The sequence below is a fragment of the Enhydra lutris genome, unplaced genomic scaffold (genome assembly GCF_002288905.1).
Source record: "Enhydra lutris kenyoni isolate GAN:26980312 unplaced genomic scaffold, ASM228890v2 scaffoldscaffold35, whole genome shotgun sequence".
Classification (NCBI taxonomy): domain Eukaryota; kingdom Metazoa; phylum Chordata; class Mammalia; order Carnivora; family Mustelidae; genus Enhydra; species Enhydra lutris.
The window spans coordinates 10,710,580-10,854,758 of NW_019154119.1; the positions used below are offsets into that span (position 1 = coordinate 10,710,580).

At 45.2% G+C, this 144,179-nt stretch overlaps 1 protein-coding gene across 3 annotated transcripts; it reads left to right on the forward strand.

The window, feature by feature from the left end:
• Window positions 1–18,340: 18,340 nt before the first annotated feature.
• On the forward strand, window positions 18,341–116,951 carry LOC111154164 (family with sequence similarity 49 member A). 3 transcript variants are annotated; one of them, XM_022513593.1, is made up of 14 exons: window positions 18,341–18,392; window positions 54,780–54,806; window positions 56,446–56,592; window positions 66,667–66,762; window positions 85,651–85,730; window positions 101,829–101,950; window positions 103,290–103,395; window positions 105,083–105,219; window positions 105,693–105,770; window positions 105,944–106,060; window positions 106,151–106,230; window positions 107,737–107,863; window positions 111,516–111,586; window positions 113,579–116,951. In XM_022513593.1, the coding sequence occupies exons 5-14, from the start codon at window positions 85,661–85,663 to the stop codon at window positions 113,640–113,642; spliced, it is 972 nt and encodes a 323-aa protein (XP_022369301.1). In that variant the 5' UTR covers window positions 18,341–18,392; window positions 54,780–54,806; window positions 56,446–56,592; window positions 66,667–66,762; window positions 85,651–85,660; the 3' UTR covers window positions 113,643–116,951. The 3 variants fall into 3 exon arrangements, with proteins under 3 accessions (XP_022369301.1, XP_022369298.1, XP_022369299.1); XM_022513590.1 differs by lacking the exons at window positions 18,341–18,392; window positions 54,780–54,806; window positions 66,667–66,762; window positions 111,516–111,586; window positions 113,579–116,951 and having other exon boundaries at window positions 56,466–56,592; window positions 107,737–108,098; XM_022513591.1 differs by lacking the exons at window positions 18,341–18,392; window positions 54,780–54,806; window positions 56,446–56,592; ... (1 more) ...; window positions 111,516–111,586; window positions 113,579–116,951 and adding an exon at window positions 85,484–85,515 and having other exon boundaries at window positions 107,737–108,098.
• Window positions 116,952–144,179: the final 27,228 nt, after the last annotated feature.

Consider the following 144,179-nt stretch of genomic DNA (forward strand, 5'->3'; position numbering starts at 1 on the left):
CAGATATTTTATAAAAGTGAAAACCTGAAATATCAATAAACATGAAAAAATGCTAAATGTCTTTACTAAACAAGAAGATATCAATGGAAACAATAAAATTACATTTTACATATAAAAAAGAAACTGACAAGAGAAATATTGGGAAATAAGTAGAGATGTAAGCACACTTACTCACTGATACTATGAGTATTAAAATACTAAGAGAAATAAGAGAACCATTTTGAAGAGGAATTTGCCAGCATCTGGTAAAATAGAACATGTACACAATCTACAGAATTGTATAGTTATCATGGTGGGTTATCCTAAAAATCCATACTGTTGGATAAGGAGAAGTGAGAACTGGAATACCATATGATGGCCTTTATGAAAATTTTAAAACTGTAATATCAGATATTAAGTCCACATCCTTAGTTAGAAAATTGTTCAGAATATGTGAATGCAAATATTCCCTATGACTTCACAATAGTGGTTATCTCTAGATGGGAAAGATTGGGATTAGGGCTAGACGTGTCAGTTGGTTAGATAAGACAATGCTATCAAAACAAACTCCAGATTCTCAGTCTCAGCAGTTTAAACAACAGGGTGTATCTATGTCTCACCCATATGTCCATCAGCCATGGGTGGTACAGGTGGGTGGGCTTCTCAATGTTACCCTTTCTCCAGGACCTATGATGATGAACATTGCATTTTGGAACAGAAAGGATAAAAGTTTTTGGAGTCTCACCTTGTCAGTTGAGTGTTCTAATCCAGAAGGGACTTGTATCAGCCCACCAAGCATTGGACAGAATGGGTGACAAGAAGTCAGGGAAGTATGGTCCCCCCAACATCCAGAAGGGGAGAAGAACCAGAATTTTCTTAGCATTAGAAGTTTCTACTACCCATGGGAACATTTAATCATTAATCTTTAATATCCTATTGTTAATCATTAATGTGCTAGTATAAATCATTAATATCCTATTATTTAATAGAAAAAATGAAGCACAAATAACAAGATGTTATTCTAGGTGATGGGATCATGGGTATTTGTTATACTATCCTTTGTACACATACTCTCCAGAAAGGGACAAGCACGTCTCAATCATCACTCGGTGGTGTGAATTTAAGTTTGCTTGGATCAGGACTAAAGATAGGAGAAAGGAGATGGGTACATGCTGAAATCAAACTTTCCCATACACTTTCAACAACTAGTATCAGCTTTTGAGAGTATCCAATGTGTCTCTGCAATGACCGCTACCTCCGTCTCTCATCCACGGTCATGTCTGTCCAACCAAAGCATTCATAATGTCCCAGGTACATAAGCATCGCAGTGCACTTGTGGTTATTTTTAATTCTCCTTTTTCTTTCCCTGAATCAGTCCTTCTCGGTCTTTCACAACTTTTCCTGGCAGCTCTTCTCACAGCCTGGCTTGAACACCTGTCCCTAAATTCCTTAAATGCTTTTCGTATATTTTTATGTCTGTTTCGCACCTGGGCGGTGAATTCACAAGAGCATCCTTCCTGGTATCCCTAGCACCTGTCGGAGTAGCTGGCATGTAGTAAATGCTAAGTAAATTCTTAAATATGTGAGAATATAAAATGTGTCCCGAACTTCAGTGATACTTGGTAGGAGACAGATATGGGTCAAGGAAAACCTGACCACCTGCGGGAAATTAGCATGAAATTACCGTACATGACACTTTGGCAATAAACAGAGGCAAAAGAGTCTGCTCTGTTTCTGCTGCTAGAAATAACGATTTTTGTTGTTGGTGTTTATCTTTTCACAGTCTTTTCACATCTGTCATTTTATTTGATTCCCTCCACATTTCTCTAGGGAAGGAAGGGCAAGCAATTATTATCTATGGTGAACAAATGAAAACACTGAAGCAAGGTGAGTTCACTGATCTGCCCCAAATCATAGAACAAATCCAGCAGATCTGTTCCTAGAACCCGGGATTAAGGACCACAAGCTCTTCCCACCAGGTCCCAAGGCCTGTTGAGTTGGCAGTTCTAGTTCTTGTCTCCAGCCCTCGCCTGGGTCTCTTCCTCCATAGGCTCGCCCATCTTCAGGACAACACCCAGTGCAGTCCAATAAAATAGTTTCAGGATTCACAAGAAACTATGGAGGTAACTGGATAATCCATGTGCAAAAGATGAGTGCCCTAAATATGTAACAAGCTGAAAATTTTAGGGCTCAGATCAGAAAGGGGGTGTGTGAAGATTTGTTCAGCATCAAGGAGAGAGAAGAAAAAAAAACAGTGGTCTATCTGGGTGCTCCTTTTGTGGTTTTAGGACCCCTGGGTGGCTCAGGTCATTAAACATCTGCCTTGGGCTCAGGTCATGATCCCAGGATCCTGGGATTGAGCTCAGCATCGAGCTCCCTGCTCATCGGGGAGTCAGCTTTTCCCACTGCCTGCTTGTACACCCCTGCTTGTACACTCTCTCTCTCTCTCTCTCTCTGACAAATAAATAAATAAAATCTTTAAAAAGTTAACATGGAACCAGCACATCGTGTTTTAAATCTAGCCCCCCCCCCAAAAAAAAAATCCCAGCTTCTGCCATTTACTTACCATTCGACCTTGGGATATCACCTTCCCTTTCTGGGCCTCAGTTTTTCTATCTGTCAAATGAACAAACCGAATTAGGTTATTTCCAGGACCACTTCTGCGCTGAGATTCTTTTAAGACCTTCAAGTGTCTAAATATGTGTAATAAAAGATAGTGTTCTTTTTATTTCTAAAAAAAACCATATTTAATAGATTAATGGAAGTCTTGGGTATAGAGGAAATGTAGAAATCAGAAAACCAATTGCATTTATGTACAAGAACATAAAAATCATCATATTTTCTAAAACCTCCCGTTTCCTCCCCATTAACAGATGGGAAGCAGTTTGAGGAAGTTTATTGGATGAAGCAGCCGCCATCTGAACAGTCACGCTCCATGAGTGACACTAATGAGACAGGTGAAATATTCAAGAGCCCAGGACTCTCCCCAAGAAATCACGGCATCTCTACCAGGCCCCTGTTGGGCACGCTCATGAATTAGTCTTCAGCTCCGAGAATAGACTCTATAAATACTATTTCTTATAATGATGACGATTATTATTTATAGCCTGCCCCAGCCTCCCAGGCAAGTGTCCCAAGAAGAACAAAAAGACGCTTAGTGTAATTAAAACAAAGAAAATGTAGAGGTGTTGGCATGTAAGGAAAGGGATCATTTCAACATCAGAAGTGGAGAACCATTGGTTGGATTTGCTTAATAATCACTAACATGGATTTTATTATAAGATCACACAGCTAGCAAAGCACATTGTAGAAGGTTTTTTGTTCTTTTTAATCAGAAAAAAAAAAAAAGCACTCTAAAAAAGGATTCTTCTGTGAAGAAGATCCTGTATTGGTTCTTTCAAGCTTGGTTATACTTTATTTTTCCAGAACTAACTTGAAAGCACAGTTTTTCTAGACTCTGGATTTGCAGGGATTCAGTTTAACTCAGAGAAACTCAGTGGATATTTATCAAGTGGATCTTAGATGTCAAGAACTGAAAGCACAGATGTTTTATATGTGTGTGTGTGTGTGTGTGTGTGTGTGTAAAATATGTATATACCTATCAGGTATATTTGTTCTTATATGTTTATATATATGTATGTATAAATGTATAAAATATGTATATGTATGCATACATATGAGATATACATATACACATACATACATACATGTGTACACACACACACACACACACACACACACATATGCACACAAGTTCTAAATTTCTGGGGCTCAAGAAGTGTGGCACAGAACTAAAACACTGAGATAAAGTGCGTGTGAGTCAGTGGGCCCAGGCAGGCTGCAGATCAGGATTCGGAAAAGATTTTGTTACAAGATGATGTTCTCCAACCTGGAAGGATAACTTGGAGTGTGTCCATTTCATAACAGAGAGTGGGCATTCCCGGGAGAGGAAACAGCAGGCAGAGAGAGAGGAGTGATAGAATATTTTGAGTCAAGGAGTAGAAAGAAGTGCAGGAGGAAGAACAAGCAAGGGCAGACTATAAACAGCCACGTGAGATCTACGGAGACGTGAGACTGTGTCCTGGGGCTGCTCCCATCACATAGTTCTCTTAGAGGGGGTGCTGGGGCTTCCAGTAGACAGCAGTGCAGTGGATTGAATGTGAAGGCCGAGAACCCATCAGAAAGCTGTCCAGGTGACTCAAGTGAGAGCTGATAAGGGGTTGATCTGGGTAGTGGCTAAAGGGAGAATGAAAAAAAATTTAAAAACAAAAACAAAGCAGTAGGAAGTTGAAATATATCAAGCATCACTATTATAAAGTATCTTTCAAGTGATTGAAGAGTCAAAAGCAAACACAACAGGCTGAAAACCATTAACATGGCCATCTTTTTGTATGTCATATACAGTATTTCTGTGCCTATAGACACGAGACCTTCGTGCATTACTAGCAGGTCTTGTAAAGAAGTTCAGTACAGTAATCATTGTGTTTGGTGAGAATTTTTACATCACCTTAGCACCGAGCTGTGTTTCCAGCTCCCCACACTGGACTCAAAGTCTGGTAGCAAGAGCAAGAATCCTAGATTGCATCCAAATTAACTTGTAAGCTTGCTCACTGATGGACTTCCTGAAAAGCAAAAAAAAAACATTTTAAAGAAAAGGAAGATCACGTTGTCCAAGGAATTCAATGCTTGGTTCTCATCTGTGATTCATGACACTTATGTTTTATTTTCTTGGCTGTGGCTAGAACTCAACTGATGACTTGTACGCATTACATCAAGCCTTCATTTCCCTGGCTATAAAATGGGTATAGTCAGAAGTGAGCCCCACTTACCTGTTTATGCTGCAGCATAAATGACTAGGCAGTGCCTGTAAAATGCTCCCAGCCTTTGCTCAAAGGTCCCCATATATGTGTCATTACTTTGTTGATGGTGATTTTGGAGTTGATGTGGTCTTTGTGGGTGGTGAGACAGAGTCCCCTAGAGGGACTGACTCATTTTGTCTAAGTTGCCAAAAATTGATGCAGTCAGCAATTTCTGGATTTACCTGGCCAGCTAAATATTGAGATCAACTGACCATGTAAAAGTATCAGAGGGTTTGGACTTGGAAGAGACTGGAAGAAGTATTACCTCGAAGCCTTGAAAATTAGAGACAGAAGGAGAGAGAAGAAGAATGAAAGCAGAAATAACTTAAGGGTGGGGGTGCCTGGGTGGCTCAGTGGGTTAAGCTGCTGCCTTCAGCTCAGGTCATGATCTCAGGGTCCTGGGATCGAGTCCCACATCAGGCTCTCTGCTCAGCAGGGAGCCTGTTTCCCTCTCTCTGCCTTCCTCTCTGCCTACTTGTGATCCCTCTCTCTGTCAAATAAAAAAAAGAAAGAAAGAAAGAAAGAAATAACTTAAGGGTGGAAATAGTGAAGATCATTTTTTTAACTTAGTAGCTAAGTTAACATTAAGAACTGTGCTATAGGGACGCCTGGGTGGCTCAGTGGGTTAAGCCGCTGCCTTCGGCTCAGGTCATGATCCCAGGGTCCTGGGATCCAGTCCCACATTGGGCTCCTTGCTCAGTGGGGAGTCTGCTTCTCCCTCTGCCTCTGCCTGCCTCTCTGCCTGCTTGTGCTCTCTCTTTCTCTGGCAAATACATAAATAAAATTTAAAAAAGAAGAACTGTGCTATATACTAATTAATTATCTGCCTATATGTTATCTCTTTCATGTTTCTATCTGGCACATAGTGGCATCAATAAATATCAGTCCCATAAATAACCTTGTATGGTACATCCTATTATCCCTGTTTTATGTATGTGATGACCAAGGAAGCAGGAAGTCAAGAAACCTGCCCAAAATCATACTGCTCTGTAAGTGAGAGAGAGGAGTCTAGATTTAAATCTTGACCTTACTGCAAAGTTTCTTCATGATTCCCGTGACTCTCCTGCCTCCCGTCATCCACTTTCCTTCCCTCTCACCACTGTGTACTTCATCACCAGCATCCCCCTTTCAGATCCTGGGCTATGTCATCTTTCTCCATTGTTGGTCATCATTTGGCACTATTTTTCCAGATCCTAGAAATGTGTCGCTCCCTCTTCTCTTTGGGAGGAGATGGGTAGATTCTGTCATGTATCATTTTTTACCCATCTTGGAAGCCTGTATCTGTATTATCCAGATTTGTCACATATGAGAATCTATTCCGTATATAATGCCCCTTACTTTCAAAGGCAGGGCTTTTCTCAAATAACTGCAAAGAATCAAATTAGACCCATGACATTCATATGGGAGAAGAACCAGAGACATTTGCCGCTTTATTAATATGTTTATAAATTGCTGGGGAAATCACCAAAGAAACACAAGACGGGATTGAATGTCTCGCTCATTCAACTGGCATTCACTGAGGGCTGGGTTTTCATGTACTGGGTCTTCTTCAAAGCACTGGAAAGATACAAAGAACAATAAACACACATGCTGGTTTCAAAGAGTTCATCGTCTAGGCAGGAGGCACCTATAATCGATGTTCATTATTTGCAGATTTCATGTTTGTGACTTGGCCCACTCACTGAAATGTATTTGTAACCTCAAAATCAATACTCTGGGTGATTTTCCAATGTGTCATTTTCCACTGTGCACCAAGCAGTGGGAAACTCCAGTCGCCAACACATACGTTCTTAGCGGAGGTCGACTGAGGCGAAATTGTCTTCTCATTTCAGCTGTCATACTGTGACCACGTGCCCTTTCCATGGTTTGCTCAGGGCCGGGCTTTTCCTATTTGTGTGCTTTCTGTTGGTGATTGCACGTTTAAAATTGCCCCCATGCACGGTGCCCCAAAGTGTGCAAAGGGGTGGTGTGTCTTACGGAGAAAATGCACGTTAGACAAGCTTCATTCAAACACGAGTTACAGTGTTGTTGGCTGTGAGTTCAATGTTAATGAATCAAGCCATACAAGGTGCACATTAAATAAGATGTTTTCAACAGAAACACACACAAGACACAGCCTGGTGAGTGCGATGGTAAAGGTATGAATGCAAATCTATGGAGGCACACCAGAAAGAAGAATGGGTTCCACCCAGGAGAGATGAAGGAGGAGTTATAGAGGGGTTGCTTATGAGTTGGGATTTAAAAAAATATATAAAATAAGTAGAAACTCAATGAATGAACCAGGATGCAAGGTTATTCAAGGCAGATTGGAGCCACGTGCAAAGCAAGGGAAATCTGAAAGAGCCTGACATGCTCCATGATTGAAAAAGTGATTAAAATCAGATATTTCAAGCCACGGGCTCCAAATCATCCACATGCAGAATTTGCAGGCATGACCAAGTTTCTCTACACAGTTTGGACTGTGATTTTTTGCAACGAGGAAGTGTACGGTCAGCTGTGAAAATTGGCTCAATATTCATAATCAAATCTATTATGCTCCCTCTGAAGCCGGGGCCATGTTTCCGTAGAAACCCCTCGTTACATAAAGGAACCCTGGCCTATAATTGGCAAGAACATCCACCACCTTTGGAAGCCATTATAGTAAAGCAGGAGGGAAAGCAAGCCCTGTGTCATTCCTGCTGGAGGAAAGTAAACCGGGAGGACAAAGATCAAGATTCCTGGGGCGCCTGGGTGGTACAGTCTTGATGGCAGCTCAGGTCATGATCTCAGGGTCGTGGGATAGAGCATGGGGCTCTACGCTCAGGGGGAAGTCTGCTTGGGATTCCCTCTCTCCCTCTACCCCTCCCCCTGTTCAGGCTCTCTAACCAAACAAACAAATAGCTAAATAAATTACTGAATAACTAAATAAATTAAAGCTATAAGATAAAGTAAAATACAGTAAAATAAAAAATAAAATAAAATAAAATAAAATAAAATAAAGATTCCTTCCTGTAGAACGGCAAGCAGAGAGCCCTGGAGGGTCTCCTGACACGGGATCATTCTACCATCACTTCACCCCCTCATCCATGACAGCCCACTAACCAGCTCAGCCGCAATTGACTCTGACTGTATGGCCAGCATTAATCAAGACACCAGGAGGCAACGGACACACACACACACACACACGCACACACGCACGCATGCACACACAATTACTCTTCCCACCACAGCTGCAAAGCAGTTATGTTTGCCTTCACATCAACCTCCTGAGGTAGGTTTTATGACCTCCGTTTTATAGAAGAGAAAACCCAGACTCCGAGGTAACTTAAGTGCACACAGCCCATGAGTGGCACAACCAGGATTTATGCTCGGCTTTGATTTCAAATCGAGTGGAAGTTTCAGCCTTGTCTCAGAGAAGGTCCTTGTCCTCAGGAAACTTGTATACATGGTGACTCAGAGGGGTAAGTGGCTCAGACAGTTAATTTCATGAGATTTCAGAGTAAAGAAGCAGAGTAAAGCAGATGCCACCACTGGCCGCAGACATCATGAGCCTCAGAACTAGTGGGCCTTGATAGCTGGAGATGGGAGAAGGAATCATCCTAGGTGTACAAGGAAGCAAAGCTTCAGAAGCAGAAATGATCCTTTGGAGGAAGGGGGTTGCTCTGAGAAAAGGAAAAAAAAAAAAAAAAAAACTAATTTGTCCAGAATTTAGAGGGAATATTCCCCCAGGCCTGGAATGGATCTCAGTGAGATCAGTCCTTGTGACTAGAAGATGCTCATCTTCCATGACCCTGCCGTTCCACTCGGTAAACATTAGTGGGCACCGAGTTTGTGCTAAGTATTGTTCTCTGCACTAGGGATGCTTTAGAGAATGTGTTTTCAAATGTGACAGAGTAGAACCTGGTCCCTGGGGGGCAGCCCACAGCCCCCACCCCCCGGTGATGGTATTTTTCACCTGACCATCCTCATTGCTGCCCTTTCTTTCTCCACCCAATCCCCAGGCACACTTGACCTGTCAGACTCTGTAGCTGACACTCTGATCGAGACTACCCAGTTGTCTGAAGCTGCCACGGTCAAGGGCAGCCTTCTTGGGCTGGTACCCTGGTTCTTCATTCTCAGCCACTTCGCGCTGTCCCCTGGGCCCTGTAGACATACCGACCCCCTTCCCACCGGGACCTCTCTTTTGTCCCTCTACCTGGAGTGTCCTTGACCCCATTTCTTGCCTATTAAAGACTAACTCATCCCTCAGGGTTCAGCTTAAAAGAATCTGCTTTCCATTTCCCCCAATCTTGATGAATTCCTTCTTGGCCTGGGCCCATACAGCAAATGCCCCTATTTTCTCCTGCTTTCTTTTCTGCTTTGTCATAAACCAGGATTGGCAATCTGTCTGAATCCTCCTCAGGACCAGGGACCTGTGTCTTTATGCCATCATTTAGCACAGTTCCTGGCCCTGCGTCAAAGCTCGAGAAATCTCTTTTAAAAAATAAATACACGAAGAAGATGCCCTTGAAACTAGAGCAGTTCAATTTAAAGTTAATTTAATTAAGACATTAAGGTTCATTTTAGCAAACTTATACTGTGAATGAAAATTTAATCTCAACCTCCCTGCCCCTTCAATGACAGTTTAATTTCACTATAATCTTTATTATAGTAACCTCTAGACCTGTTATTAGTATTACTAATGAAGTTGAAAGACCATTTCGTCTGATTATTGTGTCTTAGGAAACACTTAATTATTAAATTCCACACTGATAATTAGAAACCCTGTTATTTCATAATGGGCTAGGCAATGCTCTACAGGTATCCGTCAATTACAGAAACAGAAGCCATCTTTTAAGTGTGTGGAAGTGAAGTCTCATACATCAAATAGTCCCTTATCACCAACCTAAGCTATATTATTATTAGAGACAGACCACGTAAAGTAAGGAGTCTTCCTGTGGTCTGAAATGATAGTGTTTTATGGGGGGAATGGCATCTGTGGCTGGCTCATCCTTGTCCTTTCCAGAGCCTGGCCAGGTCCAAGGTGGAGAGAATAAGCCAGAAGTTTTGGTGTGTGTATGTATGGGCATGCGCTAAGAAGGGTCTCCTAATAGAGACACCCCAAGTTAAAATGGATTTTCTTTGCAGAGATTGACAACTGGGCCTGGGCCGGACATGAGGGGTCTTGACTCCCAAATGAGGAAGGGGAAAGCGTTCGTCCTAAGGACACTTCCAACCAGGAGACTATTTCATTCTAACTAGACTGTGCCCTCCTGGGCCTTCCCTGAATTCTTACCAAAACCCAGCACTGGAGCCATGCTAGGCAGCTCACAGAAGCTTTTCAGAGTCTGAAGGAGGCAGGGATGACATCACCTTAAGCATGGGGAACTCAGAAAGGAGATGGCATTGACCGAAGTCTCCTGAAGCTGTCTACACTCTGGGACCTGGGCACCTTATGCTCCCAGCCCACACACCCCCTCACAGGGCTAGGCCCATTGTATGGGCTTTCAGAAATGTTTCATGATGCTCTGGCTGACTGGGAAAGGAAGCAGGAGAAGGCGGCCCCCCAGCCCCCCAAGAAGAGCTCTGACTCACAACCTGTTTGGCACCCTGCACCTCTCGGGTTTCCTGAATCTCCCTCTCTTTAATGCAGAAAGCCTTCATGGCAGATGCTTTAAAACAATGATCACGACAGCGACACTCCCTAATCTCCTACACTCCCCTGGCATCACAGAATTTTTTAAAGTGTTTTTGCAGGCTTACTCTTTAGAGTAGTTACGTTATTTGGATTCGAGCATTTGAAAGACTTTTTTGGTGGACCCATCAGATCCCTGCAGCCCCCAAAGCTAGGAATCTGTTCAAAGTATCAACACGGAAGGACAGGGAGGAAGGCGGCTTCAGAACCCAAAGTAACGTGAGAGGGTGGGAAGAGGTTAGGGCGGCCTGGCTGGGGGCTGGGGGCACGGGCACTAAATTGAGGGTGGGCGTGCGCGTCTTCGGGTTGATTGCAAGGCCCTTCTCCGGTTTCCTTGGAGGGCACAATGGGTACGAAGGAATTCGGTGTGTAGAAGCAGCAAGGGCTGGTCCCGGCTTGCTCGCGGACGCCAATGCCAAGTGGCCAAGGCCGAAAGAAGGCCGGGGCTGCCGTGTGCGGAGGCGGCCAGCGCCACTCCCGGGCGCGCGGAAGGGGTCGCCGCGCGCGTGTGGGGCTAGGCGGGTGCCGGCGTGGGTGGGGAGCCCCGGAGGCCGGGGCGGGCCGGCGGGCCGGGGCGGGGCGGCCGCAGCGGGCCGGGCTTGGGGGCGGGCCGGGGCGGGGCGGGCCGGGGCGGGGCTCCGGGGCCGTCTCGCAGGCTGCGGCGGCCGCGGGAGAGGCGTCCACAGCGGCGGCAGCTGGGGCAGCGGCGGACGCGCGGCCGAGGAGGGCGGCGGCGACCCCGGGTGAGCGCAGCGCGGACGCGGCGGGGGCGCGGCGGGGAGCGCGGGTGGGGATCGGCAGGGACCCGGGCTCGGGAGGCGCCGGGGAGAACCCTACCATCCTTCCCCAGCTCCCGATGCCCCTGCAGCCTTCAGGGGAGGGAGGGAGGGACGGAGAGCGGAGGACCCAGTCCTACAGTCCTTCTCCTGTGATCGCCGTCCAGATGTCCGTCTGTGCGCCCGTTGCCCCGCTCCCCAGGACTGCTTCCCGATTGTTACAGGTCACCCCCGTCACCCCTCAGCCAGTCGGTCCCCCGGCCCCCCAGGTTTCCCCGCCCCCAGCCAGGTATCTTCAGCTCCAAAGCCATTCTTCCAGGACACCCCAACCTTCTGCTTCCCCATTCTCACCACCAGAGGCCCAGGCTCCCCGCCTCTCTCTACAGCGCCAGAGGCAAGGGTGACCCCCACCCCCTTACCCCCAGTGCCTGCACACCTGGACCCTTCTGCGGCCACCTGCCCTAGATGTTCTTAGCCAGTCAGCGCACTGCTGTGTCTAGGACCCGGGCCTCCTGGCCCTATCACCTTCCTCCTCCCGAGAATCCCAGTCTGGCAAGAGGGACTTTACAGATCTTGCGCTTTGGGAACAATTTGACCCACTTCCCAAAAGGCTGGTCCCAGGCCAGCCGTGCTATTTGGTGGAGACACCTGTCTTGCCTGCCGGCCAAAAGACTAAGAAGCCTCTGTCAGAATGGGCCAGTGGGTTCCCGGATCCTTCTTCAAGCTGTCCTGACTTGCTGGCCAGTGTTCCCAGGGACCAGAAGAAAACCTTTGTCATTTAAGACCTCTGGGGGTATTTGCTGAGTCCACCCCCAGATCCTAGGAATTCCCCCAGCCACTGTGTTGGGTGTGTAGAGTCGTGCAGTGACAGGCTACCCTTCAGGGCCTGGTCTCCTCACCCATGTCCTCGTTTCCCTGCTTGTGCCCCAGGGACTCCAGGGGCAGGTGTTTGGGACCTCGGTCGCCCCCACAGCTCTGTGGCCCTCCTGCCTTACTCTGTTGGAAACTTTTCCCGTCTTTCACTATCACCGTCCCTCTAGATAAGGCCTGGGCCATCTGCATTGCATTGAGTCCCCAGGGCATGCAAGCTGGGCTGGGACCGGGAAAGGCTGGGACCTGTGCTGCAATGAAGGGCCAACAGGAGGAGGGGGGGGCTGCTAGCCAGGTCAGGCTGAGCATCTGGGCCTGGGGACTAGGGCTTTGGGGTGGGTCTGCGATTTCACTGAGCCCCGAGTGGGGTCCCAGGCTCGCTTTGCTGTGATGAGAGGAGGCAGAGCAGGGGCTGTTTTTCCTGCGTGCTTCTGACTGTCTTGTGTTGCTATGGTGACAGTTTTGCCTCTCTTCCTCCTTCTGACTCTTCTGGGAGCTGGTTTTTATTGGTCTGTTGTCCTGTCTTTTATGACTCTAATTTCTCCTTTCTACTTGCTCTGAAATAAACAGTCATAAACATGGGCACTGGGCCCAGGCTGGGGGCTGGCAGAACTTCACCTCCTTCTGGCCCCGGGCTCCTGTGAGGGGAGAGAGGTTGGGACAGACCTGCCCACACTGCCTCCTGCCTCCAGCTCTGGGAAGCGGGCAGCGCCTCCGTCTCAGGCACACCATGCCTCCCATCCTGCCTCCGTGCTAATAATAGACTCCATGTGTAGTGAAGGAGCTCAGTGATGTTCATGACAGCCCTGTGGGCTCAGGGCTGTCCCCACTTTGCAGATGACAAAACCAAGCTCCGAGTGAGCCATTTCCCTCAGGTCACACTGGATTTAGCATGTAGTCAGAGTTCAGTTTTTGTTCAACGAATGGAACAGTGATGGAGCTGGCCCCAAAGGCCCATGTCCCTGACCTCCCACCCTGTAGGCTTCCTGGTCTTGCTCCTCCCGGGACAGCAGAGCCCCCCAAGCCCCATGTTCTGGGGTGCCCCGGACTCCCACAGTGGCAAGCTGCCAGGGCACTGCTTGGCAGGTCTTTGGTGCACCCGTGACCCCGACTGTTGGAGACCCAAGTTGAGAGGAGAGTGAAGCCACTTGTCACTTCCTGTTTTTTTACTCAGCACCAAGAAGCATTCAGTTTGCTTTTGCTCTCAGGGCCTAGATGCAACTGGGTAAGTCAGGGGCACTGAGAGCCAAGTTAACCCCCACCCCCACCCCATCCCAGCCAGCCCGGAGTGAGGAGTTCAGAGTTGGCCAGGGCTATAGGTCACCGACTATCAGCTCTCAGTGACACTCTCCAGAGAAGCTGCCCCCTCTCTCCCCTTTTCTTTTCGCTTTTTTGCATACTTTCTTCTTTCCCAACACCCTGCTCCCACCTCCACCCCAGCTTTGCCTATGTATGCTCCAGGCGTGGTAACATGAAAAGACTAGGGAATCAGTAGCCTCATTGTCAATGTTGGCCCCGGAGAAGTCGACTCACTCCTATGGGCCTCAGTTTACAGTCTTTAAAATGGGTTTGACAGCATCTGTTCCAATGGCCGTGTTCGCTTGTTCCTGAAGGATGGCAAGGAGTAGCCTGTAGGGGGTGTTTTGAAGGGTTGAAGCCTGAAGCACCTATAATGCTCTCATCCCATTGGGAAATCTCAATGTTGAAGAGACCCTGAACTATTGCCTGGAGATGGAAAGCTGGTCTAGGAATCATTAAGCCGTGATATCTCAGGGTTGGGAGGCATCGTCTGAAGTCATCTCGTCCAGCCTTGATGTTGATTTCACTTCTTTCATCCACTTGACCTTCAATGAGCATCTACTCCGAACCAAATACAGTTTCGGGAACTGCACATTTAAAACCCTGTCCATTATTCCTCTTCTCAAAGAATGAAGTCAGACATAGAAAGAGATCCTTATGATACGTCAGAGGGGTGGTGCGATGAAGGACAAGTCAGGGAGAGGTGGGGCCCCAGACAACTTGACTAGGTCACCCATTAATGTTGAATCAGGCATCTTGTGCTTGGTGGCTACAATTTAGTTGTCTTACCACTGCCCACTTGGGGAGCCCAAGTCCACGTCGCACGGCGATGGGGTGATTGTTCCAGAGCCCCTCCCTTGGCTGGTGAGCAGGAACAGCAGAGGCCCACGGCCAGGAGCCAGTCCTGCCTTCCTTGCTGAGTTTCGACTCATCGACCCGTGGTATCCCCTGGTTCCTACTTCATCCTGCTTATAATCCTTTCTCAGAGGCTGCATGATTTACCTGACAGTGCAGAACGGTGATGGGAAAGAAGTAGATTTTGGAGTCAGCTATGAATCCAGACTCTGTAGCTGCTGTATCCCAGCTGTGGGATCCTGCAGGACTGTCTAACCCCTCCGAGCCTCAGTTTTCGTACCTGTAAAATGGTAATACTGATACTTGCCTTCTAGGAAGGAAATAATCTCATGTCTTTATGGCATCTGGCACGGTGCCTACCTCACAGTAGACTTGCCCTTATTTACTTTCATTGATTAGAAAAGAGTTCTCAGTTACTGGGCCTCTGGGTCCTCTTAGAACGGAGGTGGGGAGCTCTTTGGACTAATTCTGGCCTTCGGAGATCTATTCATTATCTGGAAAGGTTAAAAATTGCCCATGTTCCAGTTCCTCAACTGCTGGTTAGTCTGCGAGATATCTCTCAACAGATAAACTATGCTCCAAACATGGTGAGTTTACGCAAATCACCAACTTTGTTTTCTCAAAGAGGAATGAATTTGAAATAGCCAAAAAAACACTCTGAGTTCAAGAATATGTTACTATCTGTGAGAATACCGTAATTTGCTTCTTTGCCTTTGATTTTATTGTCAAATCCAAAAATTCATTGTCCAGAACAGTGTCAGGGAACTTATCGCCTGTATGTTCTAGGCCATTTATGGTTTCAGATCTTACTTGCAAGGTTTTAATCTATTTCATGTTCATTTTCATGTACGGTGCAAGGTCATGGTCTGGTTTCATTCTTTTGCATGTGACTGTCCAGTTTTCCCAACACCATTTGTTGAAGAGACTGTCCTTTCCCCATTGTGTACTCTTGGCTCCTTTGTCAGAGAACACTTGAAAATGAATGTTTCGTATGTTTTATACTGGGCGTGTTTAGCTTCTCTCCCCCCCCCCCCCCCCCCCGGAAGTTATAATGTTACATTGTAACATGTACCATGTTACATTATAAGGTGAACCATGTTACATTTTTCTCAAATCATCACCAGAACTCTGTGACCTTAGTATTCTTGTCCCCTTTTCTATAGTTAAGGAAAGCGGGAAAGGCAAGGTAACCGGCAGAGTCTATCAGCTAGTAAGGGACAGGGCCAGAATTTAAAACTGGGGCCGGCTTGCCCTTTCCGCCATAGTATACAGTCTTGTCACTTCCTTGGCTGGTGTGTCAGTGACCTAAAATAATTGTGTTTGGAGAAGGAGAGCCGATTTCAATGGGAGTGGAACTGGTCAGTAACTTAGACTCGTAGTAAATATTTAGAGACCTTTAATAAGGATTTTGCTCTCAGCGTAGCATTAACGAAGCTTTGTGTGGTTGGCTGAGCCTCATTCCTAGAAGTGATGAATGGAGGAGGAGTCTGATATGTCTGAGTTAAGAGAAAATGTTCGATGATGCTAGAAGTAGCTTCTTGTGCTCGAGAATGGACGGCTGGTTTGTCACTGAAGTAGATTGAACTGATTTTATAACTGAACATACAAACGGAAAGCGTGACGGGCACGTCCCGGGAATATCTATGGACCAAAGCAACAAGGTCAGGAAATGTGGGCGGACGGCTTTTAAAAGGGAGGCCGGTTTGGAGGCAGGTTGGCATCATAACCCATGTCTAGGAAGATGGAGGTACTGAAAAGCGATTGGAAAATTGCTCGCTCCTGGCCTTTCTCAGGTAATTTAGAAGCCTGATTTCCCCAGTTAGGAAGCCGTTGTCCCAGTGAATCCAAGTGCTGAGAATGGGTGCCCTGTTCGCCCAGCAACGGGCTTCCTGGGTCCAGTTTAGTGCGGCAGACAGATGTGCTTCTCTTTGCAATTATCTCAGGGCCCGAGTCTGGTGTCTGCTTATTTAATGACTTCACTTTCTAATAAAAATTCTGTATGGTGTGGATAATTAGATCTTTAAAATGAAACTGGGGAAATGGTCTGCCCCCAAAGAATTGCAGCTTTATGGTGGATCAAGCATTAAAATGAGATCATTCATTCATTTAACAAATATGTATGGGGTAGGCTGTCATATCAGGCAAGGCAGAGGAGAAGCCGCGTACCTAGGTGGACCCTTGTCATTTGTCCTACAGAGTGCCGTGTGCCAGAAAAAGAGGGAAATGTAATCATTTCGACTCTTGCTGCAACACAGTGAGAGTTATTATTGTGTTATTTGTGGAGCCCCTGAATTACACCTGACACGTTGCAGGGAGAGGGCGAAAACACGTGGCTGGGGCAGCTGATGACCTGGGCGTGGCTCTCAGCCCTGCTCCTCGCTGCCCGGGTCAGTTTCTCTGTCGGTGAAATGGGAAGGTTGGATTTGAGGGCTTAAAAGCGTCCTTCTGCATCGAGCCTGATGCAGAAGGACGCTTTTAAGCCCGGGACCCCCTTTTCCTGAGTGACAGGGGAAGGGGCAAACCTGGCAGCCTTAGTCAGGGGGGCCGCCAAGGCCAAGCTGGGGATGGGGAGAGCCAAGGGCATTTTCAAATAATTTTCTCAAAGAGCAGATAAACCATGCTCTCCTTCCCAGAAAGGGAACCGCCATTCTGATTGAGCATCAGATAAATGAGTGGAAGTCAAGGCCAATGACAACAGGGAGAGACAAAAGGAATGCAGGAGCTCTAGCTCAGCAGAGGCAGGGAGGAGTCACCAGCTTACTCCCACTTCCCAGGGTCTCTGCTGACATGGAGATGGGGGGCTTGGCTTCACAGATGTCTTGGCTACCGCAATTGCTTTAAGTTAATGTCCTTTAAAAAAAATAATTTGGTTTGGTAATCCCTGGGCTTTAGAATAAATGAAAATGCACAATCATTTTAGGATTGTGAGGAACAATGACGAGCACACAACTCTCTCAGCACTGCATCAAGTCCCATCTTTCCCACTGACAACCAAACACAGGCCCTTCCAGAAGCAACCACGGGACTGGGTCCCAGTTGCCTAGACTAGGGTGGCAGCGTGCTGGGGCTAGGAGGTGAGCAACTTCTCATCTGTCTGAGGCTTGTGGTACTCTTGGTCCAACATGGGCCCTTGCACCTTCCGAGGCATAGAAATTATTGTCCGCAGCTATTATGAGCATTTCGGATCACTTTTAGCCGTCTTCTGAAGACCTTTTGAAACGGATATCCCCATTCTGGATGGGGAAACAGAAATGCAGGGTGTTAAGAAGGAGCTTTGCATAAAGTCACCTCGTTAAGGAAGGTTGTGGGCTGATGCCCGAAGCCACATCTATGTGCCTGCAAAGCCTGGTCTCTCTCTGTCACCCACACGAGAGATGAGAGCCATGCATGTGTGAGGAGGGTGTAATTAATAAGCGTGGGTCTTGGCTAAAATCCTCATCTCAAAGAGCTAGATGTGCTTCCTTACCTTGAAATTAAAAAGAAGAAGAAGAAGGAGGGGGGAAGGGGGAGGAGGAGGAGGAGAAGAAGAAAATAGAACTGTATTTTCAGGCTTCCCTGGGACCGTATCTCTGCATCAGACTGATGTCCTTGGATGGTGTCCTTTGCTCAGCCCACTTCATCAGAGAACGCCATCCAGCAGGAATGAGCTGAGCCTCTGGTGTGTGCAGCATATGGCCTTGCTGAGCTGTGGAACCCACCCAGTTGAGGCAGGCTGTGCAGAACTTATTTTTCAGACCTCTCCCTGCGACAGCTGGAGGTCATGGGAACACGAGAGAACTGTGGGCTCAGTTGCAGAATGACGGACTTGCCTGTCCTCAAAACTGGAACGACACCTTTGGTCTACTTCCTCTATTGTACAAAAACTGAAGTTAAGAGAAAGAGACAGATAGATTGGGGAGCCAGTATCAAAGGCTCTTCCAAGGCTAGCACAAGAATTCAGCTTCACGAAAACTGCAACGGGGCTACAGCTCTTTGAGAGGTCTGGAGGTGAGACGTGCATCTAGAAGTTCTGGGAGAATATCCCAGGGCTACAGAAACAGCAAGCAAACCTGGGTTGAAATCCTGGCTCTTCCCCTCGGCAAATTCCTCAGGCTTGCTAAGGTTTGTAATTTATGAGCTGAAGTTAATGATACTTGTATCTCAGAAATATTGTAAAGGACAAATTAATTAAGCCTATGTCAGTCTCCCTTTTGCGCCTGCTCGTCGAAGAAAGTTTTTGAGAATTTTTTGCTACTTCCTTTAGGCTCCTCTTTATTTGTTGTTTGGGGTAGAAAATGACCTGGGGCTTCTCTTTGCCTTTAGAAATACATTCCTGAGTTGCCCCCGACAAATCCCCCGAATCCACTCCTCTGGGTTGATGCTTCTAGCTGGGAGCCTTCATTTTATACTGAATTGAAGCTGGCTGTAGTGTTTGCTGGAGTGTAATATAAGGGTTGTACTTACTCTGTAAGTCACCCTAAGTCTTTTTCTTACTGTGCGTGCGTGTATGTGTGTGTGTGTGTGTTTCCTTTCTGGAGTGTTGAGGTTTCAAATCTGGGCCCTTGAGTGCCTTAGACAGAAAAATGAGTTTATAAGCTGTTTTCTGACATTCCCCTTTTCGCAAGTCCAAAATCCAAAATCATCTGAAAAGTTAAAGTTTTATCTCTCCTAGCTCATTTGGAAGCAAAAGCTGGCCTCATCATACCTGAGACTATGGATAGTTTTTATTTATACCGCTCTAGGTGGGCAAGCTTTCATCAGATGGATGAGTGCCCCCCACCCTACCCAGGGTATACATGATACATGCTCTATATTATTGTTTTAAAATCTGAAAGATTCTGAATTTGGAAGTACATATAGGGAAGAGATTTCAAAGAAGGGTTCATGGGCTTCTTCTTCAAAAGCCCAAAAGAACACAGAGAATCCCTGGGGTTGGGGGCTTGGGAAGATAAGAGTGGGCCCTTGAGCATCCTACTTTTGGTACCAGCTGGTATGGGGACTTGGTTCATTCATTCCTCATCAGAAGCCTTAATGCATATTGTGTACATGATAGGTATTACATGCTATATGCGTACAATAAAGGAAGCTAGAGAAAAGAAAATGTTGAGAAAATCATAAGGAAGAGGAAATATATTTGTAGTTCTGTACTGCAGTTGTTAAAAAAAAAAAAATCCAAGTATAAGGGACCCGCATGGTTCCAACCTGTGCTATTCAAGGATCCACTGTAATAGGGAAAAAATATTAAATGACCATCCTTGGCACAGACCCAAAACAACAACATCAACAACAACAACAAAACCTTTTAAAGCATCGGTTCCAAAGTTTCATGGAGACAGTGATTTTTTAGAAAATTCCATAGAACTAAAAATAAGCTGGGAATTTTTGGTCTGGTGTGGCTTATGGTCCAATGTCATCATTGGCCTGCAGAGGAAGGTAGAAGGGAATTTTAAAATCTTACTCATCGTTTTAGCCACGTGAGGAGGAACCAGGTCCTGAAGAGTGAGCGGGGGGGAAGTGAAAGTGGCCAGCTGAGCGTGAGAAGGTCTTGTTTCTTATCTCGGGTCTGCTCTTGACTTGGCCATTCAGCTTGGGCTGTTGCTTCCCTTCTCCGGGCCCTGGGAACTTGGTTTCTAAGTCAATTAAGTCTTTCTCCCTCTCTGAGAGGTTGGGAGTGGAGGTGGGGGCCCCCAAGAGAGTGAAAAGAGCTCAGCGGCCAGCTTGCTGGCCATGTTCTGGTAGCTTCCATCCAGCCTCCATGCGAACCAGAGAGGGAAGCCAAGAGGCTTCCCTGCACTCTGCATCGGTTTCCTCACGCTGTTCCTTCTCACAGCACCGACCTTCTGATTCCTCAGGACTGGTTTGTGTGGGATCCACTGGGGCTCTAGGCCCTGCACCATTGCCCAGCAAGGGCTCAGTGATGCTCCCGCAAACGTTGCAGGTGACCGGGTCTCTGCTGGAGGTGGCCTTCCCCGCGGCTGCTCTCTTGCCTGGGGTAGTTGTTGAGGCCAAGACTCAGCGTTGCTGAGAAGTCAGGAAGGAGCTTGAAAGATCCCTCTTGTAGACCTTGGGACCAGGAAGCTCTGCCCAGGGAAATGGTAGAGTGTACCTTCACGAGCTAAGCATGGGTTATAGAAGCTGTAGGGGAAGGGGTTTGGGGATGAATCTCATTCTCTCTCTCTCTCTCTCCTTCTTTATTTCTTTGCCTTTTAAGTTTACACTTCAGGTATCATAATTCTGGCTTTTGCCCAGGTGAACATTTCACCTGTCCTCCCGGATCTAACTGTGGAAGAAGGCAGTAGATCTGCCTCTTCCTGAGCACCCACCCTGATCATCTCACCTCCCAGTAACTCATGTTAGGAACCAGGGGCCTGACTGTGGACAGGGGTTTTCCACAATGGAGAAGTGACCTCCAATTTTAGGATCCTGTAGCCTTTCTCTTCGCAGAGACTGTGGGAGCCACTGGGGAGCAGGAAAGAGCTTAGACACCAGGGCACGCTGAGGTGGGGGTATTTCTGGGAATGGCTGGTGCTTATAAGTTAGAGAGGCCTGGACTCGTGTGTGTGTGTGTGTGTGCACGCATGCACTTCCAATGCATGTGTTAGGGAGTCATTTCAGATTCTGGCAAGACCTGAGCCCTGCTAGGTGTACTCTGAACAAGGCCCACCTTGACCTGAGCCCTGGTTTCTCTGTAGCTCACTGGGGGACTGACCACTGAAGTGCTTCCCCAGAGCTAAGGAACCTTTTGTGTTTCAAGGACCAGTGACCCCTGAGATCGGCAATTCTGGGCTTCCCTGGCAGGAAGCCACTACATTACGTTTCTTAGGGGGAAATAGCTCATCCTTTTGCTTGGGAAACACAGAACTCTGTCAATTCTTATTCTAGACATACTTGAAAATACTCAAATCCTTTGAGCTTATTACTTTAAAAATAAAATAAATGAAAGAAAATCCAAATATAATGTTTCAAAAGTAAAGGACGAGGAAACTACTCAGTTTTGTTTAACAGCCAGTTGGGGAACATAGGAAAAGATGATGAAGGAGAAAGGCAAGAGAAGGAAAAAGAGAAACCCAGAAGGAAAACTGTGGCAGCTGCCTCTATCCCAGGAACCTTGGGTACTCAGGTCCTCTCATGCAAGCTAAGTGGAGTCGGGAGTCTGGAGGGGAGAGGGCAGAAGGAACCAAAGTAGGGAGCTAGAGATCCTGGCTCAGTTTAGCTTCCTAAGCTTCCAAGGAGCCAGAAGACCTAGCAGGATATGGAGGAATCGGGGCCTGGGGAGTCCCCGGGGAACTGAGGTCTGCCACTGACTCACTGACTTCCTGCACTCATCTTCCCTCTCTAGATCCCGGTCACTGACTAATAAGTGAGTTTCACTAGATGAAGAGCAAAGCAATTCCTGGGGTCGAAGAGGGAATCCTGGCCCCCGACTCTGGGCCCAAGGCTCTCCGGGAAAGGGAGAAGGAAAGCCTGGCTCTGGTCTGCAGTGGTGGCCTCCCTCCCCAGAGGGTCCATCCACGTGCGGGCTTTCCTCCCTCGTGCCTGGGAGCAAGCCTGTAAGCGCGCGCTTGAGTGAATGAAGTGTTATGTGCACGTTTCCTATTTTGTCCTCCTCTTCAAGCACTGTGTCAAGATGCTATCTCCTCCCTTTTTGATATCATTCACTCGCTAACCTGCTAGCGAGGTTGTGGGTTGTACAAATTTATCTGCTCAACCTCAAGTTCGGGAAATACTCTGAGTAGCTCATAGAAACAGAAATAGCGATGGTGTTTTTGATTTTTTATGGTATATGCGCATGAATTATTTTTATGACCCAGGACCAGCAGGGCCCCTCGTTTTTCAAAGCCCACTCAAATGTTCAGTTATATTAGTACCAATGAGTTACGCTCTTCCGTGCACATGGAGCACCTATTAATTCTATTTTACTAGGCTGCCTATGTGCATTTCTCACCCTATAGACAACCTTGCAAGGCAGATCTGTTGATTTCTCTTTTGAAGATAAAGGCAAGGATGTCAAGAGAATTTTACAAACTTGCTTTGAGACATAGGACTGAAAATGGGGCCCAAGGATTTTGACTCCAAGCTACCCGGCTCTCCAAATCCCACACTTACCCATACCACATAGTTCACTGCTTCCAGGCCACAATCTTATTTTTTAGGAAAATACGATCTTTTTTTTCCCCAGCCATGACTCTCCTTAAGCCTCAGAAAATACAATCTGAGTTGGAGTGTGCTGCCTTTTTCCAGAATGGAGTCCCATGGCTCTCCCTGCTGTAATGTAAACTTCATGCAGTCACTGTATTTCCATATAACAAACTTTTACTATGCACTTCCAAAGTAGCAGACACTCCTCTAGAAGCTTTTCTGTGTCATTTAGTAGGAAAAGATGTGGACTTTATTGTAGAGAGGGTGAAATTCAGACTCAGATGCAATGAGGTACACAAAGGCAAATAGCATACGCAAAGGGGATGGTTCACTTTGTGAATGAACAGTTTAGAATGTAGTTCTAGAGCGTGCTTGAGATATTGCTTTTGGCCTGGGACCAGGGCATCCCTTGGGAAACTGCAAGATCAAGTTCAGCTGGCCCACCCTGCTCACCCTCGCATTGTGCCTGGTGTCTGGCTTCCTCAGTCTCCGTCGGCTGTGGTTGGAACCTAGTTTGGTGGTTGTGGAGAGAGGCAGGGTTCCTCTTGCCTTTCCCCATCTTGCCTTAGCCTGCACCGTCCCTAGCTCACTTCGGTTAGTCTGAACTCCTATTTCAGTTTCATTGCTCATCATAGACGTGCCAACACTAAGCATTAGGGTCATATTACAGAGGAGAAAGCGGTAACATGATTTACCAAGATCACATGTGGGCTCGGCATTCTTTTTCCCAATGATTTTTAAAATTTTTTATTTAAATTCAATTAGCTGACATACAGTACGTCATTAGTCTCAGATGTTTGATAATTTATCAATCACAGATGACACCCAGCGCCCATCACATCACAGGCCTTCCTTAAGGCCCATCACCCAGCTACCCCATCGCCCCGCCCACCCCCTCTCCAGCAACCTTCAGTTTGTTTCCCAGAGTCAAGAGTCTCTCATGGTTTGTCTCCCTCTGAGATTTCTTCCCATTCAGTTTTCTCTCCCTCACCCTGTGATCCTCTGCGCTGTTTCTTACACCTTGAGCGGCCTCGATCTCATCTGGGATGCATTTTATTTACCCAAAAGATCCTTTGAGGGCGCCTGGATGGCTCTGTCGGTTAAGCATCTGTCTTCAGCTCAGGTCGTGATCCCAGGGTTCTGGGATTGAATCCCATATAGGACTCCCTGCTCAGCAGGGAGCCTGCTCCTCCCTCTCCCTTTGCCCCTCCCCTGCTTGTGCTCTCTCGCACTCACTCTCTCTCTCTCAAATAAATAAATAAAATCTTAACAAACAAACAAAAAAGGATCCATTGAGTTTTGGTTCTGGTGTTACCCTCTCCTGGATATATCCCCCAACTCCTGCCAAATCCATCCATCCATCTATCCGCCCATCCATCCATCCATCCACTTACCCAACAAATATTTATCAGGCATTCACAGTGAGCTGGGCATTTCTCCTCGGTGTCAACTTCTGGAGATTCAGCAGTGAATCAGGCAAAAAGCTCCTTGCCCCCATGAAACTCTATTCCACTGGGGAAAGATGCGCCATAAACAAGCAAACAAGTAAAATGTGTGTTATGTTAGATGTCCTGTGTTCCATGCAGAAGACTGAAGCAGAGAAGGTGGGCAGAGTGAGGGTGAGTGGGGGGAGGGTTGCTACTAGACGTTGGGTGGTCACAGACGTCCCCGCAAAAGGTGAGGATGAAGGAAGTTCTGCGGGAAGTGAGAGAATGAGCTGTGTACCTGTCTAGGGAAGGCATGGTCCAGAAAGAGGGTAGGCAGGGTAGGTGTACCCAGCCCGTTGAAGGACCAACCGGGAGACCAGGACTTGTCGCTAAGTAGACAGGTGGGCAGGGGTAAACAGAGATGTTGGGATGACAGTCTAGGGCTGGCCTGTGATTTTCTTTCCTTTTTTTCCCCTAAGATTCTATTTATTTACTTGACAGAGAGAGACACAGTGAGAGAGGGAACACAAGCAGGGGGGAGTGGGGGAGGGAGAAGCAGGCTTCCCGCAGTGCAGGGAGCCCTGTGCGGGGCTTGATCCCAGGACCCTGGATCATGACCTGAGCAGAAGGCAGACGCTTAACAACTGAGCTACGCAGGCGCCGTGGCCTGTGATTTCAGTCACCCCCGCTGTTCCCTCCTACTGAAAGCCTTCACTGTATTTTTAGGGTCCCCTTTTCCACTGCTCTGCGCCCATACTGGTCTGTGCAGCCTGGAGGGAAGGCCTCTTACATCCTTGGTTTTCACATCCCCAGTCCCCGGCTCAGGCCTGGGGAGAGGAAGAGTGCAGCGTCTATAAGTCTACTCCTTCTCTTCGGCTTCTTTTTGGAAGGCCAAGTGTTCTCATTAAAGACTATTTGTGATTCTTTTGATAAAAAATGGTTATTTTGAAGGAATGCCACTTCTAAACTCCAATTAGCCACTTCCTTCTTGGACAGCCATCAAAGGGATGGACTCCCTGGAGAGAACAAGGTGCCAGGAAAAAGCTGGAAGCGAAAGTTGCAGAGAGGAGGGTGTTCCCTGGAGTCCAGAGGAAGAGGGCCTCACCCGAAATCCCCAGGGACGGAGCAGGACGGCCCGGTTCCCTGCTGGGGACTGGTGTTTACAGAAAGTCACCACAGGCTGGAATGAGGAGGCTCTCGAGAAACCCTCAAAGCCTGTCAGGAGACCAGCCAGGACTTTCCACTCACTGCTTCTCAGAGGATAGCTGGGGAGGGGGGACCCCTAGGGACCTGGAAAGCCTTGTCTCTGGAGACCTTTCTGGAAAGAAAAGAGCACTTTCCCTGCTTGGGACTTTCCCCTCACAGAGTGGAACTCTGGTCTCTGAGAAGCTTGGGCTGCTTCTGAGGTGGGGCAGGAACATGCGAAATGCAGATGGGCTAAGACAAGAGGGCCGGGCAGAAGCATGTGGCCTTCGGTGACTTGTCACATGGGAGACTGCCCGTGGCTATCAGCTCCCACCTTCTTTTCTGCTTCCAGTCAGAATCGTGCACCCTCAGGATAAAGGGGACATAGTGCAATGGCCCAACTCAGAGACCTTGATGCAAGTAGCTCAGTAGGGTCGAAGCCAGGGGGTCTGGGGGACTGGGGACTGAAGCCAGGTGTCCTGAAGTCTGTGGGAAGCTGTTAAGGCATCTCAACAAGGCAGTGGTGACACGGGACTTTCAACCAGAGGGACTTGTGTGTCAAAGCGTGTATGACATTCTTACAAAACTGTGGAGTGTTCACGGTGAGAGTTGGGGAGGAGAGTAATTCCTTCATAGCTGGCGTGTCAGGTGGTAGGTTTGTTTAAAAGGAATAAAGTAGGAAAATGAAAAGTTTGTCTTATTATTACTCAACAGGTTTTTGTTTGTTTGTTTGGTTGGTTTTTTTTAGAATGAACCATGTGCAGGCACCTCGCTAGGGGATTATCTGTCTAGACCCCCATGCCCTCACGGAGTCTCTGTTCTGCAGGGGTTTCTAGAAGCACTGTTCTCCAGGGCACTTGAGATAAGATTACTTGAATTGCTCTTGCTTCAAATGCATGTTGCAAATCTTTAAAAGTGGGGGATACACATTCACGGTACCTGACACGTGAAGAACAGAGAGCGAGTTGTCTACGCGCCAATGACCTTTTTAAAACAAGTCACGGCCTTGCCTGGCCCTCCTCTCCTCCCATCGGTGGACTTGGCCTTCTCTCCTTGCAGCCCTCCCTCTCGGGGATCTGATGAACATAACAAACTTTGAAAACAAGTCAAAAGCTCTCTACAGTTCCCCAGGTGTTATTCACCTGCCTGAGAGGGACCTCCGTTAACAATGTAGCACCTGTGAGAGGTTTGGACGAAACCTAACGTTTGTTTGCAGCCCAGTCGTCAGAAACCTTGCTTCTCTGCTGTCTCGGACCGCCTGTATGGGCTTTCCTCCAGCTTTCATAATGGCTTTTCCTGACTTCGTGTTAGTGCCGGTTTCTGCAGTTCGGTGCAAAATTTTAAAAACATTCACGTGTATATGTGTACCTGAGCGCTAGGGGGCTGATTGTATTTTTGGTGGCTATTACACTAAAGAAAGAAGAAGGCCAGGATGGTCGCTCAGGATCTGAAAAGCCTGGGCTGCCTTATGAAAATAGCATCTGTGGGTAGAGAGCGGGGAGGGGGGTGTCAGAAGTCAGCCTCGCTTGGGTCAGGGTAGGAAACCCATAGTGTGAATGAAAAGCAGCATCGCAGGGTGCCAACTCTCTCAGACCCCCAGATATAGCTTTTGAAAACTGAGCTTTCTGGTGAAAAGATCCGCTGTTGCCGAATGCCTTCCATATATGTCAGTGAGCTGGGACAGAGAGTGTGAAGCCTGCCTGAAATCTGTCTAAATCAGTAATGAAGGTCACTCACCCACTCCTGGAGGAAGGAGCTTCTTTTTTTTTTTTTTTTAAAAGTGAAAATACGAGAGAAAGAAGAGAATAAAAAAGAGATCGAGAACAATCGGTTTGGATGTAAAACAATAGGAATAAGAAAATTGGAATTAGTCACTCCAAACAGATCTGGTGAGCCTCTGTCCTGAATCACAACCTCCCTGACAAGGTTTTAAGGTCAGGGCTTCTTTATGGTCTTATTTCCTGGTAATGTGACACACTGTTTCCAGCGCTGGCTTCAGGCATGTCCTGGGTATCCTGGGGATACATGACACGGAGCTGTTTCGGAGCTGCTGCGGGGCGACTCTGCAAACTCGGGAAACCTTGCTGTGGCCAGAGAACAGCAGCCATTGTCCCTGAGATGTTTCAGTGAGACCACGTGGAGCCCCTCTAGCCGTGGGGCAGGAGAGCTGAGGCCAGTCCCCTGACCCCCTGCCCGCTCAGTGCAACGCAGATGGAGGTTCAACCCTCTGGTTCTGTGTTTGTCTTACTGTAGGTCTCTTGTTCTTTGACTGTGTCATCCCTGATCTCAGGAAATGGCCCAGAGACCAGGGAAACCTGTGTGGTTTGCTACCGTTTTGATCAGTCTGCAGTTTGCAAGGAAATTTTTACACTGAAGATGTGTCATTCCTGTTTTTAATCACACTGGGCTATGATCGTGATTTTGTTTCTAGTATCTTCATCTCTTTGCTGTTTGATTCTGGGCCATCACTTTTTTGTTTGTTTGTTTATTTGTTTGTTTTCTTTTCTTTTAATTTAATTTAATTTTTTTTCACTGTTCCAAAATTCATTGTTTATGCCCCACACCCAGTGTTCCACAGAATATGTGCCCTCCATAATATCCACCACCAGGCTCACCCAACCTCCCACCGCTCTCCCCTCCAAAACCCTCAGTTTGTTTCTCAGAGTACACAGTCTCTCATGCTTTGTCTCCCTCTCTGATTTCCCCCAACTCACTCCTCCTCTCCATCTCCCAATGTCCTCCGTATTATTCCTTATGCTCCACGAGTAAGTGAAACCATATAATAACTGACTCTCTCTCTGCTCGACTTATTTCACTCAGCATAATCTCTTTCAGTCCTGTCCATGTTGCTACAAAAGTTGGGTATTCATCCTTTCTGATGGAGGCATCATACTCCATTGTATATATGGACCATATCTTCCTTATCCATTCGTCTGTTGAAGGGCATCTTGGTTCTTTCCACAGTTTGGCGACTGTGGCCATGGCTACTATGAACATTGGGGTACAGATGGCCCTTCTTTTCACTACATCTGTATTTTTGGGGTAAAAACCAAGTCGTGCAATTGCAGGGTCATAGGGTAGCTTTATTTTTAATTTCTTAAGGAATCTCCACACTGTTTTCCAAAGTGGCTGCACCAACTTGCATTCCCACCAACAGGGTAAGAGGGTTCCCCTTTCTCCACATCCTCTCCAACACACGTTGTTTACTGTCTTGTTAATTTTGGCCATTCTAACTGGTGTAGGGTGGTATCTCAATGTGGTTTTGATTTGAATCTCCCTGATGGCTCATGATGATGAACACTTTTTTTTTTTAAAGATTTTATTTATTTATTTGACAGACAGAGATCACAAGTAGGCAGAGAGGCAGGCAGAGAGAGAGGGGGAAGCAGGCTCCCTGCTGAGCAGAGAGCCCGATATGGGGTTCGATCCCAAGACCCTGAGATCATGACCTGAGCTGAATGAAGGCAGAGGCTTTAACCCACTGAGCCACCCAGGCGCCCCTATGATGAACACTTTTTCATGAGTCTGTTAGCCATTTGTATGTCTTCTTTGGAGAAGTGTCTGTTCATGTCTTCTGTCCATTTTTGACATGATTAGCTGTTTTGTGTGTTGAGTTTGAAGAGTTCTTTATAGATCTTGGATATCAGCCCTTTCTCTGTAGTGTCATTTGCGAATATCTTCTCCCATTCCGTGGGTTGCCTCTTTGTTTATTTGACTGTTTCCTTTGCTGTGCAGAAGCTTTTGATCTTGATGAAGTCCCAAAAGTTCATTTGTACTTTTGTTTCCTTTAACTTTGGAGACATATCTTGAAAGAAGTTGCTGTGGCCGATGTCGAAGAGGTTACTGCCTATGTTCTCCTGAAGGATTTTGATAGATCCCTGCCTCATGTTGAGGTCTTTCATGCATTTCAAGTTTATCTTTGTGTGTAAAAGAATGGTCGAGTTTCATTCTTCTACATGTAGCTGTCCAATTTTCCCAGCACCATTTATTGAAGAGACTGTCTTTATTCCACTGTTTATTTTTTTTCCTGCTTTGTCGAAGATTATTTGGCCATAGAGTTGAAGGTCCATATCTGGGCTCTCTACTCTGTTGCACAGGTCTATGTGTCTGTTTTTGTGCCAGTACCATGCTGTCTTGGTGATCACAGCTGTGTAGTAAAGGTTGAAATCAGGCAACGTGATGCCCCCAGTTTTGTTTTTTTCTTTCAACATTTCCTTAGCAATTCAGGGTCTCTTCTGGTTCCATACAAATTTTAGGATTGTTTGTTCCAGCTCTTTGCAAAATGTCCGTGGAATTTTGATTGGGATTCCATTGAAAGTATAGATTGCTCTAGGCAGTATAGACATTTTAACAATGTTTATTCTTCCGATCTACGAGCATGGAATTGTCTTCCATCTTTTTGTGTCTTCTTCAGTTTCTTTCCTGAGTGTTCAGTGGTTCCTCGAGTACAGATCCTTTACCTCTTTGGTTAGGTTTATTCCCAGGTATCTTATGGTTCTTGGTGATATAGTAAATGGAATCAAATGGAATCAAATCTCTAACTTCCATTTCTATATTTTCATTATTAGTGTATAAGAAAGCAACTGATTTCTGTACATTGATTTTGTATCCTGCCACATTCCTGAATTGCTGTATGAGTTCTAGAAGTTTGGGGGTGGAGTATTTTGGGTTTTCCATATAAAGTATCATGTCATCTGCGAAGAGAGAGAGTTTGACTTCTTTGCCAATTTGGAAACCTTTTATTTCTTTTTGTTGTCTGATTGCTGTTGCTAGGACTTCAAGTACTATGTTGAACAACAGTGGTGAGAGTGGGCATCCTTGTTGTGTTCCTGATCTCAAAGGGAAGGCTGTCAGCTTTTCCCAATTGAGGATGATATTCACTGTGGGTTTTTCATAGATAGATTTTATGAAGTTGAGGAATGTTCCCTCTATCCCTATACTTTGAATCATTTTAATCAGGAATGGATGCTATATCTTGTCAAATGCTTTTTCTGCTTCAATTGAGAGGACCATGTGTTTCTTCTCTCTTCTCTTATTGATTTGTTCTATCACATTGATTGATTTGTGAATATTGAACCATAACTGTAACCCATGGATGAATCCCACCTGATAATGGTGGATAATCTTTTTAATGTACTGTTGGATCCTATTATCTAGGATCTTGTTGAGAATCTTGGCAACCATATTCATGAGGGATATTGGTCTGAAATTCTCCTTGTTGGTGGGGTCTTTGTCTGGTTTGGGAATCAAGGTAATGCTGGCTTCATAAAAAGAGTTTGGAAGTTTTCCTTCCATTTCTATTTTTTCAAACACCTTGAGGAGAATAGGTGTTATTTCTTCTTTGAATGTTTGGTAGACTTCTCCAAGGAATCCATCACGTCCTGGGCTCTTGTTTCTTGGGAGGTTTTTGATCACTGCTTCAATCACCTTACTAGTTATTGGTCTACTCAGGTTGTCAATTTCTTCCTGATTCAGTTTTTGGAAGTTTATAAGTTTCCAGGAATGCATCCATTTCATCTAGGTTACTTAACTTATTGGCATATAACTGTTGATAATAATTTCTGATTATTGTTTCTATTTCCTTGGTGTTAGTCATGATCTCTCCCTTTTCATTCATAATTTTATTAATTTGGGTCCTTTCTTTTTTCTTTTGGATTAGTTTGGCCAATGGTTTATTGATCTTATTGATTCTTTCAAAAAACCAGCTTCTAGTTTCGTTGATGTGTTCTACTATATCTCCAGTTTCTATCTAACTGCTCTAATCTTGCTTATTTCCCTTCTTGTGTGGGGTTGGCTTAATTTGTTGTTGATTCTCCAGTTCTTTAAGGTATAAAGAAAGCTGGTGAATTCTGGATTTTTCAGTTTTGTTTGAGGGAGGCTTGGATGGCTATTACTTCCCCCTTAGGAGACCACCTTTGCCATATCCCATAAGTTTTGGACTGAAATGTCCTCATTCTCATTGGTTTCCATGAATTGTTTAAGTTCTTCCTTGATTTCCTGGTTGATCCAAAAGTTCTTAAGCAGGGTGGTCTTTAGCTTCCAAGTGTTTTTAACCACTCTTGGGTCTTGAGGACTTCATCCATAAAATGGACATAAATTCATTTTTTTGCTGTCCTCAACCTACTACCTGTGAATATGAAATGATTTTATATGTGATAATGTGATGTATTCATCAGCTTTGCTGTGGTAAGAAATAGCCCCACATTTCAGTGGTCATAGCAACAAGCATCTCTCTTATGTCCCATGTTGGGGGCTGTAGATTGCCTTCTATGATATCACTCTACATTTCCTATTCTGGGATCTGGGCTGAAGGGACAGGTGACTTCTGGGAGTGTGCTGTGCTCATGACAGAAGGAAGAGAGTGAGCAAAGTGGCAGAAACTTGAAATGCTTCCTGAAGCTTCTGCTTTATTATACTTACATTCCACTTGCTTAACAGGACAAATGGCCAGGTCCTCTATCAATGGAGTTCCCCCTCCCATGGGCAGGGAGATTGGACATGCAAGCCACATGGCAGCCAGATGGGCAATATAATCTTTTTATGGTTGAGAAGACAATGTAGCCTAACCCATACTTCATAAACCGGTGGGACAAGATGGGCTTGTTAGGTTCTTAGTAAAATAATAATGACCTGCTAGTTTATGTTGACATTTTAGTTAACTGAAATATGCTGACTTAGCCAACATTTGATTGCACTAGAAGATCAGTGCATCTTCTAGTGCCATTTACCCCGAATATGCTGGGGGTAAAACTTAGCACCAAGCCTGGAAAACAGTAGATAACAGAATATACTAGGTGTTCTGAATAACTGTATGTATCACAGCTGCTCTAATTCTCTGGGAACTCAAAAGCCAAATATAATTAAGGTTTCCACAGTCTATTTAAGAGGAGAAAACTTGGCAAAGCATGGATTTCAACCGCATACTAGATAAATAGGGTTATCAGTGTATTTCTTAAATTCTGAAGCCTTTTTCTTCTTTAGAACTCATGTCATTACATCAGAGAACTCTGGTACAAACATAACTCAAGGTCCCCAGCCCTGTCAATGATCTCTGTCCTCATCAGGGGCAACAATGACAGTGTGATTGACCATTGTTGCATCTTTCTCTGGGGCTTTCCAGAGCTCATATTATTCTCCCTAACTTTTGTTGTTGTTCCTAACCTGCCTCCCTGGTAGTTTCTTACCTTTAGAGAAAAGAAAACCAAGCTGCCAGGATGCGAGGGCAGGGCCAAAGGCGGGCAGTGGGCATGGGCCCCCGCTCCGCTCCCCAGCTGTATGGTCTTGGGCTAGTTACTCAAACTCTCTGTGTCTCATTGTTCCTACCTGCAAAGTAGGGATCATAATAGCATCTTCCTCCTAGGCTGTCATAAGGAGATGACGGGGTGATACATGGGAAGGGTTTGGAGCCCTGTTTAGCATCAGTAGTGCTCAGGATACCCACAATCCATCCCGTCCAGCCTCGGCACTGAAGGGAGAGCCAGAGCAGAAGTAAGGTCTTGGATTGCGGCTGGGAGATGGGACCCTATGGACTGAGGGACTGAGATGAGTGGTAAGGAAAGGAGGGCCCTGTAGCCAACGTGGCCATGCTCCTGTCTGGAACAGTCTCATAACAAGGTGCGGAGACTGGAAAACTCCTCAGAAGCAGGGCCTTGGTCCCCACTGTCCCTTGAGCCTCTCAGGCAGGGGGCCTATGAGACTTCCTGTTTGGGCAGGACTTCTAGTCAGTCAGGCTGTGGGCCTCATATTTCTGTGATGGTGACTCAGGCAAGAGCTTTCCAAAGCAACGCTCAGCTGAGACACAAGGGACTTCACAGGGATGTTGTTCATCTTTGTCTCGGGCCTCACGTGATGGCCTGGGTCAAGCAGTCGCCACCTGTCTCTCAAAGGTGTGGGGCCTCTGCATGTGACGTGTGTGCGACTCTGGAAGCATGCTCAGAGCTGGTTTGAGGTGAGAGCGTTCCAGAAGAAGGGCAAGCCTGCGCCCCTCCACCCAGATGCCCCATACAGCGGGGGGCACCTCCCATGCATATAAGATCCTCTAGGGTGTCCTTGCAAGCCCTCATCAGCTCTTTCCTTCGAAGACCTTGAGTAGACAAGGATCTGAGAGGCAAGTGTGTACCATATTGTGAACTTGGAAACCACGACGTGTCATTCTGCTCGTTCGTCTGTCATTGAGAGTCACCTTCTAATGGCATTGAATTTAAATAACTCCATCTGGAGCACCCAGAAATTACAAAATCCATTTCAACCTCTAACTCTCTTGTCACCAGGATTAACAGGTATTATTAGCAAAAGGAAACAGCTCATTTGGAATGCTGTGTTTTTGTAATAATGGAAAATGTAGGCCTTATTTACATTTTAGTCATTTTCCCCTTCCACTGGCATTAGGTGGGCAGGACGTTCTGCTCTGAAATGTGTCATTTGGGGGTCCATGGACACTGCTTTCCAGGTTGATTCCCATCTCCGTTGTCTCCCTGACTGGGCACAAGCTCTAGAAATGGCACCTTATTATTTAAGCCTGTTTTATCGAAGAGGGAACTACAGCTCAGGGGTTCATGTGAGCACTTGGCTCAGGTTTTGAAAGCTGATCAGTGGAGGGGCCACAACTTGAACCCGAAAGCGGATGCAGCCCGGAGTATGTGTTCTTGGCCCCGCACAGGGTTGGAATAGAGGTCAGTTGCATGAGGTTCACATCGAACTTTTTGAGGGTTCTTTGGCCCTCGCTGCTTGGGCCAAAGTGAGTTAGGATTTGTGTTCATGAAAACCTTTCTACTTTGGCTTGAAGTGTGTATGTGAGGGTGGTTTTAGTGGTTGGGAGAAATAGCCGCCTGTACAGGGGTCCACTCTACGACCATGCAGGGGTATGGGAGAGCAGAGAGGTCAGCATCATCAGCCTGGGCTCCCTGGGGTGTGAGTTCTTCCCATCCACATCCTGTCATCAGCTTCTAACTTATGACTGACTGTTTTCTGTTCCACTCACGCGCACTGGCAACAGGACTGCAATGAACCTGCCAGTTCTTTCATTAATGTATTCCCTACGTTTGTTGACAAATATTTATCGATCCCTTGGGACTAAACAAAATGGAGCCCCAAGTTTTATCTTTCGTGCGTATGCACACGCACACTCATGCACTATGCTAGGCTATGGAGAGCACTATGGGAAGAAATGGAACTGGGTATTGCCTGGAAAGAGTGAAAGAGGTTCGTGTCTCTATGGGTGGTTCAGGGGAGGCGGTCTGATGAGCAGACTCCTGAAAGAAGTGGGAGATGAGTCTTGGCCCTGTCTGCAGAGAGAGGGGGACTGTACAAGGCAGAAGGAATAGAAAGTGAGAGTGCGGTTTGCTGGTTCAAAGACAGGAGAAAAGTGTCAGCAGGGTGTGTAGGGGGATAGATGAAGCCAGAGTGGTGAGGGGAGAGCTGGAAGTCGGGCAGGACCTGAAGGGCTGAGCGGAACTGGTCTCTAACAGGGCGACTGGAAACTGACATGGACCGAGCAGCCATTGCCCACTAATGCTCTAAACTGGGTGTCATCTGATTTACAAAAGATTACTTTAGTAATTCTGCCGAAGTATCTGGAACAGGTGAGGAAGCTGAGGGGCTTATCTATAATCAGTTAGCTCACAAATGACAAAACCAACATTTGGACAAGGTCTTTTGAATTTCGGAACATATCCCAGACCTACCTCAAATTTAGACATTTGTTCATTAACATTGACTTTTGAACAACATGGGGGTTAGAAGCTTCCACCTGTGAGTAGTCACAAATCCCTGTATGACTTTTGACTCCCCCAAAACTTAACTAGGAATAGCTTACTGTTGGCCGGGGGCCTTCCCAATGACATAAACAGTCGACACTATTTTTGTACCTGATGCTTTATATACTACATTCTTGCAATAAGCTAGAGAAAAGAAAATGTTATTGAGGAAATCATAAGGAAGATGAAACACACGTACAATACTGTCCTGTAAAAAGAAATCCACGTATAAGTAGATTTGCGCAGTTCAAACCCGTGTTATTCAAAGGTCAACCACATTTAGGATTTGAATATAGTTGTTCATTTCTCTGCTTCGTATCAACTATGATGATGTAGGAAAGCTCAATGTCTCCTCCCTGAATCACATTAACACAGAACATGGCCGTAACACATCTTTTCAGAAGGGAGATCATGTCAGATGTGGTTTCATAGCTTGAGCAAATTAACACATCCCCTGCTACCTGGTAAGGGTTAGTGTGTTTCCAGAGAAACAGAACCAATAGGAGATACACACGTGTATCCAAGAAGTCCAGAATCCATAGTCGGCAAGCCGGAGACTTAGCAAAGCTACTCGTGTTGTTCTATCCAAATCCAAAGGCCCGAGAACCAGGAGAGCCAATGGCTCTTCCAGAAGGAAGGCAGGAGATCTGTGTGCTAGCTCAAAGACAGAAAGAGAGCACAAGTTCTCCCATACTCTACCCTCTGTCCTCTTAATGCCTTTAAGGGATTGGATAAGGCCCGTCCACGTTTGGCAGGATATCTGTTGGACTCAACCTACTGATTCAAATACATCGTATGTTAATTAATTGAATTTAAATAAAATGAAATATTTTTTTAAATGTGAATTTCAGGCAGAGACATCCTCAGAGACATGCTCAGAATAATGTTTAACCAGTATTTGGGCACGTCATGTCCCAGCAAGTTGACCTGGTATATTCACCATCACAGGGACCATTTTTATAAATACAAATATACTTAAAGAAAATTGAAAGTTGCAATGAGGCAGGCCTGAGCTCCTTCCCGGGACCATGCCCCAACCGTCTCCCCTTGTGTGGACCGGCTTCTCTAGATTCTAAGACTGCTCTTATCCAATTCAAGGCCCTTCGTTTTCAGAGCAACGTTCCAATTCCACTTGAAGCGTTGACGGAACAGTCAGAATTCTCTGAGGTCACCTGGACTAAGGATTTTCTAACATGGTCTATCTCATCGTCACATGGAAAATGGTGCTATGTGTGCAGCCCACAGAGGACATGCTGAAGCTGCCTGTGGCCAAGGCGAGTAGCCAGGATGGGGATAGGAGGCTCTGGCCACCTTGAACCCACCAACTAACTCCCCCCAGGCCTGGGCATACAGCAGCAGATCTTTGCTGCATGGTTGAAAGAAAGTCTATTTAGTCTAAGCCATCTATTTTACAGATGGGAAGATTGAGGCCCAGAGAGGGAAGAACAGGAGCAGAGCACCCTGTTGATTGCCCTGCATGGCTCCAAATTTCTGAATTATTTATTAATCATTTGCCACAAATTGCCAGAGACAGATACTGTGTGTGTGTGTGTGTGTGTGTGTGTGTGTGTGTGTGTTTGCATTATACTCACATGACCTCTTCCCCCTTAGGTTATCAGTGGTCTAGGGACAGAGTCTTTGTCATGTTCTCTTTCTTTTCTTATTTCCTCCAAATCATCAAGCATAATGGCTTGGACTTTTCTATGTGTTAAAGTATAAATGAACAACCATCCATCCGTAACTTTGAAACTAAACTGTGGTGTCCTTCTGCATCAGGCGTCCCTTCTGCCAGAAAGCATCCCCTGATGTCCCCAGCCATAAATAATCTCTGCTTTGACCCTCCAGAGCATTCTTTTCGTGACATCTGAGTGCTTTTACGACTTTCTCCCTTATATTGGAGTCACAGGTGAATGCATTCCATTGTCCTTTCCAATGATACAGCCACTCTGAAGGGAGAGCTCCACGGGGTTCATGAAACAGAGTGGCATTGACTTAACAGACATTCGATTCGGATTCAGCATATTTCGAGAAGGGCCGATTGGGCCTCACACCCTGCCCGCAGTCTGCCGTCACAGGGGCTCATGTTGACCTCAGCAGCCCTCCAAGGTGGCTGGGCAGGTAAGCTTCATCTTACAGGCCAAGGAAACTGAGATTTGAAGAGCGAAGGACCTATCCAAGACAGTTTTAGGGTTTTAGTTGAGACCAAAACTTCTGGTCCCAAGTCCCCTGCCTTTTGCACCAGCCCAGGGTGCGTCCTTGTTGGTGGAATCAATATACAAGCTAAGAAGAAGGGAACGATTAACTCAGAGGCAAATACATGCCGTAAGCCACGTGTGATTTTTGTTACTGGTCACAGAAGTACCCTCGTGCTGGGGAAGCATGAAAAGAATGTTTGCACTTGTGGATGCGTTCTGCTTATCTCCCTCTGTCCCCTGGAACTTGTCTGCAGGTTCTACTGAAATGTGACTTTCAGTGGCAAGAATGTCTTGCGCCCCCCACCCCGTTTCTACCACAATGAAAATGGGAATTCATACCTTTTCATTTGGATGTTCATCATTGTCCTTGATAAGTCTTGCCTTTTTAGGAAGTAAATCCAATCAGCTTCTGGTCCCTGGGAGGCCTGGTGGCTACCACTCCCTGTGTGTGTGCGCGTGCGCCTGTGTGCGTGTGCGCGCGTGTGTGTGTGCGTGTGTGCGCACGCATGTGCCTGCTGGTGGCATGGCAGTGAACATCCTGCTTCAGTTTTCTGCTCCCTTTCTCACCTCCCATAGCAATAATCCACCCCTTCTATGGTAGAGACCCTCCAAAAGTAGAAGAAAGCATGCACAGCGAGGCTGGAGTCGTCTTTTATTATTTAGCCCAGTTAATTCCTGATTCTAATCAGAGCCCAAAGCCCCTAATCATGCTTCTGAGTTTGGTAATGGCAGATCTCTTCACAAACATCTGTGAAGGAAGCATGCGTAGAGGAGTCTTTGGATAGAGACCAGTAGTTAAGCCCCAGGACCCGCACAACAGATGCCTCTTGAAGAGCGCGATCCACTCCAGCTCCCTGGGGGAACGCGGCAGGGAGGGCCCAGAGAAGAAATGGTCCTCCGAGGCTGAAATCAATGCGATCAGCCTCCGAAGGGCCATGCAAATCCTCACCATACCCTATGAGGTTGTCCTTTTTCTGGATGCAAGCACTGAGGCCGGTGATTCAACCTGTCCACTAAAGAGGATGGTCCTAGAGCAGAGCCTTTCTGGTTCCCGTCATAACCTCCCTGTGGGGCAGGTAGACATGACAGCTAAGTGGAGTGTCCCACCGCCCCCCACCCCCCTGAGGCCTGTGCTCTGCTTTGGGTCAGATCCCAGCAACAGAGCAGAGAGGGCTGAGACGCTGACCTCCAGTCAACAAGTGGGATGTATGTGGGCATCCTTTATCACTTCGGTCCTGCAGGTAGATGAACTTGATTTTAGGCATCGACAGTGCTGGACACTGGCCATGGGGCTGGGCCCTGGAGGCAAGCGAGGTCTAATGCATTTTCTGCCTCAAAGAAAGGCTGGTGGAGAGTTGTTTCTCAGAATATGTTCTTATATCATGGAACCGGTCCTGGCAGGACACATCCAGAAGGCATTTACTCATGCCTTCCTTGATCAGATAAATGCTTTGAAAACACTGTGTCTGGGTGGGCACTGAGGGAACGACAGGGAGCAAGACTGCCATGGACCTGGTCCTGAAAACACACACAGGATATTGAATTGTAGGTGAATATAGACAGAACCGGATACTCCTTTTGTAATATCCTGGGAGGGGAAATGTGGAAAATGTGGAAGGTAAATAAAATTACAGAGGGGATGTTTAGATACAATTATTTACCGACTTCGGGTTGTTCTGTTTCATTTTGACTGTATCTATTTTTTTATAAAACAAAAGCATAATTATTCACTGAAGTCCCTCGGACCTTTCCTTGGTTGGTCTGGACAAGTAGCCAACGGTTCAGGTCTGCTCCTTCCGTGGTTTTATATAATTCCCGCAGGCTTTCGGGACAGTGCTGTGTCTTAAGACAGTGGAGAAGGGTGTATCTCTAGGTCCTTGCTTCTTACAGTTCCCCTGTCTACAGATCCCTTTCTCTGTGGCTGGATGCTGTGTGTTTTTTAAGCTACAGTTCAGAGATCGTCGACTAAAGTCATCCATTGAAGCATTGGACAACTGTTTACTGAAAGCCTGCTTTGTGGATGTGTACTTCTAGGCTCTGGGGAAAGGCTTACATCAGTGAGGGGGAAAAAGTAGATAATAAAGCAATAATAATAATAAATCGGGGGAAGGTAATAAAGTGATATTTATTGCCTTCTAGTATATTAGAAGGTCAAAAAAGCAGTGGAAAAAAATGGAGCGCAGTGTAAAGGGAATATGTTTTGATCTACGCTGGATATATTTTAAAGGTAAGGCCAGAAGGATTTTTGGAAGGATTGCATGTGGGGCGTAAAATAAGAGAGGAGGCTGGGATGACTCAACGTTTTGTCCTAGGACACTGGACGGATGGAATCGTCATTAGCTGAGATGAGAAAGACTGGGGGCTGGGGAGCTGCACAGAGAGAGGAGACGGGGAGTTCAGTCTGGGGCTGTGACACATTTGAGGTAGGCGTCCAAGTGTAGACTTTGAGGAGGCTGTGGTTATTGTAAATAAGGGAGAGGTCAAAGCTGGAATTATGGATTTGAGATTCATCGAAATAGAGATGATACTTAAAACCATGAACCCAGATAAGGTCACCAAAAGTGTGAGTCCTGATAGAGAAGAAAGAGCCTGAAGGCCTGAGTCCCAGGAGATGCCAAGGTGAAGTATGGGAAGAAAGCCAAGGAACCAGCCAAAGAGAATAAGAAGGAACAGACGTTAACTAGGGGGAGCAATAGGAGACTACGATCTAGGGGTCAGGTAACTAAGACTTTTTGGATCAAAGACTCAACTGTGTCACCACTGATGATGGTCTAGTGACGATGAAGGTTGAGAACTCATCATTGGATTTAGGCTCCTGGAAGTCATGCGTGTGGCCCACTGGGTCCCCGCCCACCCAGCGTGTGTCCTCCACGTGTTGTGTGCTCCTCTCGTGATGTTCTACACGGCAGCGACGTGATCTGTTCAAGTAGCCAGGCCCACACAAAATAGCTTATGTCAGCAAGCCTGGAGCCATCCCCACTAATTACTGAGGTAACGTTAGTGAGCTACGCTGGTGTACCAGGACCTATCTGGATGGCATGAGTGTGTTTAAGTCAAATGCACACTCCTCTGCCCTCAGTTATCTTACCATCTAAGAGAGAAAACCAAGGTGTCTGGGCTCTGTTACAGCACCAGGAAGCGATTGAGGTAGGAAAAAATTATGGAAGTTCAGAGACCGGCAAAGCTTCCCCTGGGGGTCAACTTTGAGTCAATGGCTGAAGTGGCCTTTGAATGTGGCCTTGAAGGATGGACAGGATTCGGAAATGAGAAGGCAGAGAAGAGAGAACTATTTCAGACAGAGGGAACGCTAGAGCAAGGGAGACAGCTGGAAAGGGGGCACTGAGCTGGAGGGAAGGGTGTGGGAAGGAGAGAGACAAGTGGGAGACAGGGCCTGGAATTTTGGCCAGGACCTGATGAAGAGAGTCTTAGAAATTGGAATTTTGGCCAGGACCTGATGAAGAGAGTCTTAGAAATTAGATTCTGGGCTTTATTTCTTGGTCAACGGGGAAATCATTAAAGGCTTTGGAGCCACAGAGTGATGTGGGAATAGTTGTGCTGCTTCGGGAAGAGTCATCTGGCTGTGTGTGCAGAACCGTCCAGAAGAAAGAGAAGAAGGACCTAAATTAGGGCAGTGGCAGTGGGAGGAGGGAGGAGAGGTGGGAGGAGGGGTGACGTGAGACTCAGCGGAGGCAGAACCCACAGGACGTTAACACTCAGGAGTGCGGAGCGCCTGGCCTGTAGCTGGGGCTCTGGGCCCTCCCTGAAAACCACAGGAGCCTTTTGAAGTGCAGTGACCTAGGCAGTCCCTGGTCACTGGTACTTGTCACCTCCACCCCCCCAGTCCTCCTCTGAACCAGGCGCTCTTGAGTTTCACCTCGTTAATGACATAAAGCATGCTTATTTCTGGAACTCTGTGATTAACACAGTTTCTGCATTGAAGAAACAAAGGAGCTCTGCATTCCTGGACTTTAGGGAGGTCATTTTGGAGATGGGAGAGATGAATGCCAGCAAGGGCCCATCCAGGCCACCTCCCGCCCTCGGGCTCTGATTTTTCTGTTGCGTCTGGGCTGATCAGCCGTGTGCGGCATCGGCATTTCCTGAATTGTTGGGTGAAGCAGCAGTCAGAGCCCTGGGGAGGGGGAAATGCATGGTGCCACCCTGCCTGGCAGTGCCATAGGAAATGCCAAGTGACCCAGATGGGGCCCAGGCAGCCTGCCTGCTCATTTGCCCAGGCAGATCCACCTCAGGAGCACGGCCTTTGTACCAGAGGACAGAAACCCTCCCGCTGTTCCGTCAGTCTCCCAGCCTCAGCTCGAGTGGGCTCACGCTCAAGCAGGTAATGGCACCCAGGGGGATCCTCACTATTTCCGTGAGATTGGAACCCCGGGCTGTGGGGGAAGGGGCTGGCCTGCCGCCAGCACCAGCATCCCAATTCATGTGGCAGCGTGGGGGGACGAGCCTTTGTGGCAAGGCTGGCTTCCTCCTGACTCTGCCCATAAAAGGAGAAAAGTGCTGCTATCTGGTCGACATTGGGTAGGATTGCTGATGATAAATTTTTTAAAAGTGTGGATTTTCCCCCCTTTTTTGCAAAGCGGGGGGGGGGGGGGGGGGAGAAGGGGGCGGGGAGAGAAAGAGAGGGAGAGAGAAAGAAAGAGAGAGAGATTGCTTTCACACAGTTTCTAGGCTGTATGTGCTAACAGATGGATCCAGACTCATCTTTTATCTAGTGTTACAGAAGATAAAACTGAAACTGGATGATATGCTGCCTCTTCAATTTACAAGAGGGGGGGAAAAAATAAAAAAGCTTTTTAAGGGAAGCCCTTATGGTAGAAAAGAACGGTCCAAAATATCGTCTGGCTTTACTCAAAAGACAAAGTACAGTGAGACCATTTAAAAGTGATTTTCTCCCTCTGCCTCCCTGACTTCCCCCAAGTATATGATCTCTGTGTCAGAAGTAGGCCAAGCTTTAAGGCTATCATGAATTACGTATCAAGAGACATTATTACCCAAGAGTCTTGAACAAATGCCCCATGGTTTAAATTTTACGTATATTTTTTTCCCCCTCTCGGTGGTAGCAATTTCAGTCTCTGCCTTCTTCCTTAGATGGAAAAGGAAAGTGTTTTAGAGAATGCAGGAGGAGACGAGACGTTATGCTAATAAAGGTAATTGTGCAATGATGGGAAACTGCTCTGTTCTCTTGGAAGGAAGCTTTTGTCCCGCACCCACTGGCCCTGCGCTCCAGGTACTGGGCCTGCTCCGGCTTTGTCTTGTCTGATTTTAGCAGGAGTCAGACACCCACAGAGTCAGGGCTGACTGAGAGGGACAACACATGAACTAGGCATCCGTACACCCACCCCTTAGGACAGATAGCCTCTGAATATCAGGTGTGCTTTCCCGACTTCTCTCAGAGTCAAGAAGGGCTTTCTGAAACTAATTCTTTGATCTGAAATTGGAGCCATCCACTGGGTCAGGAGGAAAGGCAGGTGCCTGCTGTTTGCTTTTTTGCCTCCTTAGAGCCCTCGAAGGGGTCAGAACATTAGCCCCGAACACAAGTGCTGAAGGGCACGTGCATCCCCGGCACAGTACTGGGTAGGACGTCCAGATAAGAACGCCTCTGGCTGTAGGAGGGGGTGTTCTCTGTCCAGGCCCCATAATCTCCCTCCCAATTCATCCTCCTGGAGTGGGTATTTCACAGTGCCTAGCTCTCCTTGAGATAGCCTGGGAGAAGCTGGTTATGATTCTTTATATAGGCTTCTCATCTTTTTTTAATCTTTAATAATCCTTTTATTAACTGTCTCCTTTTATTCTTCTTATGCTTTGGAATATGGTGGGCACACCACGTTTTTAGCATTTTAGAGATGAAATAATTGGAAGCTGGAGCGGAAATGCAATGGACTACGGTCCCTGTCCCTCGAGCAGTGAAACACACATACACATCCACACAGGCATACATGTGATCTAGAATATGAGCCTGATGGTATCGCCCCACCACAGGAGAACAATAAAAGGAGAACCCTACGATCCAGCTCCCATTCGGAGGGAAGGGTCCTTTCTGAGGCTTTGCCGGTACTCTGTCTTCTAGCTCAGTCCCCGTCTCGAGCTTCCATTCAGGCTTCCCTCCCACTGCACCCCATCATGTTCGCACACTCCAGCCTTACCCCACCACATGGAGTTCTTACTTCGTGAGCCATATCACTTCTGTCCATACATATTGTCTCCTTGTTACCTGAGCCCGAGCACCACCCCCTTCCCACTCTCCTTCACACGTTCCTCATTTCCGTGGCTATGTCCTGCGTGGATTCCGGACTCAGTGCAGGTCCTCCTAGGAAGCCTTCATCCCCCAGATTCCCACCATGAGGCTCCGGCATCCATTACTGGCACAGTCACATCAGCCCATTCATTCCCATTGCAACAGCTGCCACATTGTATCTTCATTGTCATTTCATGTATGTCTATCTTTTCTCATAGCTCAGGAGCTGCTAGCGAACATGAGGGAGTCACCAAGCTTTGCTCTCAGAATCTTCATCCTAGAGAAATTCAGGAAGATAGCAATCGGTTGCAGGGTGGGTCATGGTGGGATTCTTCCTCCCTGTCACTGTCCCTCTGGATATACCCCAAACAAGGAGTCAGCCCACCAGGCCAGGTTTGGTGACTGTCCTGTGTACCATCAGGTGTGTGGCTGCTTTTAGGCCCCAAGATGAGGTCACCACTGCTGCCCCATTTATCACCACCCCGACCCAGGCCTTTGGTACTGTGCCCAGCTGATACATTTGAGAAAGTTCATCTCCAGATCCGTGGTGTCTGATCTATCACTGAGTCAACAAAGTCACTGGGGGAGAAGCAGGTCGTTAGGACAGAAGGAACGCGGTATTCAGGCCGACAGACCTGAGTGAGAATCCCACTTCTGCCACGAATGGGTGATCTGTGTGATCTCAGGAAATTGACCTTAATGCTCGGAGCCTTTGTATCTGTCTCAGTAAAATGAGGGAGAGGCGTCGTATGAAGCTGTTTGTTAATGACAAGAGATTATGTTGTAAAGTACTTGGTACTTAAAGGAGATTCAAAACTGTTGAGTGTTAGTAGTATGAAAAACAATCCAGCTTCCAATCTAAGAAATCAGATTATTAAAAATATAGTAAAAGGATTTTACCGTCACTGATGAAGAAAGCCATCATGGCATTGCTTTAGACATTACAACTTTAAATTAAAAAAAGAAAAGAAAAGAATCTGTTCAAGGCAGGAGCATTGGAATAACAAAGAAAAATCTCCAACTGTTTGGCCTTCCACACATTTTCTTATTTCTCTTAGCCTGGGTTGCCTTATCTCCATGACGGGCATAAGGAGACCCGTGTTGCCAGGGTGTGGACGTGAGAAATGAGTGAGAGAGGAGCGGTTGAAAAGGCCACGTGCAGCCAAGGATGGGGCTGGTTCTCAGTAAGTGGTTTTGGAATTTCTTTCCCTGAAGCTGTTCTACTCCCATCTGTGAATTCTGCCTGGATTGTAACCAGTTTATTCCTGAGCTCCTAGTAGCCTTGGAGTTTGGTAGAAGGACCTGAACAAGAGCCTCTTCTGGGCACTCAAAAATACTGCGTCAGCCAGAGAGTCAGTAAGAAACTCAGCAGCGGGCCTGGGGCAGCCTGCCCCCCATCCCCGGGCCTCCAGCTCCTCGTCCACACGCTGCAGGAGGAGGGCAGACAGTCGCCCAGGTGGCTTCCAGCTCTGGCATCCTTGGAGTCTAATTTATAGATGAGTGAGTTGTCATTCACAGACCAGGAAGGGCCAAATTACCCTCATTACTCTGCTCGCAGCTCTGGTGCCTGAGAAGCCACTGGGTCCTGTCACATCTAGAATTAGCTCTGAACCCTTGGGCTTTTAATTAAAGGGCTTTGTAAGTCAGATGGTTTATGGTCAGATTCAGATCTTCAGGGAGACACGCAGGGAGGTCCTCTCTCCTGTCATCTCCTCCTTCTCCCAGCACAGAGGCAAGGAGCTGGGAGATGTGTGGGGGTGTTCCAGAAAGGGCTTGTGGCTCAGCCTGGCCCTGAGGCCGCACGGGTTCTAGGCCCCAGAGGCTCAGGGACCACTGATGTGTGGCCCGCCCCGGCTTTTTTTCCCTCGGAGTTTCTGGGCTGTGCCCGCCAGGGCTGCTTTGGCTGTGGCTCCCCACGGTGGCCGCAGGGACAGGAGTGGATCTTACCCAGCGCTGTTTCCGCTTCGGGTGGCTTGTGCTAAGTGCATTTGCAATCCCATGTGGTCGAAGGGATAAAAGGACTGTCTTAAAAAAAAAAAAAAAGTGGTTTCTGAATGTGTGGAAAGCAAGGCTGCCTGCTGTGTGTTTTTAACAATTGCCTCCCCAGGGGAGGGTTGAAAACCTCACCTTTCAAGATGTTTCAACTCAGATTAGAAAGTAACTTTAATAAAATTGCTCTTCTGACCACGGCTGCTGCGATTGCAGACTGGTGATTATTTGTCTAACCCGAGTCTCCAGGGCTGGAACTGGACACCATGTCCCTCCCAGAGGAGGTGAAATTGTGTTAGTTACATCCTTCCACCTGGTGTCACCTTGGGGGGAGGGGATGTGCATGCGCACTGGCGTGGGCTTTCAGGAAGGAGCACATCAGGATTTCAGACCAGTTCACTTTTCCCACAATCTATTACTGAGCATATACTGTGTGCCCGGCACCGTATCTTGTCCTGGTCCTTTCTTTCTGTCGTCTGCGTCCCAGTGTTCTGCACCCATCTGCTGTCTGGGTAGGATTCCTGTAAACTGATCCAAGTCCCCTCAATGTTTCTCCCACATGCCGATGTATTGAGGGACCTTGAATGGGCCACTGTGTGGTGCCACAGGGAAGCATTAGCCTGGCGAGGGCTTTGATCACCTCTTCAGGTAGGTACAGAACAGTTAGAGTGTGTGAAAATCTTCCATGGAGGTTTTGCAACTTTGGCGCTACTGACATTTGGGCCAAAATCAGTCTTTATTGTGGGAGACTCTCAGGGCTTTGCAGGATGTTCAGCAGCGTCCCTGGCTTCTACCTTGGGTGCCAGGAACACCACACACACGCTCCAGCTGGGACAGCCAAAAATGTCCACAGACATTGCCAAATACGTCCTCAGACTTTACATTTACCGAAACGCCCTTCTGTCTATTGTCCTAGTTTATGTAGTTAGGCGGAAGGATTTTCTTTTGCTCCCCTTTTATAGCTAAAGTAATTGAGGGCCAGGAAGGGAAGAATTGCCTATCAAACAGTGAGTCAGGGAAAGAGCTAAGGTTATAATTTAAGTTGCTGTCTTCCCAACCCAGTGTCCTTCTTGTGGATCCACTCAGTGGTGTAGTGGTGAATGTTTAGTCACTGATGCTCTGGGAAAAACAAAAGCAAAGCAAACCTGATTGGGAGTGGTTGCCAATGTCATGGTGCAAGTACCCCCACCATGGCCAGTTTCTTCTCAAAAAGACATCCCTGAACCAGAAGTTGGGAGGAGACATGCATAATTGGCTCTGGTTGGCCGGTGCCAGCTGGTTCCAGGATGCCACTGGGCTCACATGTGCTTCTGCTCAGATAGCTTTGCTCTCTCCTGGACTGCTTCTACCCCTTCCCACTTCCCCGTCCACAGATACACTGACACTGGAAGGTGCCATGGGGAAGCATTAGCCTGGTGAAGGCTTTGATCGCCCCTTTGGATAAGCACAGAACAGTTAGAGTGGAATTTTCTCCCTCTCCTGTTAACATTTGGTTTCATAATCTTCCCACCTGAGGATCTGCAGAAGCAGGAAAGCTCTGGTCTTAGGATCGCCTGGATTGAATCAACTCCTGAGCAGGAGCTACGTAAGGGCTGTTGGTCAGCATCCATCATATTGAGTGTGAGGTGCCTGGAGATATGGGGTAGTGATGGCCACAGGGCTATTGCACATACCCTTCTGGGAGATGGGAATAGGGAGTAGGCTAGAGTTTTAGTCTGGATATGAACTTCAACTTCCGTAAGACCCAGTCTCCACACCTGTAAAGGGAGAACTAGCTTATGTCGGGAGCCTCGGGTGTGTGCTCACCTACTCCATTGCTTGAAGGATTGCCTGGTTATCATTATAGTATCAGCTCATCAGGCCTAAGAACTCAGCTGGGCTTGGCTTTTTCCACTTGGTCATGGTTCAGTGCCATATGCTCCTTCTCTCTGGTCCAGCCTGAGATCTTGGGGAGCTGGGACTGTGGGAAGAACCTTCACCTGGGTTATTGAAAGACCTGGATTGTCATCCCAACTTTGGTACCACCTCATTCCACAACCTTGGGAAGCAGTTCAGTGTGACTAGAATGTGGGTGGCCCCGCGGGAAGGGTGGGAGCATGATGTGGCATTTGGAGTTTCTCCTGAAGGCGGTGAGAAGTGCTGAAAGAGAAGACACATCATCAGAAGTGTGTTTTATAAATTTCTTTCCACAGAGCACAGGGCCAGAGTCCAGGCAGGATGAAACTAGTTAGGGAGTGATACAACAGTCCAGTCAAAAAGTGAGGGAGCCCCCCACAGGCACTAATGCAGAGTGGCACAGACAGAAAATGCTGTGGGAGTTCAGAGAAGGGAGAGGTCAGCAGAGTATCAGAGAGGACTTCCTGGAGGAGGTGAGGCGGCTGCTGACTTGGAAGGATGGAGATGTATGGAGGTATAAGCCTAAGGCTGCAGAACAGGCAAGAAAACACAAAACTGCAGTAAAGCCCGTTGGGCTTAAACTGAGATTTTGTGTAAAGGATGGCAATGTAAAGGACCCGGTGATGGAAAGAATGCAAGGCTTTGGAAAGTGCATTCTTGTTAGAAGGCCGTGGGCCTCACAGGAAAGCACATTCTCTTGTCATCCTTCCACGGGGCTCAGATCAGAGGCGTTTTCCTGTCTGCAGCTCCCACTTGCTTTTTTGCCTTTGGCAAGGTATGGGGTGTCTGGGACCCTGACAAGGGGTGCCCATACTCACCCCCTGCAGCCCTGTGCTGTTGAGGAAGGCACTGTCTCTCTGAGGCTTGAAGGTGAAGGCTGTGCTGAATGCTGATGGATGACTCCTGATTCTCCTCGCAGTGGGGGGCCCAGGAAGGGACCAGCCGTGCTGGTGCGTGAGCGCAGTCCCCAGGGTTTGTCTGCCTAGGCCAGGGTGACCATGGTCCCCGGCGATAAGCCGTCTCCCAGCTGTCGCAGGTAGGTTCTCAATCACTCCTCCCTGGGTTGACTGTGACCCTTTGCCCTTACTAAGAAGGATGGAAAGGCCCCGTTGTCTCGCATGCCAGATTCATGACAGCGTGTCTGTCCCTGTCCACGAGGCGAAGGACAGCCAGCCTCACGGCGTCCGAGGTAACAGAGATGGGGGCTTCCCGTGGAGGGTCAGGAACCAAGAGTTTGCTGGGAAACAGCACGAGCTAGGTAGCACAATCTCTGAGGCTCACGTGAGTAAACAGGGAAGGGAAAATGACTCACCCCGGCTGGAACCATCTGGAATCAGTAGCAGGAGGACAGATTCCAGACACCCTCTGGACCTCAGAGTGTCCCTGTTGGATTTGGATTCAGATCCGGCCATTAGACAGGAGGGGAACCATTTGCCTGATTTAACAGAGACCTGCCTTGGAAGAAAATCACTTTCTCAAATGGCCGTATGTAACCTAGGTTAGGCTCTTACTCCATAGATGGGCTCCACCGATGGGCTGTTCTAGACAGCCCGAGTCCCGAGTTCCAAGGCCTTCTTCATTATGCAGGTGGCAGGGAATGACCTTTCCGCTGTCGTAGAGCTTTGGGATCAAAGCAGAGATGGGAGCCCGGTTCACGAACTTCTCAATCCACAGTGCTCTCTTTCCCTCCGGTCTCACGGCAGAGGCGCTCTCTCTATCAAACAACCAACAGAAGCCACCTAGAAAGTGCCCTCTGTTGCTACAGGCCAGGGGCTGGTGGGGAGTTCATAGGTGGTTTGCGGCGCTCGGATGGCGTCGACGTAGGACACACGTGTGGCGTTGGGAGCGTGAGTGCCGCCGATGTTGGCACAGTATGCGGGAACCCATCCCCGCCGCAGGGACTTGGATGGCAAATGACTCCAGCTGGACTGGCTTTCAGATTACGCTCAGTGCAATCTGGCCATGGCAACATTTCTTAGCTTCTAACTCCTGGGCAGCCCTGGCCTTGAACTTCAAAGCAATCCTTTACTCTCATCGTCCAGGCCCACTTTGCCCACGTAGTGAGGAGCAGTTGTATTTTCTAAAGTTCACATGAAATGGACAGACAGAGGCCAAGGTGCAAAGAAGTTACAGTTCACAGCTGATGGGCTCAAGACCCCAGGCACTTGCCACAGCTTCATCCCCCCACTAACACTTGAAAAAGTGTTTGATGTGCTAACTCACGGGCAGCATCCCAGGAAGCACCAGTGCAGGTAAAGCCCTTCATAGCCTGACACCCGTCTCTTTTCCTGCTGTCTCTGCTACCTCTTTCCCTCGTCCCCAGCCACGCTGAGCCTCCAAGGAAGCCAAATTTTACAATCGATCCTTGTCATTTTTGCGGGACCCTGGGCTAGTTACAAGAGCTATAACTCCCCCTTGAAGATAAGTAAGACATCCCTTTCCTCTTAACCAGCTCCCTGTCCAGTGACAAAGAGAAAAATACGGACATAAGTAGCTTTGATGCTTTAGAAGACAAAGCTCATTTGATCTTCAAAGTGGCCCAGAGAAGCTGCTGGTATATATTGCTGAAAGATCTGCATTTAATAGACTTTCCATCTGCAGATCAGAGGGAAACAGTGACTAAGTAAAGGTCGCACAGCCCAGCCAAGGCCACATTGGGAGTAGACTTAGGTTTCCCTTACTGCCTATAAAACATTCCTGCTACATCAGGGTGTCCTCTCGGCTTGTGTCACTGGGGATGGTTGGGCACAGCCTCTGCAGGCTGGACTGTCTGTCCCTGTCTTATTGCCGCCTGCCTGTGCGGACAAGGCGGCTGTCCCATGTCGATACCTCAAACCCATTAGGTTTGGCCCTTTCCCTACAGAAAGGCAGTAATCCTGTGGTTGCTGCCCAGGGAGGGAGGAGGGAAGATGGAAATTCCCCTGTTGTCTGCGATTTAATTATACTGACATTCAGGGTCATCAGGGAGAGGATGCTGGCCCCACTCCTTTTCAGAAATGTCTCCCCCTGCCCACCCCAGAGGAGAGCCTCCGGTTGACATGATCAATACTGTAAAACATGTTCTTCGCAAAGAGGAGGGAGCCACTGTGCCACTGGTGCGCAGAGAATGAGATGTGAACTTCTTAAATAACTGGGCCAAGTTTTCTGACAGGTTCAGTCAATGAAGCTGGTGTCCTCCTGTCCTCCTGCCCTCCACATGGGGGGCACTTACCTTAGGGCTGTTGAGGTGGGACAGAGAAGACAGACAGATGTTAAGCCACGACCCTGGGAAATGGAACAGATGTGAGCTCAGTGCTCCTGAGCTCTGCTCGAGACCCAGGCTCATGTTCTGGTTCTGCCATTGCCTGCCACTGGCGATGGCCCTCTCACCCTATGCCAGATACACCAGCTGTGAGCTATAGTATGCAGTATTAGGGAGTTAGGGATTGAACTTGGGCTCAGAGGTGTTACCCACCCCCCACCCCAGCTTACTGTCAACCTTGGCTACTCACACTGCCTCTCGGAGTTACTCTCTAAGTCCTTATCTGAATGAGCACAGCCATTTCCAGGAGGACCACAGGATGTGGAGCACACGGCCTGGTGCACAGTCAGTGCACAGTGCAAATGAGTGCCATGTTTTGATCCCCTCGCCATCATCCACTCATTGACCTCTGACAGTCTAGAATTGTCTGAGCCCAGACACTCTGGGCTATCACCATCTGGACTCTGGCCTGCTCCCAAGTTGTGTCCCCAGCACAAGAGGCTACATGCCAAGATGCAAGAAACTGGAACCAGTCCCAAGAGCTGTGTCCAGTCCTGGCTTCTCCGCCTACCTGCTGGATGGCAATAGACAAGTCTCTCCCCTTCTCTAGAACTCAGGGATCCTGTGAATGGCATTAACAGTCATATCAATAGTGGTAATGATAGTACCGATGTCAGTAGTGGTTTTATTGGTGTCGCCCCCCCCCCAAAAGTCCATGCCCTAACCCCCACAACCTGTGAATATGGCCTAATTTAGAAAGAAGGGTCTCACTTATTCCTCAAATATCATCACTTGCAGAAGCTGCTTCAGGAAGCAGAGAGCAGGCGTTGCTACCTGTTACTACAGGATGAGGCCTGCGGCCAGTGTCTCTGAGAGCAGCCCCTTCAGGCATGAGTAACCTTCCTCAGCCCCAAGAGTTTCTCTAGAGTCCTCAGAAATCACTAGACTACAAGTGCTGTGATGTTCCTTGATTAAATGAATGCAACCCGCTACGGCCTGATTCTTAAGTAGGGCTTCGTCTCCAGGCCAGATCCCTGGCCAAACACTCCAGCTCAGCACCTCCCAGGTCAGGGTCAGCACCTGCTGGTCTTGGAGGAAGGCTGGCTTGTCCTAGCAATGCTATCCCTGAGGAAGTGGGGTCCACCTGGCAGTGGGCCTCAGTTTCTCCAGTGAGGCTGGGTGGCTGCTCCCACACTGCCCTAGGCTGCCCCAGAAAGGAGAGCCACGGAGCCCTCCCATTTGGGGGACTGACTGGTTATCAGAACAGCTGCACATTCAGGTTCTGGGTGTGAGGGCCCAAGGAACCCAATGGTCCTTTTAAAATATATTGCCAAAACTTGTCACGCCTTGCTTCTAGAATCATAGCGTGACTCCTTTATAATCAAATTACATCAGCCTGTTTTATATGTAGGGCCTTTGAGCCCAGCAGATTTAGAAGGCATTCTGCTGAGCATAGGAGAGTGAGTGGCTGCAAAGGGGCATTTACATGGGTTGGAAAGCAGGGGGACACCCAGGAGAGTCCAGCACAACTAGGCATACAAACAAGCAGCCCCACAAACAAAGCCCTGTGGATTATGTGGGGGTTGACCAGATGTCTTGTGGGCCCAGGCCACTCCTGCTCTCTGTCTGTTGTCCCAGAGGCATCATTAATACCCCCTTTTCACTCTGAGAAGGATCTGGGTTTGGCTGATAAATCACGTGGTCACCCTAATTGCGTGTCATCTTATATGTGCATTCAACAGAGATGCAGTGTGGATGATATATTTGAAGAAAAGCCTATATCTGTGTGTTCCAATGGCTCCACGGCTGGCTGTGTGTGACACGGCTGCACCCTGTGACTGAGGCATGTCCCTGTCTCGTAACATACGTGCCTTCGAGGTGAAATCATGGGCCAAAATGTCAGATAGAGAGTGGTTTAGATCCTTTCTCATAACTTGCTGGCTTTTTGACATTGAGGAAATTACTTAGCTTATCTCAGCTACCCATTGGGGATAATCATAGAGACTCGACGGTTGGTGTCATTATGTGGTGACCCATGTCAAGCAAGTGCTTATTTCTTGATACATGATAAGCTACCAGCGTATGGCATTGCCACTATTGTTATTATTGTCATTATTATTATTTCATGACCGTTATTATTGTGGCTTTAGTCCCTCCATCTATGACATGGTGGTGGGTGATCCTTGTCCTGGCCTGCTCCCCGGGTCTTCATGAGACTAAAAGCAAGTAGCATCCCCAGAACCTAGTGTCCCTGGGACTGTGCGTGCTGTCCCAGGCGAGGACTTTGGACAGAGTCTCCCTCGTGCTCCTGCCCAGTGGGGCCATCCCTTTGTGACATGGAAGATGGGTTCCCAAGACATCATCGCCCCTTCCACCCACCCTGAGGACTCTCCCCTTGCTGGCCCTCCTCGGCCCAGCCTACTTCCTCTTCCCGTGAACAACGCTGTATAAACACCAAGGCCAGAACATCACTTACTGTGGGGGGAGAGGGGTGCCACCCAAGAAGGGCAGGGTCCAGATTCCCGGGTGGGCCTGTGGGGCACCTCTCAGTGTTCTCCACCTGGGGAGCTTCCTCCCTTCCTGTGCCTCTTGAATGAAGGTGTCCTCTGTTCCCAGGGTCCTTGCTTTATTCCCTGGCTCTTTCCATTAATTTGCTTTTCTGTATGCCTCGCCCTTTCTTTCTTTCTTTCTTCTTCTTTTTCTTTGAATGTGACTGCTCTGAAAGGGAGGATTCCCTAGTGGTTGAGAGCAGGAAGTCCACCCGGACTGCCTGAGTTGAAATCTTGGCTCTACCTACCATCCAAAAGCTGAGTCCCTTGGAGGAGCACCTCAGTGTCCTTATCTGTGAAAGGGGGCAAGAGGGATATGTCTCCTGTGTGGTTGCTGGGAGGTATCAGGGGTCACTAAGCCTAACAATGCCTGATGCCCAGGGGGTGCCTGCTGAATGGGGGCTATTTGTGTCCTAAAATCCTGCCCGTCCCTGTTTCTTCATGTCCCCGGGTATTCTTGGTGCCGTGGGACTGAGGCTGCAGGGAGATGTCCTGGCCCGAGTCTAGGCTCTGCTGCTGGTTCGTGGGGACTCTCGGGAGCAAGCCACCCATGCTGGGCCTTCTCACTGGGCTCTGCCTTCTCTTTGGTGTGCCCCTGCCCTGCCCTTTCACTTCTGGAGCCTTTCAAAAGTGGAAGACACACAGCGGTTCTGAGCTCTCAGAGCCTCCACTGAACAGGGCAGGACACATAACGTGGAGAAAAAGCCACACGTCGTAGACAGGAGGTCGGGAGATGCCTGTCATCGTCTAGGTTCTGTGGTGTGACCCTGGATTAGTCCTTTCATGTCTCTGGATTTCAGTGTCCCCGGTTTCAAAATGGGGGCAATGACCCCTCTAAAAAATGACCCAGAGTGAGGGTGTTACAGAAGCGAGGGCCCCTGACGGTCTCAGGTGGTGCAGGCAATGTGGCCGCAGCCCCGGCGACAGTCCATGTGGCTGGGGACAGAAGTCACTCAGCACTGGGGTTGTGTGAGGTTGTGCTGCTTGTGGGGACCCGAGACGCGAGTTGTAAGGGTCCTTCCCTGCTGACCTCTGCGCTCTCTGAGGGACATCTGGCCTAAGGGTGACTCAAACAGGAAGCCATCAGCCGTCACTTCAAAAGCTTGGACTCCTCTCAGAGATGGGCTTACTTCGCGTTGCTCTCTGTTTGGATGGTGGGGGAGTAATTCACCAAGTTGAGGGCAGATCCTCCGAGAAAGCCCCTCCCTGAGAAGGCCTCTGTGACCACATCAGTCGGATGGAAGGAGGTGGGCTGTGCTGGGGGCTGGATAAGATCATAAGTGACCCAAATGCTGGTCCGTGGACCAGAGCCAAGATGGTGACATCAAAACTCTCCAGAAGCTTTGACCACCACTTCAGGATGGAATTGTACTTTCTGTTAGCTTCTCCAGATGCACAATGAGTTTGGGAACTGCTAGCGTGGGTGGGACTAGGCTTGCCTGTCAGAGGGCTCCTCGTTACTGTCCCCTTCCTGGTCCCCATCAGGAGGCTGGAAGTGTTAACAGTATTAGCCCTGTGGAAGGATCAGGTTACGATTAGGGTTATCTATTCATGTGGTTGTTAGCCTAACCAGGTGTCCGTGTCCTTCATGATGTATAGTGGGTGTTGGGGGACTTTTGAGAGGACACCATGGGTAGGAGAACATTCTGGAAGTACCAGAGTGTCACAGTCTGGCAATGACCTAGCATTTTACCGGCCTGGCCCTCTTAGTTTTGTGGTGGAAGAAAGTGGGATTCTGGCTGGGCCTCGGGGGGAGAATCAAGTTCCTATCATATACACAGAAAATGGATTATAATTTTGAGAGTGTTCGAGAGAGAAAGCGGTGGGGACAGGACAGTGACCCTGATACCTGATGACTTCAACTTCTTCTCTCTTGTTTTCAGGTCCTTCTGTGGTACACCCAGCAAAAGGTGAGAGACACCATCTTACCCCTGGATCCTAGTTCAGAAATTCACCTTCTTCACTGCCTACACCCACGTGCACAGGAAACAGGTCCCGTGTCAGGGCTCCCTTTTCCTCAGGCTGTGCTCTGTGCTGGGACTTTACGAACACAACCCCAAATCCAGAGGAGACAAACTTCTCTCCCCCTTTACCTCTGTGACCTGGTTTCCCAAAGTGCAGGGCCGGCCTCACAAAGGCAGGCTCAGGATTCACTTTCTCATCAGGCCAAGGACTTTTCAGAGTCCCTGTGTTTTCCATATCATTTCCTTCCTTCCTCTCCCCCCCTTCACTTCCTGTTTTTTCTTCCTCTTTCTCCACCCCCTAGCCTGGCTCTCCAGCCCTGTCCCTTGTTGTCTGAGAACAGGAACAAAGCGCAGAGCGTAGATAATCATGATTTCCTGATGGGCCCTCTCTCACTGCTGGGAGCCAGGGACAGGCCCAGCTTCTCTGGGACACTGGAGCCTCTGCTGGGAGCACAGCAGGAAGCCTGGCCTTTAGAGCCCGCTGTCTGAGAGAGAACCTAACAAGAGTAATCCTTCACGTCCTTGCAACAAGTCATAGTTTCCAAAGAACTTTCTCCTGCATTCAAGCTAAAACACTGGAAAAATAAGACAACTGCTAGTGTTTTGGCCAAGTAACTGAAGTCTAGTTCAGATGGACAAAACAGTGATGGGGGAGTTAGATAGGAGTTCATTTCTGGGTCTGCACTCTCTTCTCTTTATGCTTCTATAGATCATTCTGGTTCTCTGAAACTGAGTTCCCTAGGCTTTTGGAAAAATGGAGTTACCGGTACCTCATGGGGACTTTTGAGGACAGATCAGGAAAATGTATCTGTCAGATTCATATGGTAGGCCTGGCAGATCTTATTTGCTTAATAAATGTGAGATCCCCTCCTGGGTTTTGGTTTTCCGCACAGAGGAGTGACTGTTCAATTATAGAGTAGCCAGAAAAATCACATAATAAATGATACCCCTGGGAGGAGGGTCCATATCTGTCTGTTACTGTGTTTTCCTGAAACAAGGAGAAAGAGAGAAAGACAGAGAGACAGAGACAGCGACTGGCTGGGCACAAATCATTGAAAAACAAAGCCCACCCACCACTGTGCTCCTGGGGCCCAATGTTCCACAATAATATTTTTCTGATGGGAAATAGAGCAATCCCAACCACAGGCCTGTTTCACTCATTTAGCTCCCAGGGGCAAAACTATAAAAAACAGCAATCTGGAAAAAGTCCCACCTCCCTTTTTGAAAATCTGCTTAAAAAAAAAAAAAAGACTTCCCAACCAGGGTCAGTGACCACTTATTTGAGAAGTCAGCCTGACCACGGAGCTACTTTTTAAAAAATTCCGAAGGCCAGAGACTCAGAGACCTATTCCAATTTGAATTCTCCAAGTGGCCGAGTCCTTGAATGAGGCTCTTTGCTTCTAAGCCTCAGTTTCCCAAACTACAAAACGAAAGCATTGCACAAGTGGCAATTGCATCAGTTTCTTGTAGGCCTAATCGTCTGTAATTCTGGTATTCTCTCTGCTCTCCTTAACACATGTATTCTTTCTAGAAGAGAACAGGAAATGGCCTCTCAAAGTAACATGACTTGCATTCCCTTTAACAGATTAACACTCACTTGACGACGGAGAAACGGAGAAACGACAGGACTCTAGGGGGCCACAGCCCTGGTTTGGGAGCCCAGACTTGCCAGCTAGCTGCTTTGTCCCATCAGCCTGGACAGGTGAACCTGAATCACAAGAGAGAGCTCTAGGTAAGAAACAAATGACTTGGGTTCCAGCAGACAGCACAGGGATAAGCAGCACAGCTGGTGGAGAGAATGTGGGATAGGTGTGCTTCCAGAACACTGGCAAGCGTGAGGGGAGGTCATTTCACCAGATTCGTCATCTTTGATTAGAAGTTGTGCCTCCTCTAATAATATGCTGTAAGTTGGCTGATTGAATTTAAATGAAAAAAAAAAAAGAAAAAGAAGAAGTCATGCCTCCTAACACCACATACACATAAAAGGAGGAAAAACAAAACAAGACAAACAAACAAAAAAACCCAAAGATACAGTTTTGAAGTGGTTAAAGGTGCCTGGGTTCTACACCTGCATTCTGAGTGGGAGCTGTTTTTATCCTGGTCTGGAGAATGTGAGGCATGAACTAGAATAGCTTAGAACCACAGGCAGCGGAGAGCAGACTAGAACTGTAGTTCTAGGATACTGTCCCATGCAGAATTCATTGGGGATGAAGAATGCTCCGGGATCCATTCTGTCTATCCCAGTCATGAAGATTTAGGTGAGCAGGAGATATCTTTCATTAGCAAACCCAGGACAGGATTTGGGTCTCGGGCAAGAGGTCTGGCTTGCATCGCACTCACTATAACATCTTTTGAGGCATTTTCCGTTTGTGCAGTTAGCATCCAAGACAACCGCACTGCTCCAGCAGCAGGTCGCCAGGCCTTACCTCCAACACATGGGTTCTTTGCTCTTCCTCCCTCCCTCCTCTGTCACCCCCTCCCCGTTCACTATGGATACTTCTTATCTGCAAGGGCTGGGACACACCTTCCTGAACTTCTTCATTGAACTTGGACAGGACATGAGCCGACACCCCTCCCAGATGACTAAAGATCTACCGAGGGGCTCAGCGCCCTGGGTGCTGGTGTTCTAGCACATTTCCTTAAGCTGGCCTATGGCACCCACCCTGGCAAGATCAGGAATCACAAAGGAGATGCCAATACCCTGAGGTGGCCTTGTACCTGTTCATCTCTCTCCAGTTGCTGGCCTTCCTTTCTGCTGTCCTCTGTCCTAATGCTCTTCCTCAAATCTAGATGTCTTGAGTTCCCTTGAAAACTAGAAGCAGAAGCATTTCATACAGCTGAGCTCAGCAGAGAAGGTAAGACTGGATTTCTCGGGTGGTTTCCAGTCCCAGTTCCCAGGATCATTTTATCCTAGACTTGTTCCTGATACCACATGCTCATTCTTTGAGGGGGATAGGATTATCTGTTGCTCCCTTCCTTTCTTCCTCTTGTGGATCCTTTTCTAACGGTGGCCACCAGGCTACAGTATAAGTCAGAGGAAAGAGAAGAGCTTTTGGAATCAGACCTGATTTCAAACCTCAGTTGTGCTATTTATTAGTTCCATGATTTTGCTGAAATCACGTTAAATTGGTGGGGTTCTGTCTCCCCACCAGTAAGATGGGGACCATATGCCCTATGTTGTACCCTTGTGATCAGAATCAAAGGAAATAATTTCTTCCTAAAAAAAAAAAAGTTGGCTCCTTATCCTCCCCAATCTTATTTAGAACTAGTTAAATATAGCTTTGGTCCCCCATCGGGTTCTGTTAGAACCTTGTGCCTTGTGTGTCTAGAAGTTTTAGGCACTCATTCACCCAGCCATCCATTCCACAGGTGTCGGGAGCATGAAGAACATGGCAGGTGACATTCTTGGTCTTAGGGCTACAGCACAGAACAAACCATAGTTCCTGTTCTCATGGGGCTTGCATTCTCGTGGGATTGTGGGATAGCCAACAAGTAAACATATGTACAATATATCAGGCAGTGTTAAGTGTTCTGGAATAAAATAAATCAGGAAAATATAAGTAAATAAAGCCAAGCCAGAGAGATGGAAAGTGGGGAAAGTGGGAACAGGATCCAAGGAAAAGCGTCCCTGCTTAGGCATTATTGGAGTAGGACCCAAACAGAGTGAGGGAGTGAGGCTCGAAGGAACAAAGGCCTGAGGTGGGAATGTGCTTGGGCTTTAAGGGACGCCAAGCAGCCAGTAGGACTGGAGCAAGAGGCGCGAGGGGAGGGGAAGGAGGTGAAGGTAGAGAGAAGTAATCAGATCACGTAGGGCCTCATACGCACCTGTAGGGTCTTGGGCTTTTATGCTCCGGCTAGCTGGGGGCCTCGAACACCCAGCAAGGGTGCCAAGTCCACATGAGGGCAGCTCAGACCTGTGAAGAGTCTTTTTTAAGAAAAGACGGATAGCCTGATGAGATTGGAGCATATGAGGCAAAGGGTCTAATTTTATTGACCCTAAATTTATTCTGATCTATCAAAAGCGGTTGGTTTTTAAAGGGCTTATTTTATACGCACTTCTTATAGAATCGTAAGATCAGAGTTTCCTCGGATGTTAAGTAGGTTCGTACGGATGGAGAGAATGAGGTAGTCGTCTGGGCGGATGCATACGGGGCCTTTTCTGTTGCCCTCGTGAATGGTAAGTGTTGGCCGGTGCGTGTGCAGCCTGAGTGTACACGTTGCTGGGACGTGGTTAGAGTGTGAGCCTTGTTTCTCACTGGAGAGTGGCTGGCAAAAGCCTGTGCTGTTCTAGCGGGAGTGATGGAATTTAGGTCTTGATACATTTTCCTCCAGTCGGAAAGCAAATAGGTAATAGCCCTCTCTTAACCCTCTCCTAGTTGAAGGGGACAAAAAGAATGTTCTCTTTGGAAAGGACACAGTCGCTGGCCAGGGAATGCTGGAGTCCCTACCGTGGGTCAGATGCTATGCTAGGTCTGGAAACTTCATCAAGACAAATGAAGCGTGCTCAGCCCTCCAAGGAGGTCATGTTCGTGACAATGACCAAGGATCCAGCAGTCACAGACACAGATCGTGGGCAGGAGCCCCATGCCCAAACAAAGTACAGAGAGGGAGGAGTGCCTGGGTAGCTCCGTTGGTTAAGCCTGTCTGACTTTGATTTCGACTCAGGTCATGATCTCAGGGTCATAGGACCAAGTCCTACGTCAGGCTTTGTGCTCAGCAGGGAGTCTGCTTAAGATTCTCTCTCTCCCTCTGCCCCCATCCCCAGATAAATAAATATATTTGTTTTTGTTTTTGTTTTTGCTTTCTTTTTGTTTTTGTTTTTGTTTTTGTTAAAGTGAAGAAAGGGAGCATGTTCTCTGCCCAGGGAAGTCAGGGAAGGCTTCCAGGAGGGGCCCAATGAGTTGGGCATTGAAGTGTGAGTAGGAGTTGGGAGCTGGGCAAGAGACACCCTCAGCACGGAATGGCACCGTATAAATACAGGCCAACGTTTGATCGTCTGTGGCGGGGATGGAGAGGAAATCGCCAGAGTGAACAACACGCAGTAATGCCTCCAGTCTGCTTTTGAGAACCCATTAGTAGCTGCCTCCTCAGCCTCCCACCTTGTTCCCAACAGTGACTAAAAATAATCAGATTCACTAATTTGAGTCGCTCTCTCCTCTGACCCTGTGGAGGTGTCAGTGAGCGGACTAGGCTGAGAGGGACCACGGAAAGAAGTGAAAAGAGGAGGAGGAGGAATCCATCCCCGCCTTCCAGGAACACTGATGTAATGGTGTAGCTCCCGCCGGCGCTCTCTGGTAGCAAAATTCAGCTTTTCAGGAAACTAGGTCTGTTGCTTCCCTGTGAAAACTGCCAGAGAGGTTTAGAACTGTTGTCAGTCTCTCTAGCTTCCTCTTAGGGGGGAAACTATATATATATATGTATGTGTGTGTGTGTGTGTATATATATATATACACACACACACACACATACATATATATATATAGTTTCCCCCCTAAGAGGAAGCTAGAGAGACTGACATATATATATACTGACTGACATATATATAGAGAGACTGACATACATATATATGTATGTGTGTATATATATATATGTAAATGTGTGTGTGTGTATGTACCCAGACACACATATATATGTGTACACTCTGTGTCTATACAGGTATGTGTGTACACACACACACTCAGGTATGTATTGCTTAGAATCTATGCTAGCCTAACAGCCCAGCATGGAAGCCCTCCCGCCACACGTGCCGGCTGGGAGAGGAATGGATGGGGTAGAAGTGGCCTTGTCGACCTGCACGCTCTCTGGGTGTGCTGCTATCTGCGCACTTCCCAGCATCAGGGGTTCACACACACCCCAGGATGTCCACTGACAGAAGAGGACACTGAGACTCAACCATGGAGCAGCTTGTCCAAGGCCCACAACTACTAGGCGGTCAGGAGTCAGGCTGTCTATCAGTTGTCCCCTCGCCTGCTCCACATGCTGTGCCGCCCCTCTGACGGCACAGAGAGGAGCAGCAGAGAATCACCCTGGGACATGGGTTCCACCTAGAGCTCTGAAAGGCAGCACTGGGCAGAGCAGTGGCATCTCACCACAGAGTCCACTCCAGATCCCTGTGGTGTCAGCAAACTCTCTATAGCTTGCCCTGCAGGCGTCTGTCTACTTGCTTCCAGGGACGGGGAGCTCACTACTTGATAAAACAATAGGTTCTCATTGTGGGCACTAGGGACCCTTCCCTCCTTACAGAGCCATCTCTGAAACTAACCTTGTCCCATTTCTAGTAGGCTTACTCCCAGGTTTGTTTTTTGTTGTTGTTTGTTGTTGTTGTTGTTTTTTGTAAGCAATGTCTGCACTCAATGTGGGGCTCAAACTCATGACCTAAGATCAGGAGTAGCATACTATACTGACTAAGCCAGCCAGGCACTCCTTCATTCCTAGTAGGCTTAAACATCTCAACAGCAATCAGCTTAGGGAGTGACTGTTTGCTCAGTTTGGAGTCTCCGGGAGACACGGGCAGCCCCATGACGCACACCCCATCTCTGTTTCTCCTCCTGGAGAGCCAGGAGAATCAGCTGGGGCTTCCTCATCTCTTGCTTTTGGGGGCATCTGTGTGTTCTTCCTGATGGGTTAGGCTGAGTGGAAGACAGAGCATATGGATTTCTTCTCTTCTCCCTCTAAGGAAATACCTCACCGTGAGCTTTCTCCCACCCTCTTCACTCCACAACCCTGGCTTTCTCAGGGCAAATAAGCATTTCCTTTGGACGTCCTTAACAGACAGAAGGTGAAGTTTGAAAAGAAGGGGAAGAAAGAGAAAAGGAAGGACAAAAAGGACGGCTGTGGCATCAGGGTTAACTCGGGTTCTAGACCAGGCTGTGGTCCTAACTGACCATTTGACCATGGACACCCCTTCCCTCCTCCATTGTCATACGAGGCAGTTGGGCTTGATGGTTCAGAGTTTTTCATTTCTGAACTTGACCCCAGAGACAGACCTTGAATGATGCTGGGTCTGCACTCAGCCCTGCAGGACCCCGGTGTGGGGTGTGGGGTTCGCATCTGCCTCACCCCACCAGGAAGCGCCTCTGGAAGGTCAGAAACTGGACCCCTCACCTGACAGGCCTCCATCCTCCGGGACCTCTGAACAGCCCAAGTGTTTCTCAGCCTGAGAGGGCTCGGCCTGCCGTCTCACTCCCACCCCGATGCCCTGAGCCTTGGTGCGGCCGCCACCCCTGTTCTGCTCCTTCTTCCAGTTTTCCAGCTCCCTGCAGCCCCGTGCTCCTCCCCTCTGTTGGAGGGTAGGAGAATCAGCTTGGGGTGCTTGGCTTAGCCCCAAGGGTGAGCCTGCCTTTCTCTGGCGCTTGGAAACGGCCGGCCCGGTGGTCCAGGGTGGGAACTTCATCTGATCTGCAATCTGGTGTTAGGCCCAGGCTGCGAGTGGGAAGTAGTGATCTGGGAGAGATTTGTTACCGCGGAAAGCAGGCTCAGGACGTGTCTCCTCCGCAGAGCTCGCTCCCCAGCATGCCACCTGGCTCTTTTCCGGACCGTGCGGCCCGTCCAGGGAGAAGGGGAACAGGGAAACCCAACATTCTGTCTTCCGTTGCCATCTCATGGGTTTCCTGGAGCCTGGAAATGTGATGCCATCTGCAAAGGCACATGTCCCGAATGACGTGGTACTGTGCATTCGGCGAGGACCACAGGCGAGGTTTGACTCAGGAACGTGGAGTCGCTTTATGGTTCGGAGCTCAGACTGGAGCCACGCCGTCTGGGTCGGAAGCCTCTTGGCCTTCCCGCTAGCTGCTGAGTTCGGTCAGTGACCACATCTCCCCTCCAGCAGTTTCCTTGTCTGTAGAGTGAGAAAGTCAACGGCACCTGCCATTCGGGGTTGCTGTGCTGGTTCGAGGAGCTAGTCTAGGTGTCTGTTCCGAGTGGTGCCGGGCACATGGTAAGCACATGTTAGCTGGTTTTATTTTGATCTGAAGGCTTCGTTGAATATTGTATTAAAAGTAAGTTTTGGGGAGGCACTGTGGTTTCTAGCACTGAAGAGCTACTTATTAAGCGTCTTCCGAGTGCAGATCTGGTCCTAAAGGAAGGCATTTCGGAGCCGAAGTCAGCAACAGTGTTGAGCAGTGTGGCCTTAGATGTGGGGCACCGTGTGGCCATCAGAACATATGAGGAGACTGGAGGCAGAGGAGAGAGCCCTGAGCCCCAAGGCTGCTCAGGCCACGCGGTGGTTCCAAGTGGGCGTGGTGGTCAGGAGGGATGGAGGCAGGATGTCGGAGGCAGATGTCGGGCGGTGAGGAGGAGAAGGAACTCCATCACGGGGGTGATGGAGGGATGAGGGAGTCGTTGGGAACGGGAGGTGGGGAACAGCTCCGGAGAGAGGAATTGCTTGGGAGCACTTGTGGGTGTTGGTATGGGCGGGCCTGAGAGCACCCGGTGGGCTTCCCTCCACTTCGTCCAGCTCCGTGTCGGGGTGGGGGGAAGCAGAGGGCTCCAGATGTGCCGTGGAGGCCCCACCGCGCAGGCAGGACTGGAGCGGGCCCGCTGGGCCGCAGTGAGAGAGCACAGGCCCCTCTGTGTGCGCCAGGAGCCCCAGGCCGGGCCTCCTCTCCTTGAAGGGCCGACAAAGACTCGCTTGTTCTCCCCTGACATCAGAGCTCACCCTCAGGACTTCTCTGTTCTTCTGGGGCAAGATCTCACACAGGGATAATAGCCTGAAAGGGAAGGGTGGGAGCCAGGGAAGATGGCTCAGGCGTCGCCATGCCAACGCGCTCCCCGACAGAGGGCAGGGAGGTGGCGCTGGCCACGTGCGCCTGTGCCCCTCGCGGGTCCTGCCAGGGCCAGTGCTGAGCTGTCGAGTGGCCGGTCTGAACCCCCCGGGGGGAAGTCACTGGGCGCGGTTCTGAGGTGCCAGCTGCGTGGGCAGTAATGGACCAAATATTGGGGGGCCAGATTAAGTATCGCTGCATACACCGAGTTGATTTCTGTTTTTTGTTTTCTTCTTAAATAAGCAAGTGTTTCATTTAAACACCCGAGTTTTCTATTTTAATGAACACTTATATAGAGTTTTGCCTTCGAAATTTCATAAAAACTTACTGTTTAGGGGCTCCTGGGTGGCTCAGTCAGTTAAGCATCCGACTCTTGATTCTGGCTCAGGTAGTGATCTCAGGATCGTGGGATCGAGCCCTGCATCAGGCTCTGCGCTCATAGGGGACCCTGCTTGAGATTCTCTCTCTCCCTCTGCCCTTACCCCTGCTTGTGTGCTCACACACTCTCTCTCTCAAATAAATAAATAAATACTTTTTTTAAAAATTAAAAAGAAAAGCTTACTCTTTAGAGGAATCTGTAAGATCAGCTGGTCTACCTTCTGCCTGATCTTCTTTTTAGGTGAAGAGACTGAGGCTGGGGGAAGTAGGAGGCAGTGTGAACACAGTGGGGAGAATAAAACCTTCCCACTATGCAGTCCCAGGCTCCAGGATTGGGATCCTGTGTATAGAGCACTTAGGCCAAGACCTGACCCACAGCGGGGCTCGGCAAGCGCTGTCCCCGATTATGCTGGGAACTTCCACATGTGCCAAGCGGGATCAATAAATGAAACGCTCATAAAACAAAATACATGTTAAACAAGTACAGGAGAAACTTCTGATTTCCTTCTCCTACAACAACAGCTTGTTTTTGAGCTACAGGGTGAAAAGGAGATTTGACTTTGGAACTTCCAGTCCTTAGTCTAGGGCAGGGCTTCTCCAGGGTATGGCCAAGGCCGGCCGGCTGGTCGGGGAAGGTAAGCTGGTGTCTCTCCAGTCTCTCCCAGGTGCTTTCCACACTCCGCTGGGCACCACAGAACTGGAGTCATTTCATTTAGCGGGCTTCTCAGCCGGTGCCAACCCCAGGGCAGCCTCAGACTTCATATTGGCATAAAAACTTGTCATCTTCAAGTGGGACTAAGATGCAACCGAAACCCTATCAAGCATCTGCGGGGCGGTGAGCCCCAGAGCAGATGGAGAGCAGAGCTCTCAAGCGCCGTCATTTGCAGCCACGGACACCAGCCCGGGAACCCCAGCTGCAGGGTCAAGTTGAAATCAGGATAGCGCGTGGTTGAGTCATCAAGAGTGGGGCTGGCCTTGAATGTAAATCTGGAGATAAACTCGGTGAGTTTGTTTGTTTGGTTTAACTGTGGTCTTGGTGGATCCATCCAAACAGGGAAGTCCCTCGGCGACTTTGCTGGGGTCTGTGTGTATTATGGATTTCCTGCAGAGCATCCTCTCTCTGAGAGCAACTTTGTCAGTCGGTGTAAAAACAGCCTCACACTGGGGTACGGGACCGTCACTAATGGAGGATCTCCCGCTGTCCTAATTTACATTTCCAGAGGGTTTTCCAGGTGTGCCAAAGTAAACTAGAGAAACTCATTTTGATGAGCTTGGGATAGAATTGCAGCCTTCCTCTCCACCCCCCTCCATTTTTTCTTTCTCTTGCATTCCAGCTGGAGTCAAGGTGATTCGGCCACAAGCCATGTTTCCCTTGAAGGAAAACGTGACTTGGGAAATTAGGGAGAGCAGATGGGGAGGCTGATTACTTACCCAAAAGGTGGAATCTATTGATTTTATTTCCCCCAATTGCCATGGCTCCCCTGTTGGCAGCCTGGTTAAGATCAGTGCTTTGGAAATGACCTGGAACAGGAATTAAGTGAGTTATAGTATTAAGTAAGCATTGGGTCGTACAGCTGCGAATCTGAACACATGTTACTACAAAGAGGATAGGAATAAAGTTTAGAAAATATCCAGGACTTTGAACTCAACCCTGCTGAGTTGTCCTTCCTACAACTTCTGACTTTGTACGAAGGCCTTACCCTGACCTGGTCAGGCAATTCTAACGTGGGCGGAGAATGCCTCTTAGTGGAGAGCCTGTTAACTGCAGGCTCTTGCTTTTAAGAAAAGCTCCAAGAAGGGGCGCCTGGGTGGCTCAGTGGGTTAAGGGGGTGCGTTCTCACTGGGCAAAAATTTTGAGTCAAGGACGCTTCCATGGGGGCGCCTGGGTGGCTCAGTCAGGGAGCGTCTGGCTGTCAGTCTTGGCTCACGTCATGATCTCAGGGTCCTGAGGTCCAGCCCCATGTCGGGCTCCACGCAGATCAGAGTCTGCTTAAGATTCTCTCTCCCTCTGCCCTTCCTCCAGCTCACTCTCTCTCTCTCCCTCTCTCTCTCTCAAAATAAATAAATAAATAAAATCTTTAAAAAACAAAGAGGCATCCACAAATGGGAATCACAGCCCTGAGACGTATTATTTTGTCATTTCTGTCCCTGATCTTGGGTTTCTCCCAGCTGGACCCCGGCAGCCTATTGGCAGGGCCCAAGACAGGGTCGGTCACAGGCTTCTCTTTGTGAGAAAGAGTCGCAGGCTATCTCAGAGCCTGCCACCTGTCTTCAGTTCACTCGTGCATCCCCGAGGCTGTAGTTTGCCTTTCAGATGACTCAAATTTTCTTTCTTTCAATTTTCAAGCATAGCATGAGATCCCTGTCTGCTTCTCCATATGCCAGAAACTAGTATCTTTATTAAACTAGGGGAAAAGGGGAAACACATTTCTTCTCTGCCTCCCTCCTTCCCTCCCTTCTTTCTTCCCTTCTTCCTTCCTTTCTCCTTTCCCTTCTTCTTCCATCCCTCCCTCTCACTCTTTCTCCCTCTCCTGCCTGCCTATCCTCTTTCCTTCCCTCTTTCTCTTTTTAAGTAAATGGCCGGGACTCAGGAGATCTTGGATACCGATTTTGGCATTCATGCAGTCACTTCTTCACTCATTTTTTTTTTTTTTTCCATTCATTAGCAAACACATATTCCCTGAGCGGCCTGCTGTGGATTCAAGCATAAGTCTTGGCTCCTGTCCTGGAGGTTTTCACCTTCTAGGAAGAGAGGCAGACAGGTAAGCAGGAATGACTAGAATGTGCAGGGGTGGCATGTGAGGGCTCCTGGGGTCTGATGAGAAGCAGAGGGCAGGGGACATGGCCCCCACCCAGGACAGGCCCCTGACCAGTGGAGGATGGAAGTCTACTTGGCAGAGAAGTACCTTGAGGACAGGAGTAAATGCTTGTGGCAAAACCAGTCCCACTACTTCATCATGAAGAGAAGACGGGGGTCTGCCCACGGATCGCAAAGCTGAGCATGTGACAATTGTCACTCCCAAGATCCCTCATGCCATTCCCTCCAAAAGTGTGTGATCTCAACAATGAGGGACCTGGGCTTGGCTTCCATCCAACTCCTTGGTCTCACCAGTAGCCAGATGTCCACTGAGAGCTTCTCCCTCCAAACTCCAACGCTTCCTTCTACATGAGAACTTTCCAGTTTATTCCGACCCAGATAAGTCACCTCTCCTCCTGCTCCCCTTTTCCAGAACACAAACCACAGTCCTCCCTAGAACATCCCATCCTTTATGGTGGGCTTTGAACATGGCTTCTTGCCCTCACTGAACTGTGCTTTGCAGCGACCAAGTCTTACCGAGCATGGGTCTCTAAAATAAGCAAATGTTCATGTACTTCTTCCTTAGACCATTCACCAACTTTCCATACTCTCTGAAGGACTCGGCTAGGTCTTGAGGATATTAGGGTCCTTGGAAGGAAGAGGTCATTTAAACTTGGGAGCAAGTGGCCTGGGTGAGCAGAGGTGCTGGCAATCTTTGGCGATGGGGCATCAGCTTAATTATATTGAATATAAATTGATAGGTAGCCCAACAGAACCAGTAGAGTATTGCCAACTAAACAAAATCTTTGGTTAAAATAGTACTTTCTAGAAATTTTGAAAAAGCTTATTACTCATTCCAACGAAATGCTGCCATTTCTTGGGCAATGTAACTAGACTTCCAAAGCCTTGGGATCTGTGTTAAGATCGCTGCTTTGTCATCATGTGTTTTTTTTTTGTTGTTGTTGTTGTTTTGTTGTTGTTGTTGTTGTTGTTGTTTTAATTTGAAAGCCAAAAGACAAAGCTTTGGTGTTTGCAAATTATCCCCAACGTAGGGCCCTGATGTCACAATTGTACTATTATTACAGTTGCAACAAGAGCTGATCTGGGCTTCTCGGGCTGGGACATGGCAGATCTTCAGTTGCTTCTCAAATTCCAAAGGAAAGGGGTCAGAATAAGAGAATGTTCTATTAGATCTTTGGAGACACGGGAGAGATGAAACCAGGCTGTCTGAGCATGGCTTCATAGAGCTACTTTGGGGCCACTTTGTTGTAGATAAGAAAATCATTTGTAGTTTGCACACCCACGCGTTTCATGACATTTGCTCCCTCCAACGTGCTCAAGGACTTCAGACCGTGGAGTCATATCAGTATTCCGCCAGATTCTGGAATCATTGCTGTTTTTCACAGGCTAACTCTCTAGCACTCCCTAACGGCAGCAGTGGCCAATTCACGTACAGCATGGGACATTCATAAGTGCTGGGGTTCTGTCGCCACTGTCCTTGCCAAAGAACGTGAAATCCAAATGGCTTCGAGAAGCAAGACCAGGGCGGCTTTTGCAGAAAGTGCTGTCAGTACGGAATGCTGTGAGTGACATGGAAAGTGCATCCCCCGTTCTAATTAACTTAGCTCATGATCTGACATTAGGTTGCCTGGACGCATATTTGAAAATTGTTGCACATTTTTACTGTATAAAATCCTAGGACGCTGGGACAGGGCGGACTTCCCAGTTCACTGGGCCAGTCCTTGCGGGCAACAGATGATAAGGATGAGGCCTAGAGCCGGCAAATGACCTTCCCCGAGGTTCTGCAGCAAATGAGTGGCTAAAATGAGATCAGGATGCAGAGCCCATGGCTCTGTGTGCACTTGGTGGCATTACAGAGGCATTACGGTCAATGGCATGTCCTGTGTCCTTCAGGCCTCGGGTGACACGATAACCATCGGACCTATCCAAGGTGTTAAGCTGCATGTCTGCCCAGGAATGTCCTTACTCCTGCTCTCTGGTTGCAAAGTTCCTGTATCATCAGTCCTCAGCTGAGTCTTCTGACCTTCTCTCCCTCCCTCCCCTCCCCTCCAAAATACTTTCTGTTTTACAGCAGCCTCATACTGTTCCTCATTAGGACTGTGCTCACTGGCCAGCCATTTCCCCATCCCCTGCAGTGACCACTTCTCCCTCATTCTTATGCAAATGACCTGACAGCCTCTCTTCCCTAGGGATATGGAGGAAAAAACATAGCTTTTGTTGACAGAGAAGCTCCATGGGCTCATGGGAGTTCTGTTCATGAATGAATGACCATGTGTGGCGTTCCTACTATGTGTCAGGCCCTAGTCTAGGAGTTGAAGGTACATATGTCAATGATAATAGAGATTTAAAGGAAAAATAAAGACAGTGACTAGGGTTGGAGGGAGGTTGGTGGTGAGGTGAGGTGAAATCCTATTTTGGACTGCATGGTTAGGTTGGGCTCCACTGAAAAATTAACCCTGAACAGAGGCCTAGAGAAAAACCATGTAGATGTATTAGAGGAAAGCATTCTGGGTAGAAGGACTAGCAAGTGCAAAGGTCCTGTGGCAGAAAGACATGTGGTAAGTTCAAAAACGAAAAGGTGAGGAGGCAGAGGTGGCTGAAGCAGAGTGAAAGAGGGGAGGTTGGAGGAGATGAACCAGGTTGAGATACCATCACAGAGGTACTTGTGGACTATGATAAGGATCTTTAACCTTACTCCAAGTAAAATAGGACACTGCTAAAAGGATTTAAGCAGAGTGACACGATGCAACTTTAAAACATCATTACAGCTGCCAGACAGGCAATTAACCAAGTGATTGTGAGCGGGCAAGAGCAGAGCTGGGAAATCTGTTTAAGGGGCGACTCTGATACTCTGGGGGAGAGGTGATGGCTTGTGGCTTGGTCTAGCGCAATGGAGATGACGGGTGTGAGACGCAACTGGATTCAAGGTACATCTTCAAAGTATAGCTGATGGGATTTGTTAGCTTGGTTATGGGGTATGAGAGAAGGAGAGACGTCTAGGATAACACCAGCCTTTTCGGACTGAGCGTCTGGACTGAGCCTCTGAATTGGCCCTGGCTGAGCTGGGGAAGACTGGAGCAGGGCTGGTGTAATATTGGTGTGTGCAGTTTCAGCTGTTTATTAGAGTCAAGTCGTCAATTAGATACAAGTCGGGAGTTCAAGCAAGAGGATCAAAGCGACAGATACGAATTTGGAAGCCGTCAGCCTCCATCTCTAAGATGGTATGGAAAACCCTCACGGATATCCGTAACTGTGCGGAAAGTGGAATTCTTCATCATGGCCCGGAGGACAGAACTAGGGAGGACAGAACTAAGAACAGTGGTTGGAACAATAAAAAGAACAAGAGTGATAGTGAGTTATGGCAGCTACGTTCATGCATCTGGCTGCTTAGCTATGGTTGTCTCATTATTTCCAACAGCCACCCTTGAAGAGGTTGGAATAATCTCTGTTTTACTCATATCGAAACTCTGATTCAGGGAGGTTATAAATGTTGTTAAGCAACATTGATTAAGACCACCCAGCTCATATGCTGGCCGAGCTGGGATTCAACCCAACTCCGTGTTGCCATTGCCGTGCAGAGCATCAGTCGGGAAGCAGATCACAGCTCAGCTGAAGGAGTTCAAGGACGGCTGCCTCTGCCGACAGGGCGCATGATGTAAAGTGGGGGGGGTGTAATTTGAAAAAAGCATCAGAGATGAGACACAAGACAGAGTCACGCTTCCACTCTAAATGCCGGCTACAGTTTAAAGCAACGACATTACCAGGAGGCGCTTGTTGATTTCCTTTCCTAGTCCCAGAGGTCAAAGGACAACACCCACCCTCCTGGAGGCAGGTGTGCGTTGCACACTGGCCATCGGCAGGCACCCAGCCCTGCTGTCCTCTAGGGTAGGCCAGGCCACAGGCAAATGAGTGCTGTGGATTCCATCTAGGAGAGTAGGATCTGACTTGTCCAAGGTCTGAAGCTAACACAGGGTACCGTAGAGATCTGAAGTAGGCTCTCCAGACCCCCAAGCTCCTGCCTGTTGCACTGCAAGACTTAGAAGGGAAAGGGGAGAAGAGGCTGGGATCTTGAGAGCACCATCAGCCAAGCATCCCTGGCATGCAGTTCCCGAGATGGCCAGCAGAGGGGGCCACGCGCCCGGGTTTCTCCAGCCCACGGGCTGAAGCCATGTTGAATGAGCGAATGTCTGCTGCAGACTATGAGATCTAAATGTCTCCTTGGCAGGAAATCCTCGAGGAGCACTGCGGGGTTGTGCAAACAGCCTTACAATGTCCGCTTGTGTGTGTGCACTCGGCTTCGCCTGCGTCGCCCACAATGCTCTGTTTTTTTTGGATAATGGGGCTCTGTGGACCCATACGCCTTGTCATGCAAAGGGAGGGACCTGTATTTGTCATAAATGGGCTCTTGTGTGATTAATAGCCGGGCAGTGAGCGCGCAGCAGCCGTGCAGCACCCGGCTTCACGTCCTCATGGAGGCGGTGATCTGAGTGGGCTTTCTTCTTGCCCAGAAACAGCAGCGCAGTATTTATTGCTAAAAGGGAAATGACTTATTTGCGTTGTGGCTGCAGTTTCTGCTCTGCACGACAGGAGGTGCAGGAAACGAGAATCTCTTGTCGGGGCCGGCTGCGGGCCGGTACCCCTCCAGCTACCTAATCCACCTAATCGGCATTACCTTCATTTCCTCAATAGCAACCTGGCAAAGGAAGTGTTATGATTTGCATTTTACAGATGAGGAAAACTCCGATTCAGAAGAGTAGAAGGACTTGCCCAAGGTGTCCAGAACACATGGCATTCCCACCAAATGACTCTCTCCTTTTCAGTGTGGTCCACGATCCACACATGTGAAGATGCCTGCTTTGTCCTATACACTTGTGCCTATACACTGAAATCGGTGATTTTAAAGTAGATGAGGAATTTCCATTCCCAGGCTTTGGTGTGTTTATAGTACCTCCTGGAATTACATGCGAAAAAAAAAAAAAAAGTGGGTCTGTGGATGTGTGCATTTCCCCGAGAAGGCTGACTCCCATCAGATTCTTGAAGTCATCTGCGATCGTAAAACAAAAGAGGCAGGCACCCAGAGATATTTCTATTTTGGGAAATGCTTCTTTTTCTCTGACCTCTTCCTTGTACCCATGACTATTTTCTCTGTTGAGTGGATTCCCAGCTGACATCTCAGTGCTGTTCCTATGCCGTGACTGCTCGTCTCATTCTTCCGATCCGTGTCAGTCGACCTAAGGGAAGGGGGCTGTGTGCTGTGTGGGACCTGCGTTTGGTGCCCCGTGGGGAGGAGGAGGGAGGATGGATTGAAATGGGTGACATTCTGAGAATGAAGAAGACCTAGCCCTTGAAAGAACTCACAGCAAGGAGGGTGGCTTATTCAGCCTGGGAGTCAGGTAGGAGGTTTCTGGGAGGACACGCTATTTGATTTGGATCTTGAAAGACAGACAGAACATCTGCAGGCAGAAGAGAGGGGAAGGGCATTCCAGGCAAAGGGAATAACATAAGCAAAGGGGGGGGAAAAAAAACAACAAGAAGGAGTCCAGAGCTGTTGGCACTGTCCATATTCTGGTGCCACCAAAGTACATAGCGTTCAAAGAGCTGAAACTTGAAAGGGAGCTTTGGGTCACATGTTATGGCCCTCAGTAGCATGTTTAAAAAAAATTGTACTCCTCTTAATTTGACAGCCAGCTTGGAAAGCATGGATGCTAAAACGCACCGTCCTTCCCCCCCAGCTAACCCCACATCCCGCGCAGCCATGGAGTCTGCCGCAGGAAGCGCCTGGCTTGGATGCCACCTCTCCCGGTGCTCAGCAAACCCTCCCTACTCACCTCTCCCTTCCCTGCCTAGGCTGATGGCCCTCGTCACTTGCTTGGTGCTTCAAGCCAGGGATTTATTTGGAAACGTTAGTTTAGGGACACCTGGGTGGCTCCGTTGAACATCTGCCTTCAGCTCAGGTCATGATCCCGGGTCCTGGGATCGAGCTCCGCAGAGCGTTCCTTCCTCAGTGGGGAGCCTGCTTCTCTCTCTGCCTGCTGCTCCCTGTGCTCATGAGTGCTCCCTCCCTCTCTCTTTCTCTGATGAATAAATAAGTTTTTAAAAATCATTAAAAAATGTTGATTTGGTCTGCTAGGGACAATACTTTGAAATCAAGCCGATGGCTGGCTTCAGAAACTGGAAGCCAAAGCAGAACCAATCCTGTCTGTGAGGTTTCAAGGGAGATTTTCAGGCCCTTCGCTGCCCTTCATGCTTGAGATGGAATGGGGCATGACAACCTCCCTTGGCTTCAAATTCTTCAGGTTTTTAGTATGCCAAATGGCTTTTGTTGGTCTTTTTGACACTTACCTAATTTCTTACTTTCCAGCCTCCCCCACCCCCAAATAAATTTGATCTGGGAAGTAATACCCCTAATGCTTTGACATGCCAATTCCAAATCTCCTTCAGTATACAGATGGGCCCCAGTTTAAGAAAACTCGACATCTGAAAATCTAGACTTACACGTGAAGTCAACCCACAGCCCTGGGGTGGGTGAGATTCTCCAGGCGGCTTTCACTTCCCAGAAGAATTTCTTCCAATAGCGCCCCCGTCCATGTCAACCTGCTACAACATATTTCACCTGCTGACAGTGAACTGTGGAGGCAGAGAAACTTCAAGCACAAATGTTGTGGGACATAGCTGCCCATGGAATGAAAACCAGGCAGAGACAAGGGGAAATCTTTTTTTTTTTTTAATGTTATATTATAAGGTAACAGACACGGAAGAGATTTAACCCACCAGCATCCATTTTGCACGTGGCATTTCCTGTGACAAGCTCGGAGACGAGAGTCCGTGATCTGAGGTGCTTGGGGTATCTGGTGCTGCATTAGTGGGGGTGCGGGGGTGGGGGTGGGGATGGTGACTGGAGGTGATAAGGAGATATTGTGGCAAGCAGGAGGCATGGAGAGGGGCGGGTCTCGGGGAGATGGGAAAGTGACGTGGACAGTCTGGGATAGAGAATGGATCTGGGGAGTGTAGTGGGTACAGAAATCTCAGATGACACTCGGGTTTCCGGCTCATACAATTGGTGGAATGACGATGCCTTTCGCTGAATAAGGGAAGGGAGGGGTATTTGCGGCAGATATTAAAACCCAAACCCAAATCTCTGTGCTTTCGGGAAATTCACTTAGATTTGCGGGCCTGGAGGTGAGGAGGAAGGGTGAGTTTGGGGCAAGGGTTTGAGAAGTCTTCGGAAGTCTTTCAGGCAAAAATTGGGAGTCCGGGAGGGCGGGAAAGGTGTGAAGAGAGACAGCTGGAGACAGACATTTGAAGGTTAGATGGAGGAGGTGGAAACTTAAGAAGGAGCACTGAGGGAGGGGAGAGGAGCAGAGACCAGGGAGCAGAGTCGGGGAGGCGGGTTTGACCCAGAGCGCGTCCAGCAGGACCTCTCAGCAGCTCGTCCCCGAGAGGAAGGGGGGCTGGTTGCTTGTTGAGCTGCTTTCCCGAGAGGGAATTCTGGAAAAAGGAGATTTATAATCCAAGAGGACGGACAGTGTTTAAATCACTGATGGTCTGGAGAGCCCAAATTTTAAGTAACTTCTTGGTGTTCCCTTTCGGTTTCTAAACTGAGGCCATCCCAGAGAAGTCGAATAAATCAACCACCAGACAAAAGACATTTCCAAGCGGTTAGGTCCCCAGGCTGCTGGCTCTGCAAGCACTTTCCCTTTGAAATTAGGCAGAACTGGCCTGGGTGGGCTGAGACTCCTCCTCTGTCAGGGGCAAGTTGACCAACCCATTTGCTCACAACCGTCTTCTTGATTTCACAAGTAGAAGGGACCAAATTCACTAACGACTTCCCAGCGGTGGGCTGGTCCAGAGTAAAGCCCAGTCGGATTGTTTCCATCTTCACAAACATCTGAAATTGGGGGACATTTTGACTTTCACTCCTTTAAAAAGAATCAGATTTTCCCCTCATTTCTTGGAAGCTTTTTGCTGCTTTAATATTGATGTTTATGGGGAAATTAGCTATGATGCGGTTAATAGTTTATTTTAGAAAACTGAACTCAGATATTGAAAGGGCTATTTTAAACCTGCACTTTATCATTCTGTTCCATAATGGTCTCTCTCTCTCTCTCTATATATATATATATATATTTTTTTTTTTTGAGAATTCCCACGAATTGTTTTATGACTGGACTCTAGCAGTTTGAATTCCACGGGGAATGCCAAGCCCTTTTGAGGGACACCATGGTATTAATGATCGATGAGAATACTCAAGGCATATTCCCATTTGAGTGCCATTACTTGTAGTGTTAAAACGTTTTGAAAACACATTTTAGCCATTAACTCATTTTTATTGTCAGATGAAAGTGCTTTAATAGACTCACTCTACTTCAGTTTTCCTCCTTCATCTCAGAATGAACTCATCTGTTGGATTCTTGGCAACCCATTCGGCAACACAACAGACAACCTTACGACTCTGTTACACAAGTGGCAGATGGAGAAGGGAAGTCCAACCCAAACCACTTATCTAAAATTGCTAACCTGGTTTAGCAAATTCCAGCTCCCGGAATTTATAAGCTGAGCTATTTCATTCCATTGGTGCATATCCCCCTCTCCCCCCAGCAAAACAGGTGCTTATTTTGTTCAAGCAATGTATCTTTATTTTAGTCGAGAGGTATTTTTTTTCAGGTTGAAAGGTAGATTGTCTTACTAGCCCTCCTAAATTCACAGATAGTCCCAGAAACAGTCATAAAGTCGGAGATGGCCTGCTATTCTCCATTCTGCTGGGCAAATCTTGGAGCACTGTTGTAGTTAGAAGGTCAGACTTTGGATAAAGGCTGGTAGCAGGATCCAGGGAGAGGCACTGGCCTGAGAGCAGAGACCAGGCTCCCCCTGGAGCTCTGTTCCCGAGTCCGGGCAAATAACTGACCAGGTTAGCAGTTCCGAGATTTTTGAATTTCATAAACCAGTAAAATTTCCAAATAAACTTTGGGGATTTAGGATGTAACTCTCACCGTTGCTTTGTAAAATAAATAAAAACACTGCTACATAAAAATGTTTGAATAGCTTTAGTTTTCGGCAAGGCTCATGACATAGCCTTTATTTTTCTTATTTTGCTTTAGACTAATTGATGCTTTGGAACCACTGGGCAGAGCAGTTAAGGATGGCTTACTACAGGGACGCCTGGATGGCTCAGGAGGCTGAGCCTCTGCCTTCGGCTCAGGTCATGATCTCAGGGTCCTGGGATCGAGTCCCACATCGGGCTCTCTGCTCAGCAGGGAGCCTGCTTCCTCCTCTCTCTCTCTGCCTGCCTCTCTGCCAACTCGTGATCTCTCTCTCTATCAAATAAATAAATAAAATCTTAAAAAAAAAAAAGGATGGCTTACTACGTTTTAGTGTTAACTGTGGGCCAGGAACTGTGCTAAGTGCGGGAGATACAGTAAGGTATAAAACAGCCCTGCCCAAGACCTGACCTTAAGAGAGGTAAGGGAGAAAGCATGCAGTCAGGGTCCAGGCTGATAAGCACTTTGACATAGTAGCACAGCATGGTGGGTGAGCAGAGAGGCAGAGCTCACTCGGGGGAGGGGATTTTGTTTTACCAGAGTGGGGTCAAAGAGTAGGGAGGAGTCAGGGGGCTCCTTCTGCACACCCTGGTTTACAAACTCATACTTCAAAGGGAATTCCAGGGAGGCACTTGCCAAAACTAGTGCTTAGAGGTCACATGGAATTGGATTCCAGACCCTGCTCTGCCACTGTGGGCTTGAGCAAGTTTCTAAATCTCTAAGATTCTTTCTTTATCTCTGAAATTGAGAGAATAACTGTTCCTACCTCATATGGTTGTTGTAAAAATCAAGATGTGCTAATACATCATCACTATGGCCTGCAAAGCATTAAAAAATATTAGTTGTCATTATAATTGGAAGCAAAAGGAGAAGCATGTGCAAAGGCCCTGAGGCTATCAAGAGCAGGGCTCCTTTAGAGAAGCACAGGGTGTGGGGGGGGAATGTAGGGTCCCTGGAGAGGGAGGAAGACAGGGAACAGAGGCGATGAGGAGAGGCCAGAGACCTGGTTCTTCTGTGCCCAGTGCATGTATCTGGTTGTGTTATATCCTGCAGGCACTGGGGAGCAGTGGAAAAGGAAGTAACATAATCAGATTTGTGCTTAGAGAGAGGGCGCTGCCAGTCATATGGAGATGAATGGCAGGGTAACAAGACGAGTCAGGAAGGTCGGTTTGGGGGCTGTTTGCTGGATGCAGACAAGTTCTGCTGAGTGTCAGAATTAGGATAATCAAGGTCTGGGCCCAGAGAAGTGTGCACAAGTGTGTGAACCATCCACGGGGATGTCCTTGTTAGGTCGCCAATTAGCACATTCTGATGAGACCTTACAAACTTGCCGCAGAAACCCTCCATTGACAACAGTACATCGCACTGTACTTCTTACATCTTAAAGAACGGATTAGGTGTCCCATTTACTTTCTGTGTTGCCAGATGGAGCACGAGATGGAGAGGCAGGATATCTCCGTTCTGGTCCCTTCTTTGGCCCTAATGTATTTTGGGTCCTTGAGCAAGTGCTTTTTTGTAAAAATAGGAGCTAGAAAAAGATGATCCTGGTTCTATTATAGAACGTACTGTGATGACATCTGGGTGATCAGAAAGTCCAGAATCTATCTGGAGACTTAGGGAAGGACACTTACTATACCTGACCCATGAATTCTGGTCTGTAAAGTGGGTCCAATAATACCTTTTTTACATTTGACATGTGCTGGGTTTTGAGGGTGATTGTGGCCAGACACCTCTTTGACAAAGATGTGATATTATATAAATATATGTCATTGTGGTATTCGTGACTGGTCTGTGGCTTATATGCTATGTTGCAGCAAAATGTTAGGACGGACTGGGCTTCTTATCCTGCAAAATACTGAGTTATAGATAAAGAACCAAAGTCTTTGATTTCTTAAAATCTTTGCACCAGGAGCAGGGATGCCAAGTATTATAGATTCTGGAAGACACTGGCTCATTCCATGTGTTAACAAAAGCTATCCCTTCTGATAGAGGCATTGGGTATTCATTGTCTTAAAACTTAAGGAAAATATATTAGAAGGTAAAACTCTGTGGGGTTACTGTTTTATCTATTTTTTTCTTCACATTCTGTTCTTTATTGATAAAGGTGGTCTTGACTTTGGAATTCTCCTTTCAAATAGCCATAGCTCCTAAAGAAATCTTCTGAGCACCTATTCTCTAATCAAGGACATTGGCATTGAAATTCTGGTGGGTGCAGGAAAAGGTCAACATTCCCAGTAATGCCTGCACCCTGGGCCTGGGTCCTTTGTAATTCTCACTTAGAGTAAACAGATTAATTTCCTCACAAACTATGACCAAGTTTTTTAAGACAAAGTTCGGATTTGTTTTATTCGGTTTTACACTGGGAATATAGCTAATGCTGTTACTCAATTGTTCCTTCCAAACAGTGCAGAGCTCCAAATTTTATATACATATAAATATACATATACATATCTATATATGTATATATAGATATTTATATTTGCATGTGTGTGTGTGTGTGTGTGTGTGTGTGTCCTTTAATTTTCTCCTCTCTTTTGGAACTGGAAATGTTAGCAGAGAACTGTTTTTTAAGAGTCTCTGTGTTCTACAGAGCAGGCTTAGAGCTAACTCCGTGGAAGTGGTCTTATGTCCGGAATCAAGAAAGTAGTCATAGAAAATACCACATGCTCATCCCAAATTGTCACCCCTGGGAGATGAGGGCCTCCCTTGGCAGTGACATGCGGGGCTGTCTCTACAGGCACCATTAACACTTCTACAGTGACTAGAGAAACGCCCTCCTTCTAGACTACTTGGAGAAAAAAATGCAAAAGGACCCATTTCAAAATTATATAGCAGTAAAAGAACCTTGAGGGATAATCCCTCTGTATTTGGAAGACTTGAAGAGTCAACCAGCTTGTGCCCTTTGCTCTCCTCTCATCCCTAAATCCCTCCTCTCCCCGCGAAACCCAGCTGAAAGGGCTGCCCTTGGCCGGTCCAGATGTGTAGGGTGCTTCACGCTCTCGGGGCAGCTCATTTTTATCAAGTCAGCATTTCTGGAAGACTCCACCCGCCGTGGTTTTCACCTCCCTCCCTATCTATGGCATTGAGCAGTGCTCATGTGGAGAGGCCACTTTGGAATGGAACAGAAACGGTGGCTCCTCTTCCAAGAAAAGAGAGTGCATGCGTGTGATAACAGGCTAGCTTGCGTGCAGTTTCCCCGCTCATGGACACACAAAGTCCCCAGACCACCTAGGGTCTGGAGCTCCAGGTATCCTCCTGTGGACTTATGCTCACAGTCTCTCAACGTCAAATGTGACTCTATCTTTTATTCTCCTCCAGTGCTCAGAAAGATGCTCTAACCACACGAACCTCTTTTTCCTCCAGTAAACGTGAAGATAGTTATAGGGAGCTCAAGGGTTGCCATGAGTTTTGAGTGGACTGAAATGTGTGGAAGCTCAAGTGTAGCGCCAGGCACACAGTAGGCACTCAATAAAAAGTGATGTTCTGGTCCCTCTCGTGTATGGTATCATAATAATAGGCTCTAATCCCCCTGATTGGTTCTCAGTATGTGCCAAGTATATTCTGTGGCTTTCACATTCATTTAACATTTCTGAGCACTTATCATTTATCAGAAATGTGTTATATGTTTCCTGGGTAGATCACATTCTTAAGCCTGTTGCCATCTCCCTAAATAGAATATGCCTCCCTGAGTGCTGAGGCCATGACTTCATGGCCTACACACCCCACCCCTGTGCCCTGGGTAGTCGTGGTGTTCAACTAGTAATTGACTGGTTCTCTCCAGTAATTATCACAGGTCTTTCTTTCTTTCTTTGTTTTTTTTCACAAGCAAAGGCGGAGGAGCAGAGAGAAACTTTCCACCAAACTACTATCAGATTCCCTTGTCTTGGGATAGGAGCTTGCTTTTGCTTTTGCCTTTTATTTAGATAGGTCACGGTCATCAAGAGAATCAGTGCTAAAGAAGGCCAACACTGGAGGGAACCAAGTCTCCTGGGACCGAATGGGCAATAATCATAACTTCCTCTTCTTTAGATTGCTGCAAATCTGTACGTTAGTCCTTTGGCACTTCAGTCCTTTTCAGTGGAGATGTTTCATGAGTCACTTTGGTGGGGTTTTCTTCATTAAATATTTGTGTTTTCCTTGGACTTTATGCTATGTTTATGAAATGGCATACAATCATTTGGTTAAAATTTGAAGTTTTCAATGACGATTCTAACGTTTACTAAAAGAGTGAGCTAGTTGTTCCTGTTTTCAAAAGCCTTTGTATATGCTTGGAATTCTTGTGTTGGAAATGGCTGATAATGTACACAACGTTATCTGAAGACCTCAGCCTCTGCTGATTACAAACTCGCATAAATACTGTTCTTCTGAAAATTTTGTTTGTTTTAAATAAGGATTTATATTTTTTTCAATCAGCTTCTATATTTAATTTTCATAATCCTCAGTTTTCTAAACCTTAGAAAATATATCTTTTTCCTAAGTATATTTTGAAGATAAAATAAGAAAAATATATCTAAAATACATTGTTTGGCCCATAGAAAAATATCTTGCCGTGTCAACTATGAATGCCTTTAGATACTTATTAACCTGACGATAATGAAAGTGATTTGCATAAAGAAACATGGACCTTAAGAGACCAACCATGAAAGATCTAGAGAAAAGGAACTTATATTGTGAGTCAGGGAATATTATACTTCTTTGATTCCCTGAATATCTTAAACTGAGTTGTAATGCTGAATCATTGTAGCAATATTTGCATGGCATTCTACAGTATGCACAATCATTTCACACCTGTTTCTTTTAGTCCTTGCGAGATGTTATTATGTGACTATTTTGTAAGATGAGGAACCCGAGACTCACAACTGAAATGAATTGCTCTGGAATAATGGGAGAATTAGATGGTGGTTTCTATTTGTGCAGCTCTTTAAAAATTTTCTGAGTGATCTCCTTCATCTACTTCTTACGGTGTCCATCTTTTGAGAATATCAGTGGGCCATATTGTTATTTTGACCTACTCTGTGCTTTAAATTCTCAAGACCATGTCTTAATCTTTTTTGGTGGATCCTAGCTTATAATGGTGTGGGGAAACAGGTCCAGCCAATAACTAAAGTCAACATGCCAAGAACCCAGTAGAACTTTGCTTTGGTAAAGAAGGGGTAGTCCTGGAAAATCCAGCCATGGAAGAAGACTGGTGCCTCTAAGAGCAAAGGGCCATCCAGAGTGGTAACTGATGGCAAGAGAATTACGTTCCAACGCTATTCTCCAAAAGCAAGAGACCTCCAAGTCAAAGAGTCAGAGAGTGTCTTTGCAAGGCTCATCCCTTCCTAAGTTCTTATCCAACTGATATACCTTTCCTTTCTCTTCATCTGATAGCCAAGACCTTGTCCTCTTCCCTTGCTGCACCCTTACCAGACTCTTCCCGCAGAAATAAATTCAGATCTCATAACCCTGACATGCACACTGTAGCTAGAGCAAGTCCCAAGAAGGCCTCACTTTAAAACGATCTCTGAGGATGCCAAAGGAGTTGTGTGTGTGTATAAAGTAAACCTATAGCTCACAATACAGACAACACACTCTTTTGAGTAAGAAGCATGCTCTATACATTATTACTTGATCTCTTTTATGCCTGGAGTCCCACTTACCATCCTCCTTTGTGACTTCTATTTCTAGTAAAGTATTTTAGTACTTCAGCTTCTACATTTTTGGCTATACTTCCCTCCTTCACACTGGTTCTCCTCCCCCTCGTGCATTACTGGGGAGGCCTTTCCTATTCCTGGAAATTTACTTATAGAAACTGCCAAGAATCATCATCAGAATCATCAACCCCATTTAAAGGGACGCAGGTTAAAGTCCTCCTAGGAGAAGCAGAGGCCTTGCTGGGTTTCTGTATTCGTTCTGATAGAAGCTCCGGCATCACAGGGGAGAATGGCAAGTAACTGGCGTTCCTTGGGACAGACCCAAATGCAACGTGGAAACCAGAATTCCCGCTTTCTCAAGCACAGCCCCAAACTGCCTGCCAAGCAGCTCTGCCCCCCCATTCAGCTGTGAAACCACTTCTGTGCCCCCGGGAGCTCGGAGCCTTGGCTCTTCCTCAGATACGAATGACTTCTCTGTGTACTCTTAGGCACAGGAGATTTCTCTTTGTCTCAGCTATTTCTTAGCTATGATCAATTTTTCCTTCTTTTCCCTTTAATAAAAAAAAGTAAAACTCTACTTCTTCAGCATAACCCATTTGTTTTTACTTTCTGGACACCATATCTTGAAAAGGACCATTTTTTCCTCCTTCACTTTGGCCAGCAGAAGCACAGGTCAAAATTGAACACTCATCTCCAGTGAACGTGAAGACCTTACGGCCCAGATGTCCTATAATTCACGTGCTCCATACCTCTCTACCTTCATCTTCCAACTCTGTTTTTATTTTTCTCTTCTCCCCACTCTTGCTATGGATCTGCATTCTCTAATAGTGTATAATAATGTTTCTTATGTTCTTGTATTGAACAAGATAAAATATTTTTAAGAATCTTCATATGGATGAGTGAAAGTATCTCACTAGGAATGTGCTGCATAGAGATGTATTTTCTATGCACTGAAGAGCTATTTGCAAATGTTGCAGAGTCACCGCCAGCAGGATATGGCTGGGGCAGTAGTGGAAACCCCACGGTTGAGGGTCCCTTCCAAGTGGATCCCGGGTGACCTCAGTGACCATCTGTGTGATGTTAACTCACTTTGCAGACCTGAAACCAGAATACTCTTCCATGAGTTCTTGCTGACCTTAAAGAGGAACAAGAAACATCAAACCTTTCTGTACTTATTCAAAGAGTGTGTCTGGAAATGCAGGTTCCATGGGACTGGACTTGACCCCTAAGGCTACATAATGTCCCACAGTCATCGTTCCAGACAGTTCCTTTTGGGAGTATGAAACATCTAGAATAATGGGAGTTCCTTAATTGACCACAGTTGATGTTAGAATCATGCTGCAAAATGTTTGACCATATCAGCCAGCTAGCTGAAATGACCTTTTGAACAGACAGAATTCTGTAGCCGGCTGGTATTTGAGTGTGTTCCTTTCAGTCTGTTACCAATTTTAAAGGCTTGACATATTTCCCACCCAGGTAGTCTGACAGTAAAATCATGCACAAGACAGAATTTTAGGAGGGAGCTAAATCCATTCAGGTCTCTTGCAACACATTAATAGCGCTAAACCAGGAAAAATCAAGAATATTTAACTTCTATTAAGGCATTTTATGTGAAAGTTGGGACCACTACTAAGCAGTAGAATCATCTTCCTACCAGAAACATCTCTGGGTCTGAATTGGAATTGTTCATTAAGCTGGATACAGATTCTTTCCAAGAGACTCAGGAGGGTTTGTGAATGTTGCCCAGTGGCAGGAATGGACTACACCAGTTCTGAGCTTTAATTTGGCAAAATCTACCTCATACAGAGCTGTGCTCGAAAAATATCTTAAATAGAAATGTGCATAAAGGCACGGAAAATGACAGAAAGAATAGGGAAGATTCTTTTGGAAGAGGGAAGCATGGTGTTTGCTTCCCAGTGCACAAGGGCGGGTGTGTATGTGTGTGCACACACGTGGGTGCGCATGCCCAGATGCCTCAAGATGGCAGAGGTCTAAGACGTATCTTGGCCAACCATCTGCCCAACACATCATTCATGTCTATATTTTTACAGGCTGCTAGAGTACTTAAACACCACGAGTTACTACAGGAAGCTCACTATTTTACAAGGCAAACCCCTCACTATTCAGACAACTGGAATGTTTTGTTTTGTTTTGTTTTGTTTTTTCATGACACAGAATGAAGATCTTCTTCAGTTATTTCTTCAGTGACCCTGGCTCTCTTCCCTAGAGCTGCATACAACCTATTATCCCATCTTCCACAGGCTAACCCTAAGTATCCAGAGGCTGTTATAATCATGATAATGATGATGCTGACAATTGTCATCATCATTGTCCATACTCGTAGTACTTCACCCTTCTTGAGTACTTCCTGTAAATGATGTGCAAAGCATCTTACAATTGGATCTCATTAATTCTCAGGACTTGATGAAATAGATACATTTCAAAAATTCATTTTACAGATGAGAAGACTGAGATTTAGAGAGATTAAGAGGCTTGTCCTGGCTAACAGAGGTAGCAGGACACAGAACTAGGATTGAAATTGGGCTTCCCAAGCTCCTTTTCAACTTATTAGTGGCCTATTCCGTGGATGATGTGTGCAAGTGTTTTCTCAGTGGAGGGTTATGAGGACTGGAATATCGCCTTCTGCATCCAAGGGAACTTCTGGCTACATACTGTCTCACACAAAGCACTCTCTGCTCCTCCCATATTTCTTACAGTGGTGTATTTTTAGGAATTCCTGTATCAGCATAAACACTGTCTGAAGCCCTGTGCAAAGAAAACTGCAGCCCTGCGGTTTTCTTTTACTGGTCCAGTGATTTTTCAAGTTGATCCTTTACAAACTAAGGGGTCTGTGTCAGGAGTTAGAGAAATGCCTTCCAAAGAGCACAGCACCCAGCATCAAATGGCGGCTCCACGAATATGTGCCGAATGAATGAATGGACCAGTGGCCTCCTAAAGAAGATACTTTAATGTCTGAAGCTGAGAGCAGTAGAAATTTTGCCAATAACCTAAATATAACTATGTTTTCCCTATTCTTTTTTTTTTTTTAAGTTGGGATTGCCAATATATATCAAATCTGTATTTCTCTGTTGGTTTGATCCACTTATGCAATTACACTGTAATTTTATTGAAAATAAGTTTTTGGATTAATAGCAACACTTTTTCATGTTTGCACTTCATGAAGTAGCCAATCTTGTTACCACTGAAATGTCAAATTATGAGTTTCTTTTTTTTTTTTAAGATTTTATTTATTTTTCAGAGAGAGAGAGGTAAGGTGAGTGGGGAAAAGAATAGGAAGGGTGGAGAATCAGACTCCCCACCAAGCAAGAAGCCCAATGTAGACTTGATCCGAGGACTCTGGGATCATGGCCTGAGCCCAAGGCAGACACCCAACCAACTGAGCCACCCAGGCGTCCCAAAAAATGAGAGTTTCTGACTTGCCAGAAAATTGAACTTCTGGGAAATCTGCCTTCCTGTACAGACCATAAGGGGTCCCTAGGGCTCTCACTCTGTGTTTTCTAAACTCTTTTCCTCAGAAATTTTAAGAAACTTTCATTCCTGGACAGATATTTTAATAATGCCCTCTTTGTGCTTGTCCATTAACATGGTATGTTCCCACATCGGTGAAAAGGAAACAAGGCAACGCTAAAGTATTAATTGTAAAGATTCAGGGAACTGGTGAAGGGGAGAAGTAAACAATGTAGAATATACCTAAGCTTTGACTCCTATAACTAAAATACCTGATTTTTAGAATAGCATGTTCTTTGGTTAATTGTCATTACAGGGAATAATATGTAAAACACAAGTGCATTCTCCAGAGACAGCTTGTGACATTCTTCTCACTGTCATAATTTATATGGCTTAGGCCAGATAATCCTAATTTTTAGAGAGCCAGAACCTCAGAGATGTTTATCTGTCCCTGATTCAGGAAGAAGTTGATAAGTTATTAGTCATCGCCTGGTACGGAGATGCTTTGTATCTGGTCTTCAGATGCAACTACTGGGGGTCCAGTGTGATTTATGCAAGGTAATAAAATAGGTCCAACCCTTTAAAAAGTCTGTTTTTTTTTTTTTCTTAGAAGAAGGACAAGAAGGAGAAGAAGAAAAAGAACTCTGTTTTTCATCCTGCTAATGGTATTTGGTTTTGTGTTGCTTCTCCTAGGTTTGCTGGGATGGGAAACCTGCTCAAAGTCCTTACCAGGGAAATTGAAAATTATCCACACTTTTTCCTGGATTTTGAAAGTAAGTTCCAAAAATTAAAAGATAATGATGAGAACTTGTTTGCTTTCTTTATAGCTTGTTGATAGAGAAGTTATAACATAAAGATTTTATGTGATACTTAAATCCAGATGTCACTATGCATTTCTTTCTGGGTCTTCAAAGATTATTGCATTTCTTTATTTTCCCATTTTTTTAAAATCTCATAGAAAATCTTTTTAATGTATCCATGGTTTTCTTTGATTATAGAACCAGTTACTTTCATCAGCTAGCATCTATCATCATCACGTATTTTTCCTAATAAATCTTATGAAACACTATATCATATTCTAAAGAAAAATAGCACATGTAGTAACTTACAGAGATTAATATAAAACAAATATCACTAGATGTGAAAAATTATCAAAACTAGAAAATAGGCATATAGATTATTTATTTCTGAGTCATTGTTGTCTGTTGTTTATATTATTTGATTATATAAAACTATATAAAACTTTTGAGATATACTCCTTTTGTCTGAAGGCTATGTTTCTTTTATCAAAAATTTTATTTTTTTCTAAAGTGAAATGGCTGTGAATTATGACTAAAGAAACATTGTTTTTTTTTCCTTATCTTGTTTATTTTTTTTGATTGAATATATTTCCAGATGAGTGACACATTCATGTTTTATCAACTAAGCTTATGTTTCCACCTTCACTATTACGTTCCCCTTTTTCTAAATTGTAATTCCACAACAGCAAGCAGATTAAATGTCCTTTTTGTCAGTATTCACCATTTGTTGCAAACTTTAACCTGCATTAAGCTTTAATTTTTTAAATATTTATGTATACTAAAAAATAAGTTAGAATTTCCTTACACGTAGATTAAACTTGCAAACAGAGATTTTCTAGGTAAATGCTAGAAGACCCTTTAAAGATACAGTTAAGCAAAAGGTGACTGCTCCCTAGAGATGTCTTTTCAGAATCTTCGGTAAGTGTAAGAGAGCTGCATGAAAAGGAAAAGTGACCCCAAAGCTCATGTGTCCTAAAAAAATATTTCAGATTCTAGATTATATTCAATGAAGGATATTTCACTTCTAACTTAACTCATTTTCTGCTGCTGCCATTTGGTTGGATTTGGTTGGGTTGGGTTGGATTGGGATGGATGGGTTGGGTTGGGTTAGCTGGGTTTGGTAAGTGCCATAGTTGGGATCAATACCAGATTGATACAACACATTGAAAGGAATGTTTTGTTTGTTTGTTTGCTTTTTCCTGGTATAACTTTAGCAAACACATATCTTCATTGCTGTTGCTCTTGTTGTTAATGAAGATTTATTAATAACTTTAAAGAATTTTATGAGATAAATGACCTATTATCTCATCCCCCTAATCTTACTATCTGCATGTTTAGTTGATTCCTTCCACTTGTCCCGTGCATGTTACACTGTTGCGTCCAGGATGTACAAGGTCCAAAACAGTGGTGAAGGTAAAATACTCCATTCACCCAAAATGTGGGGGGAGGGCATATAAACCCCTAGGGGAGTTAAATGCCTTCACTTTTCCTGAAGCTCTAAATGCCACATGCACCTGTACACCCTGTTCACAAATGCCTACTACGTTCAGTGGCCCCCATTTGTCTATTTAGTTGTTCTTGCATTCGTGGTTTTCTTGCTTTTACAAAGAGTAATATTGAGTTCTTTGTCAAGTTTAATTTGAAAAGTCTTCCAAGTGAGAAAATCACAGTCTATAGGGATTTAAAGCAGTGGTTTTCAATGGGTGTTCTCTAGAGGGCCAGCCTTCTGGGGTTATACCCTTGGGGGCCCCTGGCCCACTGCTGTTGCAGAGGATCTGTTGCTATTCCTCTCTCCTAAGACCAAGCACTCTGGTCTGCTCGGTCTTGTATTTTGGATAGTTTCTTAATTTTTTTGTTTGTTTGTTTTTAAAAAGGTCATTGTGGCTAAAAAGGACATTTAAATATCTTGAATTTTGATGATGTTCTTTATGGTACCAAAAACTCTACTTGTAGATCTGCCATAGTATCTTCAACAAGGTTCCTTGTGGACTGGATTCTCATGCCTTGGGGCTCATTAGGACTAGAGCAGTAGTAAGGAAAACAAAACAAAACCTAGAAATTTACTAAAAAATGTATGGGAACTCTTTATTTCGCTGTCAATCCCGAGGAGAAGGTTAACATTATTTCACTGAGACGAAGAAAAGTTAAATAGCTGGGCTGATGTCACGTAGGGAACGAGTAAGGACCTGAGATGGAGCACAGGTCTCTGGCTCTCCTCCTCAAGAGCCCAACACAAGCAGCCTCTTAGAAGTACAACAGCCATCATCCTGTTCCTGAGTAGAGAGCTTCTCCATCATCTATGAATTAAAACATCTCATGGAAAAAATAAGTTTTTCTTGATCCTGAAAATCCTCTTTCCTAAAGGTGGTTTTCAAAAAAGAATGGTGATGGACCAGAGGATAGCAAAGGTGGGCTGTGGCCATGATTTCTCTGTAGGCTGTAGATATCCGCTCAGCACAACAGTGGTATGTGCAATATGGTTACGAACATCCATGTAAGCCAGGCAACATCAAGGAGACAGAGCTAAATAAAGACCGTCACTGGAATCTCAGGCTGGTGTGCGGCATAATATAGGCACATTTTTCAAGACAAGATAAAAATAAGGGGCTTAAGACCACTCTGTAGTCTGGGGAGTAAAGAGGAAGAAAGAGTTTAATTTAGGGAAACGGAAGACAACAGAAGGAATTGGAGAAGTCTTCTAGCAAAAGTTGGCCTTTGGAATGGGCTTTAAAGAATAGGTGATTTTTCTACAAGCGTATAGGGACAGGAGTTTTCCAACAGTGGAAGTAGGTAGGGGTAGGAATAGGAAGGCGTGTTTGAAGAAAGGCAAGAGGCCCAATTTAGACAGAGCAGCTCATGCTCACGAAAAGGAAGTATGGGCAGAAATGGAGGGCTGGCTCGGGTTAGACCACAGCAGTTGCAGAAGCTCAGGGCTAAGTGGTCCATAATTGGGGTTCTCCTTCAAAAAGAATAGCTGAACTCCTCGAGGGAAAACTCTAGAGTAGATAAGGGATTGGCAGGTGGGAACTTTAGGTATGCTCATGCTTATCAGGAGGCTGATGAGTCAGAGGATCAGGAAAAGAGACTAGATTGTAGAGGAAAGAGAATATCTTACTAAACCAAGACTCATGATGGCAGAGTCTGGGCCCCACTCAGGTTTGCAACCCAGCATCTTCTCCCCATGTTGAACATGGAGAACGGATCACCAAATAAGCTTTAGTAACAGATGCTGGCCATGTGAAGGAATGGAATAGAACAGGCTAGATTGAGGCATTCAGAAGAGCACAGACAGTAAAGAAGGAGGGACTGTAAATTGGTTCACATGCTGCAAAACACTCCAGACAGATAAGGCCTGGAAAGGGATGGGGCGCCTGGGTGGCTCAATGGGTTAAGCCTCTGCCTTCAGCTCAGGTCATGATCTCAGGGTCCTGGGATCGAGCCCCACATTGGGCTCTCCATTCAGCGGGGAGCCTGCTTCCTCCTCTCTCTCTCTCTCTGCCTGCCTCTCTGCCTACTTGTGATCTCAGTCAAATAAATAAATAAAATCTTAAAAAAAAAAAAGGCTTGGAAAGGGAATGGCAGCATGGGCTGTGAGCTACCCAGCTACTGTAGCCACTGGCAGAACAGATTCAAGACATATTCCTTTGCCTGTAGGGGCTGGACTGCAAAGAGTTAAAGAGAAAGCAACGGAGGGAGGAAGGAAGGCCAAACAGCATGCATGTAGCAACAGCTTAAATGAATTTGGCACCTCTACTCTGAGTGTTGAGTCTTCTTTTTGAAGTCAGTGATGGAATATAATTGAACTGGGTCAAATAGATATAATTAAGCTGGGTCAAAATATAAGACAAAATTAGACACATCTGTCCTAAGGTTTTTCAGTTGTGTAGATTTAATTTAAATTCTTGTCTGACCTTTGCAGTGAGTTCCACACTCTGTGCTCACATTTCTACACAACTATTTAACATCTCTTTTATTGTTGCTGGGTTTTTTTTTTAATCCCACTACTTTTTTTTTCTTTTTCTGTCTCTGCCTCCTTAACATATTTCCATTTCCTTTTTGAAGGCTGGGAGACAGAGAGGGGAATAAAATGCAACCTAATCTTGCCTGAGCGATGGCTTTGGGGACCATGTACAGGAAGATATATGCCTGAAGGTCTGTTGACAATTGTTCAATTGAATCTACTCATTATGATACCCAAAGTGAGCAGCGGGCATTAGCCACCCAGCAAAATAATTCCAGGGATTCTCAGACTGAAATGATCATTAGAAACATCTGCTGGATATAGATTTTCCATAGTTGTCTGAGCCTCTCCCAAAATTTTGATTCAGTGGCCTAGTTCCAGGAATCTGCTTTTGCCCACATTTCCCAGGTGGTTCTGATGATCAGGAAGTTTGGGAACCATATTTAACTAACGCATTCAAGTCAAGCATTAACACACCCTAGGGTCTGGGACAGCAGAGCTGACCAGGCAACCTTTCGAGTTCCCAGATCCAGAGCTGAGGTCTCCGGAATTGGTCACAGAAGACTCCTTTTAGGTTTTGGTTCCCTATTTTTCCCCTGCCAGGCAGGTGATATAGAGGTAGCCATAACTTAGAACTTGAACTCTATGGAGTGACACGCTTCCTCAGCCTTTCACCCAGTATCCACTCTGGAGTAGAAGGTCTCCTAGACAGGCACAAGTCCCAGTAGGTGACAATCTATGCAAGGTTACCTTTCTTGGAAGACACTCTGTCTCACCAAACAACTGCATCTATCAAAATATTCCTTTGGGATCTGAGTAGATACATCTCCAAAGATGAACAAAAATCCTCTTAGCACAGGAAAAATATTCACTGTCATTAGACAAGAAGGAAATGCAAAGCAAAACCACCACAAGAGAGCACTTCGCACACAAAAAAATTATAATAAAACGTGTTGGTGAGGATGCAAAGACATTGGAACTCTCTTACACTGTCTGTGAGAATGTAAAATGGTGCAGATGCTTTGGAAACAGTTTGGCAGTTCCTCAAATGTAAAACATAAAGTCACCCTATGACCCAATGATTCCACTCCCAGGTTCATCCCAAGAGAAATGAAGACATAGGTCCACACATAAAATTGGACATCAATTTTCACAGTAGCATTATTCATAATAGCCAAAAAGTGGGAACCACCCAAATGCCCATCAAGTCATGAATGGACACATAATGGAACAGCCATTCACTTGAACATTTCTGAGTGATAAAAAGGAAAATACTGATGGAGGGATACCTTGAAATCATTCTGCTAAGTGAAAAAAAGCCAATCACAAAAGAGCGCATATTGTATAATCCCATTTATGGGGAACGTCTAGATTAGGCAAATCTACAGAGATAAAAAGTTCATTAGTGATGGTCTGGGTCTAGGGGTGCTAGGAAGAAATGGGGAGCAATAGCTAACGGGTACAAATTTTTTGAGGGATAAAAGAATGTTTTAAAATTGGTGATGGTGATGATTGTACAATGGCAATATACTACATATCGTTGAACACTTGGGATCAGTGAATTGTGTGGCATGTGAACTGTATCACAATAAAGCTGCTACTGAAAAAAAAAGTGCTTCTTTTAGAAAATCCGATTTCTTGCTGCTGGAAGGGAAGAAGCCATTCCATCTACTCAAAAGATAATTTTTCTTCTTTTCCTGACTTTTCCATTTTTTTTAATTTATTTTTATTGAGGCATAATTTACATGTGCTGAATTAGGCTGAAATACAGTCAATTTTGACCAATGCCACACTCTCTGACAAGACAGGATATTTCACTCCAAAGAGTTCCAGCATGCCTCTTCTCAGTCCCCTGCCCTTAACCAACACCCAGAAACTACTACTGATCAGATCTGATTTGTATCTCTAAGATAAATTTAGCTAATCTTTAAAGTCTTGAACTTCATATAAATGGAGTTATACGGTGTATGCTTTTTTGGTATCTTTTTCTGATTTAACAAAATGTTTTTGGATCCAACCATGTTATTACATGTATCAGAGTTTCCTCCCTTTTTTGCTGAATACTCTAATTGTTGGACAGTTTTGCATCCCTTCTGTTGATGATCACCTTGGGCAACTTCCAGTTTTTTGCTACTAGGAGTAACATGCTGTGAACATTCTTGTAGAATATCTGCATGCGTCTTTTCTCTCTGTACATATGGAAGATAGACTTGTTGAGTAGTTATATGCAGCTTTTCAAGAAACTGTCAAATTGTTTCCCAAATGGGATGTACTATTTTCCATTTCTACCAGCAGTCTAGAGTGCTCAGGTGTAACACGTCTTCTCCAAAACTTAGCGTTGTCGATCTTTTTCCTTTCAGCTGTTCTAGTGACTGTGGGATGATTTCTCCTTGTGGCTTAATTTGCACTTCCATCATAACTCAGACTGTTGGACATTGTTGCATGTGATTATTGAATATTCACTTGGCGTTTTTAGAATATATTTATCTTTTATCCATTTTGAGTTTGGTTGTTTTTGATCGTATTACTAAGTTGTAGGAGTTAGTGTATTCTGGATACCTGTCATTTGTGAGATAATAGCTTGCAAATGTTTTTACTCAGTGCTTTGCCTCTTTTTTTCTTATTTTTGCATGAACAGAACTTTTAAATTTTGATGAAGTGTGATTTATGATTGCTTTTCTTCTGTGCTAAGGGCATGCTATCTCCTCCGTAAGAAATCATGGCCCACTCCTAGGTCCTAAAGACATTCTACTGTTTCCTTCTGGAAGTTCTAGAAATTTAAACATTACATCAGGCCAGTGACCAATCCTGAACTGATTTTTGTTTATTTTATGTGCAAGGTGCTGGGTTTATTTTTTTCATGCATTATCAACTTGTTCGAGCACAGGTAGATTGCTTGAGTGCCATTATCAGAAATCAGCTCACTGTGATATGTTTGGGCCTTCTATTCTCCCCCATTGATTTATTGAGCCTTTTCACCAAGGATTACCAAACTATAACAAATAACAAATCTTAAAGTCAAGAAGAGTAAGTCCTTCGGGGCACCTGGGTGGCTCAGTGGGTTAAAGCCTCTGCCTTCAGCTCAGGTCGTGATCCCAGGGTCCTGGGATCGAGCCCCGTATCGGGCTCTCTGCTCAGTGGGGAGCCTGCTTCCTCCTCTCTCTCTCTCTCTCTGCCTGCCTCTCCACCTACTTGTGATCTCTCTCTCTCTGTCAAATAAATAAAAAAAAAATCTTAAAAAAAAAACAAGAAGAGTAAGTCCTTCAAATCTGTTGTTCTTTTTCAAGATTGTTTTGACTACTCCAGTTTCTTTACTTGTCTAAGTAAGTTTTATAATCAGCCTTCAATTGCTACAAAATAACCTTGCTGGGATATTGATTATAATGATATAAAATCTGAAGATCAGTTTGAGGAGAATTGACATCTAACAATATTGATGCTTCTTACTTATGGGTATGCTGTATCCTTCCATTTGTTTAGATATTCTTTGATTTCACTTAGCAATGTTGTATGATTTTTAGAGGTCTTGCATAATATTTTGTTAAGTGTATCATTAAGAATTTTATGGTTTGACCATACCAGATTTTTATGCTTGCTCTTTGTATGATGTATGTTTCTGCATCCTGTCTGTGTCTTTATCTTTACAGCGTAATTCTTGTAAACCGTATGTAGTTGGCCCCAACTCTTCCATCCAAGCTGATAATATCTACCTTTTAATTGGAGTCATTAGCCCATTTATATCCAATTAATGTTTGTATCTGAGCCTATTTTGATATTGATTTCTACTTGTTGTATTTTTCTCTCTTAATATCTTTATGCCTTTTGATTAAGTAGAATAATTCTGGTATTCTCTTTGATCTTTTCTGTTGGCTTTTTAGTTCTGCCCCTCCATGCTTGTTGCGAGATACATCTTTGACATATTAGAATCAATCTTCCACATGTAGTTTTCATTTCATGAAGAATTCAAGACTCTTGTCACAGATCCCTCCACCTTGTGCTCTTTTCTGTTTTGCTTTTATATCTGCTAGAAACTCCCTAGTGCAATGTGTGGTGGCCTTTTCCTTTCCTTTAAACTCTCAATGTGTGTGTGTGTGTGTGTGTGTGTGTGTGTGCAATTTAAATAGATATTTACGGACACAGTAGCTGGCTCTGGTGCTCCCCATTCCTTCTTACACAACTAGATGTCTTTGGTATTATTTCAGTTTCGCATGAAGAACTTCCCTGCAGAGAGGCCTTGGATGGCATAGAGCTGGACATGAAGTATGTCTGCTTAGGAATTTTGATTTTTTTTGTACTGATGCTAATTCAGTAATTACATGCAGGGCTTCCGCTGCATTGTAGCATCAAGCAGGAACAACAGGAATGGGGGCAGAGAGGCATGGAGATGACATAGAGCACATCAATACAGGGGGACATTAGGAGAACCATGTCCTCTTCTTCAGGGATTACAGAACTGTATTGGGGAGAGACACAAGCACATTGAACAGACAATAGGACACATAGTGCAGAAGCCTACAAGAGAAGGGAGAGCAAGGGGCAGGCTAGCCAGGAGAGCAAGTACAGCTTCTAGGGCTGGGAGCAAGAAATGTTTCTTGGCAGATAGGAACTGAGAAATGATCTTCTTATAAGACAAATCCACCTTTATGAGCATGATAGGAATACCAAGAACAGTAGAGTGGTCAGGGGGCTAGTTTGGAAGGAAATTCTAAAGCCTCCAAGCCACCCATTATATTTACAGAAAGGCTCTGGATATTGTGACCTATTAGGACAACACTCTCCTCCTACGTCTTGAAACGAGGAGGAGTGTCAGATGAACCCTTGCCTGGGATGATCTTGGTAGAGCAAGCTACCTCCTGCCACTGCTGAGTGTCTTTCTTTTTTTTTTTTATTAAGTTTTTAATTTTAATCCCAGTATAGTTTGCATACAGTGTTATATCGGTTTTAGGTGTACAATCTAGTGATACTACTGAGCTTTTCTTTCATCCCGCCCTTCCCTGGTACCCTCACTTCCACTAAGGTTCTTCAGAGACGGCTAGATAATCTTGGGAGAGGAGAGGGGGAAAATAAAAGCTGTTTTCTGGTCACTTTACAAATAAAACAAACAAGCAAAAAGCAACAGAACAGACCTGCGAGGCAATTAATTTATGCCAATACAGAGATTCAGTCCAGCGATTGGTTAAATTTCCAGCACTCTCTTTTTAAGTGCTTTTGATCGACATCAACATCCCATTAGGAGCCTCCAGGCCATAGTCCCTACAAGACTGTACAGGGAGGGGACAGAGCTCTTGTGCGTGTCCCTCCCTCTGCCACGAAGTAATCTGAGAGCCAGAGAGATGAATGGAGGGGACCTTGAAGTCTCATATTCATTGAGTGGCAGGGGGGCAGTAGGACCCAGTCTCAAAACTCTGCGTCCTTGAAGTTCCCTCCTCTTCCTGTGACATCACAGGGATCCCACTGCCTGGGGTTGAAAAGATGAGCCTTCCAGCAAACTCAGCCCTCCCTGCTTTTTGTAGGCCCTCATTCGCTCTTCCATAGGAAAGGGATGACTAATGTTCCCGCGCAAATAAATATGTCAGCCCAGTCACACTTAACATTTTCCAATGGACCTTTGCAATTTTATGTGGTTTCTTCAAGCAGCTGGTATTCTGCTATAAATCATCGCCACTTTATATCCCCAAATGTTAATCATAGATAATTGGTTATGTTTCTTAGTCTATCTTGAAGGGGGAAGGGGCGGAGGGGGAAGGAAGTGGTGGGGGAGAAGAGCGAGGGACTAAATTTATAGCTGTGACAAATCCCTTTGCTGAAACTGTCTTCAGGGTTACTACAACACCCCTGGGTACAGGGAGAGCAGCATATCCTATGGATGAAAGGCCACAGCTTCCTTCAAAGCCAAAGACATCTCCACATAAATGGTGTCCTCTGCTCACATTATCTTCTGTTAATTTGTTTGATTCTGTCAGATTTTCCAATACAGTTCTGAATAGGTTGTGGGGAGAAGGTATGCATGTTCCCCCATGCTTGTGAAGACAGAGGATGTCCTTGACTGATTTATAAAGATAAGAACCCTTTGATTTGACAGCCCTGCTCTGGTTTGAGCCCTGCTGCCGTGCCCTGGGGTATGTTCACCAAAGATGTTCCTTCCTGACAAACAAAAACACTGGGCCACCTTCCTCTCCATCCTCCCGGTGGAATGTGAGGCATTCTGCTTTCAGTAAACATCACAGACCTCCACAGCAAAGCCTCCAACTGACCTGGTGACACCAGAATCCTGACAGTTAATATCCACAGTCACAAGCAAATTGAGCCAAAGGAGGGTAAATAGATCCCCTGTAAACAAGATGAATACCGCCTCACTATCTTCATTGCTAAGAGGGTTATTTTTCCATTAAAAATTCTAGGCACTGGGAATTCAGAAAGTTCTTAACAGTGTATTCAAGGTCACAGTGCACATGATACATTTTCATACTTTGTACAATAGCAAGTCCAGAACAGAGGTTTAAATTATTGCCTGGGGAATGGCCTGGATAGGCTTGTTCCGGGGCTCCTCGGAGGATTGGTTTCTGAAATTGCATGTGTAAATCACAGGGTGGTTTTTGTTTTTTTTTGTTTTTTTTTTTTTAAACAGCTTCATTGTTAGATAAGAGCAGCCCAGCTTGGTGTAACCATTCTTCTTGATGGAGATGGAATAATGGACAATGATTAGAATTTTGGAATGTGATTCTTAGAAGAAACATCACTGAGGGATTCACTGGCTACAACTGAAAATAAGGACTGGTGTCCGTCAGTAATATTATTGGTGGGCATGTGTATGTGTGCGCACCTTTGAGTAAGGGTCAATCTTTATGTTAAAAGTAGGAAAACAAAACCCATAAATCTGATTTCCTGTTCACTCTGCAGGCGCTTTAGAAGGTCGCTGATAGGTTAGATATCAGCGTACCGTTTTTTTTAAATTTTTTTTTAATTTTATTTTTTATAAACATATATTTTTATCCCCAGGGGTACAGGTCTGTGAATCGCCAGGTTTACACACTTCACAGCACTCATCATAGCACATACCCTCCCCAATGTCCATAATCCCACCCCCCAACCCCCCTCCCCCCATTAACCCTCAGTTTGTTTTGTGAGATTAAGAGTCACTTGTGGTTTGTCTCCCTCCCAATCCCATCTTGTTTCATTTACTCTTCTCCTACCCCCTTAACCCACCATGTTGCATCTCCTCTCCCTCATATCAGGGAGATCATATGATAGTTGTCTTTCTCCGATTGACTTATTTCGCTAAGCATGATACCCTCTAGTTCCATCCACGTCGTCGCAAATGGCAAGATTTCATTTCTTTTGATGGCTGCATAGTATTCCATTGTGTATATATACCACATCTTCTTTATCCATTCGTCTGTGGATGGACATCTAGGTTCTTTCCATAGTTTGGCTATTGTAGACATTGCTGCTATAAACATTCGGGTGCACGTGCCCCTTCGGATCACTACGTTTGTATCTTTAGGGTAAATACCCAGCAGTGCAATTGCTGGGTCATAGGGTAGTTCTATTTTCAACATTTTGAGGAACCTCCATGCTGTTTTCCAGAGTGGTTGCACCAGCTTGCATTCCCACCAACAGTGTAGGAGGGTTCCCCTTTCTCCGCATCCTCGCCAGCATCTGTCATTTCCTGACTTGTTAATTTTAGCCATTCTGACTGGTGTGAGTTGGTATCTCATTGTGGTTTTGATTTGTATTTCCCTGATGCCGAGTGATATGGAGCACTTTTTCATGCGTCTGTTGGCCATCTGGATGTCTTCTTTGCAGAAATGTCTGTTCATGTCCTCTGCCCATTTCTTGATTGGATTATTTGTTCTTTGGGTGTTGAGTTTGCTAAGTTCTTTATAGATTTTGGACACTAGCCCTTTATCCGATATGTCATTTGCAAATATCTTCTCCCATTCTGTCAGTTGTCTTTTGGTTTTGTTAACTGTTTCCTTTGCTGTGCAAAAGCTTTTGATCTTGATAAAATCCCAATAGTTCATTTTTGCCCTTGCTTCCCTTGCCTTTGGCGATGTTCCTAGGAAGATGTTGCTGTGGCTGAGGTCGAAGAGGTTGCTGCCTGTGTTCTCCTCAAGGATTTTGATAGATTCCTTTCTCACATTGAGATCCTTCATCCATTTTGAGTCTATTTTCGTGTGTGGTGTAAGGAAATGATCCAATTTCATTTTTCTGCATGTGGCTGTCCAATTTTCCCAACACCATTTATTGAAGAGGCTGTCTTTTTTCCATTGGACATTCTTTCCTGCTTTGTCGAAGATGAGTTGACCATAGAGTTGAGGGTCTATTTCTGGGCTCTCTATTCTGTTCCATTGATCTATGTGTCTGTTTTTGTGCCAGTACCATGCTGTCTTGATGATGACAGCTTTGTAATAGAGCTTGAAGTCTGGAATTGTGATGCCACCAACTTTGGCTTTCTTTTTCAATATTCCTTTGGCTATTCGAGGTCTTTTCTGGTTCCATATAAATTTTAGGATTATTTGTTCCATTTCTTTGAAAAAATGGATGGTACTTTGATAGGAATTGCATTAAATGTGTAGATTGCTTTAGGTAGCATAGACATTTTCACAATATTTATTCTTCCAATCCAGGAGCATGGAACATTTTTCCATTTCTTTGTGTCTTCCTCAATTTCTTTCATGAGTACTATCAGCGTACCTTTTTAATCACTAATTTTTCAAGATGTTTCTCTTTGACATCTGAAGACACAATACATTTTTAAAGCATGGATACCTACTGAGTCTGAATACAGAGAGAACCAGACGTAAAGACCCCAAAGCCTCTTAAAGGAATATTCCAGAAAGCAAATGGTAGCAGCCTTAGGGTTGGGATAGTCAACATAGGCATAGTTTTTCACTCAACAAATATCCTAATAGGGTGTTGACCCTACTGAAGAGATATTGAAGTTGTAGACGAATGATGGATGATTTAAAAACACAAGTGTTAATGAAAGGGTGAATAGCCAATTTGGTCGTAGATGAATATACATATAGAAAAACAATAACAGTGAAAAGAGGTTACCAGTATAGAGACCATTTGGAAGAAGAGACAGAGGAGAGGATCCAGAAGTAAAAGTACCTTTATTTCTTTCACTGCCTCCAAACACCTACATCCTCTACCACCTGGTCAATGTCCTCATATGTTCATTGAGTCATGACATATTTATTGAGTGTCTCCAATAGGTAGGACATATGGAGGCAATGAGGATAAAATATAGACTGTGTCTCCAAAAACCTTCCAATTCAAACACAAGCAGAAAACTCATAAGACGTAGTGTGAGAAGTAAATCATTCATTTTGGTATTTTATTCAGCAACTCTTTCTTGAGCATATACTATGTGCCAGGCCCTGGAGATTTAAGATCACATGAAACAAATAAAGCCAGAGTCCTGCAGCCTAATGGGTCAGATTCTCATTAATTAGCCTTGGCTGTCTGATCACATGGCTCGGGGGAATCAGAGTAGGATGAATCACGAACTTCCAGGGAGACATGAGCCTATGCCAAATTAGGGTTACACAGTCTTTTTTCTATTTGGAAAAAAAAAAAAAGGCAAATAGATTAGAGCTTCTCCCAGTCAGCACTCTTCACCTTAGAAGTTGACCCCACTTGTGACTCGAGTCCTCAGAAGGCAGGGGCCATGCTGCTGGCACCAAGGGCTTACTCATTAGCTGGATGAAGAAGTGACTTCAGCTCCATGAGAGGGGAAGAAAAAAAAAATAGGGCATCCAAGAAGACTAACAAATTATGGAAGAAAATGAGCAACACATTTCTAAGTTGGGATGAAGAAGGAAAGATGGATTGGATTTCTCCGATCCCACCCCACCCCTGTGAAGTGGGGCCGTAGGAAAAACGTTTTTAATAAGACACCAGGACATTTGCCAAAAGAAGCATTTTCCCAGAGAGGAAGGCTGGGACTGAGGGGTCCTGTTTCAGAGACCATTGCAGTGCTGCGAGAGGGTCACCCTAGGGTGGAGGGGCTTCCCCACAGCCCCAACTCTGCCACCCTGAGAGAAGTGACACCACCCCATGTCACTCATCCAGTTCCTTTGGTCACATCAGGGTCGGGGCTAAGTCATAGCAGAAGGTGTCACCTCTCCTGGGATAGAGAGCAAAGTTTGCCAATACCACGTTCAGGCTTCTCTATTGGAGATGGTCTTCTTTTCGAAGCACTTAAGAAAGGGCTTCCGCTTTTAAAAACTGACTGAAAGTTTTCTCCTTTTGTGTTAATCACTAGAAGAACAGGTTTTTGTGTTTGTCTGGCCCTCATCTTCCAGCCACTTCACTTTAATTCTGTTTTGTCTAAAACTTGACCAAGTGGGGTCTCGCTCAAATGGAACCCTGGTAATGGCCAAGATCAGAAGTTTCCCTTTCCTGGTCCCCAAGTGTCTTCTTCTTTTCATACTATTTTATAATTACATTCAAAGAGGCTTACGCCCCAGAATCTTGGTTACAGCCTATTTTTCTTTTCCTCCTTTTCAAATTTCTCTCTAGGAAATGGGCTTTTTTAGCTTGTGATTTTTCAGTGCATTCATCAGAGGGGGGAAAGGATTTGAGGAAATGAGCTTTTCCTTTTTCTTTGTTCTCTAGGAACTTCGTGTTGCATTTTTGTCACACGTTCTTTTCCCGGACTTTCTTCTTTCTCAGAAATTTCCCTGAATTTCTGTTCCCTGAAATGCTCTCCTCAGTTACAGGCTTCCTAACTTACTAAGTTTTAAAGGTTTCTGTTTAAGACACCCATATCACTTTGGGGAAAGTTTCGGAAACAGGAAAGGATAGGCTCTAAAGTGACTGATACTCTGCGTAACACTGTACCTGAGAATATTCTAGAAACAGTGAGAGGATAGAAGAGGATAAAGAAGTAATCTATCCTCCCAGGCTAGGTTCTGTACCATAACCTGGTGGGTCTCTGTCATGTTCCTCATAATGTTCTCACGAATGTTTTACCTGACATAACTCTAGCTCCCTTTTCATGAGTAGGGTCTGCTGAGAGAATTCACTACCTTTGGACTTGGATTTTTAAAAATGAATTTTTAGGAGGTGACATCTATCCCCCTTCTCCATTAGCAGTACCTTTGTTTGAGATGGAGATTAATTCCCTTATTAGCCCAGGCAAGTAACCTATTTTGTAAGTATTAGGAGATAAAACCCAATCTTTACTACTCACCAGCTTCCACAAAATACTCGTGGGGACAAGAATATGTATTGGCTACAGGAATGCAAAGTAAAATTCGGAATTCAGAGCTGAGGGGATGCTTCTATGGCTGTTAGAATATGTTATTTATTTATGTAAACCTGAAAGTGTCACTTATTCCTGTGGGAATTATTTATAATCAAGATCAAAGTTGAATAGTACAAGTATCTTTAAAATGAACCTCCTGTTGGGGGTGCCTAGCTGGCACAGTCAATAGAGCATGCAAGTCCTGATCTTGGGGTTATCAGTTCAAGCCCCCCACACTGGGTGTAGAGCTTGCTGGAAATAAACAAGCAAATAAATAAATCGAATGAACCTCATGTAATTCTTTAGTTTACATTCAATTATAAATCTCAGTGCTTTCTCCCTGTCTTTGTGTTCCAGAAAGATACATCTCTGTCATGGCTCTGAAAGATTATCTAATATCTTAAGCTTATTTGTTTCTATGGTAATGGGGGGGGAGTGTTTTTCTCACCTACACTCAGATTCACAGATTTTTAGTCATAACAGAACTATTCAGTAGCTTCTCCTATTAAACATGGCCCCCAGAAGACAACATTGATTCCTTCCATCACCCAGTTAATCACTTGGCACATAATTGGGGTGCAAAAAGTATGTTCTACACAAATAAATAAAGTGCTCTCAGTGATTCCAGTGTGCTCCGTGTAACATGTACAGAGTCAGATGACTGTCTTGAACTGAGTCGTGGGCAGAAATTGTGTTAGTTTCCTTTCCTAGCAGCTTATTACCTTCAAGCATAAAGACCAAACCTGCAGGAATCAAACAGGACTCTGTAGCAGGTAGAACTGAAGGCTGATCTTCATTCCAAGCTGTTTGTAAATATCAGCTCTCTGTGTCTTTCGGTTTCCCTTCTGCTCAGATGCCCAGCCCACAGAAGGAGAGAGGGAAATATGGAACCAGATCAGCGCGGTCCTCCAGGATTCGGAGAGCATCCTCGCAGACCTGCAGGCTTACAAGGGCGCGGGGCCCGAGATCCGAGATGTATGCCAATGATAACACTGGGCTGACAACCCTCTTGGACGAGAAGGGAAACCCACACACGCACACACACCCAGCAAGATTAAGCAATAGCCCTAGTATTTCCTAGTGTACTAGGAGGAACAAGGACGGTAATGTGGTTTTCACAAAGTATGAATGGTCCCTTTTATTCTGGCACATTAATCTGAGCACACGGCACTGTAGACCGTGTAAAACATTAGCCATTCTCTTCTCAGCCATACGTGCGATAGCGCAAGACTGACGTTTAAACACTGGTTGGTCAGCATACAACCTCAGGTAAGGGAAACATACATGTAAGGTGTCTGGACAAAAGCTGAAATAGAAGTCATGAGAAAAGAAAAAAAAAGAACTGTAAGTCATGAGGTCTGGATTTGCATGAATTTCTCAGCATTTGTAATAATTTTGGCAGGTCCCACAGTATCACAAAGGGCAGGGTCCTTGTAAGCAAGGTCGCTTCAAGTAGCCTGCAGGCCTGTCATCTTGAAATGACTTTGAGCTTTAAAAAAGAAATCCCTGAAAAAACAACCACCCAAACAACAAAGGAGGTTGTCAGTGTGGCTTTTAAGACTTCATCATGCCTTAAAGGCAAAAAACTTCACACTCCTTGTATTTGAAATCAGTTTCGTGGCGGTATCAACCCATACACGCATGCGCGCACATGCGCACACCTACACGCACGCACGTACACGTACACCTACACGCACGTACGTGCACGTACACACACACGCTACTGCTGCCGCTTCCGTCTTTCTGGAAAAAATCCCACTGGCATAATCCATGAGCTGCTGAAACTCAGACAAAACAGCATTTCCAAGAACGTGACAGCCTCTTAAGAGGTGGTCTTTCTACTTAGGGGTCGCCATTAATTTAGATAATTTAGGTAACATCGCAGAACGGAAGGCACGTAATGCATATTATAGAGAAAGGAAGATGTCTACAGGATCCGCACTTCTTAATGAGCACTGGCTTTACTTTAGTAAAATCAACATGTGATGGAGGAAAGCTGAATGGCTTCCAATTAGATCTGCAGTTTTTTGTTTTTTGTTTTTTGGTTTTTTTGCATTTAAAATCAGAGAAACAAGTAAGATGACACAGGATCTAATTGTAGGGTCATTTGCATTATGTTTAAGGGCTAAAATCTCCATTCTAATTGAACATCTTGCAGGACAGTCGGTGAAACTGATGTCAGTTTACTAGCACAGTAGTGAAGTGCGTCAGGCATTGTATTTTCTTAAACTAAAATCCCTTCTCAATCTTAAGGCATTTCGATGTGGAGCTTATTCCCTCTTTTTAAACAGACAATTTTATCATGTTTCTGTAGGCGATTCAGAATCCCAATGACATTCAGCTTCAAGAAAAAGCTTGGAATGCAGTATGTCCTCTGGTTGTGAGGCTAAAGAGATTTTATGAATTTTCCATAAGGCTAGGTGAGTATGTGTTTATAAGTTGCATCCCGCGTGTGAAGTTCTGTTATGGAGTTTGCTTAGGGAGCAGGAAGAGCTAGCTCAGTGAGCTGGGGAGTGGCCCGCATCCGTCCCCAGTGTCTTAGGAGAGGCCGTCCATGGACAGAAACACCTGTCATTTTCATTTCCTTAAATTCATCTCAGAATTCCTTCCCCTGCAGTTACCTGCACATTGAGCGTGTCTCTACTGGTGGATGTCCTCTGGTCTTGTTCTCAGCTAACAGTTTTGTTATAGGCTGATCACATTCCTAAATGGCAGAGAAGCTGAAACAAACAAGTTACCTACTAATCCCAAAAACTTGATTTGCTGGAGTCTTGTGATAAATTTAATATAGTAAAATATGGGGAAAACAAACAATATTCTGTCCTTAAGCTTTAAAAACAACATGTACAGGTACAGGATGGCTTTGCAGAAGCAAGAGCTAAGTCAGGTGTGGTTAACAACAGGCTCGATGTGACCACCTGTATGATCTAACCACACCCCCCCAAGAATTAAGCTGTCTGTGGTTTCATTAGTTAATACAGCTTGAACGAGGAAAGGGATAGTTATGTTTACTTTTGCTGTAAGCGAATGTCACATTTTAAGAGTTACACAGAGAAATTGAAATACTTTGGGGAAGTAATAGTCATGGCGTTGAGAGACCTTGAAATGAAAACCCAAAGGGAATGGTTGAATGAACTAAAAGATTCTTTCAAGAAAAGAGAGCTTCTGGAGACTCTCGGTCAGCGTCTTCTTGTTTCCTCCCTCTCTGTTTCTTCAAAGTACATATCTAGACCCACTGAACTGAAATTCTAAAGAGCCAGATTTTTAACAGGACAAAGACCCACCCTGTCAGGGCTACCTCAGAAGGCAGTATGTCCCCATATATGAAAAAGGCAAGAGATGTCCTTGTAAAGATGCTATGAAAGACAGTTCAGGACTGCAGATAAGGAGCCGGCAAACTTGTCTGTAAAAAGCAGATAATAAATATTTTAGGCTTATGGGCCACCCTGTTTTGGTTGCAGCTATCGAACTCTCCCAACTAATGTAGCACAGTAGTAGACACAGTCAGTACATTAAGGAATGGAAATAAAGTGGGGCTATGTGTTAATAAAACTTTATTTGTAACAATTGACTGTGGGCCATGTTTGGCCTGTGTGCCATTGTTTGCCAACCCCTGCTATAGAGGATTGGCTAAATGAGTTGGTATTATTAGAAATATGGTGAAGGGAAAACAGGAGGGAATGTTTAGGGATAGACAAGAGGGAGTAATGAGACTGTTTCAAGGACAGTAAGGGAGATCGATATGGCAGTGGGTTGGCAGAAAAGCACTGCATATTCTCGAGCACAGGATCCAAAAACGTGTCTGGTTCCAAACAGTGGTAGGAGTCAGCACTATGGAACATGGAGAGTTGAGCTGAGCTCTGAGAGACACGGGGGAAACTGTGTGGCCCTGGGGGTCTTCTGCAGGTGGAGGGGCCACCTGCTCAGGCCTGATGGCCTCCTTCTCCTTTCTGCACACGTCCTACTATACACAGCTATGGGAAAAGACGTGGGAAAGAAAGATCCAAGCAGGTTGTCTCTGAGAATGTCAATGGGGCCTAAGAACTGTGCTTCTAGAAGGATCTCTGTGGGCCACCTCAGATATATATTTATCACTTTGACTTTCAGAGAAAGCTCTTCAGAGTTTGTTAGAGTCTCTGACCTGTCCACCCTACACGCCAACCCAGCACCTGGAACGGGAGCAGGCCCTTGCGAAGGAGTTCGCAGAAATTCTTCATTTTACCCTGCGATTCGATGAGCTGAAGGTTAGACCACACACGTTAAGACAGTTTAACAAACTTGTCCTGGGGACCTACTGTGTGCCAGCACTCTGCTAATGCCATGGGGCGGGAGATAGATGAGTAGGATGTAGCTCCCTCCCTACAGAGACATCAAACATGGTGAGAATTTGCATTCCTATAGTCCACATGACTTAGAATCGCAGTTTGTGTGTGTGTAAATTCAAAATCCACTAAATACAAGAAGAGGAGACCTTTTCAAAGTATCTGTCCTGATTGAAAACAAGTATTCTTTCCTTGAGATCTAGCTGACAGGAAAAGCAGGGCCTGTATTAAAACAGTGAGGCACTGGGTATTCATTTTTAAGCAGAAGTTGCTTTGATTGTTGTATAATCAAGTGATGTCCTGGTGTATTTCCCAAGTCTAGTGTCTGGGCCCCTAATGCCTGTCCTCTCTGTGACACAGAGAGATGACCTTCTTTGCTCTCTTCTGAATTTCAGATGAGGAACCCAGCCATTCAGAATGACTTCAGCTACTACAGAAGGACGATAAGTCGCAACCGCATCAACAACATGCATGTGAGCCCCTGGGTCTCCTGGTCTGTGCACCCACTCCCCACACCATCCTTTGGCTGCTGCCTTAGGCAGGGCCCAAGGAAAAGACAACCCTGTCTCTGATTCCCCTTCCAGCAGACACTGTTTGGGGATTGTCGACCCTGTCTTTATCAGGTGCTTTTTCTTATTTTCATCAGCTAGACATTGAGAATGAAGTCAATAATGAGATGGCCAATCGAATGTCCCTCTTCTATGCAGAAGCCACACCAATGCTGAAAACCCTTAGCAATGCCACCATGCACTTTGTCTCCGAAGTAAGTGAAGCTGAGCCCTGAGGTGCTTTTTCCCTAGCTGCACGAAGAAGCTGCTCGCAGGGCTAATACACTTCTGTGTCTCCCATTCAGAACAAAACCCTGCCAATAGAGAACACGACAGACTGCCTCAGCACGATGACAAGTGTCTGTAAAGTCATGCTGGAAACACCGTAAGTGAGATCAGAGTGGAGTTAAGGTCTAGAGGTCGCCTGGAGAGAGCTTGTTAACATGATGTTGATGATGTTGATGATGATGATGTTGATCTTGATGATGATGATGGTGGTGGTGGTGTTAACACTTGGGTCAGCATATTGACATTTACAGGTATATTATTTGAATGAATTTTATAAAGAACTCTGGGTGATAAATGTAATCAGCCCCATTGTATAGTTGAAGAAACTGGGGTCCAAATTGGTTAGCTGACTTCCCAAAGGTCTCATAGCTTATTAGATGGCAGAACCAGGACTCACACCAAAGGTGCTGTAGAAGATGGGGAAGGGCCAAATGGAGGGCTGGCTTAAATAAATTATTATAAGTATATTAGAGAAGGGATTTGGCAGAAGATTTAGAACAAGGGGTAGTATTGTTGCAAGAATGATAATGGATTATCAGACTTCTCTCCCTCTTTCCTTCTCCTTTTCTCCCTTCCCTTCCCTTCCCTCTCTGCCTCTCACTCTGTCTCCCTCTCTCAGCAGATCCTTTGTGCTTAATTAAACTAGTTACTGGATTTTAGAAGTGGCAGAGGTCGTTAATGACAAGGCAGTGTGGTAATGAGGAAGTCCACACCCACAAGCCAGGGTTTCTGGAACACCTCTCCATACCCTGTAATCTCTTTAGCTACTTCTGTGCCTGTAGACAGGTGGGATGGCCTGCCCAGGCCTTGGCTTCCTTCCCTGATGGGGTTCCCATAAGGTCATCTATGCGGCAGAGGGCTGGGGAGGGCCAGAGACCTCAAAAGTGCCATATGAAATGTGACACTCTGTTCAAATGTAAGATGGTGTTCATTTCAAATATTTCACTTATACCCAAGTTAAGATTTATTCCAAGACAGAAATAGTAATCATCTTCATTGTGGGCCTAATTCATAATGAAATAGTTGTTAAGAAAGCCTCTAGAATTATCTTGAATTATCTGAATCATCAGGGACCCTGTCAAGGTAAGTGAACAAAATTCCAACTCCACAAATACTCCCAGCCCCAGTGAATGGTACATAATTTCTTTTACGTATCTCTGCCCATCCAATTCAATCTGCAGCCTGTGTCTTAACAAAGGAAGTTCCTCCGACTGGAGGCACGATAGCCACTCTGTAGAAATGAGCCCGATTCTTTTTCTCCATAATGAAGCCATTATTCTCGATAATCTTGGACAGCCAGAGGGACCTGCTATAAAATATTCAAGATTGATGGGTAGGGGAGTGATGTGCATGATGAGCCGGGCCGCTGAAGGGCAGAAGAGAAGAGAATTTACTGCCCTCTAATTTACCTTATTTTCCCACTGAATTGCTGGTTGGATAGGTTCAAGGAGAATTATCATCATGGGCTTCTTTAAGAGCATATTAACCTGGCTGTTGCAGTCCAGGATTGTTCTCAAGAAATGACTGGAGGAGCCTAAAGTGGCCAGAAATGGACGTGCTCCTGCAAGGAAGTAACACGGCTGCCATGTCTTCTGTCTTGCAGGGAATATAGAAGTAGGTTCACCAGCGACGAGACACTGATGTTCTGCATGAGGGTCATGGTGGGAGTTATCATTCTGTACGACCACGTCCACCCCGTGGGAGCTTTCTGCAAGACATCCAAGATCGATGTAAGAACAGTGACGAACTCTGCTTTCCAAATAAGAGCTCTCGCGAATGATGCCAGACAGAACTTTCTTCTCTCTCTCTCTCTCTCTCTCTCTCTCTCTCTCTCCTTCATCCACCACTTGGAGACAGGGATCTGTCCAAGAGGCAAGACTCCCGATTGGCAGCTATCCTCATAGCAAGATGTCCAGTCTTTTCCATGTTCTTACAGCAAAACATCAATCAACAATCCTGGCAGGAGCTCAGAGACACTGACCCTGACAGCAGGCAGGGGAGCAGAGCAGACGTGAATAATCAGTTGCAAACTGCCCCTTCCGTCTGCACCCAATGTGCCATGCGAATATATAGATAATAATATGTTTTATGTGTCTTAAAGCAAACAGTGTTAGGAGAGACTGGATTACAAGACACCATGGTCAAATTTCAAGCAACGTTCCAACTTCCTCTCCTACCACTCCCCACTGGTGGCTCTCTCTGATGGCCGTGACTTTTCTTGTCATTGGGATATGCTTGAGCCCCATTCCCTGCCCAGAAGACCCTCCCTTCTTTCTGATGGGTGGATTCCTTTAAACCAATCCACAAATGTCACCTCACTTAGGAACACATTTCCTGTACCCTCTGTGATCAGGACCTCCCTCCTCCTCTGGCCCCCAGACCACTTACCATTTTGGATTTTCTGATTCCCTCACAGACTCCAAGTGTGTCTGTAAGGGCCGAGACCATGATCTGTACGCCCACCGTCTGCTCTACTGCCTAACATCGTACTTGACATAGAGCATGACACTCAATAGATACTCCGTAGCATTTTTGCTGAATGAATGCATATAACCGGAAGACACTTGGTTTTGGTATACAAGTGACTTCCGTTGATGGTAGCATAAAGAACATCTCCTCCTAGCTCCCATCTGCAGCATCACCCCAATAGCGTGCCCCAGGCATTAATATACAGCCTTCTGGGGCAGAATAGGAAGGCCCCTTTGGGATTAACCCTTTCTGACCTTGCTCAGTTTGGAAGGCACACTCTGTTCTCACTCATCTGCACAGAACAACGTCTCTGATACGTTAGTGCAGTGCAGACAGAAAGTCTTCATGCCCTGAGGGACCACAAGGCTGAAGACCATAAGGAAATTTACCAATTACAGTAAACTTAGATGACTTATTTTGCAGGTCTGGCTTCCTAGCACAGCTAGTCATTATTCTTCATAGTCTTCATTATAATTTTTTTTATTTTTTAATATCACTTTGTTATTTTTCTGTTTACCGGGAGGGGGGAATATTTAGTATAAAAGAATTAGGAAAACCTAAAAATTCAAAATGCAGAAAATGGAACGTGTCTTCTATAGTAACCTTACCATAGGCAATGACCATGGTCAACATGGCAGCATATGTACCTCCCTTCCTTTTATGTGGATATTTGTGTATATGCAAGTGTGTGTGTACATAACAGATCACCCCCCTGCTGTAATTACTATTTTAAAATTTGCATCACAGTATTTTACAGAATTTTTTTCATACCATTGAACATTTTTACTATATTCTTTGTGAGGCTTGAACATGTTCATACTGTGGATCAAATGTAAATAACTCTATTAATAACTCCATGGACATCATTTGAATGTGGATTGATTTTATCACTTGGAACCCACAGGACATTCTCACTGATCAGAGCCACTTGTCAACTTACCTAAGAGTCAACAATTCAAAATACACTGGGGACAACTATGGCTTGTATCGCTAACCTTTTAAAAGCTTGTCCTTGCTGGTCATTTACTGAGTCTTTCTGTTGAGGTCACAATCATTATATAATGTTACATCTAACCACCCAGAGTCTTCATGAAATCTTGTTTGTTCCTTGGTCTCACTAGGAAAAACTTATTCATACTGAACTGTGCATGTTTCTCTGAGAAAGTTTCAGGCTTACCCAATACAACACATATCCAAGATGGGCCATGCTCTTGGACACCATAAAGGGGCTCTTTCAGATACTAGTCTGCTTCTAAGCCAGCAGTTACACACACTGGATTTATACATCTTTTGAGTATCATGAACTGTGGAAAAAAAAACACAAATATTTATTTGTGAAGCCCTGAGATGCGTGTCATTCATTCCATGCACTTACAAAGAATGTATCCTGGAAACCCAGATGGTGGAGAAGCTTATTCTGTTTAGAGAAGAGACAGAGGGTGATGTTTGAGGTGGATCTTGGAGAAGGGCTAGGATTTCCCCAAGTGGACAGCGGGGAGGAGGAAGGCTCCTGGAACAGTGAATCATCAGAGCCAAGTCACAGAGGCCCAGAAGGGTTGGGTCATTGACAGAAGAGATGCCATTCTTGGGTGCCAGAAGGCCAGGCTCTTTGTGTTCCTGATAGAATATGGACACTTACCGGAGAACCTTGAGGGTCTCTTCTTCCACTAGAACATGAACTCTACTGGGAAAGGGACCAAATCTCTATATCCCTTGGCTGGGAGCCCATTCTTGGAAGTGAGCAGCCTCAGGATGGCACACACTGGGCATGTTTTAGTCTCTGCTATCTGCACCCGTGACAGACATCTCTGAGGGACTATGACATTCTTTCTTGATGAGCCTATAATGTGACCCCCAAATGATTCTCAACCCTGTGCTTCTGGCTGCCCCCTTCAATCTACCAGAGTCTATCATGCCATAAGATAAAACTTCCTACGTACCAGAAGTAGTCCCACAGAAAGTATTTGAAGGAGACCATCATAAAAGAGGCCATTGGTCTGCCCAGGTTCAATACAGCACATGAACATCTGAGTTTAAAATGAGTGATTGTATTTTTTGCAGGAAGATACTTCCCTGTCCAAAAAAAAAAAAAAAATTCTAGGATATGCATAATATAATGTGATCCATGTAAACTTAGTTTTCATACACTCCCCAAAGTATGAATAAATTATATTCCAAGGATGCAAAAAACTAAGAAACTTGCCCAGGTTCATGCAGGTACTAAATAAACATGAATGGAGGAAACCCAAGCCATCCACCCCCAAGTGGCTTGTATTTTCTTTTTTTAAAGATTTTACTTATTTATTAGAGAGAGAGCACAAGTAGGCAGAGCAGCAGGCAGAGGGGGACGAAGGAGCAGGCTCTCTGCTGAGCAGGGACCCCAATGCGGGGCTCGATCCCAGGCCCCCAGGATCATGACCCTGAGCAGACGCCCAACTGACTGAGCTACCCAGGTGCCCCTCATATTCTTAACCTCTGTCCTTCACCAGTCCCCTCCTGCTGAGGGAGCCCAAATAACCCAGGCATTAAAATCTCCAAGGTCCTCTGATGAATGCCAGTGTGCTGTTAGGAGCACAAAGAGGCGGTGTTTACTTCTACTTGCTGAAGGTAATGAGGTCATCATCCGGTTTGATGATCTTTAGCTGTATTGGAAGGAAAGAAGGATGGAAAGAAGGAAGGGAGGATAAAGAAAGGGAAATGTTAAGTGTTTGACAGTAAAGTGATACACAACTTCGAGAACTGCCCCGAGGAGCAACTCCCTGAGGGAATAGGAAGGTCTGTGGGTCGTTTCTGTTTTGATTTCTCTGGGCAGACACAACGCGATCTGATTAGGGACCATCGGTAGCGTGAACCGACGCTACCACAGACAAAGTTGCTAGGCTATTCACAAAATGTTGTGCTTTCTCTTCGCAGATGAAAGGCTGCATAAAGGTTTTAAAGGAACAGGCCCCGGACAGCGTGGAGGGGCTGCTGAATGCTCTCAGGTAAGCCTCAGCCCCGCGACCCTTCGGAGCACCTTAAAATTCAGATGTTCTTAGGGCCCAGGCGCTGGAGCACCAGGCTTGACCCCGGCATGTCTTCACACGTTTAATCTTGCCAACAACCAGTTGAAGTCAGCACCATTTTTCTCAGACAGAAGAAACTGAGATGTAGGGAATCGAATAACTTCCCCAAAGTCACACAGCAAATGACAAAGCTAGAGCCTAACCCTGGGTCTTAGTCACCCCACAGGCCAGGAGCCTCACTCCACGTTGTGCCATCTTGTGGTGAGTGGAGACTCAGCAGAAGATGCTTCCCGAGTCTTCTTTTCCCCTTACCCTGGCTGTATTCTGGGAACGGTGGGTGGCTTTTGGAAACCCTGACACTCAGGCTCCAACCTGACCAAACGAATTAGAGTCTCGAGGGTGGGGACACGGGCATCCACTTTGTGTTCATTCGAAAGCTCCCTGGGGGACCTGCTCAACCCTGTCTTGATGCCCAAGTATTTGGCAGCTGTGGCTCATCTTGGCTTCTCCCTGCTAACAGCTGATGCCCCAGCGGCCTCTCTTCCAAGGATACATGTGCTTAATTCACTCCAGAGAAGGCATTCTTATTGTTTAGCCATGACACATGGACAGGAATTTGTTGACTCATCCTACCACGTGAATTATTCCAATGCTGGATTGCAATCTGGAAGGTTTCAGGTCCTCGCTGTCTCATTCATCTTTGATTTCCCCAAGTCCCACTCACCATTGTGCGTGCAGGAAGGGCTCAGTTAGCACAAGTGGAATGGATCAGTAGTTTTCTGTGTACAACACTCATGTCTTGTGCCCCACTCCTGAGTGCGTTGTCTCATCTCCTTGTCATAACTCACAGGGGGGAGGTGATCTGTCACCCCCATTTAGTAAATGAAGAAACAGCCACACATTTAATGAATAAAACTGAGTTCAGTGCTGTTTTGTGGAGTTGCTAGGTCATCGTCCTTCAGAACAGATGGAGCCTCCCAGACTCCGTGCATGAACCAAGCTTTTCTCCGTTAGTGCCCATTTCATGGCACACTGGCTTCCCATACACAGTAAGACATTAATGCCTGAATTTTTTTTTTTAACTTTCCAACTTTGCTCAGTCGAGCAAGGCTTCGTGAAGAGCAGGGCACCGACTGAGCAGTGAGTCCCAAACGAGTGCAGGCGTCTGCGGTGTCTTGTCTGTGATGAACGGCATTGGAGGCAGACAGACTTGCGTCCAAATCAGAAGCCACAGATCGCTCACAGATCACACATGGGCAGATTTGTGGTCTGAAATGGGTGATTTCTCCTCTCTGATTCTTAGTTTTCTCACCTGTAAAATGGAGACAGGACCCTCTCCCACAGAGTTAGTGTGGGTGAAGTGAGAACGTACACAAAGTGCCTGGGAGTTGGCAGGGTTTGATGACATGTTAACTCCCCTCCCCTCCCTTTCTGGACCCCATGCCTGTGCCAAGTAAATGTGACGTTGCAGATGGCGCTGCTCCTTTTTTTGGTGTGTTTACCTGCATTCAGGCCCCCTTGTGGTGGCAATGAGCATAAGCATTCCCAGGAAAGTAGAAAACCTTCAGCATTGAGGTTTGGGGGAATGTTGGGATGCGGAGCCACATTCTGAAATTTGTAACTCAGCAGGGTGAGCCGAGATGGCTGAGATGCCGCAAGCCTTCACACCAAGTCTCTCTCCCCAGAAAATGAGACGGCTACTGTCTTCTCCGTGTATTTATTTGATTAGATAAAAGGTCTAATGGTTGAATAACCACAATCCAAAATTCCTCTGGGAAGAAGAATCAAATATTAAATCCTTCCGAAAATACACTGGGCATCAAAATGTGGTTCTTTGTGTAAGGAAAGAGCCCAAGTTTGATTTTTAAATAGCCATCCTGTCTCTCAAGGTAAAGATGGGGGGAGAGTCATCATGAAGCTTTGGCAGAGCACCGTTCACACGCTGACCCCTGTTGCTTTCTCTCCATCCAGGTTCACTACCAAGCACTTGAATGATGAATCGACTTCCAAACAGATTCGAGCAATGCTTCAGTAGAGCTCTGCTCAGAGAAGAGAAGAGGATCTATGTACTGACCTCAGAAGATGTACATGTTTACATAATTTAATACAGATTGATGTTAATACTTGTGTATTTACATAGCCGTTTCATTCTTGTCACTGAAATATATGGACTTTAATTTGTATCTTGACTGACTCGACCCAGCAGAGCATAAATTAACTTGAGAGCCTTACCTTTGATGTCTAAAACAAAGCCCTCTTCTCCAAAGCCAAAATTTGGCGATGTTGATCTTTGCTACTGCAGTCCTTTAACTACCCCGATAACAATCTGAAATTCCCAATAGTTTGTGGTAGTGTTTTAATTCTAGATATGTAATCTCTCTGGGAAGTTTACTTATAGAAACACGAACTATTTGATTTCCTGTGTCGGCTTGGCTACAGGAAACACAAGCATTATCCTGACAGAGGGAGAGAGGAATCCAAGGAAAGAAAAATGCATGTGAAGACTCAAACTCAAGTGTTTGAAATTCAGCACGCCCCCCCACCCCACCTCTTTCCTCAGACTGCAAACCACATGTGCAGCTTTTTTGTTTGCACGTATTTTATTTATCAACCTATTCCCCTTCTCTCTGGATTTATGTTCCTCTAACATTCCCTTTCGATTCTGCAAGAGGAAAATCACCTGCACTTGAATCCATTTGTAAGAAAGAAGTGGGTATAGATAGATATGCTGTCATAGATGAGCTGGGAAGATGGTTGTCATGGAAGTGGGGGCAGGCTGGGAGGAAGGAGACACAGGCAACAGGACAGTCCTCTCTCCACTTCAAGCCTCTGGCTTTGGGTAATTTTACTGGCACTCCAGGTGTCTGTGGAGTGCTGGAAGCCCAGCCCCCCTCCTAAAATGGGCCCTGCCCTTTGTGGATTGATCGTGTGGTGACAGAGGTCTCAGGTTTTTCACTGATTTCCAGAAGACTGGGGAATTCAGAGGGGAGAGACCCAACATTTTCCAGTCCCCTAGTATTTAAAAGGTAGCTCCTCCTTGACCACATAGCTAGCTTGTTGCAATGTGTGCAACTTTGGTCTGGGTACCTGGATTTAGTCCTCACCTTATTGATCCACTGTGTGATCTTTGGAAGTTCACTTAAGGTCTTTGTGTATCACTTTCTTCATCTATAAAATGGGCAGTTAGAACAGACAATCTCCAAGAGCCCTGCAAGGCAACCAGCCAATAGATTGGCAGACTCTTACATGCTTCCTTAAGAAAGAGCGTCCAGGAAGCATCACGCCATCTTGTCTTGATGATTGAAAATAAGACGGGGCCTAGAGTCATTCTGTATGTGGGTCAGAGCTTATAATGGATCTTGGAAATCTCCTATTCCAACCTCCAGTGGAGAAACCAGACAAGGGTGAAATCAAATAGGATAGACCCCAGGTAGGACTAGAGTCCAGGATCCCTCACTCCTGACTCTCCCTCTTCACCATGTGGCCTATGCGTACATACTATGGAATGAGATTGGACACTTTAAAGTCAATCTTCAGTCTGGCTTATATTATTACTTGCCTATTTCTGACAGAAGGAAAGAGTTGCTGAGTGATTGATAATCCCAGAAACTGGGCCTGGGTACATCGGGGTTTCATGCACCATATCCCAGGGAAGGAGCTGTCAGACACAATTGATCTCCAGACTTTAGGATCCAGCTGGCATTCTCTCGAGTCCTCCAAAAAGGGGGAAACATACTTTTGTTTTGTTTTATTTTTAACAACAACAGCAACAAGAATTCCAATCAAGTGGCAGAACAGATTCTCTGGCTTATATCTAAATGCCAGTCAACAGAGAGAGAAAAAAAAGACTGTTTTCCTTAGAACTTTTCAAGCTGGGTGAATATAGCTCCTTGGATAGAGGGTTTTCTCATCAGGACAGAAACGCGCTTCGATGGCCTTCATGATCTTTTCAAATCTAGGGATCTTAACACCTTAGAGGAAGCCGGGAAATAGGGTTACAGTGAGGTAAATAGTCAAATTCATTGACTATTTAGCTTAAGAAATGCTCTATTTGGCAGCCGCATGTCATCTTTGGACAGTAATTTTGGGCAGCCAACATCAAGACAAGAATCATGGAGGCTCTCGATGTTTATCATCATTGGGTCCCTTTGTTCCCTTTATCGGGTGAGGAGCTTAAGTCTTGGAGAGAGGAAAGGACTTGCAGAGGAGACAGTTGAGCACATTTATAATTTTTAGTAAGATTTTATCAAATGGGACCAAATATACAGGAGGGGCTGCTGGCCTGCCCCAATACAGCCAGGCCACCTTGTTTCAAAGCTAGGATTCATCTGTACATGGATTTCCAAAAGCCCAGGGCCAGAACTGTTGCCTCTGGTGATCAGGAGGACAAGTTAATTGAACGTCTGTGATCACTAACAGGTAATGGACCTTGGATCCACTCCTGAGCTACTGTGGGAGACAAATTCTCTTAACAGCCTGTCCTCCAGGCACCAGGAGTCTGTGAACAATCATGTATTTTTTGTTTTTGTTTTTGTTTTTTTCCTGTGTGTGCTGCATGCACATGTGTTTAAGACCCGTGGGTGGTTTAGGGGAAAGTGCTAGCCACAGTATCCATGTCGATGTTAACTATATTTCATATTTGATGTTTCATAGTTTTCAAATAAACGGTGTTTTCCATTACTCAGCTATTTATTTGGGGGCAGACAACAGGTGAAAATCACATTGCTCAGATGTACTGCTGTTTTGACACCATGACATTATTTCAGAAGTTTTTCATGCATCACTAAGAACTGCTAATGAGAGCAAGTAGAGATGAGTGTTTTGAATTGTGGTAGCCCATTAAGGCTGGAGAATTTATTAACAACCAGAAAAAAAAGTCTTGATAGTAATCTCTTAATTGTTAGTTAATCTCATGCTTCATCATTTGCTTCTAGTCATCATCATTATATCAAGACATTAAGGGTAAACTGAGGTTTTTGATACATCATCACACTTAAGTTCTAAAAAAGTAAGAATCATGGTTCCTCAAAAGAAAAATGAAGCCTACCCAGTCTTGGAATCCAATTGTGCAAGTAGAATTCAGAGAATTCTCATTCAATCTTGTATCCACCCAGCTACAAATTTTTCTATGCATTAATAATAAACAGTGGAATTTTATCTTAAAGACATTTTGGAACCTAACTTCCCCATTACATCTATAAATGCTGTTGCATACACAAAGCTGTTTTAAAGTTGTCATATGTTGTTTGCTAAAGTCATTGTAATTTTTTTTGCCTGCTTTGCCTCTTTTTGTACAGAAGTTTTGAGTGTGAAATGAAAATTAAAGTTTGGTACATATATTTAAAAATATACCTCTATTTTACATGATGTTCCACGTGATGAGCCCATGATCATAGATATTTGCTAAACACCTGCTCTGGGGACCAGCAAATCACACCATCTGCCTTTCACCTTTCTTTACCTACATCATAAAATATGAAAAATGTTCTGCTCTTGGTACCAGCTATATTTTATTCATTTCAGCAAAGATCTTTCATTATTTAAAAAGGTATAGAATAAAAAAAGGTAGATTGATATTTAGGGAAGCATGAGACCTAATTGCCCAAGGATGCTAAGGAACACTGATAAATGCCCATGCATTCTATCTTTTGAGAGTAGGAGCCCTTTATGGATTCAACAATAATAGCCATTACCTTATTCTATATATGTATATTTTTCAGGCAACTTAAGCTCTAAAGCAATTCTTTTAAAAATTGAATATTGAAATTGCTTAGAGCATCCTTGGACATTTTAAGTTTTTCACCTGAGACCTAATTGTGTGTGCTATCAATGGGTCACAGTCTCCAAAAGAGACCTTCTCTATACAAAAGACAAAGGTACAATAATTAGGACTATTTGGGACTCAAAGAGAAATGAGTAGGAATGGGAAATTTTCTGTAAATTGATACACTGATGAATTGTAAATGGACTCAAGCTGGAGGGAGAGAGAAGAAAAGAGGCCAAGAGAGAAAGATAAAGACACTAATTAAATGAGTGTTGAGAGTTAAGATACGTGAAAAAAAATGAGTGTATGTGTGATTGTTAAGAGGAATACAGCTAGTGAGGAATACCTTCATGCCATCCAAAAAGCTGGTTATTAATCGGGGTTTTCTTGGAAGGATGGAGATGAGGAGTTTAGCTGGTCGCATTCATGAAACCTGGTAAAGAGTGAATATATGCGATCTCTATTCACACTGACTTCATACGCTGAGGTATCACTGAATAGATAGAATTTCTAGGCAGGCATTTTTTTCTTGAAATGTCTGTACTATATTTATTCATCACAACTTAAGTAATTAAATAATAATAATATGTACTTATACTTTTTATACAATCTACTTGTACTATTCATATTCATTAAGTACATTATTCCATCCAGTGCCAAAATCCTGATCCCTAATAGTCAAAACAAAGCAAAAAGCAAAGAAACAAACAAAGCCTTGCTGACCACACCCCCATGCACCTCTTATACAGCAATAAAGAGAGGTGTTGATTGTTCTGTCTCTTCAGCTCGAAGTCAGACTACAAAGAAGGGACTTTTTTCTGCTCTGGTCACCTTATAGAGTTACAAACTCTATAAAAATACATTTGAAATTGTGGTAAGTAGGATTTTAGATAAATCCCAGAATTTTCTGTAGAGTCATTTAGGCTGAGACATCTTGTAAACTCATTTAAGAAAGTCTTTTCCCTATGAAATCTTCCAGTTTTCCCTACAAATTGTATGTTTCTAGATTGTTCTTCTCTCTCCCTGCACTTACTGGTCATTTTTTTAATTGTCCTTGTTTGCCGCATGACAGGCTTTGTTTCAAGTCAGGAGCTATATTTTCTTAGCCATTCCTACAGTGTTGTGGCTTGAGCATCAGTGGCTTGAGCATCAAAGGCTCCTCCACATTGGAAAACTGTCTTCCTTTTGTATAAGAGAAATAATGCAAACCCTGTGGGGGTGTGTATAAAGGCAGTAGTGTTATGTGTGAATGTGGATGGGGAGGCTAAAAGAATAGGGAGCTCTAGGCAGATCCAGGTGACTATTTACTACTTTCATGTGTCATGGGCATTTCCACTCCTATGATATCGCCATTAATGCACCCCTTCTTCTTCCTTGCCTACCTGAAGTTTACCTAGACATCAAGGTCATACTCTACCTCTTCCAGAAGCTTTCCCTAACCACCCCCAATTCATGCTAATCCTCTCTGTTCTTGGTCTCTAAAGCATTTAATTTATTTGATGCTAAATGTAGGGCACTGAACAGCACTTTATATGTTTATTTCTTATACTAGATGTTAAGTTCCTAAGGGAAAAGAATACATCCCAACAGGGTCAAGCTCACTGTAAGCCAGTAGCCAATAAAAGTTGCCTGTAAAGGGGAAACTTCAGGGTTCTGACACCTGATTGTGCTGAAATGAAACCCAGAGAATTAATTTCTATAGCTCACAACTATCCACAGTAACAAAGTCTCTGCTCCCGTGGCTGGTCAACTTTATTCCTGGAGGAAATATTTACCTACCTGCCAGGATATGTTTAACCTCTGTGGACACAGCTTACAGCTTGCCGCTGATATGCCAGGAGTCCAGTTGAGAAATCAGTCTGTTGTCTTAATTAAAAGTCAGAGTCAGTTAGTGCTAGCAAGGACAGCCATGCTATCAGATGAAGTCTAGCTTGGTCTGGGACAAGGCTGCTACTCCATCAGAGGACTGAGCTTAGGCAAAGGCAAAAGGGCAACAGAAGCAGAGGGTTTCCAATAACTAGACAAATCCATTCAGCACCTTGGATAGCAATCTAGGCCTGTTGTCCTAACAGTCCTTAGCTATTTATCCTGGAATCTGTCCTATTACTTGGTTTCACTTTGTCTCTAAAACTCTGATTATGAAAGATAATATGTTCATTACAAAAAATAAGTTGCTAAGTTCCTGGGAACGCATTTTTCCTTGTCCTGAGACTTCGAATATCACATAAGATGAGCAAAAAATAGTTTTGGATCTCTGAGTCCACAGTCTTTCATTTCATCTCCTCCAATTTCCCCCAATTCACTTTTCCTTTCCTTCTCCTAATGTCTTCCATGTTATTCCTTATGCTCCACAAGTAAGTGAAATCATATGATAATTGACTTTCTCTGCTTATTTCACTCGGCATAATCTCTTCCAGTCCCGTCCATGTTATACAAAAGTTGGGTATTTATCCTTCTGATGGAGGCATAATATTATGTAAACCATATCTTCTTTATCCATTCATCCGTTGAAGGCCATCTTGGCTCTTTCCACAGTATGGCGACTGTAGCCATTGCTGCTATGAACATTCGGGTACATGTGGCCTTTCTTTCACCGTATCTTTGGGATAAATACCCAGTAGTACAACTGAAGGGTCATAGGTTAGCTCTATTTTTAATTTCTTAAGGCATCTCCAAATGTTTTCCAAAATGGCTGGACCAACTTGCATTCCCACCAAGAGTGTAAGTAGGGAGATGGGTGAGCCTTGTGGTGGCTATTAAAGGAGGGCATTTATTACATGGAGCACTGGGTGTGATGCATAAACAATGAATCTTGGAACACTTAAATAATAAAATTAAATTTAAAAAAAAGAAAAGAAAATAGTTTTGGAAAGGCACATGTATCACCTTGGGTTTTCATAGTCATAGTTTTAGATTCAAGCCAAACTCATAGGAATGACTCTTATTTCTTCTTTACCCTAATTCCTTCAGCTGATCATTAAAGTCCTAACAAATATCTTTTCTAAAAAGTCTCAAAATCAACTTCTCTCAGTTCATTTTGCTTTATTTCCTCTATGCTTCACCATCTTTTCCTTAGAAAATCATCCAGTCTTTACTCTCCCCCCTGCCCATTTTCTATGCAGCCAACACTCATCTTCCTGTGACATATATCTGAGCATGCCTGTGTCATATGATTGCCTTTAGCAAGTTTCCTGAAAAGTGTTCCCAGAGATGTTAATTTATGTTCTATTAAAAAAAAAAAAAGCTTTTTTTTTTTTTTTTCAGTTTTCAAGTACTTGTGAAACAAGGTCAAACGCAGTATTTTCTTACTTATTTTTTTACTACCAGATTTTTTTATTCATTGTAAATCTCCATAGGAAGGTAGAGCATATTCTGCATGAGAATCAGCTTGTTGATTTCTATACACACACACACACACACACACACACATTAGTTTGCTGGAATGTTATTAAGATTTCATTGAATCTACACATCAATTTGAGAAGAATGGACATCTTAAAAATATTGAGTCTTCTGATCTGTAAATACAGTGAATCTCCCCCATTTGTTTAGGACCTCTTTGATTTTGTAAGATGTTTTACATAAACTATCTGTAAGTAAAGGTAGCTTTACTTTTTCTTTCTCAATATGAATCCCTTTTATTTCTTCTCCTTGCCCTATAAGACCAACCAATCTCCAGCACAATGTTGAATAAAAGTGATAAGAATGAACATTCTTACCTAGTTCCTGGTCTTAAAGGGAAACATCTAGTCTTTCATCATTGTGAGTGTTGTTAGTAGTAAGCTATATGTAGATGTCCTTTACCAGATTGAGAATTTCTTTTTTTCTTGCTGAGAACTTTTATCAAGAATACATATTGGAGGGGCACCTGGGTGGCTCAGTTGGTTAAGCGGCTGCCTTCGGCTCGGGTCGTGATCCCAGCATCCTGGGATCGAGTCCCACATTGGGCTCCTTGCTCAGCAGGGAGCCTGCTTCTCCCTCTGCCTCTGCCTGCCATTTTCTCTGCCTGTGCTGACTCTCTCTCTCTCTCTGACAAATAAATAAAATCCTTAAAAAAAAAGAATACATATTGGACAAAAACACTAATTCAAAGGGATATGTGCACCCTATGTTCATACCAGCATTATTTACAATAGCCAAATTATGGAAGCACTTCATGCCCATTAATTGATGAATGGATAAATAAGATGTGGTATATATGTATATATACAATGGAATAGTATTCAGCCATTAAAATGATTAAATCTTGCCATTTTCAATGACCTAGATGGAGCTAGAAAATGCAATGCTAAGCAAAACAAGTCAGTGCAAGAAAGGCAAATACCATATGATTCCAGACTTATGTGCAATTTAAGAAATAAAACAAGCAAAGGCAAAGAGAGAGAAACCAAGAAACAGACTCTTAACTATACAGAACAAACTGGTGGTTGTAAGAGGGGAGGCTGATAGGGGGATGGGTGAAATAGATGGGGCTTAAGGAGTGCACCTGTAGTGATGAGCCCCAGATGATGTGTGGAATTGTTGAATCACTATATTGTACACCAGAAACTAATATAGCACTGTATATTAACTATACTGGAAATTAAATCAATCATTAATAAATCACACAATAAAAGCACTAGACTCTAAAAATATAATATTACAATATATAATATACAGTAAATTTAGTTGATATGCAGAGAATCAGAGAACATTTATCAGTACAACGGAGACACATCCATAAATATCAGAGATGATAAAATTAGCAAAAACTTTTTTTTTAATATTGTATTTATTTATCTGACAGAGAGAGATACCGTGAGAGAGGAAACACAAGCAGGGGGAGTGAGAAGTAGGCTTCCCATGGAGCAAAGAGCCTGACGTAGGATTCAATCCCAGGACCCTGGGATCATGACCTGAGCCCAAGGCAGACACTTCATGACTGAGCCACCGAGGTGCCCAGCAGACAAAAACTTTAAAAAGCTATTATTAATATGTTTAAGGAGTTAAAAAAGAATACATGTTGGATTTTGACAAATGCTTTCTCTGAATCTATTAAGATAATCACATCTTTTTTTTTAACTTCTTAGACTATTAATATGGAATCATATTTAAGAATGTTTTTGAACGTTAAACCAAATTTGCATTGCTGAGGTAAACTCTACTTACTCATGATTTTTTGTCCTTTTTACACATTTTTGTATTTGACTTTTTAAAAATTTGTTGAGAATCTTTGCACCTATGTTCATGAGGGTTCTTAGCTTTTAATTTACTTTTCTTGTAATGATTTTGCCTGTCTTTAGTATCAGAATAATTCTGGCCTCATAGAATATAATAAGAAAGTCTTTTCTCCTCTTCAATTTTTGGAAGAATTTGGACAGAATTCACCCTTCACTAAACTCCTCGACCTACCTAATTCTTTTCCAATCTTCTTCTGTTAGTTTAAAGATCACTTTCTTTTGAAGCCCCATCTCCAATCCTTAGATTTTTTTCATCTTTTCTAGGTATATGTTGCCATAACCCACCATATTTTCTCTTTCATAACATATATTATACTTATAATTGCTTTTTACCATTATTTTTTGGCCAGCTATAAGACAAAACCCTTCTCCATCTTGCTCACCATTCTCTCACAATTGCCTAGTAATACACAGTCCATAGTAGACCTAGACAACTTCCTTGTGAAGTAAGTTAATTTTTTAACCAAATGCCCATTTAAGTATCTAATAAGATTATAATTTTTCCTGTGAGATAAAATGTTATCAAGAATAATATTGACAAATTTCTTAATATTGTACCATCCTTAAATCCTGGAGTAAATTCTACATAGTCATATTGTATACTTTTTAATATAGTAGTATCATATATAGATGCATTCTCTTTGGTTTAGTTTTATTTTTTCAATATTCATATTGAATATTGTTTTTTTCTCAATATTCATAGTGATATTAGCCTTGCATGTGTACATGGGTAAGTAAGCAGGTACACGAGACTTATTATAGAATTTATGCTAGCTTCTTTAAAGAATTAGATTTACTTATTTTTTCTATCAACTCTAGAATTAAAAAAACATGTAAAGACTTAACGTGTTGTTTGAAGGCCTGAAACAAATTACTTAAGAGACTATTTCAACTGATATTTACAGGGAGGCATTCTCGGTCAGTATTACCAATTTCTTCCATAATTGGGAGACTTGTTCGTGCACTATTTACATTTCTTTTGATTTTAGTAGTTTATGTTTTCACAGAAAGTGACATATTTTATTGGTATTTAAAATTACTTAACAAAAACTTTTATACATTGTTCATTGTTTCACTATTTTCTCTTTATCTGTAGTTACATGCACTTCCTTGGAACTCGTATTTTTGAGTCTGTGTTTCTTCCTTTTTTACCTTGATTAGACAGGCACGTGCTTTATTGTTTCGTGTGTGTGTGTGCATGTCTGCATGTGTCTGTGTGCTATAAGAACTAGCTATCAAGTGGCAGTGCATGGCTTAAAAGAGGGAGGTGAATGGAATGGAATGAATCATTTTATTCAAACAGCAGCCTGGGTCTCCATTCAGGTCCCATGACTTACTAAATGTGTAATCTTGGGCAACTTTGTACCTCGGTTTTGCCATCTGCAAAATGATGCTAATTATTAAAAAGCAACCAAAGGCCTTGCATATGGTAACGGATTGTTAATTGTTAATTACAACTATTAATGTCTACTGCAGTAATTTTTATCTTCATTAGTTTCTGTTTTCATGGTGAAACTTTTTTTCATTTACTAAATGTTTAATTTCTATTTTATAATGTCTCATGTGGAATACTTAGTGGTTTTTTTGTTTGTGCATGGAAAAACTCAGAAAATGGATTTTTCTATGGCAACACCTTAGTTGCATTTCATTACCATTTTTACTAAGCTGTTTTATACTCTAGATATAATTTGTAATCATTTAAGTGTTATTTAGGAGTGATCTGAAATATTCAAGTAGTTGAAGATTTAGTACTCTAATTTTATCATTAATATTAGTATTATTGTATCATGATCAGAATGTGTAAACTCTGCTACTGCTACCATTTTGGAATTCATCAACGGTGTCTCTGTAGCCTAATCCTGGTTCAAACCCCCACCCCCCCAAAACACAGCCCGATACCAGGACTCAGTCACAGGTAGTCACTAAGGAGATGAACCAGGCAGGAGGAGCAAGGGAACAAAGAAGGAAACAGGAACAGAGGAGCACTTAACAGCTGACGCCTCGTTGAACAAAGTGCATTATGTGGCAACCGGGGCCCAGTCCTCTCAAAACCCTCTAAGAAACTGCACAGGAAATTCCTACGTGTTCCCTCACTGCAGGGCTGGATGCTGGAGCATTCATCCACAGTTTCCCTGACTCTATTAGTTGAGTTTTTCCCTGGGCTGTGCCTGTTCATGAGTTGAGCAAGCTTCCTTGACTTCAGAGAAAGTGAGAAACAAAAACACGAGGAGAGAGTGAGGTCAGACCCTGAGCAGACCACTGGCAACGTGCATGAGAACTGCCCACTTAGCACAGTCAGCTGCCTCTGACATCATGGGGTTGACCTACAGGGTCAGGTGTGGGGACCCATACTGTATATTACTCACAAAATCGTCTCCACTTGTAAAGTGTGCTAACAATAGGAGTATATTTTGAGGTATGATTTCCAGTCTTGGCTTCTAAATTTGCATAGAGAAGACGTTCAATACTTCACAAGGCAGACAGTACTATTTAGGGATACATGAGAGTATCAAGATCCCAAAAGAAATAGAGATACAGCTCTGTATCATTTTCTCACTTAACAAATGGTAAATAATTGCTCACATGTATTTGATGAAGATTTTCTTTATGTTAAACTGGAACTTGAAGAGTAAATAACTCTAGTATTCATTAAGAATAGATAGAATAGATACATTCTAAAATCATTAGTGTCAGTAATTTCCTGAAAATGTGTTTTTTTTCTTATTATTATAAATAGTAACACAGACCTTATAGCGTGACTTTTAATTAGGTAAGAATAACAAACCCATAAGAAGTCATATTTATAATATTATTTTAAAGGAGAGGAAAACTTGATTGCCTCTCCTTAACTAAGAGACTTGTGATTTTTTTTTTCTATGGTTTCAATAGAAGTTGTTATTGCACCCTGTAATGCTTCTGAAAAATCACTCCCAAAGGATTTTGGCTAGTCCCATAACATGATAAAGTCAGCATAAAATTAATTGTGGCAAGTAAAGAACAGATACTTACAAAAACAGAAAGAAGAGCTAAGTAGGGTATATAAAGAACAGCTAAAAATATTTAGGACAGATGATGGATTAACACTGCTACTGGTAATTGGGGATCTTATGTAACATAAGATGTTACAGATGGTAGGAATTACAGATATGAAAGGTCTCACTCTGACAGACTTTGCCAGTGTTTTTAATAAATGTCCCATTCTAGCCTTAGACTGAGTTGGGTTGTTTGAGAAGCAGCCATGCATGGCATATTGACTTAAACTACCTGTTATTAACTCATCTTGTAGCCTCAAGATAGCTAGACTGTACCTATAAAATTATAATTTCCCTTACCCGATTTTTTCAAAAGGTTGTCAGATTAGCATCTCTGAATTCCTGAGATGATAAGGGAAGATCACTGACCCAGGGATAAAGGGAGGAAATTCTGGTGACGACATTTTTCATCTCTTCTCTGAACTCATGATGGATTTTTTGGTCCATTTCTCAGTTACCAAATTACTTCTACTGAGTATAAGACCATGTGCTAATTGCCAAAAATATGATTATGGAAGACAGATAATTCACATTCTGATGAGGGGAAGCATAAGCAACATGATTCTATTTGATTATTACTATAGTAGAAATAAATACAAAATCATGTCATCAGAAGAACATGGGAAATCTAGTGTAGCCTGTAGCCTAGTCAGCTTGGGGGGACATCAAAGAGGCCATCCTGATGACGGCAGCTAGCTGAGCTTTGAGGACTAGAGGGAGACCTCCAAAGGGACAAGGACACGAGGGTGACTGTATCAGACAGAAGTAACAGCTTATGGCCGGAGAGCATGACGTAATCAGGGACTTCGTATGGCTGGAGCATATAGCTTTTCTCTTCTGGGGTATAAATGTTGAGAGTCCGATGGGAGGTGAGGCTGGACAAGAAGGCAGAAACATATGAGGGCAATAGGAAGATATGGAAAGATTTTACACTGAGACGTGACCTGGCTGAGTTTATGTCTTCCAGAGATTGTTTTGATGGCTCTATGGGAGGAAGACTTGAAAACTATGGACTGAAGAGAGGGAACTGGAGACAGACCAGCAATTAGTAATGAGGATACAAATAAGTATGGATGCTAACATATCTCACTGACCAGGAGGTAAGCCCAGAAGGTGAATTACAAGTCTTAACCTTTCTGGGGGATCCCTACTATTTTAAAGCTCCCTATTTACAGAAAAGAAAACTGAGGCACAAAGTTATTAAGTAAATGCTCCAAGCTCTCAGAGCTGCAATTGCAGGTAGAGAACTCTAAACCAGAAGCTCCAGAACTCACGTTCTCAATCGCTGTGTTTCACTTAGCAAGGTGGGGTCTCACGGGCGCTTCACACGAGTAGGCCATGTGTTAACCGCTGAGACTGGCTTCCTCCGGTTACTCTTCACAACAACAGCTGCTGGTAGGTAACAGTTTTAAACATGATTGCCCAAAAAAAAAAAAAAAAAGTCCCTTTGCTTAAACAAAAGCTTGTCTGGAATGCCAGCAGGTGAAACACAGACAAGCAGAGCCGACTGAAGTGGTAGGAGGAATAGGTCTAGATGCCTACTTTCTCACTGCCTAATATCCTCGAACATGGAAGACCAAAGATATTGAACTGCACATTTTAGAAACTACTGGTGCAGAAGTTCTGGGACCTTCGCAGGAACTCTGAGGTTCTAACCCTCTATAGACAAGAAGATAGATAATGTGAAGATGACATTATGAGAGCCATCGCCTCAGGGCCCATTTCATACACCCAGGGGTATAAACTGAGGCTGGAAACAGAGGTCATGCATTGAACGTCTGTACAGCTAATATGTACAAAGGCTTAAAGGTTACATTGTCCTTCAGTAAGCCAGGCTCGGTGACAAATCACCTGCTGTCAATGCAAGTGAGGGACTGGGTCACACCACTGCTTTCCAAGATACCAGTTCTCCATGGGTCCCATCAAGCATCTCCTGGACAGTTTTTAACAGCTGTTATGGCCCTAAGAAACCTCAAAGTTGAATCTCAGGGTTTGGGGGACTCCACAGCCTATGGACTGCTATGTCACAGAGTAAGGGAAATGACAGCTTCAGGAAGTGGTAATGAGATATGAATGGAGTATCTGGGAATGGAATAGCTCAGAAGGATGTACAACTATCACCTCAAGGGACAGATTTGTGTAAAAGGACAAGGGAATCCTTTACCAAGTGGATCTGGCCACACTGTCTGGTTCACATGGCATACATCCCAGTGCTGGAATCTTGCCTCCTGTTGGGGTCCTGAGGCTGGCCCACTTTCCTACAGAAGCCAGGGTAAATGCATTCCTCTCAGAAAGCCCTAGGCTGGGGCTTGAATTGGTTAATGAAGTTTCTAAACTCACTTAGCAATCTGTGAAGGATGATTGCCAATGCCGTATGTAGTGGGACAGACAGGCCTCTGATCGCCCTCATTCTTTGACCCCTGGCTCAACTTAACAAGTCTTTGGCATCAACACTGGGCAATTCATCCAAACATGTCGGATAATGTCTATAAGGCCCCCATTACAGCAATACCCTTGTAGAAGATATATTTTATCCTTGATAAAAGGCAAGTGCTTCTGGCAGTGGGTGTTTCCTCCTCTGAGTGTCCAGTGTGTGATGGAGGAGATAATCATCTGTGCATGCAGAAATCTGTACTGAGTTCCAACCATTGTCCTGGATCCTTCTAGCTCTGACACTTGATACTACACATGTCCTATCAGACCATACTGAGGTCACTGAATGAACAGATGAACAAAACAAAGACAGAATGTTATTTTTTTTTAACTCATTTTCAGGGTTTCATTTGTAAACTATAGAGCATACCATATTTATTTAACTTAATCTATCAGAATGACGCTTACTTCATTAAATTAAGAAATTTTAATTAACTAATGAAGATTTCATTGTCTACTCTTTTATGTTCATATTAGGGTAGGTCATTTTGATGACAACTTTTATAGCTATAATTAAATATTTCTAATAGATTTAGTTAAATTTGCAAATAATAAGGCATATTTCATCCTTATTTTATTATTCATGACATACCCAATTTAGCTGTGTAGCAGCCGCCCAATTTCTGGTGTCTTCTCTTCTTTCTTTTTTTTTTTTTTTTTTTTTTTTAAATATTTTTTTTTTTTTTTACAGAGAGAGATCACAAGTAGGCAGAGAGGCAGGCAGAGAGAGAAGGGAAAGCAGTCTCCCTGCGGAGCAGAGAGCCCAACGCGGGGCTCGATCCCAGGATCCTGGGATCATGACCGGAGCTGAAGGCAGAGGCTTTAACCCACTGAGCCACTCAGGCGCCCCACTTCTCTTCTTTCTTTTCACAAGTGTCTGCTTTACTTAAGAGAAAAGCATCAGGTCCTGATAACATCAAGGTTTTAAGGTCCATGCAATCCAGAGATGGGCCCACGAATGAAAGAAGTGTCTTTTTCTCTGCTGTGATATGTGGAGTAAGGCAACATTATGTGACCAGCGTACATATTTATCTCATGATTAAGCAGCATAAATCCAGAAAGTGAAAGATTGGCATGTGTTCCCTGGGTTCTAGACCATTCTGAAATGTCCTTTTACAACATTCCTAGAACAATCGTTCTGTTGACGTCTGCACCCCCCAGGACTGGGGAGCTTCTACCTCTAAAGGGATACTAGTCAATTACCTATTTAACATTTAATATGTTCTTTATATTCAGCTAAAATAGAGGATTGTAGTTCCTTTAATGGAAGCTTTGCCTCACCAACCCCTACCAATGCTCAGAAGCCAAAAGTGACACAAGACTATGAACATCAGAGTCTGGGAGACAGAAGGAGTAAAGCGGGTTGACTCTTCCCCTGCTGACCCATACGTGGATAGTCTCTCTTCTGAGACAACCCGGCACCCCTATTTCTAACTTACTGATTTCCAGACCTTCAGATAGGATACTTGGTGTGGACCAAATGGAAGGATATAAGGAATCCTAAATTTTCAGAGCTTGAAGTGTTGCCCACTGCCAAGTTCCTCATCATTTAGGCAAGAAGGCAAGTTTACCAGGGGGAAGTGACTTGCCCAAGGACTGAGGGGGTTTTTTTGTTTGTTTTTTTTGTTTGTTTGTTTGTTTTGTTTTGTTTTTTACCAGAATCTCTGGTCAAGATACTACTGTATCTCGTCAAAGTGCTATTACTGTGATTCTAAGCCATTTCAATCTGGACAGAAGACACTTCAGCCCTGGTTACAGGCCAAAGATATTGAGGCCATAGGTCATACTTTACACATGGGAATCCGTGCCCTGTGGGGACCTTGAGTTTTCCTAAGCATCTGTGGGACATTTGTCAGGCTCCACAGATCCCATGACCCTGATCTGGGGCCATGCTTTCCCTCTTGATCTAAAAGCCTGCCTCTCTCTTTCACCTACCCTGCTCTGTTGTCATGGTCTCCTCACACCGAGGCATCTGTCCAGCTCCAACAAAAGCCCTTCCCTTCCAAGGAGTAGTTGCTGACTCCCCCAGCCCAGTCCTCTGAGGACCACAGCTCTGGCCATTTATGTTGCTTGTTTTCTTACTCTTCTGAGGTGCCTGCCTTCCCGAGAGATTCCTTTTGATTCACTTTTCATGTGGTTTTCTCTCCAGCAGAATCATGGTCTTTTGGAGGGTAGAGGTGAGGCTTGCAATTCTCTGTACTTTCTCCCTCTACAAAATCCACCGCTCCTGCTGGCTCATTGTTCCCAAGTAAGCTCTGAGAGCCACAGCTGGATGCAGGAGTTAGCACCTGATCTGGAATATTTAGTAGTAGCAATGAATTTGGCCCAATCTATTGTTATATTCCACCGTCTTTGGTCTAACATCCATAAAATTCACCCTCATTCATGTTCCTGGGTTTCTGCTGATATAGAAACACAAATTAAATCTGTTTTGGCTTAAACTATCTCCACCTGGGCTTTAGTATGTGTCTGAATGGCTGGAGCCTCTGGGGTGTGGATCCTTGGTGTCCATCCAGTGGCAACAGGAGTGGTTGTGGTGGATTTCTGAGGAAAATGGTCATCTACTGTTAAGACACAGGATAGGAATAATCTACTCCAGGTAGGGTTATGATGAGCCTTTCAGGTAAAGGAAGGGTAGTCTAGAAGATGCTTAATCAGTGTCAAAGGGACCGCAGGGTCACTTGGAAGCTCAGGATTGCCAGTTGCTTCTGAGTTCAACCAGATACTCTCACTCCAAATTTTAGTAGCCTAATATTTCCCCCCAAAAATGTCCTAACTTCCACATGAGACACGTGGTAAGACTCTGAATTCAGCTGTCACTGTCATTCAGCAACTTGCACGATAAACTTTTGGTTGTTTTTCATACACCAGCCCTGTGGCTATAAGAAATAACAGCACATTTTAGGGTCTTCTTTTTTTATTTTTTTTTAAAGATTTTGTTTATTTATTTGAGAGAGAAAGCAAGAGAGAGAGAGCGGACAAGCAGCGGGAAGAGCAGAGGGAGAAGGAGAAGCAGACTCCCCGCTGAGCAGGGAGCCTGATACAGGACTTGATCCCAGAATCTTGGGATCGTGACCTGTGTGGAAGGCAGCCGCTTAACCAATGGAGCCACCCAGGCACATTAGGGCCTTCTTGAGCCTCAGTACACTTGAGCTGATAGTGAAAGGACTAAAGTTCATCCTTTTCTTTGTGTAATTGCTCAGTTGCGCTTCGAAGAATGCTCCTGCACCACAGTTCCTGTAGTCACCATCACTACCACAATCATCCCATGCAGAAGCCACCGGGGCCCCTGAGATGTGTCTCCAGTTGGCACTTGACCATGTCCAACCACAAGTGATAGCTTGACTCACCAGGATGTCCCTGCATGCCTGCCACGGACTACTAGCATCTCATGTCCCATTAGCAAAAATAAAAACAAAAATAAAAACCTAGCATGACACCGAAGTTTGAAGACCCAGCCAAATCAGTCCTTAGATTCCATCTTTGTGGTCTGTCTCCTGAGACTCCCTCCCACAACGATTCTCTATCAGCCGGGGTACAGTCAGGAGACAGAATGCATACACTTATTTGAACAGAGGAAACTATAACTAACAACAGTTATAGTTCACCTATAAAGGAATAATGAGCAATCCTAAAGAACTCCCTAAGATTGATGGAGAACATCTTGGGGGAAATAAAGAGGGAAATAAAGGGCTTTCTTCAAGGATAGGCTTCACCTCCTTGGAGAAGATGCTTTTTGTATTTGGTGGGCAGCAGGGAGGCTTGGTGGGTTGACACGTGTCAGAGCTGAAGCAGAGACACAAGGCTGAGGGTGGCAGGCACGGAACTGTGGAGCAAATGTGGCAAACAGGAAACAGCCCTCCTAGGTCGGGGGAGGCCAGGGCGGAGGGGCAGGAACCCACAGCCAGAACTGGCAAGAAGGAAATGCCCCTCTGGGGCGCTCATGGACGCAGGATGGAAGGCGAGGAGCCACAGTCATGCCTAGCAGGCCGGAAGCCTACGGTGATGTGAGCAAGCAGGCAAGCGGGCGAGGCTGGGAAGCTGGCCTCTGGCGACTCTGTGAGACCCACTGGGAATCTCCCTACGGAGGCGGTGCTGAAAGTCAAAGGGGAATCATCCACAGAGCTGCCCCCACACCCTGATAGAGGTCCCTGAATGAGATTCTGACAGCAGAGTGGTAGAGAAGGAAGCCGCTCACCAGAACAGAGAGGCCCCCTTCTTCTTGACCTGTCCCTTCAGCGCCCTCTACTGGAAAAGCTAAACCTTGCGTGAACTGAAAAACGGGAAATATTTACAGGGTCCTTCATTATCACAAGCAAACAATGAAAGGTGAGAACTAAGAGGCAATATTTGACACAGTAGCGTCAATTATTATGATAATAGTTAACATTTTATACAGTCTTTATATCTGGCCAAATCCCCTTTCTGTTTATCGCCTTATTTCACTCCCCCCCCTTGTTAATTTCATGGGAGGGATGATGAAATTGAGGTTCAAAGGTGTTGACCCATCCAGAGTCCCACAGTTAGTCAACAATAAAACTGAAGTTCAAATGAGATTTTTTTGGATGGCCGCTTGAATTCTTCCTGCCAAGCCCACTGCCTTCCTCCAGGGGGAACTAGAAAGTAGAGAAAATTGATTGATCAGTAAATCATTATTTATTGAACACCTACCACACGCCAGGCACTGAGTCACATACTAGGTACACAGAGGAGGTAAAAGACACATGGCCTATCATCTCATGGCACTTACACTCCAGAACAGGGTAAGCAAACTTTATCCTAAAAGGTAAATATAAATAAGATTATTTTAGGTTTTGCAGGCTCAGGAAGCAAAATCAAGGATATCATATAGACACTTATGTAGCCATTGACAATGTAAAAATCATTTTTACTCATGCTTTAATTAGTTGTTTATTACAGTGATAGATAGTTTGTTGATCTCTGGTCTTTGGAAAGGGATAGATAAAAAGAATAAATGCGTGTGTGAGTCCAAAGAGTAAGAAGGAAAGGAAAATAAATGGCTCCATGGGAGAACAAAGGAGATGTAGGGAGAGATTAAGACAGAGCATCAGGGAGGTTGTATCTGAGGAAGGACACAGGGATGGAGGCCCAAAGGGTGAGTTATTAACTGGGCAGAGTGGAGGGCAGGACATTCTGGGCAAAGGGAAGAGCCCTCGGGATGGGGAGAGCCTAGTGCATTCAAGAAGTAGTCAAACCGGGGCACCTGGGCGGCTCAGCGGGTTAAGCCTCTGCCTTCGGCTCAGGTCATGATCCCAGGGTCCTGGGATCGAGCCCCACATGGGGCTCTCTGCTCAGTGGGGCGCCTGCTTCCCTCTCCCTCTCTGCCTGCCTCTCTGCCTACTTGTGACCTCTCTCTCTCTCTCTCTGTGTCAAATAAATAAAATCTTTAAAAAAATAATAATAAAAAATAAAAAAAAAGAAGTAGTCAAACCACAACACACACACACACACACACACACACACACACACACACCCACAGCAGTGGAACTGTAACTCCAAGAGGAAAAAGGACAGGAATATGGAGATGAAGGAGGAAGCTGACCAGGTCATCAGATCATCAGAGGCTTGTGAAGAGGGGAGCCGGGAGGCAGTCATGCCTGAGAACAATCCGAAGTCAAGGGGAAGGAGGAAGAGGGAGGAGAGAGCAGATGCAAGGGCAGAGCCTGATTCAGCAACCGCAGGGACCTCCCAACCTCACAGCCTTGTCCATGAAATGCTGTTATGCGTGTCAGCCTTCAGGGAAGGCCCGCCTCTCAAACCCCCAATGCGCAGCAGCACACATTCCTTTCAGGTCTGTCCTTTGATGCATTCACAGAGAATTCAAACCATCTTTCCATTTCATAATTCAGTCTCTTGCTCCAGGCCTGACCAAAAGGGCAGGAAAGCAGCCTGGCCATCCGCCCCCACCGCACAGAAGCTGGGCAGTCAGGACACAGGAGTGGAGGTGAGGAGTCAGGAGACCTGGATCTCCATCCCGGCTCAGCCCGGATGTCACATTTCACATCCGTGTCAGGGATCTGGTCTAAGTGATCACAGAGAACTGATCACATCACAGTCAAGAGCACAGACTCTGTCTGAGTCTGATTCAGCTCCCTCATCTTTAGGACGGACACCATCCTGGTTATCCACCTGGTCGGATGGCCGTGAGTAGTAGGTGGGTGTGTGATGGCTTACAACAGTGCATACACTCAGAAAATACTTGTGCCATTAGCTGCTCCTTTACTGGATCCTTCCATCACTGTACAATACGGGTAGGACAGCAATCATCATTATCCCATATCATAGACAATGGACTTGAGACCCAAGAAAGTTGAGTCTCTTGCCCAGGGTCATGTGGTAGAGCTGCTTTCCAGGCTTTTACATTCTGAGCTCCATAGCTCGGCCTAGTTACCTTGGGCAAGTCATTGCAGCCTTGTGGGTCTCGGTTTACCTAATAGTGAGATGATAGTCAGTTATCTCTAAGTTTTCTTCCTGACCTGACCATCTACACATCTACCATCCAATCTGGGGACTTATCCGAATTGGAACTGGCAGGCTCTGCTCGCCTGCTGTCGGTGGTTTGGGGCCTGGCCGGGTTGTGCCCGGCCTTCTCGAAGCAGGGAGGCTTCCCCAGGCCCGCATCAGCTGCCGGCCCCGGCTCCATGCTCTGCAAGTTCCCTTGTCACATAAAATTCTCCTTCTGACACTGTTTCCCTTTAGAAAGAAAGTAAATCATAACTTTTCACTTAAGCATTTCTGCTTCTAGTCAGACCTGCTTTAGCCTGAAGTTGAAAAAGAGTACATTTGGTTGGATCACGTTTCAGCTCCGTCTAATAGATATTTGCTTAAGGGGGAAAAAGGTTGAAGAAAAAAGGGAAATGTCAAAACGGAATAATAAAATGGTCTATAAACAGAAGCAGGTTTTCTGCGATACGTTACCCCGATAAACCCGATAATAGTTCCCAAATGCACTGTCCTGGTTTGATGCCAGGCTGGGCGCTGGGGGGTGGGGAGGGGCATGCTCTGGGTTATTTTTAATTTTACTGTAGCCAAACCATGACCTCATCCCGGAGGAATTCTCTCCCACCGAAGAGCTGTATCGAGTTATTTGTCGGCTGAAATTCATTTGAATGTGGACTCATCGGAAACATGTGTGGCCACAGAAGCAGCCAAGAGGGAAATCTGGGGGAAAAAAAGGATTTTCAAGGAAACCCTTCCCTTTGTTTTAATGAAACAGGCTGGTCCTTGCGGGGCTTCAGGGCTTCGACAGTGTCGGCCCCGAGCCTGCTATTCCCCCTGACCACTCGGTGCCCTCAGCAGCTGGACCAAGACCCCCCACCCCCCAGTAAATGCAGCCCCCACCTGCCACCCATAGGGGCAGGCTCTGGGCAGCCACTCTGCGAGCTGGACTTGGGCCTCTGAGTGTAGGCACCTTGGCCAATGCCCCCACCTAATGATGGTCATGAATAATAATGATGCCCACTGTTTACCAAACACCTTCTACGGGCATCGTTCTAAAGCACTTGGCATGATTGTCTCACATCCTCACAATAAATGTATGATTCATCCCCATTTCATGGATTAAAAAACTGAGACTTGGAGAGGTCAACTCCCTCACAGCACTTGGTTATTTTGTGACCTAATCAAATTTCAATACAAGCCTGTTTTATCTTAAGCCTCGGGTCTAGCCACCATGCTTCTAGGAGAGATCTGGAGATGAAAGATGCCTTTGGACAGGAGGAAGATGCAAGGCTTCATAAGAGAGGTGGCATTGAGTAAGTGGGGAGCATAGGTAGCATTTAAACAGAGGGAGATACATGCCAGACAGAATAAATTTCAAGAAGAAGGGGAACATCAGGAAAACAGAACTGAATCCCAGAAGGAGGAAAGGAACTTGCTGGATGACTCCCACAGGAAAACAGTGGGAAATTTGATGGGAAATATCTCATGAGCCTGCATCGGGGGGAGGACCTGGTTTTCAGATGCCTAGGTAGGCTTGACCTAGAAGGAGATGGAGAGCCATTGACATGAGCTGTCAGCTGGGAAGGGGAAGCACAGGAAACTGGGGAGAGAGGTCACGCAAGAGAGTTGATGGGGCAGAGCTCATGAGATAGGAAAGGAGGAAGGGAAGAGTAATCTAGAGCATTTAGGATGTTATACAAGAGGGGAGGAGGGAACAATCCAGGAGGAATCCCACGTCTCTGGGAAGAGGGATGGGGATGGGGGTGGAGGGTGAACGGGATCATTCACAGAAATAGGCATGAGTTTGTGGGTAAAATGAGAGAATCTTGCTTTGGAACATGTTCAGCTTAAATGATGTTGTTTGTCTCCCCGGCTCCCACATGAAAGGACCCCACCACGTTCCTCTCCATTTCTCCCAGGCTCCTAGCACAAGCCTCAGCATGTAGAATGTACTCAGTGAAAAACACTGAACTGACAGATTGGTACAATCACCCCATGTTCCCCTTGTTCTCCACCCTATGTTCCCACCCCACATTCCCCACAGCCTAACAGATTTCACCCACCAACAGAGCTGGGTTTGGCCACACTCAGGCTATAGATTATGCATGCATAGAAGCACCACGTCAGCAGCTAAAACCAGTTTCTAAATCCAGAAAGAACCCGAAGAGCAGATTTCTGAGATCATTACATGGCTGCCTTTCAGTGGGGCGAGATCTGACATTAGCACAGGACCCTGCCTTTTGCCAGGCTCTGTATAGAGTAGGATCCGTCTACCAATAAGCCACTATGGCCAAGATTTCAAAGAACCAGAAAGAAAAGCCTCCTCCAAGCGGATGGGAGATGGAATCAGTGGCTTTGTTTTTCAGTCAAGCTCTTTCCTGTACAAAGCAATCTTATAGGAAATCGATTATTCTATTGCCTTCTCAGAAATGGAGACTCTGATATTGAAGAGAAAAGACAAAAGAACAAATGGTCTAGGTGTCTGAAGGTATCATAATTTCTTTTCTATTGCCTTCTAAACAATCGTCATAAATAGAGCATGTATCAAAGAAGGCTTGTAAAATAGAAGATAATGTACTCCATGATGTCTTGGTTGACAGAGACTTCTCATTCCACGGGATTCTCCTGCCTGTGTCCCACATGTGTTGTTCATGTCATTCAGTTCTTCCTTTCTCTAGGGCTATTCTTACCCATATAACCCTACACAAGAACAAGGGTTTATAGGGACAGACCTGTTCTGGTGGGGTCTGTCTTTAACTTCTGAGAAGGGATGCTCCCAGTGGGGTCTCTTTTTTTGAGAAGACATAATTTTAAGCCACCTGACGTGGCATTTTCAAACATTAACCAGGTATGACAAAACAGTACAATAAAACCTCAAGGTACTCATCACTCAAGTTCAACAACTACCAACATTTTCCCATTCTTGCTTCATCCGGGACTCCCATCCATTTTCACTCTGTATGTTTCCACCCAAACTATGATCGGTTTGTGCCAAGCAGCATGCTACAGCAAAATCTTAGCAGAACCACCGGGGCTCAGCTGCTGCTAGATTATGAGAGCTTGGCACTAAATGACATATTCATCTCTGCTCTCCAGGGCTTGAGCAGGACCTAGCATGTCGTTGGCACTCAAAGAATGGCCTGGCGACCTCTTAAACTAGATATGTAAGATTTTGAAAACCTCCTTTGATCTCTCCAGTCCCATATTTCTCATCTGCAAAGCAGGAATGAGAAAAATCTGCCAACAGAGTGAGGATGGGCATGGAATCAGGTGTGCGAAGAGTGTGGTCAGCTCAGTAGGGCTGCTCCCTCTGCCTACTCAGTATCCCCTCAGCTGCAGGAGCCCCGACCAGCCCAAGTCATGGGAATCAAAAGGGGAAGGTAGAACGGGAAAGGAAATGAAAGGCAAGATAAAGGTGAATGAGGAATAAGGAAAAAGGAAGCAAGACAAAGTGAAAATAAAATGCAGTATGGAGTTAATAAAAGGGGCACAAGAAGGGAGAGTGAGTTTTCCCAAGCACACGGATGCCCAGCTTCGTGACATGGCTACTTGTCGTGGAATGGTGTCTGCCAGAAGATGTCCTCTGTGTCTCCAGCTGAAAGAAAGCCAAAGGGCTTGGCACTGTTTGCTCCCAGGCAGTGTCCCTTTTCTCCACCATCCCCCATCCCAGCCATCTGGGGTCCTTCTGTCCCTTCCTCATGGTCCGTGCAGGGCCTGCTCCCTAGAGAGTATCTGGAGAAGGCATCACAACTGGGGTGTGAAGGACAGTGAGCCCTGAAGTGTCCAGGGAGGAGGGCATGGATTCCCTTCCATCTGGTCTGTATGGGGTCTGGACACAGACCATGAGAACATGGTGGGATGGGAACTGTAGTGGAGCTTAGCCAGGCGAGAGGTAACCACAGACAGCAAAGAGTGGCTGGTGTACTCGCAGTCAGAGAAGACTTCTCATGATGGGGATGGGGGACCGGGTAGTGAGAGTTATGTGGTGTCTTAAGTGGTGAGTAAATGTTTACCCAGTAAAGAGAGCAGGAAGAGGATCTGCTTTCAAAAGAGGTAAAATTCCTATATTTGATCACATCCCCACTTGCAGGTAAAGATGGCAGAACCCCTACCTCATGGACCTCACAGTCTTTGCCTCACTATCCACTCTAGCCTTGGACAACCCAAGGACTTCTCCCCATTCTACAGATTTAACAATTGAGCTTCTGGAGGCTGTCTCGTGGTCTTGACAGATGGCAGCTTCCAACGTTCCCGCTCACTGATGGTCTATGACACCCCCCACACCACCGCCACCCAATGCAGCTTTCGGAATCTTTACGAGATACTTTGGCCTTGAGTAGAATCTACTGTGACCTTGTCACCCATTCCTCTGGCCTGCCAGTTCCTCCACGGTGGGAATCATTCATCTCTAGATCCCCTGCCACCAGCACAGGGTCTAGCAAAGGGTTGCTGTAAACAAATGTTTGTTGAATTTAAAGTAACTGAACCTTAACTTAAGGACACAGAATGAAAGTGCAGCCACCACCAGCTGGTCTGCGTTCTGCTGGCAAACCCTTACATGTGAAGAACACCCAACTATGTGGTCTGGCTTGTGCATATTCCATCCAGATGTTTGGCTTCAGGTAGAAGCAGACTAGGAAATCCTTAATGAACAGACTAGTGTTTCTAACCATGTTGAACGTCCAGACCGCCTTGCCATCTCCTAGGCTGGGGCAGCTGGGAATTTCCCATTCTTAAATGGACTGCACAGTCTATCGGCCTGCATAAGGATGCAAGCAATAAGGGAAGAGGAGAGAGAGCGGAGACGGCGCACAGCCCCCATACAGGAATGCCTGTTGTGTTGGAGGAGGGCGCAAGGAGCTGAGGGGCCAGAGTAGGTAAGGGTGAGGACAGCAGCCAGAAAACTAAGTAGGACTGGGTTGGACAGAGGAAGATCTGGCAACGTTATATGTCATAGTAAGAATTTGGTTTTCCACTTTGAGTGAAATGGTGAGTCATTGTTGAGTTTTGAGCGAGGAGTAACTTCTTCGAAATTGCATTTTAAAAAAGAACCTTTTGACTTCTTTGTTGAGACTAGCCTGTGAGGTGAGCAGGAGAAAAGAAGGAATTTCAGAGGATTTAGGGGGTCACTGCAGTTATCCTGACAAGAGGCGGCGATGGGGACCAGGGTGGGCTTGGTGGGACTGCTGGAAAATGGTCAGGTCCCAGAATGCATTTTGCCTTCTGCTTCCAGATTGTCTGTCTCTGACTTCAAGCAAGTGCCCATTTAAGAATGCCATCATATGCCTGAAACTGCACGTTCATTCAATGAATGAATGAATGAACAATCTGGAGGATCTTGATGCTGGTTCTGAAAGACATACTCCCAGACATCTCACTTTGACCTTAACTTGCCATTTTGAGGGACATAGAAGCCATAAGAACAGAAACTGTGAGTGATTCCCCCATCTGAGGTGTGGGACAAGAGGAAAGAGGGGAGGGGAGACAAGAAGATGAGGAGGAAAAGAAGATGGAGAGGAGGAGGAAAGAGAGAGCTGGCAGATTTCATATTTTGGTGCTTTTTCCAATTCATACAAAAGGAATTAGCAGAGGGGTCCAGAATGGGAATTCTGACCCCCTGGATGGAATTAAGAGAGAATTAAGTTCCTACCTATAAGGAATACAGATAGGAGGGTGAAATCTGGAAGTCTGGCTGATGGGCACAGAAACCACCAGAAGGTGGCTCCAATGTGGTCAGGCTCCATCTGGAGGAACTGGGTAGGCATGGGGTTCTCACAGGTAAGGGCATTAGGAAGGAATCTCGGGAAAGCCCACACAGGTTAGCTCAGCATCTTCTGGGCTCCTCAGTGTGTCCTCTATGCCTCCCTCCCTCTGGTACGGTGTAAAGCAGTCTCTCTCCTCCCTCGCTCAGCCCACTTCGTGGGTATGGGTACTTATCCAGTAGAGAGCACAGCAGAGCTCTGTCCACACTGTCTGCTTTGAACCTCACAGCAGCCCAGTGAGGCAGGAATTGGTATCTTCACTTCACAAAAGACACTCAAAGTCCTGAGTTTGGAAGTGGTACAGACAGGACCCTGCGGCAAGTTAGAGAGAAACAACCCGCCTGTCACACCAGAGCCTCGGAAATAGCTGGACCTTCGAGCTGGGCCAGCAGACTCATCTGGAGGAGGCACTGATCAGGGCACTTGGGTTGTTGGGTGTGAGTATGGCATCCTGGAAAGATCCAAGTGCCAAACCCCTCAGCCACCGGGGTACCCCTGCCAAGGAGTTATCCCTTGCCACAACAGTCTTGTAGAAAGCAGGTGCTGGGCTCTTTCTCTTGCCTCCCTTGCTGAAGATATATGAGTGGATTCGTTTTAACGAGCCATCTGGAGGACCATAAGACTTCTGGAACAATGGCTCATAATCTTGGCTATAGAATGAGAATAACTTGGGCAACCTGAAAAAAAAAATAATAAGATGCTGGACTTTTCTGAGCCTCAGTAAAATGATGACTACAATGCCTTTCTCCCCAGGGTTCTTGAAATAACTGAAATGCTAATTAGTATGCAAAGCGCCTAGTATGGGACTTGGCATATAGTTGACAATCAATAAGAATTATCCATTATTACATTATTAATTTGAACATACGTCTATCCTTCACTTTGCACCGAGGTAATTAAATGGTAGAAGGATGCTGATCATGATAATTATAATAATGATGATAAGAACAAGCACCTATTAAGGACAGGTGTGCTGGACATTGTATAAATATAACCCCTCCTGTTTACCCGGCCCTTCGTAATTATCTAAGCAGCTTTATCTTCATCCAGAAACAAAACAAATTTCCTAGAGTATGTATTATAAATACAAAGTAGATGAAGTATGTATTATAAATGAAGCATCAAGGGGGTCTAATGATTTATATAAGAGCATAGAGAAAGTAAACGTTGATGTTAGTAATATGAAGTAAATTGAATCCCACTCTAGGTCCTAACTAATTCAAAGTAGTTTTAGAGAAAATACCTTGTGATATATTTCCAACCCCTTTATATCAACATTTTAAACATTCACGATCACTTAACTTTTTTAATACAAGGTTCACCTCCTCTTGCTTTCATCCGACTTTTCCACTTTTAGAGTAAGATTTGATGTTGAAGACCCTGTTGGGGCTCTCAGCGAGTCTGGTTTTTGGGTCTTCCCCCTATGCTCCAGGAAGTTCCATTATTGACTCCAGACTCAGGGAAATCCCCAGAGCTCAGGCCTTTCGCAGATCTGTGGTAGGGAGAGACAAAGAGCCTGCTTCCCCGGCTGGGCTCTGTTTACACGTCCTTGATCAGGGATAATGATTTGTTTACAGGAGACATTCTGTCTTCATTAAACTCATTTCTGGACAATCAATAGAGGGACAATGATGACAGGGCACATGTGTATTTGAAGTTCACACATCCTGCCTTGCTCGAGAAGGACCAAGGCTCAGCCAAGATTTTCTGATACTGACACTGAGGAGCAAGACATCAAGTGTTCTTGAATCAAGGAGAGAGGACCCTTCCCCAAAGGACCATGAATATAGGCTCAATAAACGATGGTGCCAATTAGTCTTTGATTCCTGGTACCTGTAGGCCCTGCCTATTACATCACCTATACGGTACAGGCTGATTGTCCATCCCCATTTAAGAAATATTTGAAGCTGTTTAATAAACAAGCCAGTGGCATTTGTGCAATTAGCTCAGGTGCTTATCTCTTTGCCAACACAACATAGAGATTGTCCACCAACCTTAATTGGCTGATAGGCTTTATAAACGTCAAGCCTTGTGCCTTAATCTGAGATTTGGATCAGAACAAATGAATTTATACTTGTCTTTCTTTTTAAAATGTGGAATATTTTTAATTAGCTAAATATAACATTTTTAAAAGCCTCTTATTTATTCAGATACTCTTCAGTGCAAAGTTACAGAAAATAAGTATAATGTGGTTCATTTATGAGTAATAACTAGTTCTCACTTCTTTCCTTCACTCTACTTTCCTTTTTCAAGTTCAAGTGCCACTTGGCTTTCTCATTTGCCTTGGGTCTCTTTATCATCTGCCTTGTGCGTAGGCTCAACCCTAGCTCTGAGGCCAGTCTGCAAAACACCATTGTGGTGGTGCTGGTGTTTGTTGTTTAAAAAAAAAAAAAAGACCTAGAAACTGCCCTCAACCCCACCTGGCTATAGTGTCCAGGTAACTCACAGTCTAGAAGACCTCAAAGATGGGTAGCAATGACTTCTTTAAAAAAAAAAAAAAAAAAGGGCGCCGATTGGTAGCAATGACTGCTATGGGCAGTCTTTTTTGGCTGAGCAATCATCTTAACTTTGGACCAAAGGGGTTATCCCACATGAAACCTCTAATATGCCTCTTTAGATTTGGAAATTAATGAAGGCCTGGTCCATGTCTTGGCAGCCAAGACTAAGAGACCCCTGTGCCCAGTAAAAACTAGACAGGAACAATGCCAACTTGGGCTTCACACCTAAAGGAAGGCACCGTGAATATTTAATCTAAACCCCAGGCCTAACTATAGATCCTACAATTGCAGTGGATAATGAAGCCGGCATCAAGCAACAAAGGCCAAGAAGCAAAGACATTTATTGCTTCTGGAAACTGGAAATGACACTCTGGCTTAAAGAACGGTGGCTAAGATCATGGGAGTGGTAAGACATAGAGTCAGGATTTAATTTCATTCCGACACCAAACCGGAGTCCTTTTCCCTTGCCATGACCTATGGTCAAAAGGCACAGAGGTGTTGGGTGTGAAGTGAGTTGGGTTCTTGCTGAGCTGGTTTCCAGAGGTCTGAGCTCCTCTGAAGTCATACTAAAATATCACTGCTGTGTCCACAGGAAGAGTCAGAAAGCGGCATCAATCTGCCAGGTCAACAACCCTTTTAGCGTTTCACTCCTGACCAGCAGAGGCAACAGGAATAAACACCTCCTTGTTACAAGACCTGGATCCTAGTTCGGGCTCCGCTACCAACCAAGTGACCTTGAGCAAGACATCTCAACCATCTGGGCCCCAACACTTTGTTTACAAATTAGTGATATTAATTTGCACCCTACATATTTTTCAGTGCCGGTGTATTTATAAGATAGCATCTGGAGAGGTCAATGCTGAACCAAAGAGGCTTCACGATACATGTATGTGGGATCTTTGTACTCATTCCACATCTGTCAAGAGTTCTGTGTGGGCAAAGGAGTGTCATCTTCCCTCCCTTGGCTCCAGTCTTTTCAACTGTATAATGAAAAGGGTGATCCAAGTGTCTTTTGGGGCCTCATTTAGCTTTGATAGCTTATGACCCTCAGTCTCTGCCAAGACCCAGCACCCTATTCACCCCAAGGAGATGTGAGCAACCTAGCAAAGAAGAGATTGGACAAGTTCCCCGGAGACCTGTCAGTGTGCCAAGAAGGAAAGTCCAAGGTGAGGTCAGGTTCATTGGGATACCCCATTGTGCTGACTCGGGTGTGAGTTAGGCCACCACGTTGGTCTACCTGATCAGCCAGTGTCATGTAAGCCCCCCAGAGACCACAGACTTTGTTTGGGGATCAGAGAGGAGAAATAGGACAACTAACTCCAACATACCATAACCAGAGTTTGGGGAAGATGAGTGTCTTTTGAATAGTATTGGCAACAAAAATATGAGATGTCCCAATTAA

Bases quoted from the DNA above. Each gene is read 5' to 3' on its own strand.
- LOC111154164 (XM_022513590.1), top strand. From the start codon at position 85,661: ATGGGAAACCTGCTCAAAGTCCTTACCAGGGAAATTGAAAATTATCCA. The intron at 101,951-103,289 runs GTATGCCAATGA...ATGTTTCTGTAG, and splicing joins CGGGGCCCGAGATCCGAGAT to GCGATTCAGAATCCCAATGA. The intron at 103,396-105,082 runs GTGAGTATGTGT...TTTGACTTTCAG, and splicing joins TGAATTTTCCATAAGGCTAG to AGAAAGCTCTTCAGAGTTTG.